This window comes from Heloderma suspectum, chromosome 1, assembly GCF_057233095.1.
Source record: "Heloderma suspectum isolate Gila_16-S chromosome 1, 16-S_ref, whole genome shotgun sequence".
In the NCBI taxonomy this organism is placed as follows: domain Eukaryota; kingdom Metazoa; phylum Chordata; class Lepidosauria; order Squamata; family Helodermatidae; genus Heloderma; species Heloderma suspectum.
This window is the reverse complement of record NC_139458.1, coordinates 12,899,042-13,043,220: the sequence shown is the minus strand read 5'-3', so window position 1 is coordinate 13,043,220 and position 144,179 is coordinate 12,899,042. Positions and strand designations below refer to the sequence as shown.

The 144,179-nt window shown below is 43.9% G+C and overlaps 2 protein-coding genes across 12 annotated transcripts; one reads left to right on the top strand and one right to left on the bottom strand.

The window, feature by feature from the left end:
* Positions 1–51,515: 51,515 nt before the first annotated feature.
* Positions 51,516–126,937, bottom strand: PPM1A (protein phosphatase, Mg2+/Mn2+ dependent 1A). 6 transcript variants are annotated; one of them, XM_084836384.1, is made up of 7 exons: positions 105,799–106,362; positions 93,990–94,198; positions 65,947–66,800; positions 64,006–64,123; positions 58,756–58,864; positions 57,149–57,206; positions 51,516–53,486 (listed from the first exon to the last, which is right to left on the bottom strand). In XM_084836384.1, exons 3-7 carry the CDS (start codon positions 66,778–66,780, stop codon positions 53,457–53,459), a joined length of 1,149 nt encoding a protein of 382 aa, XP_084692510.1. In that variant the 5' UTR covers positions 66,781–66,800; positions 93,990–94,198; positions 105,799–106,362; the 3' UTR covers positions 51,516–53,456. The 6 variants fall into 6 exon arrangements, with proteins under 6 accessions (XP_084692510.1, XP_084692489.1, XP_084692480.1 ...); XM_084836363.1 differs by lacking the exon at positions 93,990–94,198 and adding an exon at positions 53,988–54,044 and having other exon boundaries at positions 105,799–106,347; XM_084836354.1 differs by lacking the exons at positions 93,990–94,198; positions 105,799–106,362 and adding an exon at positions 126,876–126,937 and having other exon boundaries at positions 51,516–53,558.
* Positions 126,938–140,475: 13,538 nt separating this feature from the next.
* On the top strand, positions 140,476–143,272 carry LOC146356923 (uncharacterized). 6 transcript variants are annotated; one of them, XR_014788058.1, is made up of 3 exons: positions 140,476–140,731; positions 141,449–141,628; positions 142,874–143,272. XR_014788058.1 is itself a non-coding variant. In XM_084836431.1 (3 exons), exons 1-3 carry the CDS (start codon positions 140,671–140,673, stop codon positions 142,845–142,847), a joined length of 270 nt encoding a protein of 89 aa, XP_084692557.1. In that variant the 5' UTR covers positions 140,537–140,670; the 3' UTR covers positions 142,848–143,272. The 6 variants fall into 6 exon arrangements, 3 of the variants coding, with proteins under 3 accessions (XP_084692557.1, XP_084692537.1, XP_084692547.1); XM_084836431.1 differs by having other exon boundaries at positions 140,537–140,731; positions 142,819–143,272; XR_014788066.1 differs by having other exon boundaries at positions 140,540–140,703.
* The last annotated feature ends 907 nt before the right edge of the window (positions 143,273–144,179 follow it).

Below are 144,179 nucleotides of genomic sequence, written 5' to 3'. Positions count from 1 at the left end.
GTTGAGTGGTTTTCCCTATGTTCTTCAATTTAAGCTGAACTTTTGCAACAAGAAGCTCATGATCTGAGCCACAGTCAGCTCCAGGTCTTGTTTTTACTGACTGTATAGAGCTTCTCCCCTTCATGGATCACTGCCTTGTTGTGGCGAAGGGGCTTGCGTAACTCAGTGAAGCCATAAGCTATGCCGTGCAGGGCCACCCAAGACGGACAGGTCATGGCAGAGGGTTCTGACAAAATGTGGTCCACTGGAGAAGGAAATGGCAACCCACTCCAGTATTCTTGCCAAGAAAACCCCATGGAACGTATCACAAGGCTAAAAGATATGACGCCGGAAGATGAGCCCCTCAGGTCGGAAGGTGTCCAATATGCTACTGGGGAAGAGCAGAGGGTATTTCCAAGTAGCGCCAGAAAGAGTGAAGCGGCTGGGCCAAACCCGAAAGGACACTCAGCTGTGGATGTGTCTGGCGGTGAAAAGAAAATCCGATGCTGTAAAGAACAATATTGTTTAGGAACCTGGAATGTCAGATCAATGAATCAAGGTAAGCTGGAGGTGGTCAAACATGAGATGACAAGATTGAACATCGACATCTTGGGAATCAGTGAACTAAAATGGACAGGCATGGGCGAATTTAATTCAGGTGACCATCATATCTACTATTGTGGGCAAGAATCCCTTAGAAGAAATGGAGTAGCACTCATAGTCAACAAAAGGGTGGGAAAAGCAGTACTGGGGTACAATCTGAAAAATGATAGAATGATCTCAGTACGAATCCAAGGCAAACCATTCAACATCACAGTAATTCAAGTCTATGCCCCAACCACTGAGGCCGAAGAAGCTGAGGTTGATCAGTTCTATGAAGACCTACAACACCTTCTAGAACTAACACCAAAAAAAGATGTCCTCTTCATCATAGGGGATTGGAATGCTAAAGTAGGAAGTCAAGAAATCACCGGGATAACAGGCAGGCATGGCCTTGGTGTACAAAATGAAGCAGGACAAAAGCTAATAGAGTTTTGCCAAGAGAACATGCTGATCATAGCAAACACTCTTTTCCAACAGCACAAGAGGCGACTCTACACATGGACGTCACCAGATGGTCAATATCGAAATCAGATTGATTATGTCCTTTGCAGCCAAAGATGGAGAAGCTCCATACAGTCAGTAAAAACAAGACCTGGAGCTGACTGTGGCTCAGATCATGAGCTGCTTCTTGCAAAATTTCGGCTTAAATTGAAGAACGTCGGGAAAACCACTAAACCGTTCAGGTATGACCTCAGTCATATCCCCTCTGAATATACAGTGGAGGTGAGGAATAGATTTCAGGGATTAGACCTGATAGACAGAGTGCCTGAGGAACTATGGACGGAGGTCCGTAACATTGTTCAGGAGGCAGCAACGAAATCCGTCCCAAAGAAAAAGAAATGCAAGAAAGCCAAGTGGCTGTCTGATGAGGCTTTACAAGTAGCTCACAAAAGAAGGGAAGCGAAAAGCAAGGGAGAAAGGGGAAGATATACCCAACTGAATGCAGAGTTCCAGAGAATAGCAAGGAGAGACAAGAAGGCCTTCTTAAATGAACAATGCAAAGAAATCGAGGAAAACAACAGAATGGGGAAGACTAGAGATCTCTTCAAGAAAATTGGAGATCTCAAGGGAACGTTTTGTGCAAAGACGGGCATGATAAAGGACAAAGAAGGCAAGGACCTAACAGAAGCAGATGAGATTAAGAAGAGGTGGCAAGAATACACAGAAGAACTATACAGGAAAGATCTGAATGTCCCTGATAGCCATGATAGTGCGGTCACTGAACTTGAGCCGGACATCCTCGAGAGTGAAGTCAAGTGGGCCTTAGGAAGCATTAGTAACAACAAAGCTAGCGGAGATGACAGTATTCCAGCCGAGCTATTTAAAATCCTAAAAGATGATGCTGTTAAAGTGCTGCATTCAATATGCCAACAAATCTGGAACACTCAACAGTGGCCACAAGACTGGAAAAGGTCAGTTTACATTCCAATTCCAAAGAAGGGCAACGCCAAAGAGTGTTCAAACTACCGCACAATTGCGCTCATTTCACATGCCAGCAAGGTGATGCTCAAAATCCTACAAGCTAGGCTTCAGCAGTATGCGAACCGAGAACTACCAGAAGTACAAGCTGGGTTTCGAAGAGGCAGAGGAACTAGAGATCAAATCGCCAACATTCGCTGCATCATGGAGAAAGCAAGAGAATTCCAGAAAAACGTCTATTTCTGCTTCATTGACTACGCTAAAGCCTTTGATTGTGTGGATCACAACAAACTGTGGCAAATTCTGAAAGTGATGGGAATACCAGACCACCTTACCCGTCTCCTGAGAAACCTGTACGAGGGTCAAGAAGCAACAGTAAGAACCAGACATGGAACAACCGATTGGTTCAAAATTGGGAAAGGAGTACGACAAGGCTGCATATTGTCACCCTGCTTATTTAACTTATATGCAGAGTACATCATGAGAAATGCCGGGTTGGATGAATCACAGGTCGGAATTAAGATTGCCGGGAGAATTATCAACAACCTCCGATATGCAGACGATACCACCCTAATGGCAGAAAGCGAAGAGGATCTCAAGAGCCTCTTGTTGAGGGTGAAAGAGGAGAGTGCAAAAGCTGGTTTGAAACTCAACGTTAAAAAAACTAAGATCATGTCATCTGGCCCTATCACTTCCTGGCATATAGAAGGGGAAGAAATGGAAGCAGTGACAGATTTTACTTTCTTGGGCTCCAAGATCACCGCAGACGGTGACTGTAGCCATGAAATTAAAAGACGCTTGCTCCTTGGGAGGAAAGCTATGGCCAACCTAGACAGCATAGTAAGAAGCAGAGACATCACCTTGCCGACAAAGGTCCGTCTAATCAAAGCTATGGTTTTCCCAGTAGTAATGTATGGCTGTGAGAGCTGGACTATAAGGAAGGCTGAGCGCCGAAGAATTGATGCTTTCGAACTGTGGTGCTGGAGAAGACTCTTACGAGTCCCCTGGACTGCAAGGAGGTCAAATCAGTCAATCCTAAAGGAAATCAACCCTGAGTGTTCATTGGAAGGACAGATACTGAAGCTGAAGCTCCAATATTTTGGCCACCTAATGCGAAGAGAAAACTCCCTGGAAAAGACCCTGATGCTGGGAAAGACTGAAGGCAAAAGGAGAAGGGGACGGCAGAGGATGAGATGGCTAGATAGCATCACGGATGCAATGAATATGAACTTGAGCACGCTCCGGGAGACAGCGCAGGACAGGAAGGCCTGGCGTGCTATGGTTCATGGGGTCACGAAGAGTCGGACACGACTGAACGACTGAACAACAACAACAACAATAGAGCTTCTCCATCTTTGACTGCAAAGGACATAATCAATCTGTTTTCGATATTGACCATCTGGTGATGTACATGTTTAGAGTCGTCTCTTGTGCTCTTGGAAAAGAGTGTTTGCTATGATCAGCGTGTTCTCTTGGCAAAACTCTATTAGCTTTTGTCCTGCTTCATTTTGTACACCCAGGCCATGCCTGCCTGTTATCCCGGTGATTTCTTGACTTCCTACTTTAGCATTCCAATCCCCTGTGATGAAGAGGACATCTTTTTTTGGTGTTAGTTCTAGAAGGTGTTGTAGGTCTTCATAGAACCCATCAACCTCAGCTTCTTTGGCATCAGTGGTTGGGGCATAGACTTGAATTACTATGATGTTGAATGGTTTGCCTTGGATTCGTACTGAGATCATTCTGTTGTTTTTGAGATTGTACCCCAGTACTGCTTTTCCCACCCTTTTGCTGACTATGAGTGCTACTCCATTTCTTCTAAGGGATTCTTGCCCACAGTAGTAGATATGATGGTCACCTGAATTAAATTCACCCATGCCTGTCCATTTTAGTTCGCTGATTCCCAAGATGTCGATGTTCAATCTTTCCATCTCATGTTTGACCACCTCCAGCTTACCTTGATTCATTGATCTGACATTCCAGGTTCCCAAACTATATTGTTCTTTACAGCATCAGATTTTCTTTTCACCACCAGACACATCCACAGCTGAGTGTCCTTTCGGCTTTGGCCCAGCCGCTTCATTCTTTCTGGCGCTACTTGGAAATACCCTCTGCTCTTCCCCAGTAGTATATTGGACACCTTCTGACCTGAGGGTCTCATCTTCTGGCGTCATCTCTTTTAGCCTTGTGATACGTTCCATGGGGCTTTCTTGGCAAGAATACTGGAGTGGGTTGCCATTTCCTTCTCCAGTGGACCACATTTTGTCAGAACTCTCTGCCATGACCTGTCCATCTTGGGTGGCCCTGCACAGCATAGCTTATGGCTTCACTGAGTTACGCAAGCCCCTTCGCCACAACAAGGCAGTGATCCATGAAGGGGAGGAGACATCTAGCTGGTGCCAACAAATCAGTGTCCTCTTTTGTCTGTGTGTGTGTGTGTATGTGATGTGTTTCCTTCTTTTGGGGCAATTCATAAGCAACCATGGTCATTGTTAGAAACAGAACCCAGATTTTTTAGCTTGTAAAAAAGGAGGGTAAGGGGAGACATTATGCCAACAAATTTGGAACACTCAACAGTGGCCACAAGACTGGAAAAGGTCGGTTTACATTCCAGTTCCAAAGAAGAGCAATGCCAAAGAGTGTTCAAACTACCATACAGTTGCGCTCATTCACATGCCAGCAAGGTTATGCTCAAAATCCTACAAGTTAGGCTTCAGCAGTATGTGAACCGAGAACTACCGGAAGTACAAGCTGGGTTTCGAAGAGGCAGAGGAACTAGAGATCAAATCGCCAACATTCGCTGGATCATGGAGAAAGCAAGAGAATTCCAGAAAAACGTCTATTTCTGCTTCATTGACTACGCTAAAGCCTTTGATTGTGTGGATCACAACAAACTGTGGCAAATTCTGAAAGAGATGGGAGTACCAGACCACCTTACCTGTCTCCTGAGAAACCTGTACGAGGGTCAATTTATTTATTTATTTATTAAATTTATTAATCGCCCATCTGGCTGGTCACCCAGCCACTCTGGGCGATGTACAACACACCATAAAACAATTTAAAACAATAAAATTCTACCATAATTTTTTTTTTAAAATACCCTAACCCACCCCAAATGCCTGCCTGAACAACCACGTTTTTAATGCATGACGGAAGCTCATTAAAGAGGGGGCATGACGGAGTTCCCTAGGGAGGGAGTTCCACAGAGTGGGGGCCACCACAGAAAAGGCCCTCTCCCTCGTCCCCACCAGTCTAGCTGTCCTGGCTGATGGGACAGAGAGAAGGCCATCCAAGGCTGATCTTGTTAAGCGGCCTGTCTGGTTGCTGGAGGCGCTCCTTAAGATAGGCTGGGCCGGAACCATATAGGGTTTTAAAGGTCAAAACCAACACCTTGAATTTGGCCCAGAAAACAACTGGTAACCAGTGCAACTCCTTCAGCACTGAAGTGATGTGATCTCGCTGGCGGCTGCCTTTAATCAGGCGAGCCGCCGCGTTCTGTACCAGCTGCAGCTTCCGAACTGTCTTCAAGGGTAACCCCACGTAGAGCACATTACAGTAGTCTAAACGAGAGGAGACCAGGGCATGTACTACCGATGGGAGCAGATGGTCGGGAAGGAAGGGGCGCAGCCGCCGTATCAGATGGAGTTGATACAGCGCTGTCCGGCTCACAGCTGACACCTGAGCCTCCATGGACAGCTGGGAGTCCAAAATGACCCCCAGGCTGCGGACCTGGTCTTTCAAGGGTAGCCATACCCCATTCAACACCAGGTCAACATCCCCCAGCCTCCTCTTGTCTCCCACCAAAAGTACCTCGGTCTTGTCAGGGTTCAGCTTCAGCTTATTCCTCCCCATCCAGCCACTCACCGTCTCCAGACATTTGGACAAGGATTCTATGGCCAACCTTGGTGAAGATTTGAATGAGAGGTAGAGCTGCGTGTCATCCGCATATTGATGACACTGCACCCCAAACCTCCTGATGATAGCCCCCAGCGGCTTCACATAGATGTTAAATAGCATCGGGGAGAGGATGGAACCCTGTGGCACCCCACAAGTGAGTGGCCACGGTTCCGAAACCTCCTCTCCCAGTGCTACCCTCTGGTACCTGCCGGAGAGGAAGGACCGGAACCACCGCAATACAGTGTCCCCAATGCCCAACCCCTCCAGGCGGTCCAGGAGGATACCGTGGTCAACGGTATCAAAAGCCGCTGAGAGGTCGAGGAGAACAAGGAAGGAGCATTCACCCCTATCCAGAGCCCTCCTCATATCATCCACCAAGGAGACCAAGGCCGTTTCTGTCCCATGCCCAGGCCTGAAGCCCGACTGAAATGGGTCTAGATAATCAGTTTCTTCCAAGTGTGCCTTCAACTGCACCGCCACCACCCGCTCAATCACCTTGCCCCAAAATGGCAGATTTGAGACTGGACGAAAGTTGTTCAGAACTTGAGGATCCAAGGAGGGCTTCTTTAAGAGCGATCTTATCACTGCCTCCTTGAGGGCTGATGGCATCACTCCCTCCTCAAGGGAGGCATTCACCACCGCCTTGATCCCCTCACCCAGTCTCTCTCTGCAGCTCATAATGAGCCAAGATGGGCAAGGATCAAGTAAGCAGGTGGTCGGCCTTACAGATGAAAGCACCTTGTCCACTTCATCAGGAGGAAGAAGCTGGAACCGATCCCACAAAACCGGTTTGCCACAGGCCACCTCTTGCTCACTAACTGTATCCACAGTATGCAGAGTAACACACCTAATCTGATCAATTTTATCTGCAAAGTGCCTTGCCAAAGCCTCACAGGAGGCCTTAGAATGCTCCAGTGGTTCTGGAGGCACAGGACCGACCAGGCTTCGGACCACTTGGAACAGCCTCCTGGGACAGCACTCTGCAGACGCGATGGAGGCAGCATAATATTCCTTTTTTGCTGCCTTCACCGCCACGTGATAGGCTGAAGATACAGCTCTAGCCCATGTCTGATCGTCTTTGGAGCGAGACTTCCGCCACCGGCGCTCTAGCCGTCTCACCTCCTGTTTCAGAGCTCGTAACTGCGGATTGAACCATGGTGCAGTCCGAGCCCTGTTCAGGGGGAGAGGGCGTTTTGGAGCCACCCGATCTAATGCCCCAGTGATTGCGGCATTCCAGCCACCCACCAGGGTCTCGACCGAGTGGCCGTTGGCATGCCCCAGAGAATCCCCAAGTGCGTTCAGGAATCCATTTGGATCCATAAGATGCCTGGGGCGGACCATTTTAATGGGTCCTCCACCCCTGCGGAGGGGTTGTGGAACTGAGAAGTCCAACATCACCAGATAGTGATCTGACCATGACAAGGGGGTGGTGGATATACCCCCGACTTCCAGATCACTCCCCGCTTCTCCAGAAACAAACACAAGGTCTAGTGCATGACCGGCTACATGGGTGGGCCCAGTTAGAATATGGTGCAGCTCCCAGGGTTAGAATATGGTGCAGCTCCCAGGATGCAACAGTAAGAACCAGACATGGAACAACCGATTGGTTCAAAATTGGGAAAGGAGTACGACAAGGCTGTATATTGTCGCCCTGCTTATTTAACTTATATGCAGAGTACATCATGAGAAATGCCGGGTTGGATGGATCGCAGGTCGGAATTCAGATTGCCGGGAGAATTATCAACAGCCTCAGATACGCAGACGATACCACCCTAATGGCAGAAAGCGAAGAGGATCTAAAGAGCCTCTTTTTGAGGGTGAAAGTGGAGAGTGCAAAAGCTGGTTTGAAACTCAACATTAAAAAAATGAAGATCATGGCATCTGGCCCCATCACTTCCTGCCATATCGAAGGGGAAGAAATGGAAGCAGTGACAGATTTTATTTTCTTGGGCTCCAAGATCACCGCAGATGGTGACTGCAGCCATGAAATTAAAAGACACTTGCTCCTTGGGAGGAATACTATGGCAAACCTAGACAGCATAGTAAGAAGCAGAGACATCACCTTGCCGACAAAGGTTCGTATAATCAAAGCTATGGTTTTCCCAGTAGCAACGTATGGCTGTGAGAGCTTCCTTCCTAAGGAAGGCTGAGTGCCGAAGAATTGATGTGTTCGACCTGTGGTGCTGGAGAAGACTCTTACGAGTCCCCTGGACTGCAAGGAGGTCCAATCAGTCAATCCTAAAGGAAATCAACCTTGAGTGCTCATTGGAAGGACAGATACTGAAGCTGAAGCTCCAATATTTTGGCCACCTAATGCGAAGAGAAAACTCTCTGGAAAAGACCCTGATGCTGGGAAAGACTGAATGCAAAAGGAGAAGGGGACGGCAGAGGATGAGATGGCTAGATAGCATCACCGATGCAATGAATATGAACCTGAGCACACTCTGGGAGAGTGCGCAGGACAGGAAGGCCTGGCGTGCTATGGTCCATGGGGTCACGAAGAGTTGGACCCGACTGAACGACTGAACAACAACAACAAGGGGAGACATGATAGAGGTCTGCAAAATTATGCATAGTGTGGAGAATGTGGATAGGGAGACATTTTTCTCCCTCTCTCAAAGTACTAGAACCTGGGGTCATACTATGAAGCTGATTGGTGGGAGATTCAGGAGAGATAAAAGGAAGGACTTCTTCATACAGTGCATAGTTAAACTATGGAATTCGCTACCACAGGACTTAGTGATGGCCCCCAGTTTGGATGACTTTAAAAAGGGGTTGGACAAATTCCTGGAGGAAAAGGCTATCAATGGCTATTAGTCTTGATGACTATGTGCTACCTCCAGTTCCAGAGGCAGTGATCCTATGTACACCAGTTGCTGGGGAACACGGGGGGGGGGGGGGTTGCTGTTGCGCTCATGCCTTATGGGTTCCTGGTCAACAGCTGGTTGGCCACTGCGTGAACAGAATGCTGGACTAGATGGACCCTTGGTCTGATCCAGCAGGGTTCTTCTTATGTTTTAAAGTCTAAGGAAGCATCCCAAAATGATGTACACCTTTGTAATGTTAGAATAGTTAATAAGATGAGTGATTTGCAAAGTAAGTCCCAGGAATTTGGCAATGTGTGCATCTCATTCTTGCATTGGATCCTGTCCATTTGTTGAGTTGCATCTTTGTATGTTAGAAGTTAACTCCAAACAGAGCTTCCTTCAAATTATTTCTGTAATAAGGAACTTAATCTCAGCTTTATTTGGCGAAGTCCCTCAGACAAGGGATTGGAGCCTCCTAGTGTTCAGTTGCAGTTCTGTTTCTTAAAACACCCTAGAGCTGGTTGGACGGGATCATTTCCTTTGTATGCAGAATAGGCAAATGCAGTGTAACTGTGAACCCATAGAAACATGCAGCGCCTTGTCAAGATACATTCAGATTAGGGAAATATTGGTGGAAAAATAGAACAGAACAAATTAAAATAACAATATAAATAAAATGAAGAAAGGGAGAGCGATCTCACCTATTGCAATGATTTTGCGTATAGGACTGGGTTGTGGGAGTTTTTCCAGACTGAATGAAAGAGGGGCACAAGTGTGGTCTTGCACAAGGGGCAGTTCAGGATTGGACTTCATAAAAAGGGGAGCCTTGCTGATCCTTTGTAACAGATGGAACATTCTTAGGGGCCCAGGTCATTTCTGAGGGTTACATGATGGGAATATCTGCTATAACAGACTCCTTTTTGACATTCTCTCCATCACTAAAATAAGAGGAGTGGAGGGAAGTATAAAATAGACTTATAACTAAATAGGGGATGGAATTATTATTTTTCTTTCATGTTCAGGAATTTGAGTTTTACCTTAATCTCCAACAGCAGTTTTCAGTGTTAGGCCACAGCTGCAAATCATATCTTTAAAAAAGAGTATTTTAGAGCATGCACAGAGTGCATTCCCCTAACCACAGCTCACACATGAGTTTAGGGTCCAAGGTCTCCAGGCTGATGGACAAAGCAGGCTTGAGCTCAAGGAACTTTCTTTTATGAATTAAAATAAATTAATTAGGCATCATTCCAATGTTCCCATTGCATCTCTCCCTGTTGGGAAAACAGGGCTCTGTAGAAATCACAATGGGCCGCTTAATGTGTTACATAGCAATAAATGTAGGTTTGCCACCAAACAGGATGCCAAAGCTGATCCCAGCTCTCTGTATGAGACACATTTCCAAACATCTGGTTTCACATGCTACACTTTTAGATGTACACTTTAAAAGTTGTGTGTGTGTGTGTGTGTGCGTGCGCTTGTGTATGCATGCAGCTGCCAGGGTGTGTGCACACAAAGCCTTGTTAGAAACTCAGTAATTTGCACCAATCAGCTGTTTGTTCATCAGGGCAGGTGTCAGTGGTGAAGATTAAATCCAGTATCCCACTCCTCTAGAAACCGCTGATCAACCCTGTTGCTGACTTTCTAACAGGACTCCGAATATTATTTATTTATTGCATTTATATCCCACCTTTTTTCCTCTCGCAAGGAACCCAAGGCGGCTTACATTATCCTCCTCCTCTCCATTTTATCCTCACAACAACAACCCTGTGAGGTAGGTTGGGCTGAGAGTCTGCAACTGGCCCAAAGTCACCCAGGGAGCTTCCGTGGCCAAGTGGGGACTAGAACCCAGATCTCCTGGCTCCCAGTCCAACACTCTCGCCACTACACCACACTGGCTGTCTGGAATATATAGCTCTGTCAACTGGATCAGGGAAGAGCAGCACTCATTGCTACTCATCCTGCTAGGAAGCCTCTGTCTACATGCTTCAACATGGTTGTGGCCCCAAACTGGGTCAGGGTGAATGTGTGAAGAGGCCCTCTGGAAAAGTCATAACCCAACACCTGAATTAATGGGGTAGGGGTAGGGAGGAGGTGCCCTTTAGGTTTACAAAACAATCCCTTCATTGTTCTTAAATTCCTTGGACCAAGACTATCATAGTTTATTTTAAAATATTCATACTCCACCTTTCTATTGAGAAAAATGCTGAAGGTAGCTTTATAGCTACCTTATTTATACGAGCTACTGTATAGTTCAAGTACATTGCTGGCATTGAATGTACCTCCATGCTTTAGGTAGCTTTTGGGGTTGTCATCACAGTCGTTGTAACCTAGCACAGATAGAAGGCACAGCTTTGATGCTGTAACAAACATGTGAGCCGACAAGGTGCTGGCCTCGAACATCACACAGTCTAACTTGGAGAGACGTGATACGTAGGGTTCTATTGTCTTCAGCCTGTGAACACACGGAGACATTTCCCCCCGCAGTGATAGGCAACAGAACTTGAAATCTTCTTCGCACAAATGCAGAGGTGGGGGAGGGATATGGGAATCATAAAAAGTGGGGCAATCTTATGCAGTGCTGAGTCATTTGAAGGAGAAGGAGGAGAAGAGGTCCCGGGCCCATCAGCTGCTAGGAAGTTCCTCCCCACACTGAAACGTCATCAGGGGGTAAAAATAAGCAAAGAAAAAATTAGGCCGATTGGGACAAAATGATTAAAAGCACAATTTGGAGGTCCATCTTCTTCCTGCACTGAACGGTGGGGGTGATAGGAACATATGAAGCTGCTTTTATATAAGATCAAACTATTTGTCTAACTCCATATTGCCTATTCCTGCCTTCCCCAACCTGGTGCCATCCAGATGTGTTAGACCACAACTCCCATAATTCCCAGCCAGTATGGCCATTGGCCATAGGAATTATGGGAGCTATGCACAACACATTTGGAGGCTGCCATGTTGGGGAAGGCTGGGCTACTCTCTGACTGGCAGCTGCTCTCCAGGTCGTCAGGAAGAGAAGCTTGGCAGCCCCCCACTACCTGAGCCTTTTCTGACTGGAAATGCCAGGGACTGAACTTGCGGCCTTGTGCGTACGAAGCATGTGTGCTCCCTCCCAACCCACAGAGCCAGGCACCGGACGCTCCTTTTCATGAAGTGAAATGATATCATCGTGGTGTCACTTTATCTTGTTTCTGGTTTGTTTGTTTGTTTGTTTCCTTTTTCTTCCCTGGAAGTGTCCAGTGTATTTTGAGACACACAGACTGAGTCATCTGGATGTATTTTAGGAGCACTCTCCATGCCACACTGCAGTCGTGTGTAACTTCAGCCTAGGGGCCCCTTGCCTCCTTCTCTTTTGCCAAGTGCCTCAGGATGGGGAGGAGAAAGGGGAGACCTTAATGGTTAAGCTCTCCCTTTCTCCACCCTTCCTATGCCAGCCACTTCCCCTTTGAAACTCCCCTGCCTTTGTTGATGGTGGAAACAAGGGTCTGGAAACCTGTGAGGGTAGAAGTACCTGGGGGCGGGGAGTTTCAAGGGGAAAGTGACTGACAAGGGAAGGAATAAGCACTCCCCTCACTCTTCCAAGGGTGCTGTGCAATGGGGAACGGGCTACCAATGTTAAACACTTTTAAAGCGTGTTGTTCGGCTCTTAAGCATCACCTCTGGGGCTGGCATCAAGGGTAGGCCTGATTGGACACCTGCCGAGGGCCCACACCCCAGCAGGGGCCCACTGACAAGAGTCCCCTGGGCTTGCTCCTCCTCTTCATCATTGTAAACTGCTTGCTCACCTGCCTCTCGCTCTGGCCCAGACACAGCTCATGGCCTTATAGGTTGCATCCAATAGCAGTCTTACTTAGAGCAGACCCATTGAAATGAATGGGGCTTAAGTTGGATACAACCCTAAGTTCCAAACTTGTTCTTTCTTTTTGTTTTGTTTTTTTGTTACAAGAATCTAGTGGACTGCAGCCTTAGAGCAACAGGGCTCCTACCTACCAGCTCACCTGCTCCCGAGAAGAGCAAAGAAACCTAGACAAGTCCAGCATGTATCCCAGCCTTGCCTGTTCTGGTGCCCTCCAGATGTGTTGGACTGAAACTCCCATTATTCCCAGCCAGCATGGCCAATGGGCTGGGAATGATTGGCAGTTGTAGTCCAAAACATCTGGAGGGCAACCAGGTTGGGAAAGGGTGATGTATTCTCTAGATTTAATGCATTTGCTTCAAGTGCACAATCTGAGGAACATTTGATACAGAATTCCAGAATCCCTCTTCTGAGATTATGTGTGTGTGTAATATGCACTTTGTGTAATTGGGTACGCCATTTCATGATAGATAGAGAGACAGAGTGACAGATAGATAGATAAATAATATGCATACCCAATTACACAAAGTGGAAGATGTAATTTCTGCGTCTGAAGAGCCTTCACTGCCTAGGCTGCCAAATGCATCAGACCCTCAGCAATGTAACATCGGGCCCAACATTCACAGTAGGACAACTGAGATGGAAATAATTGTTGCTGATAGTGCCTCCGACTGAACCAGAATCCTGAAGAACACATGAAACGATGGCCGTGTGTATGAAAGATGCAGAGGTCAGACAAAGCCAAGGAGGGGTTGGGGGAAGCATGACAGAAAACATTATTTTAATGGCCCTTGCTGATCTGAATACAGAAGCATTGTCCTGTGTACCACTGCTGCATCACCCACATGTGGCTGTTCTATTTACAAGGTGTAATCGTCTCTATTTGTGCTTATTACACTTTGTGACAACCTTACACACTCGGCTTGCAACACATTTCCATTTATCCTATAAAATATAAGCACAGTAGCCCCATTCTCCTGGTGGAAAACTGCTAAGCCTCTTACCAATCCCATGCATCGTGCTAACAATATTTATCTCTTAGGTGTGCATCCTTTGAACAAAAAACAGTTCTGTTTCTGCTTGTGTCTTGAATAATAATTTTTAAAAACCCAGCAGTTTGAGCCAAAGAGAATGTTCAGACTGGATGGTTATTAGACAAATGAATGCTGTTTGCTGCTAATGCATAATGGGGGGAGAAACACACAAAAATACATTGCTTTGCTAGTAGCCCAGGCCCTTTTCTGTTTGTAGTGTTCACCGTTGTATTTTCACAATGCTTTGTAGCAAGAAGCTGAATTTGATTGTCAGAAGGTCTTTCCATGCTTTAGTCTGGCCCTCCCCAACTTGGGGGTGGCTGCTTTGTTCCAAAGGGAAAACTGCCTTAACTGTGCTTAACACAACTGCCTCTGTTAAGCACAGACTTTAGGCATAAAGTCAGAGCAGGCCAAACCTACCCAACAGCAACAAAATACAAATGTCTGACACTTCTGCTAGGGATGAGCAGGTTCCATTCCAGAAAAGGCCTTGGTGGAACCAGATGCTTTGTCCAAATTCCTCCCAACAATCTAGGTAACGTTCTGGAACCTGATGGATTTCAAACCGGTGGCGAGGGCTTTGCTGTGTTTGTGTAAGCATGGGGCAGGGGGAGGGCAGGCACCGCTAGTCCAGCCTCTAAGCACAATTGTATCACTCTCTCAGGTTCCATCCTAAAATCCCATCTCCATCTTGAAGGACATATGCAGCTGGAAGATGCTACAGTGAGTCATCCTCTCCAGTTGGCTTTAATTGCTCAGCATTCTTTGTTCTGAGCATGATCTCTCCTGGCAGTGAGCCATCAAAGCTCTCTCAGTTCCTGTTGCTCTTCCTGTCTATTCTATATAGGTGGCCAGGTGGCCTCTTTTACATAGGACAGTCCTCTATTTGAAGGTGCCCTCTATTTGAAGGGCTGCCCCATCCAATTCCGGTTTAAAGATAAAGAACCAGAAGAATGGTTGCCCATCACCAGTTAGCACCTGAACAGGCACACAGGTCACCTGGTCACGTCTTCCACACCAAGATAAGGCCTACTTTATTTCTGTTTACATTATAACGATAATTTTGTGAACCGCCCAGAGAGCTTCGGCTATTGGGCGGTATAGAAATGAAATAAAAATAAATAAATAAATAAATAAATAAATGAATATGAATCTGCTTTGCAGTGGTGGGCAAGGCTGAAGGCAAAATGGGGTGGGGCAAAAATACCAGCACATTTAAGCTTAAAGCACTTAATGCCAATAACGAAGCCTTATGAGAGGCATCTCAACCTTTTGAAGTGGGGAGGAAAGTGCACAAAACCTGGAAAATCACCCAACAATTGGTGGTTGGGAGAAAGGGGGTGGGGCCATCTAAGGGGGATGGACTGGGACCCCGGGTTCGCTAAATTTGGCGCACAGACCTGATGTTCTGCACATAAGAACATTGCTGGATCCATCTAGTCCAGCATTCTGTTCACACAGTGGCCAATCAGCTGTCCATGGGAAACCCACAGGCGCGACATGAGTGCAACAGCACCCTCCTGCCCATGTTCCCCAGCAACTGGTGTACGTAGGCATACTGCCTCTGATAGTGGAGGTAGCATATAGCCATCAGGACTGTAGCCATTGATAGCCTTCTCCTCCAGGGATTTGTTTAATCCTGTTTTCAAGAAATCCATATTGGTGGCCATCACTACATCATGTGATTGAGAATTCCATAGTTTAACTATGCTGTGTGAAAATATCCTTTCTTTTACCTGTCCTGAATCTCCCATTATTCAGCTACATGGGATGACCCCACTGGGTTCTAGTATTATGAGAGAGGGAGAGAAATGTCTCCCTATCCACCTTCTCTACACCACGCCTAATTTTGTACACCTGTATCATGTCTCCCCTCAGTCACCATTTTTCTAAGCTGAACAGTCGCAGATGTTGTAAATGTTTCTCGTAGGGGAGTTACTCCAGCCCCTGGATCATTTTAGTTGCACCCCTGCCCTATCCCATGTTCCCACCAACCTAACCTCTCTTGGTTGTTACCTCAGTGTCAAAATTTATACTGTAAGCTCCTTGAGCCTAGGACCTGCCCTCTTGTAAAATGCTATACATGCTGATAGTGCTAAGAAATAACTAAAACAATAGCATAACTGTGAAGAAGGCTGTGTTCTCCATGTATAGTTGTAGCCATAACAAGACTGTGGTCTGCAAAACTTCTTTTCAGGTTGCTTCCACACTGGGTATTTAGTGTGGCATTGCTGCACCACATTCACTCTCTTTTTACAGGGCGCACACTTGCTGTCCTGCTGTCCTTCCAGAACTTCTTCTGCCTTTTCTTAGACTGCAAAAAATGCGAGCATGTGCATTTTTGCATTTTAAACTCACTTAAATCACACACCGTCTTGACTACTGGAATAAAATGGTGTTTGCTTTTGTTGTCTAACCACATTTACTTGGGAATAAACACCGGGGGGGGGGGGGTTGGTAGGGAACGATAATATATTATAAAAGTTAAATAAATAAATAAATAAATAAATGAGCATCTCATACCCAAACAGACACCACCTGACTACATATGTATATTAAAATAAGAAGAGAGAAAGGATGTTATCGCAAGCAGAGTCAGCCCTAGTGTGTCTGGCATGGCCATGGCGACCCAGGTGCAGACACAGGGCCTGTTTGTCACTAGCCCCATCACCTGTCACTCTCTGGGTGGTCTCTTCGGGGGGGGGGGGCTGAGCTGCAGGGCCCTGGATGACATCCCTGAGGTCCAGCCCTATCTGCACCATTGAGCAGTGATCCCTTCTCCATCCCTGAAAGGTGCAAGAATGCAGTGTCTGGCGTCAGGGTCTACACTGAGCATATGCAGAAGATCTTTGTACACCTGATAACGTCATCAGCCCTATGCTGAGGCCTGGAGTAACCGGGGTGGATATCCTGGACCTATGGTTCCCACCTGCATCTGAAACTGACACTGAATCCCAGTAAGGTCTGGCTCTGTTTTGGAACCAGCTCCACCCCAATCAGCATCATGCATTCCTCTTTCACCCCATGGCAGGATGTGGTATGATGATGCCATCATGCCATGTGACACTCGCCTGACAGTAAGTGACGTGTGGCCCCACAACTTATACTCAGGGCCAGTGTCAATGGTGGGCATGGTCAGGGCGAAAGGGGCAGGGCCAAAAATACCATCATATTTAGCTTGAAAAGATAACTCTTTCTGCCAGAAATGAAGCCTTAGGAGAGGCATTTAAACCTTTCAGAACGGGGATAAAACCATGCAAAAGCCAGGAAACCATCAATCGGTAGCCAGGGGAAAGGAGTTGGGGCCAGGGGAAGAGGGCATGGCCTTCTGGGGAACTCTAGAGGGCCAGACAGGGACCACAGGTGGGCAGGATTTAGCCCGCAGGCCTGAGGTTCAACCCTCCTGCTCTGAGACAGAGCCCAAGATACACTTTTATGCAGATCTTCGAGGGCAGAAGCCCCTCACTTTTGCATTTCATTGCTTTTAAGAATGCTCTGCTGCAAAATGGATGATGGTCCTTTCTTTCTAACAGCTCTGAGTCTCCACTGGTATTCAGTTACACCAGCATTATTTGTCGGGATACTTGTGGCCAAAGGGCTCCCGGGCATGCTAGCAAAAACAAACACCTCTCAGTAATAAATCAAACACAGGCGATCCTCTTTCATTATTTTTAAAAGGATCCTGCAAATATGAGGTTCTTTAAAGGTCATGTTTTGAGAATCTGTTTCCTTCCCCTCATGTCCTCGGTGGTTGTTGTTCAGAAAGATCAGCGGTTCCTGACCTTGACAAAGATGCCTCGGAGGGGTAGTGACAATCCATTCTGTATCAGTGCACATACCAAACGCCTCGTGGGGGCTGCACGGCTCTCTGTGCGCTTGATAGCAAGCTGCTTGGCTTTTCTTGACAACACTCCAAGTAAAAAGATTTAATGCATCCCTCTCAATGTGAACTGGATCATACCCTACTGACATTAGATCCCTTGCCCCAGGGAGAACCAAGCTGGTGCTGTGTGGTTGCATTAGTGTGACTTGAATGGCTACACTGAGCAACCGAGCATGACAAGGACTAAATTATAATGGGGGGAAGGAATAGAACTTGTCAGCATGACGTGCTGACATCTCTGGATTTCCCCACATATTAAATTATTGAAAAGCGGCAAAACCAAAAGCTTTGTGTGAACAACACTGCTTCTTAAGAACATAAGACAAGTCATGCTGGATCAGACCAAGGGGCCATCTGGTTGAGCATTCTGTTCACACAGTGGCCAGTGAGCTGCCTGTGGGAAACCCACAAGCAGGACATGAGTGCAATAGTACCCTCCCACCCATGTTCCCCAGTGACCTGTGAACATAGGCATACTGCCTCTGATATTGGATGGAGCATATAGCCGTCATAACTAGTAGCCACTGATAGCCTTCTCCTCCAGGAATTTGCCTAACCTCCTTTTAAAGCCATCCACATTGGTGGCCATCACTACATCTTGTGGGAGCAAATTCCATAGTTTAACTATGCTCTGTGTGAAGAAGTTCTGCCTTTTACCTGTGCTGAATCTCCCACCAGTCAGCTTCACTGGATGACTGCACATTCTAGTATTTTCTCCTACCCACTTTCTCCACACCATGCATACTTTTATATACCTCTGTCATGTCTCTCCTTAGTTGCCCTTTCTAAAACGCTAAAAAGGGCCCAAAGGTTGTAACCTTTCATCATAGTGGAGTTACTCCAGTCTCTTGATCATTTTGGTTGCCTCTTTCTGAACTTTTTCCAGCTCTAAATTATTACTCAAGTGTAGTTCCTCAAAAAGCTATAGTCATAATGATATTTACTACTACAGTTTATGTGCCACCAGCAATAATAAGTCCAAATGCTTTTACTTATTAAAGAATCGTTATATTATTATTATTAATAATTATTATTATTATTTCTTAGTCACCCTTCTCTTCAAAAAGACCCAAGGACAAAATTATTAAAGCATACAAAATATGAAAACGCAAAAAACAATTTCCATTAGAAATACTAAGTATACTTATGCCCAACATTTGATAAAACTGATCTCCAAGGTGCCTTACAACTGATGATAAAAATACAATATAAAGCAATTAACTTGTTGCTCGGGGCAGAAAGATGCTGGGAGGGACATGCAGTTAATGCCTCTCCCCAAATCTCTGGGATTCCTGCTGCCGCTGTCCTTGTAGGCCTGTGTGGAGTCCGGGGAAATAATTCTCCCTGCCCCAGAACACTAGAGTCATTACTGGTGTTAATAGAGCTGAAACAAATATTTACAAATTTTAAATGTGTCCAAATTTTCTATTTTGCAACTCAAGAGTTGAGTGTGAAGTTTTAAAATTCAAATTTGCATTTTGAATGTGAGATTTCACGTCAATTTGAAATGAGAGTTTCAGTGCTTTAGACATGTTGATTGTTTAAGAAGGTATCCAAGATGAAATCTCATAAGCTGTCAGCCATCAAAAATTGCTTAACAGTATGTATCATTGCGTGGTATCTATCAAATGCCATCAGATACTAAACATTTTTTACAGGGCAACTATCAAACACAACCAAATATGCAAGATTATTGCATGCCAACCATCATATTTTGTCAAGTATGAAATACCATTGCATGTTGTATGTTTCCTGCATATACCAGGAATCAAATACTGAATGCCAGTACATGTCAACTGTCATATAGTACAAAATAGAATACCCAATGCAGATATCAAATATTCAGAGAATCTTTGGCAACTATTCAAGAATTCAGACAATATCTGGAGAATATTCAAGGAGAGAATTTCAAGAAGGTTTGGGAGCAGATCCTTTTCAGCTCTAGGGTGTACCATACAGATTTTTAAAAATAGCCTGGAAAAAAGACGAGCTAAGTTGTTCCAAAAGTACAGCGTTGACGGAAGCAAAGTCTCCAAGTGGGCTTTTGTTCTTCACCCTTCAGCTGCTGCCAGGTGCAACACTGAAACACTGGACAAAGCCCAGAAGAAAGATGATTTCACAGGAAGGACAATTGAGAAAGAAAGGCAAAGATTACAAGTCCCGTCAAAAGTAGACTCCTGGGTAGCATCTTTGTTCCTGCTCCATCAGATGTTGTTCCACCACAATCCCAAATAATCACCTGGCTTGTTGTTCATTCATGCCTATCTTCCCCTCCCTTCCCACCTGCCCTGTTTCAGGCATGCAATTAATGACACCAGGTGCAACACCTCCACCCCATCTCCTATGACTTTCCCATTCACTCTTTGCCAATTGTACATGGCCAGTCCCCACCCCTAAGGTTTCTTTGTGGAAGTCTCCTACCCTCATTGTAACATTATGTCTGCAAGGAACCTGACACAATGGAAAGGGAATGTGACCAGCTCAGAAAGAGTTTTGTGCTTTCCTGCCTCAACCCCCCAGGTAACTCTAAGGAACTGATGGCCCACGTGCCACAAAGCTGAAGTCTTTCTTCTTTTTAAAGCAAGCTGCAATGGCAACAGAAACGGGGAGAAGACTCCCACAAGCACACAGCTAGGTGCAATTCTAGTCCTTTGAACAACGATGTTTGCTATCAAAGGCATAGCACATTTCAATAGCTGAAGTTAAGGAAAGGAATTACCCATTGCATAATCTGATGGGTGCAGCCTGCGAAAGCATCTGATAGACACTACTGCATGTTTCAACTTGTGGCTGCTAGAACCCAACATTTTGGAATTTGTCCCATAGATAATGGGGCATGTCCCTGTCTGTGTGTCATTCCTTCTATATATATTGGGGAGGGACCATAAGTCAGTGGTAGAACACCTGCTTTCCATGCAGAAGGCCGTCCTTGGCATCTCAAGGTAGGGCTAGGAAGGAATCCTGCCTGAAACCTGAAAGACATTGCCAGTCAGTGTTGACAACACTGGGCTAGATGGACCAAGGGCCTGACTCGGTATGAGGCAGCTTCCTGTATTCTTCCTAGGTTCCTATATTGTTACAGCTGAGTTCAGAGATGCAACTTCTCTGCAGATGTGTAGCCATGCTTTTATCTTTGTTGAAAAAAGGGAAAGGGCCACAGGGCCACAGCTGTGGAAGGCTGCCAAAAATGTGAAGAGTGCCACAGATGGCTGCAAAGGGGCCAGAGTAAGTGTATATTCACTTCCTCCACTGATCAGAAGTTGCTGCCACAGAACTACAGAAACACGCAAATGCCTACCTGACTGCAGAGTTACCGCCCAGCCAGCTAGCTCACAAGGGTATCTGGAAACTGGCCAATCAAGAGCCTTGGTGGGAAATATGCCCCAATCCTGAATTGTTCCCACCCATCAGACAGGCCAGCAAGCAGTAGATACCACCTGGACACCACCCTTCTTCCATGTTACCTTTTTTTTTGAATATCGGTAGCTCATTGTCTTCCATAGCATGGCTCTTGCACTGTATAGCAAGCTAGCTTTTGCTCAGTCAAGTAGCCATGGCTCTCCTCGAGGCTTCCTTTCATTCCACAGAGTCAAACTATTGTTCCCTTTATTCTGTCCCATCCTGAGTCCAACCTCAGAGCCATTGAGTCCTCTGCAATCTTTGTTCTGAAGCCTATAACTCCCTTGAGTTCAGGCACTAGTTGTTCTTTCTTTTTGCTTAGGCACCCATCAAGTCTGTGCATGTTTGCTCAGCTCGAAGATTAACCCAGGGTTCTCTTTGGTCTCCAAGACTGTTCCATGTGATACTTCCCTAGTTCTAAACCATACTCCACTTTGGTAACTAGCCAATGTTTCCAGGTCCAGACTCCTCTGGTTCCTTGAACTACCCTGTCATGTTTGTATAGAGAGGTTCATGTTGCCTTGAATACCCAGAAATAAAACATCCCCTGGTAAAGTTCCCATTGAGTCCAAAGCAAGTTCTACACCCATCACAGCATAACCCGTGAGCTCCTTATTTCCATGTCTGGGTGCTTTGCTGGGAGGTGCACTCTATGTGTGAGTTGCTGCCCAAGTCCAATGGTGGTGCTCAAGCAGGAAATCCGAAGTACTGGGAAGCTGCTACCAAAGGTCTGAAGCCAAACACGACCATTTTACTCACCTTTCTAAACCATTTTGGAATGTTTAGCCAGTTCTCTTACTTATCTTCCAATGGAGACAGGTTCTAGGAAGAGGTCCTGTTTTAACGTTCTCAATTTTTAATCTTATTTTTGTACTAAACTGTGGTTGCTCCTGATAATGGCTGAGCTTCCATTTGGTCTCCCCATCATTGCCCAACCAAAGGCCTTTCCTTTCCTTTTTATTAATAATGTGGTGCATCTTGTTATCAAATGACCTGGTTGAGGCTTTCGCCCCATTTTGAATTATAACCAAAAGCTGGCCCATGTCCAGAAGTACTTATTTTCCAACTATTTATGATCAGCCAGGAAGTGAAGTCCTTTGGGTTATTCTTACTATGAAACCCAGTAATTATAACCACTTATACTCTATTCTTTTTTCTTTCCTCCTCTAAATCTACATTTTGCCCCACAACCCACCATTTTCAACAGCACCCAAGCTTCCTCTGGACAGAATGAGTTGTATCCAGCAGGCATTGTTCCAGCAGCAGAAGGGAAACTGCTGGCAAAATGGACCCCCCCATTTTTTTCCTTCAGAGGGTTGGGGGGCACTTGGGAGGAGCGGCTGCAGGAGAGATGTGACGGTGCACAAGTGCACAAACGGACTTCCACATGCCCAACTGTTGGATCCAACCCATAGCTTCCCAACCTCCTGCCTTGCCATTTCCATAGTGCCCCTCCCGCTCCTTCTTTGGCAAACCCACATGGTTAATAAGTGGTGTCAAGGAAGCTATTAGAGAAAAGAGGGCTTCCTTCAGAAAATGGAAGTCTTGTCCAAGTGAGGAAAACAAAAGGGAGCACAAGCTTGCAGACAGACGATGCAAGCAGACAATAAGAGGTACAAAAAAGCATTTTGAAGAACATGTCGCCAACACTATCAAGGCAAACAATAAAGAATTCTTTAAATATATCAGAAGGCTGGGCTAGAGAGGCAGTTGGACTGTTGGATGCCAATGGAGTTAAAGGGGTGCTAAAGGAGAACAAGGAGACTGCGGAGAAGCTAAACGAATTATTCGCATTGGTCTTCACTGTAGAAGATATACGACAGATACCTGTGCCTGAACTGATGTTTTCAGAAAGGGAATCTGAGGAACTGAAGCAAATAGTGGTGACAAAAGATGGAAGTTATCAACCTTATTGACAAATTGAAAGTAAATAAATCACCAGGCCCAGACAGTATCCATCCTAGAGTTCTTAAAGAACTCAAATATGAAATTACTGATCTTCTAACCAAAATATGCAACATGTCCCTACGATCAGCCTCTGTACCAGAGCAATGGAAGATGGCCAATGTAACACCAATTTTTAAAAAAAGGATCCAGGAAATTACAGGCTGGTTGTCTTAATGTCTGTTCAGGGTAAATTGGTTGAAAATATTATTAAAGATAAAATTAGTATGCATACAGAAGGACTGGCCCTGCTGAAAAAGCATCAACATAACTTTCGCAAAGGTAACTCCTGTCTCACTAACCATTTAGAGTTCTTTGAGAGTGTCAATAAACATGTAGACAGGGGTGAACCAGATTTATTATTATTATTAAATTTATTAATCACCCATCTGGCTGGTCACCCAGCCACTCTGGGTGATGTACAGCGTATAATAAAACAGTTTAAAACAATAAAATTCTACAATAAAAACGTTTTCTAAAATACCCTAACCCACCCCAAATGCCTGCCTGAACAACCACGTTTTAATGCATGACGGAAGCTCATTAAAGAGGGGGCATGGCAGAGTTCCCTAGGGAGGGAGTTCCACAGAGTGGGGGCCACCACAGAAAAGGCCCTCTCCCTCGTCCCCACCAGTCTAGCTGTCCTGGCTGATGGGACAGAGAGAAGGCCATCCAAGGCTGATCTTGTTAAGCGGCCTGTCTGGTGTTGCTGGACGCGCTCCTTAAGATAGGCTGGGCCGGAACCATATAGGGTTTTAAAGGTCAAAACCAACACCCAGAAAACAACTGGTAACCAGTGCAACTCCTTCAGCACTGGAGTGATGTGATCTCGCCGGTGGCTGCCTTTAATCAGGCGAGCCGCCGCATTCTGTACCAGCTGCAGCTTCCGAACCATCTTCAAGGGTAACCCCACATAGAGCACATTACAGTAGTCTAAATGAGAGGAGACCAGGGCATGTACTACCGATGGGAGTAGGTGGTTGAGAAGGAAGGGGCGCAGCCGCCGTATCAGATGGAGTTGATACAGTGCTGTCCGGCTCACAGCTGACACCTAAGCCTCCATGGACAGCTGGGAGTCCAAAATGACCCCCAGGCTGTGGACCTGGTCTTTCAAGGGTAGCCGTACCCCATTCAACACCAGGTCAACATCCCCCAACCTCCTCTTGTCTCCCACCAAAAGTACCTCGGTCTCGTCAGGGTTCAGCTTCAGCTTATTCCTCCCCATCCAGCCACTCACCGTCTCCAGACATTTGGACAGGGATCCTACGGCCAACCTTGGTGAAGATTTGAACGAGAGGTAGAGCTGCGGGTCATCCGCATATTGATGACACCGCACCCCAAACCTCCTGATGATAGCCCCCTGCGGCTTCACATAGATGTTAAATAGCATCGGGGAGAGGATGGAACCCTGTGGCACCCCACAAGTGAGTGGCCACGGGTCCGAAACCTCCTCTCCCAGGGCTACCCTCTGGTACCTGCTGGAGAGGAAGGACCGGAACCACCGCAATATGGTGTCTCCAATGCCCAACCCCTCCAGGCAGTCCAGGAGGATACTGTGGTCACGGTATCAAATGCCGCTGAGAGGTCGAGGAGAACAAGGAAGGAGCATTCACCCCTATCCAGAGCCCTCCTCATATCATCTACCAAGGCGACAAAGGCCGTTTCTGTCCCATGCCCAAGCCTGAAGCCCGACTGAAATGGGTCTTCCAAAAGGCTTTTGACAAAGTCCCTCACTGAAGACTCCTGAGCAAACTTAGCAGTCACGGAATGAGAGGACAGGTCCTCTTATGGATCAGTAACTTGTTAAAGAACAGAAAGCAGAGAGTAGGAATAAATGGTAAATTCTCCCAGTGGATAGTTGGGACCCACAGGGACCTGTATTAGGACCAATGCTTTTCAACCTGTTCATAAATGATCTGGAATTAGGAGTGAGCAGTGAAGTGGCCAAGTTTGCAGATGACACCAAATTATTTAGGGTGGTTAAAACAAAAAGGGATTGTAAGGAACTCCAAAAGATTATCTCCAAACTGGGAGAAAGGGCATCCAAACGGTAAATGTGATTCAATGTAAATAAGTATAAAGTGAAGCACGTTGGGGCAAAAAATCCCAACTTCAAGTATAACCAGATGGGATCAGAGCTTGTGGTGACTGACCAAAAAATATATCTTGGGATTGTGGTGGACAGCTTGATGAAAATGTCAACCCAGTGTACAGCTGCTGTAAAAAAAGCAAACTCCATGTTAGGCATAATTAGAAAAATCAGAGTAAAACTGCCAATATCATACTGCCTCTATACAAATCTATGGTGATATCATACAAGGAATACCATGTACAGTTCTGGTCACCACACCTAAAAAAAGGATATTGTAGAGCTGGAAGAAGTGCTGAAAAGGGCAACTAAAATGATCTGGATTATCTCCCCTATGAGGGAAGGTTACAATAGCTGGGATTGTTTAACTTGGAAAAAAGGAGGATAAAGGGAGACATGATAGAGGTTTACAAAATTACGCATGGTGTGGAGAAAGTGGATAGGGAGACATTTTTCTCCCTCTCTCAAAATACTAGAACCCAGGGTCATCCCATGAAGCTGACTCTCCATGGTGAGAGATTCAGGACAGAGAAAAGGGAGGACTTCTTCACACAGCGCAGAGTTAAACTATGGAATTTGCTACCACAAGATGTAGTGAAGGCCACCAATTTGGATGGCTTTCAAAGGGGGTTAGACAAATGTATTTATTTATTTATAATATTTCATGGCCGCCTTTCAGTGCAGAAGCCCTCTCAAGGTGGCTTACGGCAATAAAATACATAAAAAGAGTTAAAGTATTAAAAGTGATAAAAACATAAAACAATAAAAACAACAAATTCCTGGAGGAGAAGGCTATCAATGGCTACTAGTCCTGATGGCTATGTGCTACCTCCAGTATCAGAGGCAGTATGCCTATGTACATCAGTTGCTGGGGAACATGGGCAGGAGGGTGCTGTTGCACTCAGGTCCTCCTTATGGGTTCCTGGTCAACAGCTGGTTGGCCACTGTGTGAACAGAATGCTGGACTAGATGGACCCTTCGTCTGATCCATCGTGGCTCTTATGTTCCAAAATCCTTCTCTTTCTCCACCTCTATGCTAAGCCTATTTGAACTAGTTTACTGCTCCACAGGCTAAGGGGTTGGCATACTAACCTAGCCATATTTATGTGTATGCTAAAAACAAAGTCTGTAACCTTGAAACTTGAATGGTTGTTCAAGGTATTCAACCCTCACTTTAGAAGTTGCTATTACCACTTTGTTGAAGCATAATGCAGACATCTCCAGTGCATGCATCACACCTCTGGAAGTTTCCTTCATTCCCAAGTCCAGTGTTACATGTGTACACATGCAAGTTTGCACATGCATATGTATGGGGGATGGGCAGCAACAACAAAGTAGCAAAATACCTATTATAATGATGCACAGAGTGTATGTGCAGGGAGACCTCATTTATAGCCAAGACATTTGGGGGCTGTAATCTCATCTGTGCACTCTGTACAGACAAACTGTACCTGCTGCAGGATCAGTGTTGGCCAAAGGGCAAGGACATTCATTCCCGCTGCTGCTGCCACCACCACCAGGCCTTCCCTGGAAACTTCTGCCTGGCAGACCGCCAGTCCCTGCAGGACCAGGCCCCCAGGTACCGAGCCAGCTGTGCTGCTCCACCTGCCCTCCCTGGAGGGGCTACATAAGTTGGCTGGCTGAGGTGGCCTGGGAGAGCCAGGGCCTGCAGGAGAGGCTGCCGCCGCTGCCACTACTACTGGGGAAGAGGCGTGCCTGCTGCTGCTGGGCCTGCGGCGGCGGCGGCGGCGGCGGCGGCAGCAGCAGCAGCAGCAGCAGCAGCAGCAGCAGCCGCCGCCGCCGCCGCCGCCGCCACCACCACCACCACCACCACCACCACCACCACCTGGCCTTCCCTGTGGACTCTGGCCTGGCATTATTTTTAAGGAGATTTTTAATTGTGTTGTGTGTGTGTGTTTTCTTTTTCCTGGGGGATTTTGTTGTGGTTTTAGGGGTGGGTAGCCTGCCTGATAGGTGGGAGCGAGGGGGCATGTGTCTACCTGATGGAGGCAGTGGGGGGAGTGTTGGGGGCCAGAAGATACTGAGGCTGGGCAGCAGGCGCTGGCGGAGCGCTAGGGGCAGGCCATGCCAGGTAAGGGGAACGAGGGAGAGATGTGTAGTATCTGTCCCCTGCTCCGGGCCTGTCCAGAGCCAAAGGATGGCTGGGGGAGGCATGACCCCATCTTCTGGCTTTCGTTTGCTGCTCTGCAATGCCAGGTCTGTTACCCAGAAAACCTCCCTCATCCATGACATGATCCTGGATGAGGGTGCAGACCTGGCATGTATTACAGAGACCTGGCTGGCCGAGGCTGCTGCTCCAATCCTTGCAGCCATGTGTCCAGCTGGATTTTCATATGCACAGCAGCCGAGGGCTGGGGATCGGGGAGGGGGAGTGGCTGTTATCTACCGAGAGTCCTTGGTCTTCACCAGACCCCCTCTCCGGGAGACCAAGGTTGTTGAGTGCATGTACTGGAGGTTGGGCCCGAAGGGCAGTCTGGGGATTCTGCTCGTGTACCGTCCACCCCGCTGCACGACTGACTCCCTGGCCGAGGTGCTTGAGGTGGTCTCTGATGTGCGTGTACAGTCCCCTAACTTACTGGTGTTGGGGGACTTCAACGTACATTCGGAGGCCATTCTCACAGGAGCACCTCAGGACTTCATGGAGACCATGGCCTCCTGGGAGCTGCACCATATTCTAACTGGGCCCACCCATGTAGCCGGTCATGCACTAGACCTTGTGTTTGTTTCTGGAGAAGTGGGGAGTGATCTGGAAGTCGGGGGTATATCCACCACCCCCTTGTCATGGTCAGATCACTATCTGGTGACGTTGGACTTCTCGGTTCCACAACCCCTCCGCAGGGGTGGAGGACCCATTAAAATGGTCCGCCCCAGGCGTCTTATGGATCCAAATGGATTCCTGAACACGCTTGGGGATTCTCTGGGGCATGCCAACGGCCACTCGGTCGAGACCCTGGTGGGTGGCTGGGATGCCGCAATCACTGGGGCATTAGATCGGGTGGCTCCAAAACGCCCTCTTCCCCTGAACAGGGCTCGGACTGCACCATGGTTCAATCCGCGGTTACGAGCTCTGAAACAGGAGGTGAGATGGCTAGAGCGCCGGTGGCAGAAGTCTCGCTCCAAAGACGATCAGACATGGGCTAGAGCTGTATCTTCAGCCTATCACGTGGCGGTGAAGGCAGCAAAAAAGGAATACTATGCTGCCTCCATTGCGTCTGCAGAGTGCTGTCCCAGGAGGCTGTTCCAAGTGGTCCGGAGCCTGGTCGGTCCTGTGGCTCCGGAACCACTGGAGCATTCTAAGGCCTCCTGTGAGGCCTTGGCAAGGAACTTTGCAGATAAAATTGATCAGATTAGGTGTGTTACTCTGCACACTGTGGATACAGTTAGTGAGCAAGAGGCGGCCTGTGGCAAACCGGTTTTGTGGGATCGGTTCCAGCTTCTTCCTCCTGATGAAGTGGACAAGGTGCTTTCATCGGTACGGCCGACCACCTGCTTACTTGATCCTTGCCCATCTTGGCTCATTATGAGCTGTAGAGAGAGACTGGGTGAGGGGATCAAGGCGGTGGTGAACGCCTCCCTTAAGGAGGGAGTGATGCCATCAGCCCTCAAGGAGGCAGTGATAAGACCGCTCTTAAAGAAGCCCTCCTTGGATCCTCAAGTTTTGAACAACTTTCGTCCAGTCTCAAATCTGCCATTTTGGGGCAAGGTGATTGAGCGGGTGGTGGCGGTGCAGTTGAAGGCACACTTGGAAGAAACTGATTATCTAGACCCATTTCAGTCGGGCTTCAGGCCTGGGCATGGGACAGAAACGGCCTTGGTCACCTTGGTAGATGATATGAGGAAGGCTCTGGATAGGGGTGAGTGCTCCTTCCTTGTTCTCCTCGACCTCTCAGCGGCTTTTGATACCGTTGACCAGAGTATCCTCCTGGACCGCCTGGAAGGGTTGGGCATTGGGGACACTGTATTGCGGTGGTTCCGGTCCTTCCTCTCCGGCAGGTACCAGAGGGTAGCCCTGGGAGAGGAGGTTTCGGAACCGTGGCCACTCACTTGTGGGGTGCCACAGGGTTCCATCCTCTCCCCGATGCTATTTAACATCTATGTGAAGCCGCTGGGGGCTATCATCAGGAGGTTTGGGGTGCAGTGTCATCAATATGCGGATGACCCGCAGCTCTACCTCTCGTTCAAATCTTCACCAAGGTTGGCCGTAGGATCCCTGTCCAAATGTCTGGAGACGGTGAGTGGCTGGATGGGGAGGAATAGGCTGAAGCTGAACCCTGACAAGACCGAGGTACTTTTGGTGGGAGACAAGAGGAGGCTGGGGGATGTTGATTTGGTGTTGAATGGGGTACAGCTACCCTTGAAAGACCAGGTCCGCAGCCTGGGGGTCATTTTGGACTCCCAGCTGTCCATGGAGGCTCAGGTGTCAGCTGTGAGCCGGACAGCGCTGTATCAACTCCATCTGATACGGCGGCTGCGCCCCTTCCTTCCTGACCATCTGCTCCCATCGGTAGTACATGCCCTGGTCTCCTCTCGTTTAGACTACTGTAATGCGCTCTACATGGGGTTACCCTTGAAGACAGTTCGGAAACTGCAGCTGGTACAGAATGCGGCGGCTCACCTGATTAAAGGCAGCCGCCGGCGAGATCACATCACTCCAGTGCTGAAGGAGTTGCACTGGTTACCAGTTGTTTTCTGGGCCAAATTCAAGGTGTTGGTTTTGACCTTTAAAACCCTATATGGTTCCGGCCCAGCCTATCTTAAGGAGCGCCTCCAGCAACCAGACAGGCCGCTTAACAAGATCAGCCTCGGATGGCCTTCTCTCTGTCCCATCAGCCAGGACAGCTAGACTGGTGGGGACGAGGGAGAGGGCCTTTTCTGTGGTGGCCCCCACTCTGTGGAACTCCCTCCCTAGCGAACTCCGTCATGCCCCCTCTTTAATAAGCTTCCGTCATGCATTAAAAACGTGGCTGTTCAGGCAGGCATTTGGGGTGGGTTAGGGTATTTTAGAAAATGTTTTTATTGTAGAATTTTATTGTTTTAAACTGTTTTTATTGTATGTTGTACATTGCCCAGAGTGGCTGGGTGACCAGCCAGATGGGCGATTAATAAATTTAATAATAAAAAAATAAAAAATAAATTCATTCAAATTGTGTGGATACAGCAGGTTTTGCCCTTTCATCAACAGTGTTCCCAAGTAACACCACTTTATTTTTCTCCACAGACAAGACCAACAGCATTCATTTTTATAGGGGAGAAAGTAAAGGTGTTCACTTGGGGGCCACACTGCAGTGGTGGCTCAACCTGCTCCTTACCCTTGAAGCTCCTAGTTATTGAGAGTAAAGTCTGCTCTTGCCTGCATAGTCCCATCCTGAGTTGTTTCTTGCTCACTTTAGGAAGTGGCTGGGGGGGGATAGATCTGGGCAGACCTCTATACTTTCAGAAAAAAATAGTGGGGGACAAGGACCTGCGCTAGTATCCGACAAACTCCTCGAGAAGGCTATCAATGGGTACTAGTCCTGATAGCTATGTGCTACCTCCAGTATCAGAGGCAGGATGCCTATGTGCATCAGTTGCTGGAGAACATGGGAGGGAGGGTGCTGTTGCACTCATGTCCTGCTTGTGGGTTTCCCATGGACAGCTGATTGGCCACTGTGTGTCTAGACCAGATGGATCTTTGTCTGATCCAGCACAGCTCTTGTTATATTCTTACTGTGGCGTATAGCTAGCAGCAGAGGTAAAGGTGCTAACCCTGGTTACGCAGAACATTTGTGTTGGCTGAATGCAAAGAGCACAGCTTGTTTTTCTCTTAGCCAACACAAGGAGATGCTGGTAAAGACATCATGGGCGTGACCGAAGTGCTCCGAAGCTGTGCCTTGCACCTGCTGGCCTGACTAGGGAGCTGACCCCACCTGGCAAGTGCTCTTAGGCGGCAACGCCGGCTTCCTACAGATGGCAGTACATAGCCCCCATCTCCCACTTATAAAAACTTGAAATAGTTGTCATCATTTGAATGTCCAAGACATCAGACCACTTCATTTATTTTATCAAAAGAATCCCAATGTTTAGGAAAGGGACGAAATTTAGAAGTGTATTTGCCAGAGCACTCATGGATGGGCCAAATGTGAATGAAAGCAAGGGACAGGTTTAGAACAAAAATGTAAAATTAGCTTATTTAAGAAAATCAGAGTTTATGTGGCATTAGTAAAAAAAGGAAGAACGCTTCTAAAAATGGCAAAGGCTGAAACATTTAAAAACCCACAAAATTCTGTAGGGCATTTTCCTTCCCTACCTAGAAAGGTATTAAGCCAGTCAATGTACCCGATTCTTCTCAAAAAAATGGATTCCAGCACATGGGCAAACCCAGTTATGGACATCCAGGTTGGTCATAGCAAGGTGAGCCAGGCTTGTGCCAACCAGTCATAAAGGAGTATGCAAATATAGGAAGGCCGAGACCTTACTTGCTAGATGACCCTAATTGGTTTGAGTCCACGGTATCTCAAATATTGCCTCTTCTATTAACCTGTCTGGAATTTGCATTCATCGTCTGAGGCCCTGCTACATGTCATTTCCTAAAGAGGTGAGATTGGTGGGGACCCAAGACACCTAGCTGTGGAGCTCATTCCCCAAGGAGGTCAAGGTTGGCTCTTACGTCTCTTATGAGAGCCAGTGTGGTGTAGTGGCAAGAGTGCTGGACTGGGAGCTGGGAGATCCGGGTTCTAGTCCCCACTCGGCCATGGAAGCTCACTGGGTGACTTTGGGCCAGTCACACACTCTCAGCCCAACCTACCTCACAGGGTTGTTGTTGTGAGGATAAAATGGAGAGGAGGAGGATCATGTAAGCTGCCTTGAGTGCCTTGCAAGAGGAAAAAAGGCGGGATATAAATGCAATAATAAATAAATAAATAAATAAATAAATACGTCACTAGCCTTTAGACTGGTAAAAACGATACTGTTCCATGGAGCTTCCAGTCATCAATGCTCTTCTTTTTTTTTTTAGAGGGCACTCCTGTTTATTGTAATATCTACCTTGTTTTAAGGGTTGGTTTTTGTTTTTGTTTTGTAATTACTGTACCTTATTCTTTTTCCTATTTTTATTATGTTATATTCAAAGCATAACATACAAAGAAATGATGATTCCTTCAAACACTCAAGTGGAGGGGTGAATCAAAAATATATTAAATAAAAATGACCAGCCAGTCCATTTTCTGAACACCTGTGTAATGCTGGCCTTTCCACAAGAAACTGAGCATGTTGACAAGGAGCTAGAAATGGGGAGGGGAGAGTTGAAGCTGTCTGCTGCCTTGTCACAGCCCTTGATTCACAGAGGGAATCTTCACTCACACTCACTCACTCCTGGAAAATGGGATTGATCTGGCTAAACTGTTTAAAACACTACCCCAGCATCTTCCTAGCTGTCTAATTTCCCCTCCTCTTGTTAGTCAACTCTGAAGTGACAAGGGGTAGCAGGGGATTGGGTCTGGAAGTAGTGCATCCTTTGATCCACAATCTTTGAGCCCAGCCCCCTCCCCCAATGGTTGTTTCATGGGCAAAAGAAGGGCTGATCTTCCTGTTTGCCTCTGAAATGAAGAGGAAGGAATTGGGATCAGAGGAAGCTTTCTATCCAATCTCTCCTCTCATAAGTTACAGAGGCAAACTCAAGCATCCCATGCAGAAATGATCTTAGGAAACTTGCCAGCATCCTACACAGATGGTTGAGGGTTCCAAAGAAAGCTTTGCACTTGCATCTTTGCTTCAAAGTAGTGAATTTATGGAGGAAAAATGGCTATCCTTTAAAGACAAAGCATAACAGCACATGTACACTCCAGAAGAAGGGAGAGGTTGCAGCAGTCTGGCTCTGGCACATTGGGAAGCTTTTATCTATACTGAGATGTGGGACTCTGATTTTGTTCTGTGAAAAAAAACCGTAAAACAATATATCCTGAAGGTCATCCATTCCAAATTAAGACACAGAGAAATAAAAAATATTAACTTTCAGGCATATTTGCATGCAGCGGGTAATAAAGGGAAGCCGGTGATGCACAAGTAGAAAAATGGGGTTGGGGCAGTCGGACACGACTGAACAACAACAAATAAGAAAGGAGATAGAGGAGGAAAAGAGCTTCCAATTCTTACAGAGATATGGCATCTCTTTATCCATATATCAGGAAGCATATGGACTGCAATTTATGAAGGGTGATGTTATGTAACCATGTAGGGGACCAACTTGCAAAGGCATCATGTGACTCAGTCAGCTGACTTACAGAAGCCAGGTCAGATGGGCTGCCTGGGAACAGGGCTTGATAAGCCTTTAAAAAAGGAAAGATTTCTCTGTAAGAGTAGTCTTGGCCAAGGAAGAGTTCCAACTCAGGGCAGAGTTCCAATTTTTATTGTTGTAATTTTTATGTTCACTAGGCCAGCCTTCCCCAAGTTGGTGCCTTCCAGATGTGTCATTAATGTTGGCTGGGATAATGCCAGTTGTACTCCAAAACATCTGGAGGGCATCAGTTTGGGGAAGAATGTCCGAGGCCAAGGGAAAAGAGAAAATGTGGACCAGGATTGTACTTAAAAGATACAACAGTTAATTCACTGTGCCTGAATACAACAAACTCATGATGGGTTGTTTGTGTAGGCTTCTCTATTGCAAGGTCTTCTGAAGAACAAACTGACCATCCCTGTATTTGTCTTAATCATAGAATTGTGCACAGATGCAGCATTTTAATTTTCCTCAGAGTGAATGGCAGTCACTGATTTGGCTGAAAAATGAAAGGGCTTCTCCTGTGATACCCCCAAACTATTGAATGAGCTCCCTCAGCTATGATTGGCCCCCACCTTCTTGGCCTTTAGAAAGGGTGTAAAAACACATCTTTTCAATTTAGCCTTTCAAAATGTGTAGTTTTAATGTTTTAACTGTTTTTAATGTTTTTTAAAATTGTTTTAAGGTTTTGTTTTAATTTGTTGTACACCGCCTTGATGGCTTTTTAGGAGATAAGATGGTATATAAATGTTTTTATAGTCTCCCTGGGAACCCTACATATTCAGCCTTGAGTTCCTTGATGGAAGAAAGATGGGAATATCAATTAATTCCTGCTCCTGTTTGTATAGCTCTCCAAGTTGTACACTACAGTGTCACAGCACCTGTCACTATTGAAAGAATGTGTAAATGATAGCCCTAAAGACAAAAACACACACAACCATCTTGAATATAAATTATATTGGCCTCCTTTTATAAATAGAAGCCTTCCTGAACAGCTGTCAAGAAAAAAAAGGTGGCTAGGGGGAGATTGCCTTTATTAGTGAAATTAAATGGTGCCCTTCAATGAAATTACATGCTCTCTGGCAAACCAACAACCGAGCAAGAACATTGCTACCAGGATACAGAACTGTTATCAAAACACAGTGAAGCACACAGTTGTGAGATGGAAAGGGATACCTGTTAATAGGGTTAACTAACATTATGGGAAAACTGTTCAGATCGCAACTAGATTAGGCAATAGGGAAAACTGAAATCACATTGCTGTGTATTTCTTTCCCCCAGCCCCCCTGCAATGTGATCTTTTTAGTCACTTCATGGTAGACAGCCATGATCTTTTGAATGGCTCCAACCAGTTGTTCATATTGTGGCCTACCCATTCTCAGAAATTCCAATTTCAGAAGACTTTCAAATATAGAACGGTCCCCAGTATGAATATATGTATTCTGCCATTCCTGCCACAAGAATCTCAACTCCATTCACTGTTAATGATGTGTTACAGTCTTCATTGTGTTTGCCCTCACCTCATATCAGACCCTGTGTGGCATAGTGGTTAGAGCGTTGGGCTAAGAGGGGAAATCCAGATTCAAACCCCTACTCAGCCATGGAGCTCACTGGGAGACCTTGGGCCAGTTACACATCCTCAGCCTAAATTACTTCCGTGGGTTGTTGTGAGGGCAGAGGAGGGGGGGACCATTTTTGCCACTCTGAGCTCTTTGGAGAAAGAGAGGGATAGAAATGAAATAAATCAGTGCAGTAAATCCCTGTTACTCCTACATTACAGATGGAGAATGGAGGCGAAAGGATAACAGACCACAATATGAGGCAATGGGAAAGATGGAATTTGAGCCCACGCCCCACAGATCCAAGTTTAGTGCTGAACCACAGTAAGCCTCACTGGAATATAAAATGTCACTTCATGGGCAGGGGAAAATCAGTTGCATTTATGTGAACCCATCCACAGTAACCTACAGGGAAGGCACAGCAAGCTATGCATGATGCAATTGTTACCCTTTTAAATTAATATCCACTTTAAACCCTCACTACACAGTTAAATATGAACTAATATGGTAGATGTGAAACCTGCGGCAGGAATTCCATTTTCAATCTCATTGCCCAGCTTTGAGCAGATAATTTCCACAGAAAATTCTGACAGCTAATTTGAATTTCACTGGGCTGTTTTTACATCAGTTCCATTCAATACTATTAATTCCTTGCTTTTAAGGGGCTTGGGATATGTGTTGAACACACAGTATGTGTTGAACACACAGCACTTGAGTTCAAGGGCTTTATGGTTGCATAGTCACTCTCATGTAAAACTAAAAATAAAATATTACACAAATTAAGATGGTTTGGCTCAAATTATTGAAAGGTAGATAATTTGGGGTAAATTGTGTGCTCTACTCCTGAGTTTTGGCCTTGCCCCAAAGGAGAAAGTTCATTAGCATAGGCTGGATTTTGGGGAAAACCAGCCTACTCCATTCTTTGTGCTGTAAGATGGCGGTTCCCCCACCAGGAGGGCTGTACCTATACATTTTTTGTGGTTAAAGTATACCTGATGATAGCAGCAGATGAAACTCATCACAAAACAATGAAGACTAAACCTAAGTACCCTAATCTGTCTAAAATTATCAAATAATTTAATACAATGTAATTTTAATACAAATTAAGGAGAACAGAAATCTTGTCCCCTTCTTTTTCATAGGTTAGTGCATGAAATGGAGAGAAATGAGGTAGGCCATCTTAGTTTTGTCAGTCACCCAAGTGCTTTTGCATTTATTGGCCAAAATTGGAAAGTACAAGCTGATGACTACTTGCTAATCAACTGAGAAGAATAGTGCCTGTGTTCTGCGTATCCTTTTAAGAAGTTTTTTTTTTCCAATAAAGGCTGAGCATTCAGGCAAGTAGCCTATAATATCCCTCGGGTGGGATGAAGCCCACCAGAAAGCAGCATTACAAACTCAGTGAAGCCATAAGCTATGCTGTGCAGGGCCACCCAAGACGGACAGGTCATGGCAGAGAGTTCTGACAAAATGTGGTCCACTGGAGAAGGAAATGGCAACCCACTCCAGTATTCTTGCCAAGAAAACCCCATGGAACGTATCACAAGGCTAAAAGAGATAACGCCGGAAGATGAGCCCCTCAGGTCGGAAAGTGTCCAATATACTACTGGGGAAGAGCAGAGGGAATTTCCAAGTAGCGCCAGAAAGAATGAAGCGGCTGGGCCAAGGCTGAAAGGACACTCAGCTGTGGATGTGTCTGGTGGTGAAAAGAAAATCCGATGCTGTAAAGAACAATATTGTTTAGGAACCTGGAATGTCAGATCAATGAATCAAGGTAAGCTGCAGGTGGTCAAGCATGAGATGGCAAGATTGAACATCGACATCTTGGGAATCAGCGAACTCAAATGGACAACCATGGGCAAATTTAATTCCGGTGACCATCATATCTACTACTGTGGGCAAGAATCCCTCAGAAGAAATGGAGTAGCACTCATAGTCAACAAAAGGATGGGAAAAGCAGTACTGGGGTACAATCTCAAAAACAACAGAATGATCTCAGTACGGATCCAAGGCAAACCATTCAACATCACAGTAATTCAAGTCTATGCCCCAACCACTGAGGCCGAAGAAGCTGAGGTTGATGGGTTCTATGAAGACCTACAACCCCTTCTAGAACTAACACCAAAAAAAGATGTCCTCTTCATCTTAGGGGATTGGAATGCTAAAGTAGGAAGTCAAGAAATCACCGGGATAACAGGCAAGCATGGCCTTGGTGTACAAAATGAAGCAGGACAAAGGCTAATCGAGTTTTGCCAAGAGAACACGCTGATCATAGCAAACACGCTTTTCCAACAGCACAAGAGGCGACTCTACACATGGACATCACCAGATGGTCAATATCGAAATCAGATTGATTATGTCCTTTGCAGCCAAAGATGGAGAAGCTCCATACAGTCAGTAAAAACAAGAGCTGGAGCTGACTGTGGCTCAGATCATGAGCTGCTTCTTGCAAAATTTCAGCTTAAATTGAAGAACATAGGGAAAACCACTCAACCATTCAGGTATGACCTAAATCATATCCCTTATGAATATACAGTGGAGGTGAGGAATAGATTTCAGGGATTAGACCTGATAGACAGAGTGCCTGAGGAACTATGGACGGAGGTCCGTAACATTGTTCAGGAGGCAGCAACTCAATCCATCCCAAAGAAAAAGAAATGCAAGAAAGCCAAGTGGCTGTCTGAGGTGGCTTTACAAGTAGTTGAGGAAAGAAGGGAAGTGAAAAGCAAGGGAGAAAGGGACTGAATCCAACTGAATGCAGAGTTCCAGAGAATAGCAAGGAGAGACAAGAAGGCCTTCTTAAATGAACAATGCAAAGAAATCGAGGAAAACCATAGAATGGGAAAGACTAGAGATCTTTTCAAGAAAATTGGAGATCTCAAGGGAACGTTTTGTGCAAAGACGGGCATGATAAAGGACAAAGAAGGCAGAGACCTAACAGAAGCAGATGAGATTAAGAAGAGGTGGCAAGAATACACAGAAGATCTATACAGGAAAGATCTTAATGTCCCTGTTAGCCATGATAGTGCAGTCACTGAACTTGTGCCGGACATCCTAGAGAGTGAAGTCAAGTGGGCCTTAGGAAGCATGACTAACAACAAAGCTAGCGGAGATGACAGTATTCCAGCTGAGTCATTTAAAATCCTAGAAGATGATGCTGTTAAAGTGCTGCACTCAATATGCCAACAAATTTAGAACACTCAACAGTGGCCACAAGACTGGAAAAGGTCAGTTTACATTCCAATCCCAAAGAAAGGCAATGCCAAAGAGTGTTCAAACTACCGTACAATTCTGCTCATTTCACATGCCAGCAAGGTTATGCTCCAAATCCTACAAGCTAGGCTTCAGCAGTATGTGAACCGAGAACTACCGGAAGTACAAGCTGGGTTTCGAAGAGACAGAGGAACTAAAGATCAAATCGCCAACATTTGCTGGATCATGGAGAAAGCAAGAGAATTCCAGAAAAATGTCTATTTCTGCTTCATTGACTACGCTAAAGCCTTTGATTGTGTGGATCACAACAAACTCTGGCAAATTCTTAAAGAGATGGGAGTACCAGACCACCTTACCTGTCTCCTGAGAAACCTGTACGAGGGTCAAGAAGCAACAGTAAGAACTGAACGCAGACGATACCACCCTAATGGAAGAAAGTGAAGAGGATCTAAAGAGCCCCTTGTTGAGGGTGAAAGTGGAGAGTGCAAAAGCTGGTTTGAAACTCAACATTAAAAAAACTAAGGTCATGCCATCTAGCCCCATCACTTCCTGGCATATATAAGGGGAAGAAATGGAAGCAGTGACAGATTTTATTTTCTTGGGCTCCAAGATCACTGTATGAAATTAAAAGACACTTGCTCCTTGGGAGGAAAGCTATGGCAAACCTAGGCACCATAGTAAGAAGCAGAGACGACAAAGGTTTGTATAATCAAACTATGGTTTTCCCAGTAGTAACGTATGGCTGTGAGAGCTTCCTCCCTAAGGAAGGCTGAGCGCCGAAGAATCGATGCGTTCGAACTGTGGTGCTGGAGAAGACTCTTACAAGTCCCCTGGACTGCAAGGAGGTCAAATCAGTCAATCCTAAAGGAAATCAACCCTGAGTGCTCATTGGAAGGACAGATACTGAAGCTGAAGCTCAAATATTTTGGCCACCTAATGCGAAGAGAAAAGTCACTGGAAAAGACCCTGATGCTGGGAAAGATTGAAGGCAAAAGGAGAAGGGGACGGCAGAGGATGAGATGGCTAGATAGCATCACCAATGCAATGAATATGAGCTTGAGCACACTCCGGCAGAGAGAGGACAGGAAGGCCTGGCGTGCTATGGTCCATGGGGTCACGAAGAGTCGGACACGACTGAATGACTGAACAACAACAGAAGCAGCTAGAACTATTTGTGCCAGTGCCCCCCACCGTTATAAAAACTACTGTTTGTGACCAATTTTGTAATAATGCTGACATTTGCTGCTTTGCTGTCACTGTTTAAAGGTGTTTGGGAAATGACTCTCTGGTTTGGCAGAGGCAAGAAGCAGAATGCGTTCTACTAGGGCATTTTAAAAAGCAATCTCAGCCACATTACTTGACAGCTTCTTGAGACAGTCTTGCAGGGACAATTTTCTTCCTCCCTTCCCCTCTTAACATTAATATTTCACATCATTAAAAAGTCAGCTTTCCTCCATACAGAGCCTCGTGTGGTGCAAAGTGGTAGGTGGCAGTATTGCAACCAAAACTCTCCCCACAACCTGAGTTCGATCCTAGCGGAAGCTGGGCCCCAGGTAGCTGGCTTGGGTCGACTCAACCCTCCATCCTTCCGAGGTCGGTAAAATGAGTACCCAGCTTGCTGGGGGAAAGGTAGTCACAACTGAGGAAGGCAATGGCAAACCACCCCGCTATAGTCTGCCATGAAAACGCCAGCGAAAGCAGCATCCATCTAGGAGTCAGCAGTGACTTGGTGCTTGCACAGGAGGAACCTTTCCTTCCCCCCCCGCCCTCCATACAGTGTACCATCTCATGCCACTACTGTGGGAACCTGGCCTAGTGGAGAAATTATGGAGCCATTTGATCTTAAGCCACCAGATGTTTCTTTGAAAGTATCTCCCCGCCTAGGGCACTCTGCAAGCCAATATCTTGGCTGGTTTATACCTACACCTGCTTTTTCCAAGACAAGATGGGATGCATGGTTACCGAAAAACAATTCTGCGCTGAGATACAAAAAAGGCATCCAAAGATTCACCCGTAGCCTATTGTGGTAACTTTTTTTGCAGGATGAGTTATTTCCAACTCCTACGATTTCCCCTACATGTGTGTTTTTTTGTCTGCGTGCCTAGTTAATCCCCTTTTATATTCAATGCAAGCTACTGTGAACACATGTTCAAGTCCACCAATGCAAATATGCATGAAAAGACAGGAACAAGGAGAGAATCAAATAGGTTAGAGCTCACAACATATGAATCCTTAGGATGCCTTAGAATTCAAATTGTCACAGACTGAAAAACTGATTACAGTGGGTACTCCATCTTCATATGACCATATTGGGAAATTGAAGCCAAACAAATCACCAGGTCCAGAAAGTATCCATTAGGGAGTTCTTAACTCCAATTTAAAATTGTTGATCTCCTAACAAAAATATGTAACATGTCCCTAACACCGGCCCCAGTACCATAAGATGGAAAGTGGCCGAGGTAATGCAATTTTTTTTTAAAGGGATCAGGGAAATTACAGGCTGAGCAATATCTGTTCCAGGTAAATTGGCAGACAGCATTATTAAAGATAACAGAGGACAAGTCTTGCTGAATCAACATGGCTTCTGAAAAGGAACATCCTGTCTCACTAACCTTTTAAGAATTTGTTGACAGTATCAACAAGCACGCAGATAGGGTTGATCCAATAGACATCATGCACTTGGACTTTCAAAAGGCTTTCAACTAAGTCCTTCACCAAAGACTCCTGAGTAAACTTAGCAGTCATGTAATAAGATGGGTGGGGGAGCCACATTTGCAAATGACACCAAATTATTTAGGTGGTTAAACAAAAAAGGACAGTGAATTGCTCCAAAAGATTTTTTCCAGATTGGTAGAATGGGCACCAAAATGGCAATGCAGTTTAATGTTAAGTGTATGGAGATGTACATTCTGGTCACTGCATCTCAAAAAAGATATTGTAGAGCAGGAAAAGGAGCAGAAACTGACAACCAAAAATATCAAGGGGCTGGAAAAACTAGGATGAGTAAGTGGAGACAACATGACAGAGATGTATAAAATTGAGGATCGCGTGGAGAAAGTGGAGAGGGACTTTCTCTCTCTCTCCCATAATACTAGAGCCTGGCTTATCCAATGAAGCTGAATAGTGAGAGATTCAGGGCAGATAAAAGGAAGTACTTCGTCACACTACATACAACTATGGAATTCACTACAAAATGTAGTGATGGCCACCAATTAGGGTGGCTTTAAAAGGGATTTGAAAAGAATAATTGAGGATAAGATTATGAATGGCTGCTAGTCACAATAGCTATATATTGCCTCTCCAAACCAAGTGGTTGGCAAACACGTGCAGGCAGGCACTATTGCACTCTTGCCCTACATGTGGCCTTCCCACAGGCACCTTGGTTGGCCACCTGTAGGAACAGAATGCTGGACTAATTGTTTGATTAGCCTTGGCCTTTTGTTTGATTCAATGTAACGTCCCTTATGTTCTTATATACTAGGTGACCCTGTAATACAGAACCCTTCTTCTGCAACCAGGCACTACACTGTAGAATGGCCATAGTACATAAACCTGTAGTTCCATTGGCCTAGCCCATATACCACAGGAAAATTAGGTCTAATGGACTAACAAACCAAAGCAGCAAACCTGAGTGGTGTAGCGGAGGGAGCATTAAGACTTGGACCAGGAAGCTTGGGGTTCAAATCCCAACTAAGCCTGAAGTATGTGGGGTGACTTTGGAACAGTCAGTATCTTTCAGCTTAACCTCAGAGGATAAATTGAGAATATGCATGTGTGCTACCACAAGATAAAACAGTCTGGCCGGAGCCTGGTCAGTCCAGTGGCTCCAGAACCACTGGAGCATTCTAAGGCCCCCTGTGAGGCCTTGGCAAGGCACTTTGCAGATAAAATTGATCGGATTAGGAGTGTTATTCCATGCGCTGTGGATACAGTTAGTGAGCAAGAGGCGGTCTGTGGCAGAACGGTTTTGTGGGATTGGTTCCAGCTTCTTCCATCTGATGAAGTGGACAAGGTGCTTTCATCTGTAAGGCCGACCACCTGCTTACTTGATCCTTGCCCATCTTGGCTCATTATGGGCTGCAGAGAGAGACTGGGCGAGGGGATCAGGGCAGTGGTGAATGCCTCCCTTGAGGAGGGAGTGATGCCATCAGCCCTCAAAGAGGCAGTGATAAGACCACTCTTAAAGAAGCCCTCCTTGGATCCCCAAGTTCTGAACAACTTTCGCCCAGTATTGAAACTGCCATTTTTGGGCAAGGTGATTGAGCGGGTGGTGGCGATGCAGTTGAAGGCACACTTGGAAGAAGCTGATTATCTAGATAATTTCAGTCGGGCTTCAGGCCTGGGCATGGGACAGAAACGGCCTTGGTCACCTTGGTGGATGATATGAGGAGGGCTCTGGATAGGGGCGAATGCTCCTTCCTTGCTCTCCTCGACCTCTCAGCGGCTTTTGATACCGTTGACCACAATATCCTCCTGGACTGCCTGGAGGGGTTGGGCATTGGAGACATCGTATTACGGTGGTTCCGGTCCTTCCTCTCCAGCAGGTACCAGAGGGTAGCACTGGGAGAGGAGGTCTCAGACCCGTGGCCGCTCACTTGTGGGGTGCCACAGGTTTCCAGCCTCTCCTCGATGCTATTTAACATCTATGTGAAGCCGCTGGGGGCTATCATCAGGAGGTTTGGGGTGCAGTGTCATCAATATGCGGATGACCCGCAGCTCTACCTCTCGTTCAAATCTTCACCAAGGTTGGCCGTAGAATCCCTGTCCAGATGTCTGGAGACGGTGAGTGGCTGGATGGGGAGGAATAAGCTGAAGCTGAACCCTGACAAGACTGAGGCACTTTTGGTGGGAGACAAGAGGAGGTTGGGGGATGTTGACCTGGTGTTGAATGGGGTATGGCTACCCTTGAAAGACCAGGTCCGCAGCCTGGGGGTCATTTTGGACTCCCAGCTGTCCATGGAGGCTCAGGTGTCAGCTGTGAGCTGGACAGTGCTGTACCAACTCCATCTGATACAGCGGCTGCGCCCCTTCCTTCCCGACCATCTGCTCCCATCGGTAGTACATGCCCTGGTCTCCTCTCGTTTAGACTACTGTAATGCCCTCTATGTGGGGTTACCCTTGAAGACGGTTTGGGAGCTGCAGCTGGTACAGAACACAGCAGCTCGTCTGATTAAAGGCAGCCACCGGCGTGATCACATCACTCCAGTGCTGAAGAAGCTGCACTGGTTACCAGTTGTTTTCCAGGCCAAATTCAAGGTGTTGGTTTTGACCTTTAAAACCCTATACAGTTCCGGCCCAGCCTATCTCAAGGAGTGCGTCCAGCAACACCAGACAGGCCACTCAACAAGATCAGCCTTGGATGGCCTCCTCTCTGTCCCATCAACCAGGACAGCTAGTCTGGTGGGGATGAGGGAGAGGGCCTTCTCTGTGGTGGCCCCCACTCTGTGGAACTCCCTCCCTAGGGAACTCCACCATGGCCCCTCCTTAATGAGCTTCCGCCACGCTTTAAAACGTGGTTGTTCAAGCAGACACTTGGGGTGGGATTAGGGTATTTTTAGAAATATGGTTTTTAATGTAGAATTTTATTGTTTTAAACCATTCTATTGTTGTACATCTCCCAGAGAGGCTGGGTGACCAGCCAGATGGGCGATTAATACATTTAATAAATAAATAAAACATATTAGAGCAAGCACTTGTGCAATACCGAGGACAGAACTGAGTGTTACAAAAACATGGTACTCTAGCGAAGAACAACTGCTCCTCCCCTTCCATAATGTCTAAAACAAATTGTCCCATCAACTGACTTTGTACTGCCTGTTTCCTCACCCTTGCTCAACATAATCCCCTACTGCTGTTGGTAGGGGAACACACAGCATAAAATCAGATATAAGGTATTATACATTATGAGCGGCAGGGAAAGGAAGAATAGGGATGACATTTTTGGTAGCAGCCCCATGTTTTCTGCAAACATTTAGTGCCACCTGGAGGACTGGAAACTGGGATTGCTGAGGACAGATGTGTCCTTCCGAGCCTCCCTGTCTTTTCTGATAGTACTCTAAAAGTAGTGCACAGATCCATTCACTGTGGCAATCATCAAACACCCTCACTATTTAAGAAAGTAGAAGGTATTGGCAGAGACTTCAAGAAGGGGAAGATGCTGGGACCTCTGAGAACCCTGGTTAGCGCTTCTCTTCAGGGAAAAGCCCAGTGTCTTCCAACTGAAAGTGGAAAATGCTAGGAGGCACAGTACATACCTGTATTCAAAAGCTCTGAACAAAAGATGGTGTCCAAATGCACTCCTCTTTTGAAGATCCCGAATGTACTCAACTGGACACGAGGGAGCATTGCACTAACTACAGCATTAAGAATGAAGGTTTCTTTCCTTCTTTGGGACACGAGAAGGGATGGAATCTCCATCACTGCACTTCAAGTAGCTCATGGATACAGGCTAGCCCACAGCTAAAGATGAATGAAATTTCACCAGTGGCCTATTGTGGTAACTTCTCTCACTAGATCAGTTATCACCAATTCTATTTAGTGTAGTTTTCCATAGTATCATCAATATTTTGTTTTATAAAATAGTATTTTGCATTTTGCATTCTATGAAGGCAACACTGAACACCTCAATCACACATTATGAAACAAAAAAGAGATTCTTTTCTCCAGTTTGAACTTCACCTGTTCCAGACTGAAAATGAAAGTGACAAAAAGAAATCCAGCCTACTGCTCTGAACTAGCTGTACTGTTATATTGATACCACAATTGAGGTTGCACATTATTTTTTTTTACAGAGGTTTCTAACCCGTGAGGTCAGACCTGCATTGAGCAGGGGGTTGGACTCGATGGCCTTGTAGGCCCCTTCCAACCCTACTATTCTATGATTCTATGATTTGTTAGGCACTGGGGAACGTTTTGGGACAAGCCAGGCCTGTACAAGAGGGACGGACTCCACTTGAACCAAAATGGAACCAGACTGCTGGCACTAAACATAAAAAGAGCCAGTGTGGTGTAGTGGCTAGAGTGCTGGACTGGGAGCCGGGAGATCCGGGTTCTAGTCCCCACTCAGCCATGGAAGCTCACTGGGTGACTTTGGGCCAGTCACAGACTCTCAGCCCAACCTACCTCACAGGGTTGTTGTTGTGAGGATAAAATGGAGAGGAGGAGGATTATGTACGCCGCCTTGAGTTCCTTGCAAGAGGGAAAAAGGCGGGATAGAAATGCAATAAATAAATAAATAAATAAATAAATAAAAAGGGTGGCAGAGCAGCTTTTAAACTAAACTCTGGGGGAAGCTGACAGGAGCTGGGAAGCATCTGGTTCGGGTTAAATCATCCCAAAAGCATGAAGATGAAAATGTTTTTGATTGCCCAAATGTAGAAGGGGGGAAACAGGCCAGGAGTTCAAGGTAGAACATACTAGCCAAGCAAAGGGGCCAACGTCCCATAGCAAAAGATGCACACAGCAGAGGCATCTGGGGAAGGATACCATGTATAGGTGTATCAATGCAAATGTTAGAAGCCTCCAAGCCAAAATGGGGGAGTTGGGAGTGCTTGATTTTAACAGAAAACCTGGATATAGTGGGCATTACAGAAACCTGGTGGAGCAGAGAGAACCAGTGGGATACGGTCATCTCTGGATATAAACTCTATAGGAAGAACAGGGAAGGGCATACTGCGGGAGGTGTTGCCCTGTACGTCAAAGAGGTCATAGAGTCGAGCAGACTATAACACCTAAAAGGGGTAGGCTCTTCCACAGAAGCAGTGTGGGTGACAATACCAGGCTCCAAAACTAATTTAGTGCTAGGAACATGCTATCATTCCCCAGACCAGAATGCTCAGAGTGACCTTGAGATGGAAAACGAAATCAGGGAGACCTCCACACCAGGAAGCGCTGTAATAATGGGCGAGTTCAATTACCCCCACATTGATTGGATGAATGCACATTCCAGCCACAACAAAGAGGTTAAATTTCTTGATGTCCTAAACAACTGTGCCTTAGAACACTTGGTCATTGAACCGACTGTGGATTTAATCCTAAGTGATGTCGCCCAGGACCTAGTACAAGATATAAATGTTGTTAAACCAATTAGAAAGTGATCACAGTGCTATCAGATTTAATATATATTTAAGTGGAAAATTGCCCAGGAAGTCCAACAGTCACATTTTGATTTCAAAAGAGGAAACTTCTCTAAAATGAGGGAACTGGTGTAAAGGAAGTTAAAAGGGGGAGTCAAGAGGATTAAACCCCTTCAAAATGCTTGGAAATTACTCAAAACCACAATAATAGAAGCCCAGCTAAAATGTATATCACAGGTTAGTAAAGGTAGCAGCAAATCCAAAAGGTTGCCGGTTAATGAGCAGTGTTAAGGGAGCTCTTAGAGAAAAGACAGCTTCCTTCAGAAAATGGAAGTCTTGCCCAAGTGAGGAAAATAAAAGGGAGCACAAGCTTGCACGAAGACAATGCACACAGACAATAAGAGATGCAAAAAAACATTTTGAAGAGCATATCGCTAACAACATCAAGGCCAACAATAAAGAATTCTTTAAATTTATCAGAAGCAGAAAACCAGCTAGGGAGGCAGTTGGACCACTGGATGACAATGGAATTAAAGGAGTGCTGAAGGAGGACAAGGAGATTGTGGAGAAGCTGAATGAATTCCTTTCATCTGTCTTCACTGCAGAAGATATAGGACAGATACCTGTGCCTTAACTGATGTTTTCAGGAAGGGAGTCTGAGGAACTGAGGCAAATAGTGGTGACAAAAGATGACGTTCTCAACCTTATTGATAACTTGAAAGGAAATAAATCACCGGGCCCAGATGGTATCCATCCTAGAGTTCTCAAAGAACTCAAATATAAAATTGCTGATCTAACCAAAATATGCAACATGTCCCTATGATCAGCCTCTATACCACCAGAGGACTGGGAGATGGTCAATGTAACACCAATTTTCAAAAAGGGATCCGGGGGGGATCTGGGAAATTACAGGCTGGTTAGCTTAATGTCTGTTCAGGGTAAATTGGTTGAAGGCATTATTAAAGATAAAATTAGTAAGCATATAGAAGGACAAGCCCTGCTGAAAAAGAATCAACATGGCTTCCCCAAAGGTAAGTCCTGTCTCACTAACCTTGTAGAGTTCTTTGACAGTGTCAAGATATAGACGGGGGTGAACCAGTAGACATTGTTTACTTGGACTTCCAACAGGCTTTTGTCAAAGTCCCTCACCAAAGACTCCTGAGCAAATGTAGCAGTAATGGAAGAAGAGGACAGGTCCTCTTGTGGATCAGTAACTTGTTAAAGAACAGAAAGCAGAAGGAATAAATGGTAAATTCTCCCAATGGAATGAAGTAAATAGTAGGGTCCCACAGGGATCTGTATTAGGACCAATGCTTTTCAACCTGTTTATAAGTGATCTAGAATTAGAAGGGACCAGTGAAGTGGACAAGTTTGCAGATGACACCAAATTATTTAGGGTGGTTAAAACAAAAAGGGATTGTGAAGAGCTCCGAAAGGATTTCTCCAAACTGGGAGAATGGGCATCTAAATGGCAAATGCGGTTCAAGGTAAACAAGTGTAAAGTGATGCACGTTGGGGCAAAAAATCCTAATTTCAAGTATAGCCAGATGGGATCTGAGTTAGTGGTGACTGGCCAGGAAAGGGATCTTGGGGTTGTGGTCGACAGTTTGATGAAGGTGTCAACCCAGTGTGCAGCTACTGTAAAAAAGGCAAACTCTATGTTGGGTATAATTAGAAAAGGAATTGAGAATAAAACTGCCAATATCATACTGCCCCTATACAAATCGATGGTGTGACGACACTTGGAATACCATGTACAATTCTGGTCACCATTCCTAAAAAAAGATATTGTCGAGCTGGAAATAGTGTAGAAAAGAGAAACTAAAATGTGACGATACTTGGAATACCATGTACAATTCTGGTCACCACTCCTAAAAAAAGATATTGTTGAGCTGGAAATAGTGTGGAAAAGAGCAAATAAAATGTGACAACACTTTGAATACCATGTACAATTCTGGTCACCACTCCTAAAAAAAGATAGTCGAGCTAGAAATAGTGTGGAAAAGAGCAACTAAAATGATCAAGAGGCTGGAGCCTCTCCCCTATGAGAGAAGGGTACAACAGCTCAGATTGTTTAGCTTGGAAAAGGGAGGGCAAGGGGAGACATGATAGAGGTCTATAAAATTATGCATTGCATGGAGAATGTGGATAGACATTTTTCTCCCTCTCAAAAAATACTAGAAACTGGGGTCATCCTATGAAGCTGATTGGTGGGAGATTCAGGAGAGATAAAAGGACGGACTTCTTCACACAGTGCATAGCTAAACTATGGAATTCGCTACCACAGGAATTAGTGATGGCCACCAATTTGGATGGCTTTAAAAGGGAGCTAGACAAATTCCTGGAGGAAAAGGCTATCAATGGCTACTAGCCTTGATGGCTATGTGCTTCTTCCAGTACCAGAGGCAGTGAGCCTATGTACACCAGTTGCTGGGGAACATGGGTAGCAGGGTGCTGTCATGCTCATGCCCTGCTTGTGGGCCCCTGGTCGACAGCTGGTTGGCCACTGTGTGAACAGAATGTTGGAATGGATGGACCCTTGGTCTGATCCAGCATGGCTTTTCTTACATTCTTAAATCTCTAATACTTCTGAATTGGTGGGTGAATGGGCCTTATATAGTAAAACCATGAATTTTAGGAACTTCAGTAGCTGTAACACATCCTACCCATTTTATACTGCATAGGAGCAACATTTATACAAACACTAACTCCAGAAAAAAAGGGGGTTTAGTTGTAGAAATTAACACATACTTGTGCTTCCAGGCCTATTATGTTCAATGTACAGGTGGAAGTCTTTTTTTTTTAAAGCTGCAATATGAAAGGAGCTTGCAGCAGTGTTTTGTAAACTACAAGATGTCGGAACCAACTCATACCTACAGTCAGGGCCAGAAATATTGGAACAAAGATAACTGTTTTGGCAGTTGGCCTCTGTACAACACCACATTAAAGATGAAAGAAAACACATCCAGATGGGAGCGAAGTCAGGACTTTCAGCTGTAATGCAAGGGGTTTGACAAAAGCGGGGCTCTAACCATTCAGGAAGTAGCCAGTGGCATACACACACACCCATCATTGGTGGCTCATAAGTAATGGAACGAATGGCTGACAAGCAGCTGCATGGCCAGGTGTAGCCTGTTTCCTGGGTGCCCCATGACCAATCAAGCAGATAAAAGGCCTGCAGGTGGTTCTGAGTGTTACATTTGCATTTGATAGCTGTTCACTGGAATTCCCAACATGAAGTCCAAAGAGGTGTCCATGCGAGTGAAGGAGGCCATCATTAGGCTGAGGAAACATAAACCCATCAGAGAGATAGCAAAAACAGTGGGAGTGGCCAATACAACAGTTTGGAACATCCTGAAAAATAAGGAATTAACTGGCAAGCTCAGCAAAAGCAAAAGGCCTGGAAGACCACGGAAGACAACTACAGTGGATGACCGCAGAATGCTGCTCATGGTGAAGAGGAACCTTTTCACAACATCTAGCCAGGTCAAGAATGCTCTTGAGGAGGTAGGCATGTCATTGTCAACATCTACAGTCAAGAGGCGGCTTTATGAATGTAAATACAGAGGCTTCACAACAAGGTGCAAACCACTGGTAACGTTCAAGAACAGACAGGCCAGATTAGCCTTTGCCAGCAAACACCTAAAAAAGCCTGCCCCGTTCTGGAATAAGATTCTTTGGACTGATGAAACCAAGATTAACTTGTACCAGAATGATGGGAAGAGAAAAGTATGGAGAAGGAAAGGAACAGCTCATGAGCCAAAGCATACCACATCATCTGTCAATCATGGTGGAGGCAGTGTTATGGCATGGGCATGTATAGCTGCCAATGGTACCAGGTCACTGGTGTTTGATGACCTGAAAGCTGATCAAAGCAGCAGGAAGAATTCTGAAGTATATAGGGGTATACTTTCTGCTCAGATTCAGCAGAATGTTGCCAAACTGATAGGATGCCGCTTCATATTGCAGATGGATAATGACCCCAAACATACAGCAAAAGCTACCCAAGAGTTTCTCAAGGCAAAGAAGTGGGTTGTTCTTCAATGGCCAAGTCAGTCACCTGATCTCAACCCAACAGAGCATGCTTTTCATTTACTGAAGACAAGACTGGAGGCGGAAAGACCCACAAACAAGCAGCAGCTGAAGGCAGCTGCAGTAAAGGCCTGGCAAAACATCTCGAGGGAGGAAACACAGCATTTGGTCATGTGCATGGGTTCCAGACTTCAGGCAGTCATTGACTGCAAAGGATTTTCATCCAGGTATTAAAGGTGATCGTTAAGTTTGAAATGATGTTGGTTTGTTCCATTACTTATGAGCCACCAACGATGGGTGTGTGTGTATGGCACTGGCTGTACTTCCTGAATGGTTAGTGCCCTGCTTTTGTCAAACCCCTTGAATTACAGCTGAAAGTCCTGACTTCGCTCCCATCTGGATGTGTTTCCTTTCAACTTCAATGTGGTGGTGTACAGAGGCCAACTGCCAAAACAGTTATCCTTGTTCCAATATTTCTGGCCCTGACTGTATTATGCTCAATTCACCAATGTTGACTATTGTAAAAAGAGCAATACATTATCAGAGCAGTAAATATTTAGGATTACTTAAGTACAGAGTTAATGGCTAGCTATTGTCAGAACTCACTGATAAATGTAAGCTATAATAATCAGAAATTTAATGCCATCAGGAGATAAGAAAAATATACAGAGCATCATGCCTATAAAGTAAAAAAGCAGAAGTATAAAATATTAACATCTTACAGGTAAATTTGGGACCATATTACTTTATTTCATCAGCACACAGGCATCCACTCCTCCCCCTAAAGTTAGGGAAATAAATAGCACACAATTCTTCAAAACTTTGCTGCATTGCCCCTGAGGTGTTCCAACATTTTTAGCATTTAAAAAAAGTTGCAAAAATGAAAAGCGCTTTCTTTTTTGCAGACTAATGGACAAGAATGAGCACCCTTGCTAGAGTAAGTGATGCACTGATTACATGAATTTCATTTTGGTAGACATAAAATAGCAATGTATTAAGCAGGCATAATTGACACAGTGCTTTGACCATTCTAAAGTGCCATATATAAGGGAGGGGAACCTGGAACTGCTGTGTCTCTTACCCCTGTTCCAACCCCTTTCATAGCACTAGTAGCAACAGAGGAATTGGTGGTGGTGTTCTTTAAAGAAGGGTGCACCTGTGTAAGTTTTTAAAATGTGCTATGTCATTATGACATTTTATATTATTATTTTATCATATGGCTTTCCACTTGTGATTTTTAAAACACTTTAAAAACAGTTTCCACAGTCCCGTCTAAGGTTTTACAATTTCTAGAATTATACTTCAATTTACACAGAAAAATGGAGCAGAGTTATTTCCCACCCTCAAACCACTTTAACCTTCTTAACTAATTGACCATGTAGTATTTTAAATACATGTCTCTTAACTAGGTGGTTATGAAGCTAAACATTTGACATCTTTATAATCTGAACTCAACGAAATTGTACATTTTAAGCATTTATTTGTAGGTAGGGTGAGGGATTGGTTCTTTAAACCAAAAGTTGCTATAAATTTATAAATACAAATAGTGCTTCTGTTTTCTTCATTCATGCTTCAACAGGGTACAAACTGAATACAATGATGTTAAGGTTAAGCACCTGACACAAACAAGAGGAAGAAAATAAAGTGTTTGCTGGTATAATGCTATACTCAATTGAGACATTATTAAGTTACTTTTTCACTGTTCAACACTCCCTAACTCTTCAATAGTTTTAAGGCTATATATACACACAAATGTATATTTCAAAGTTAGGGGAAAAGACAGATATAGAAAAAACGCATTGTACATTGCTTCCTATAAAAAGGTATATTTTACACCTTTTTAAAAAAACTAGCTACATTGCTACAACCTATTTATATATTTTGTTGATTTTCCTTTGGAGGGGCATCTGCTGACTGAAAGGTTAAAGAAAGGTACATATTGATCATACAATATCCTCAACTAAAAAAGACAAAATACAAGGTGCACAAAACAGTAGTTCTGCAAACACATGACTGATCTGAAAAGTTATTTTTGTATGTTCAGTAAGAGAAAAGTCAAGTCAAATTAGTTGTATTACTTTTATAATTTTTTTAAAAAATTAGAATTTCATCTCAACAATTAAATATTCTGAACATGCTGTATTTCAAATCACACATACTGTTAAATCACTAGGGGTTTTTGTTCTAAGTCAACGGGATCATAAAAAACATACCATAAAAGGTAAGATTGTCAGGCTCTGACAAATGAGTTAACAAGAGGCAAGTATAAGCTCATGTGATTTCCCTCAAAGCAAAAATCTTGAAAGAAACCCATGTAAAAAGATTATTTCGTTCTCAAAGCATATTACGCCCACTAACTGAGGGGAAAAAAGTATGCCCGTGCCTTGGGCAACGGGAAATAGTTCTTCCCGTTTTATAAACGGGCAACTAGTTAATAAAAAATATTTATCCACATGACATCTCATTTACAAGCATTTCAGAAGACAGGGTGGGGAGGAATTACACATTTATTGTTAGATTTATTTGTTAAATCAAGCTTTATTGATAAATGGAATTCAAATTATTTTACTAGGAACAGCAGCCAACCCAGCCAATCAGGGTAATAAAAATGGTGCAGGCTCCTACTAAATATAGAATGATACAGCCTCTTACATAACTAATAATTGAAGGTAAAGATTTGCTCTAAAAAAGGTGCAAATAATCAAAGCATTTTAACCCCCATGATCTATATTTATGGTCATCTTGCAGTTGGCAAACCTGTCCCCTTCTTTTGCTGAACATCTCACATATTTCAGTGGGAGTTTTAGACCCCACAGAAATTCAAAAACAAGCAACAATTAAAAGTTTGATGGAGAATGAACTGTATTCCAGTTATTTTCCATACTAGAGTTGCAGTGATCTATCTTTATATAAAATATCCTTTATATAATTTCTATGCACCTCCTGAGCATTTAGCTGGCTAAGTTGCTGCTCCCAGCAATCCAGAACCACAAATATGATTAGAAAGGCCTTGATGATTGTTGTCTTGAACAACAAACCAAGCCTTTCATTTAACCTTATGTGATGTAAAGCAGTTCATTATTAAATAAGCATTTTGTACAACCACAATTGCACTTTACAAAACAAAATCATACAACATAAAATTGCTTAGAGTCCAGTTTACAACATTATGGTTTCAATATCACTTTTACAGAAGTCTGTTTTGCAAAGAAAGAAGAAAAAGAAAAAAAAGGTAAGTTCCTGGGTTAGGTGTTAGATTGCTGTTTTCTGGTGTAGTCGCTTTCGCCAACACATCTTTTCCCTTCAAGTAAGGTTCAAGATGGATGTTAAGAAGGGTCACTGTGGTATGGGTGCATTTTCCATAAGAAGGATGGATGTAAACTCCACAGCTTAGATGGCATTTACCACATATCATCGGTTGATGCAGAGTCCTTAAAGAAAAGAGAAGGAACCCTTTAAAGTCTGGAGCGCCCAAAATTACAGCAGTTTCTGGATAATCCAGACTGAAAAGGGTAGATAAAGCAATAATTTTAGGATTCCAGTTTTCTTTTCTTTGTGAAGAGCTTTGCTCTGGGAATAACAATTTATGAGCATTTAACAAGAGACCTGATACACAAAGCCACTGAGGTCAGACCTCACCTTTAAATGATTAACTTCTAAGCAGGCTATTTTCAGATGTCAGATTTAACTGTGGCTAATGATTTAACCTAAAAGTTATTCATACATGTCGTCTTCTAGCTTTTTCAGGTTTTCTACTGCATAAAACTTGTGCATGCTGGAAAGTACTTTTCAGTGAAATCAATGGAACAAGTTTTCAAATTTAAGACCCAGGTACTATTTTAAATACTATTTAAATTAAAAATACATTCTCCATTGCTGATTGCCATTCGCCTCTTAATCATATTCAAATGAGACACTGCTGAACCACATACCAGTTCTGTGAAGATGAAGACTGGTTTGAATCACCAGATGCAGACATCAAATGAGTACTACGAAAGAAGCAACAGCATTAGATGTCCAAGATCTGATGTAACTCACCACTTCATAGCCACAGTGTTACTGCACCCTTTATTCAGACCTTTTTTCCCCACTCTTCTGGCATTTGAAAACAAGAGCACTCCTGAGGGAGGACTAGAGACATAAGATATCTAGAAATGTTGATGCCATAGGGGGAAAAGATTGAGGGAGGGTGTTCATGTTTTGGAATTATAATATAAGCAATACCTATCTTCTAATCAGCTGCACACTTCAATACCTTCTATGTTCCTAAAATAGTATATATAGCTTAGTACATGAAATTGTACAGTTTGATATATTTATGACATTTGAATAATTGAACACAAAGGTACCCAAGTATCTTAATTTTTGCCAGCTGAGAGAATTGGGGGTGGGGGGCAGAAACAACCACCAATGTAAGAAACAAAATATATTTTTATTATCTGCACTTAAAATGATATCTTCTTACTGTTAGTATTATCCAGAACAGAAGAAACCATACAAAAACCTAGAACAATTTTCCTAAGAATAATTAGGGTGCAATTAGGGTGCTGGCTAGAGAATGCTGGGAGTTGTAGGACTTACTTCTATCTAAACATACATAGGATTGTCCCCTTAGATGGCTGTACAAGCAATGTTCCCACTTTCAAACTGCTACCGCCTCTCTGAACTGATTTGCTTCTAACATTATACCATAGGACAAGTTGCATGAGTTTTGAGCTCCATAACTTCACCCTCCTCCATAGCCATGAGGAAGATTTTACTTCAGTTTTTGATTAATAGTGGCTTGTCACGTAGCTTGAGCCTAACAAACTGTTTAATCTTGACTGTGGCTTGGATCCCGATGTTGCCTTCCATGAATGGAAGGGCTCATCCTATCCATGGAAGGCTTTTGATCCAGCAGAGCATTTCTGCTTACAGAATGGGGAAAGCGGCAATTTTCACCAATTCCCTCTGTAGCTCCCCCCAATGCCCCCAAGAATATTTGCTCTGGAGGTTTGGGGGATCCTCCCGAACAGCATGGGAGCTGACACTGGGGGCTGCAGGGAGTGGGTGGAATCAGCAAAAATTGCCTCCCCGCCCTCCTGCCGGAGCATGCAGAATGCAACTCCACTCAGGGAGTACACCTGCTGATGGAAGGAAATTCTGAAACCACTCCCATGTTTTGTTGGAACAAGCCAACTTCAGACCATGGGTTATGAAGCTGACTTGTTTAAAGAAACCATAGTTAAGATTAACCACAGTTAAGGAATCAGATCAGCCTTGTCCTCAAAATTTGTTAGGACTACAACTTCCATCATCCCAGCCAGCACACAGTTGTAGTCCAACACATCGAGAGGGCTCCAGGTTGGGAAAGGCTGGTTCAGACAATACAAGCCATGGTTAATAAAGCAGAAACTTTCTATCTCCTCCTCATGGCCATGCCAGATTAGGAGGGGAAGGAGCACACAATCCCAAGGTCAATGCAGCTTGTCCTTATTAACACTAAACCATGGTTTAGCATTAGATCCGAACTCTCCCTCTGAAGAAAAAACCTAGTTTGTCTCCAACCTAGCAGATCATAGTATCAAGGACTATCAATAATTTTGGATACCAAGTTCAACTTCGTAATACTGAACTTCTTCAGTAGTGTATCATCATCACACACAGTGTAATAGTGGACAAATTTACCCACATGAAACCCATATACTGTAATTTAAACAATAAATAATAGTCCTTGAGAATACTACCATATCATGTTTCTTTCTCTAAACAGAAATAGTTCCTGAAAGATCAATACCTTCAGATTCTGAATTTTCATTGTTATCCCCATACCCTTCAGAGAACTAGACATGTGCACAGACTGAAATAAGCTTTGCTATTATTTCATTTTAGCTTGTTTCTTGATTTGTGTGGGGGAAGCAGCAGATCCATGTAGGATGAATTCAGGTACATAAATCCATCCTGCATAGGGTTTCCCTCCTCATAGCTGCCAGCCCCACTATGAGCTTGCTCCTGTTGCTCCACCTATTCTTCTCCCTTTTGTACTCTTTCTAGTCTATGTGTTCCAAATTCTACCATGACACACAAAAATACCACTAGAATTATACAAAAAAGTTATGTTGACATTTCACTAGAAGTGTGCCATTTTGAAGCAAAATTTGTGAGGAGTTTGGTGGAAATATGAATTACCAGATGTATATGCCACCAATAAAAAGAACCTAGTTTTAAGTAATTGGAGACTTTTCAACCAGTCCCCTCTATCACCCAAAAGAAACACTAAACTGACAAGAAGAAGGTTAGTGGTTCTTTTTAGTTCCCATAGTCTGTATGCATGAAAAGAGAGTAAAGAACACTTCCATCACCTCTCAAAGCACAGAAAAGAAGCCTTCTAGAAGTGAAAAGGGCAATGTGTGTGTAGTATGCGTAATGAGCCTGGAGCACATAGGAATAAAGTGCATGCATATGTTTGAGACAGAAGAAAAAAGACAAGAGAAAAAAAAACACATGAAATGGAACAGGAAGAATGTGAAAAGGAAATAACCAATGAAGCAAAAATATATATATATATCAGTGTATTAGTCAGACAGCACTGCACATGGCTTACATTCTGGTAACTGATAATGCAGTTAGGGAAATCAGGAAATTTTGCGCAGTGAGCTTCAATGTCTGATGTGAGCATCGAAGCTCAGAAAGCAAGCCAAAATCCAGAGATGAGAGGGGGGCAAGCTAATGGCATGCCCACTAAGTGCTAAAGCCACACAGTAACAACAGACTTACTGACCTGACTTTATCCTGAGCTGCACTGAGGCATGACAAAGCAGACCCCAATTCCATATTCAACAGCCATTGCTTCTCACATGAAACAAAATGTTTCTTACTGCAAGTATTTTCACAACTCTGATTTCAAATGGAAGACAGCTAATTTTCTCCAATTTTTGTGTATTCATACTGAATTCTCTCAACACCAATGATGAACAGAAATCTCTCAAATCTGGATGTGGTTTTCGTTATACGAACATAATATATTTTAAGAAATGACAAACAATATTTCACTCAATCAGGGCAATTTAAATGGGTAGTAAGGACAGGCTGGCTGGGTAGCACCAATACTCACAGCATCATCATTTCTATACGGATTCAGTCTGTTATAAACTGCTTCAATCACGCTCCGTCTAAAGCAAGCAAAAAAAAGAGGTTTTAAAGGTCAGCATTTCCCAGAGGATAACTGTAATTTTAAAACAGTTTCTTAGAATGGAAATACTTTGAAAAAAGCATCTTAGCATTCAGTATCATTTGCTGTTATTAATAACTTGCCTATTTATTTATAAAAATTGTATGCCACTTTTCTGCAAAATGGCATTCAAGCCGGCTTACCAAAATGTCATAAAAGAGAACAGTAGACAGAAAAAAATCACACCTTTATCCAAAAATAGATCAAAGCGACAAGTAACCAATACAGCAGTAGCCAGTAGACATTCTATGCACCAAACCTGGCAGACAAGCATAGTAAAACAAACTATACACTACATTAAATTGAACTAAACCAAACTAACATCCAAATAAAAAAAGGCAGATTTTGCCTGGCACCTAAAGAATAGTAACAAAGCAACAGGTGGGTCATCCTTGAGGAAGTTCCCACCTACCATTATTACATTTCTGCCTATGAAATTCTTACCTTGTAGCATTTTTCTACTGTATTTATTTATTTTTAAATCACCAGTTGTGAAAAGCCTGAAGTCCTGCATTGACACATGATGGAAAGAGGCCAGTGGCTAGATCTAATTTTAAAGATCGTTCAAGCATCAGAACACACTAGTAGAGTCAGAGGACTAGAACCAAAGGATAATGAAACTAGTCCTTTGGGCCCAAGAGAGCTTGAATTTCTGGTTTCTGAACAGCAGCCCCATGGTAAACCCCTTTTGAAAATCCCACTGGCTATGCTCAAGCAGTTGACCATCTAAAGTAGGTCTTGGGATCCCAGTGGCTATGTGAAGGAAATTCCCAGGAACACCCACATCCTCTAGGACAGGTAAATTCAGAACATTATTACAAGCTCATCCAGACAGGAAATTTCCAAACTGCTAAACCAAGTGCACAATAAACCCTGCTACTAAAATCCATCTGTTGAACATTTTGCCATAAATGCCATGAAAGGTAGAAATATTTTATCTTGTATTTTTATATATACATTCCATAGCCAATATTATCAAGGAAGCCCACTCATCCACCTCTGTGGTTTCTTGCTCAATGAGACGATTTATAAATCAAGAAAGCAACTATGAATTTGGTGAAACTGCTATGATACAAAACCAGTATTAAATGTACCAAATAAAAACTATTTTGTTAACTTAAAAAGCACAAAAATCAAAATAACAGAACTATCACAATCTTACACTTCAAGACATAAAAGTGGTCAATATTTAATAACTTCTGTTAAAGGATGAGGCCACCCTTAAAAATAGCCTGACCTTTCTTCAGCTGTGAGATGACACAAGTTTACTTTTAGTTTACATCCACCTCCCAGTCTGCCACAGAGTTTTGTGCATGCCTTCATTTCCTTATTAAAGGTAATCACAAATTTGAAAGAGATTGTTAGGGTTAAAAATGGTAAGCCCCTTCAAAAATATTTTGGTGGGTTTCTACTGCCTTTTTAAGAGTGGCCTTATGAAAAAGTACATGTTAATTTAAAATCAAAGCAGATTTACACTGGTGTAAACTCACTTGCTTGCCAATTCACCCCCTGGTGGAAGGTTTGGGATGCTCTCTGTTTGTAATGTACGCATGACGTGGACTAAGTCTGGCACTCCTTCACCCTGCTTCTTTATGATCTCTGGGAATCAGAAGTACTTTCTTTGTAAATTCAGTCCAAATGCAATTGAAAAGATTGCAACATTTAGTTTTATCAAAGACAGACTAAGGTTTCAAAAACCTGTCACACTGAGTATTGTCTTTTCAGTGACTCTGGTACCCTAACAAAGTAGTGGGAAAGGAGAAAACAGTTCTATGAGACATCCTTGCGTTACATCAGCTCTTTGCAAATCTTTCATATGAGTAAAATTTTGGACACAATATGTTAACTTGATTAAATCATTATCTAAAAATAGCAAGGTTTTGATGCCTTATAGTATTCCAAAGAAGCTTGTGCTACAAGAGCACTGAGATCTTGGCTGCTTAAATTGCCTGGGAGGAAAACAAATTAGTTATAAATAGACATCAAAGATAAACATAGCTATCAGTTTTAGCCAATGAAAATTACACATTCCAAAAGAGCAGTTTAAGACCATTTTATAAATTAAAGTAGTAAAACATGACTGACATCGTACAAAGCACACCACCTTAAACATAAATAGCGTTGTGGAATAACAAAATTTGCATTACATCGTAAAATTATGTGACTATAAGGCTCAAACAAATTCACACAAATACTTAAGCCCCATTTATATGAATGGTTAGAATGGCCAACACTGTCATTGTATTTTAAGCAATATTTGAATGCATTAACTATAAAATTCTCAATCCAATTTGAAATCAATAGCAGAGAATCTACAGTATTCATAGCACATTAGTTGCCAAGATTTTAAATTCTCAGTAATTTAACCTAAGCAAGATCTAATTTTCAAAAATGCTTTACATTCAACTGCTTGAACACTTAAAATGCCATTTTAGGAAAGATTTCACTGAAGTAAATAAGAATTTACAATATTTGGATATAAGAATTTCAGGCTGAGGTAATTCCCTGCCTTTCTACTGAGATTCTTTAACTGACGCTATTAAAGGGATCAAACCTTTTACTTGCAAAGATTTCTCTTGCAATGTGTTAGACATCCAAGCATATTATAATGGCTGTTAGTAGGAGCAATTAGTAAAGCATGCACGTTTTGAGTAAGATTTCGTGAAAATACCTGTAAAAACATTGTGATGAAAAGTGCTGTTTTCCCAGAATAGATATGTAATGTCAATGTTCCACCCAAAATAAAATGAGCATTACCAAATAATTTTTTTGTAATCTGCACCAGTGAGCTGCATGAAAACCATTTGAAACAAGAACACAGCTGGTGAAGTAATTTTGGGAAGCATGATAACAGTTTCAGTAACCTTTTGGTCCCAGCAAGTTACAGCCCAGTTTGTAGACTAATATAGCAGCTGATAGCAAAAACACTGGAAACAGTATAAGTAGCTTGGTATCAAATTGGCAGGACATTAAATTTAACCCTATAACTGTTTTTCCCCTAAAAAGAAGGAACCATTAATAGTGGCCAGGATCTAAAGAGCTGCTTAGGCAAATGCAAGGGGCTTGTGCTAGCCCAGTGAAATCACTGAATACCCTCCCCTTTTAAACAGCTGGCCCCACCTCTGTTTCAAAAGCACTTTGCTATGTGGCATGGAGAGCGGCGGGGGTGGGGGGGGGGAGAATCCCCTTGGGATCATAGCTCTAGTTACACAGTTCTTTAGATCCTGGACAGTATTTTGAAGCAAATACTTGACTGAAACTGACAATGTTTAAAATATGAAGTACTAGGGCCAGAATTTGTATTTCACCATCCACTATTTAGGACAAAGACTTCTAATACTGAAAACTGAATAAAGAGCAAAGATCTCAGGTTTGTTTTGTCAAGTTCTTTTATTGTGAACATCTATTATAGTCTACATCACTCTAATGCTATGTTATTTTTGTACAAAAATAAAAGGGATTTAAATTTACCTGAACTACACAGTTCCATGACCTAAAGCTGCAGTACAATTTGAAATACATTCTCCACTAAAATACATTATACTCAATAGAGTTATGTACAATCCACAAATAATTTATGGCACAAATAGAACCAAGCTACTGGCCTTTATGTTGTAATATCTTGTATCAATGCATATTGCAGCTCCTTCTCATTAACTTAAAACACCTTCTCAAACTGTGGCACAGGAAGATTAATGAAAGACAGATGAAAAGTGTTGAAATGTAGCTTACTTTAAAACAACTGCTCTTAACTAAAAGGTGGATGTGGTTTTAAAAGTCTGAGAAACATCCTATATTTTACAGTTTGGGGAGAATGTTATTGCAGCCAAAGATCAGCTTATCCCATCTTCTAAGTGAGAGAAAACATTTTAAAACATTGGTGTTTTACTGAAGATATGTAGTCTATACCACACTTAAGTTGATCAAACTCAGTGAATTCCTTGAAATGCGGATACTTTAAGTGATATATTTATTCAACATATAGGCATTACAAAATGTATTCCAAAATACGGTTTTCCTGCCCAATCTTTAAAGTGCTGCACCTGTGTCCCCACTAAAATCAATGGAGCAGTTTAAGACCATAATCTTAGTAATACATATTTAAGGAGGTTTGTTCTAAAGTAGAATTGGACCAGTCCTATTATCTGTAATGCTAAAAGAACAGTTTGGAATAAAGTTTTCAACATCTGTAGTTTGCACTGGAAGGTGTAGGTGGCATAAATATTATTTGCCACATAATTACCACTGAAATTTCTCAAGATGGGTACAAAAGAGATCAGAACAGAGGATAAAAGAGGTTTCACTCAATCTTCTTCTAAATCAACAAACAAAGCAATAAATAAACTTGAATGCTAAGTATTTTTACTAGAACATTGGGGCAAAAGTATGAGTCCCAAATCTGGTCAGTCTGAAAAATGCACTGTATCCTATCTTATTACTTGCCTTCCTAATTCTCAGTTGCTTATTTTGAAATACTTTAAAGGTTTCTTTCTTAATTTCAATGTGAGCAATGCAATGCAAAATTGCTTACTGGTTTTTGTTAAACATGCTCAATTTAAAATTAAAATTCAAGCTTTAAAAATACTTCTTCTGGCATTTTAGGCAGATGGCAGAAGCAGTTTATTAAGGGCATTTCTGAATGATGCTACATGATCATGTCTATTTTCCTGTGAATCAAGAAAAGCTATTAGCCAGACTACTATCTTCCTCAGACAGGGCAGATATGCAGATTTCAATGTATACTTGACAGAGTTTCCAGTTCAAAAGTTGTCTTCCAAATGCCTAAATTGCTCTTTAACATCTCCCAGATTTAAAAAGTTGGGAATTTTAAAGAGCAATTCAGGGGTTCTGTGGGGGACTAAATAGAAAACGTTTCAAAAAATCGAGGTATGCTCACACTGCCCTTTGGATCACAGCCACACCATTTATTCATATATAGCCTAACCAGTTCCACTCAAAGAAAGAACCATAAGAACAAGTCTCATATATAAATATGGATTTGTTACACTTAGCATTTATATGGTTTCGATCATATTGGCTGATATCCAAAGAAGCTCATGCATGCAAAGTGCTTCCATACATATATAGAGGAGGATATGATTTTCCTTTCTGGCTGTAGCTCCTCATACCCTATCAAATACTGCTCTGGAGGACACTCTGCTCTTCAGATGCAACTTTTCAGGAGATGTTAAGGAGCTGCACTAGGATGAAAAGCCCTGGTGTACTTTTTCTACGCTACACATAGCCGTTTATATCCCTGACACTGAATGCAATTTTAAAGTTTCGAGACAAGGAAAACTGTCACATGTGGACAAACACAAAAACAGTGCCTATCCATATTTTATCCATTACATTTGGATAAATCTCTCACTGGGTCGTTGCAGATAACCTTCCTTAACCATAATTAAGGTAGCAGTTAACAGGCTGCATTATATCCAACCCGCTATGTACGTCACATTTCATACATCCATGGAATGCGACTGTTAAACATGAAATATTAGCAGCCATTATTTGCACTTCCCTCAGTGTAAAGCTTATGAGCTATTAGTAGTACATGTAATACTACTACTAAGCATGTATATACATTATCTTGTTGGAATTCTTTACAACCACCCTGTAAGGTAGATCAGTTTTATGATCTCCCTTACAGTACAGACGGGGGTGTCGGGGGAAGGTCAAGAAAAGGTAGCTTGCCTAAGATCACCCAGGGAGTTCATAGAAAGATGAGATTTGAACCAAAGACTTATTGATTCATAGCTCAGTCTCCTTACGCTATACTACAGCAGCCCTCAAGGAACAGGCTAAGGAGTCAGTTTCAGGTTAAGACAACAAAACGTTAACAGATAAGCATCTGCTATATTTGATGCAGTTTGCTAGCTTTTACAGAACCAAAACTAAAGTGCATGAGATGATGAACTCAATCATTAATACAGCAGGCACAAAAATATCTCATACAAGCACACAATATTGATGACTCCAGAGACTTAAGATGTAATCACCTTAAGCTTAGATCCATAACACCATTTTATTAGTACATCTATGTTAAAAAATCTCATGAATTTGTACTAAATCTAACATTCAAAATAAGGAATTTCTGTATTTGGGACATAGATATGTATTCATAGTAGTGTTACTTTACAACTTGCAATTCAAATACATACTTACTAGTAAGTAAGCCCTGTTGAATATACTGGGGCTTACTTCTGTGTAAACATGCACAGGATCCACTGTACATGTACAAAGGCACTATAAAATAGATTGTGACATACCTTTTTAATCCATGTTTTAACCAGAATCAGTTTTGAGCCATATGGCACAAAATTATATGAAATGCAAATTACCAGATTAAAACTGTCTATGGCTATAGTGATTCAAAATTATTCTTACATAGCTGTAACAGATGATGATAAACTATTCCCTTAAATATAATTGTGCTATGATAGCTAACTGTCTAAGCAACATCAAAAATCATTTACAGCCTAATTCATTGCTGGTAATAGTCCTGTCATGAACGTTAGACTCAAACATTTACCTATTGTAAGCAGAATTGTCAACGAAACCTATTTTGATAGGACATACTATACATGTCCAAAAAGGCAACAAAAGTACCTTTAAGAGAGGTGTAAGCTAAACATCCTATGGCACTTAAGGATTTGATAAAAAGCCTATAGACATTTATTACTTGGCTGTTGGGCTTTTGTTGAGAAATGAAGTTACTTATTTTTTTTTAAAAGAGCCACCTTCTACTCTGCTTTCCAGGAACTTGTCCAGCTCTGCCTCTCTCTTCACTGCCTCTGGTAATACCTTTGGTGCATTTGGAAAACAGATCAGTATCACACTCATGTTGTCTCGGCTTCCCTGGAAAGGAGGGGGGAAAAGAGAGTTCAGATGAAGTTCTGTTTTCCAGCATATTATTCACAAGTCTGATAAACTTTCTCTTCACATCCATACAAAAAGTACTACTAACCACGAAGTCACAGCATTTTCTCACTACCTCTATATGTGAGAAAGGAAATCCATTTGCTTATATCACACCTCTAGAGTCCTGGTTCAACATAATCACTTCTTTGTTTCAAAATGTACATGCTTTATGCTAGCTCTCATTTTGGCAAAATACAGATTACAACAGCAGCACTAATGGAACAAAGCATACACTGCCTCAGGAGTAAAAAAGCCCATGCCCATCTTCTTGAATATTTTAATGAAAGTGAAACTTAATGAAGAAATGGATGGTTTAGTTAAGCAGCGAAACAGAGGAAGCTGTTCTGTTTGATCCTCAACTATAGGTTCATTTAGGCCTAAAGTAGATGTGGTAGCAGATGCAAATATATTTCCACCTGACTTTTTGGACGGTATAGAAATGAAATAAATAAATAAACCCTATGTGGCTTAAAGTTACAGCAGAGGAATAATGGATAAGAGCTTGGGTTAAACTCAACCCTTCCCCCCGGCCAGCTTTCCACTCAAACTACCTCCAACAAGTAGTTTTTCTCCAATGGGGAGAAGGTATGACAGCTGTATCTCTTCAAGCAGGTGTGGTAAAGCTGGGGGGGGGGGTACACTTTTTGTGTGTGCAAAAAATGGCCAAAGCATAAACAGGCTGTTCCCCCACAACTATTCCTCCTCTTGAATTCTTCAGCCTCCCAAGGCTGTCAGACATGTAAAATTGTAAATGGGCTTTAAATGGGCTCAGATTTGTACTGTTCTGTCATAGAATTGTAGGGTTGGAAGGGGCCATTGAGTCCAACCCCCTGCTCAATGCAGGAATCCAAGTCAAAGCACCCCTGACAGATGGCTGTCCAGCCTCGTCTTGAACGCCTCCAGTGTGGGAGAGCCCACCACCTCCCTAGGTCATTGGTTCCATTGTCACATTGCTCTAACAGTCAGGAAGTTTGTCCTGATGTTCAGCCAGAATCTGGCTTCCTGTCACTTGAGCCCATTATTCTGTGTCCTGCACTCTGGGATGATAGAGAAGAGATCCTGGCCTTCCTCTCTGCGACAGCCTTTCAAGTACTTGAAGAGCGCTATCATATCTCCCCTCAGTCTTCTCTTCTCAAGGCTAAACATGCCCAGTTCTTTCAGTCTCTCCTCATAGGGCTTTGTTTCCAGTCCCCTGATCATCTTTGTTGCCCTCCTCTGAACCCTCTCCAGCTTGACTGCATCCTTCTTAAAGTGCAGCGCCCAGAACTGGACACAGTACTCAAGATGAGGCCTAACCAGTGCTGAGTAGAAGGGAACTAGTACTTCAAGAAACAAGACCTCCATACTACTAATTTTAAGGTAAGTGTGATGCAGAAATATTAAAAAAATACAATTAAAGATAATGTCCAAACTGGCCTTAAAAAGGTAGCACCAGCTGTTCGCAATCATTCACTCATGCAAATATTTTTCTCCATATAAACTCATACAATGCAAATTCAGCAATATAGTAGCAAAAGAGGTGCAATTTACATGCATGTGCATTCAGTATTGGTCCTATATAGTCCGATCCACAACCTAGCCCAAAAGCCATCAGCTGGAGTTGTGGCTAACAAGATACCACTTTCAACAATCCATACATACACCAGAAAGTGACTTATCTGTATCTTACTAACAGTGTAATTTACAAATCATACAGTTTTTATTCCCAATCAAAACACTTATTATAGTAAAAGTGTATTTCCTTCAGAAGTTCTGGCTACCTTGTACAAGCAGGTGTCGACTATCTCATTGCAAACTCTTTCAAGGTCATCAGTGACTTCAAGCCTTGATCTGACAAATTCACACAACTCTTCATTTCCCATAACATCCCAGATACCATCACAAGCCAGTATGATGAACTGATCATCTTCTTCTGATCTCTCAATTTCATAAACTTCAGGCTCAGGAGAGACAAGCTGCTCTGTAGGGCCTTTCCCATGGACACATTTGTAATCAAAGTCCCCAAGCGCTCTAGACACAGCAAGAGATCCATTCACACGCTGAATCATTACTGAACCACCTGCATTCTGTATACGTTCCTTCTCCAATGGATTATTTGGTTTGTGATCTTGTGTAAAGAAATAAACCTTCCTGTTTCTACAAAGTAAACCTCTAGAGTCTCCACAGTTGATAAAAAAAGTGTGCTGGGGAGAAATCAGGACTCCCACAGCTGTTGACCCGCTTCTGTCCGCACCATGTTTCTTCTCTGAAAGCAGCCTCATTTGTTCATCAATTTGTAGAAAACCTGTTCTGATTCCAGTCTTTACACTTTCCACAGATGGTGAAGCACCACGCCCTTTAAAATCGTGATTGCTTGTGATGTGATCTAACAAATGCTCGCAGCAATATTTGGCAACTTGGGATCCGGCATGTCCATCATACACAGCAAAAAAAGACCATCCATCAAGTCCATTTGGTAAGCCAATTACAGCTGTATGTGCATCCTCCATCTCAACTCGCCAACCTTGCATGCTACTTAGCCCATAACGTAGTCCATTGCCCTGCCCTTGGGCATTGTGCTTCTCCATCTTTGGCTTATCTAAAAAAGCTCCCATGATTTCTTGTCCTTTCAGATCTATGGAGACAAAAAGATCTGCTGTTAATCTATTTATTTATTTATTTCATCTCTATACCGCCCAATAGCCAAAGCTCTCTGGGCGGTTCACAAAAATTAAAACCAAAAAGCACACAATAAAACAATATAAAATATAAAAACATTAAAGCCACAATATAACAATACAACCAGAATAAAACCTATTGCTAAGGGACAGTTTGCAATTTAGTCATATTCTGAATATATTGCTTAGAGGAAATGACAGACGTCTGAGTTGAATTATACAGGGTCAACCTTAGCTTGGAGCTGAACTGTTTTGCTTTTGTGAATTTATGGATGCTTAGGCATGCTTTGTATATTTTTAATAAATATTTAAACTGTTACTATGCAAGGGATGAGTTTATACTTTATTAATGTGGTTTTTATCAAAATATCTGCAGTTAGTGTAAATAACTCAAACCATTGCTCAAACTCTTCAGAAATAAACAAAGGTTCTTGAATTCTTTGTTGCACTGTGCAGTACAGTACACTCTACAGTATGCAGTAATATTTATGTTTTATTTATTTATTACATCTATATCCCATCTTTCCACTAAAATTGTGCTCAATGCAACTAGCAATAAAATATAGAAAACATTACAAACGTATAATTAAAAATTAAAACACATCAATTAAAAGCATGTTTAATAAAAACACAAAGAAAACACAAAGAAACATAAAACACAAATAAAAGGCCATCAATAATCATCAACAGCACCCACCCAATTAAAATCCCAGCTCAGACACCAAAAGCCTGCCCGAACAACAGTGTGTTTGCCTGCTGTTGGAAGGATAACAGAGACAGAGCTAGTCTGGCCTGCCTTGGCAGAGGCTTCCAAAGCCTGGGAGCAGCCACTGAGAAAGCCCTCTCTCATGCCCATTTTAAATGTGCCTCTGTTAGTGATGGGAGTAAGGGAAGGGCACCTCCCACATATTTTATAACCCAGGCAGGCTCATATGGGAGAATGTGGTCTTTCAAATACCCTGGCCCCAAGCCATATAGTGCTTTATAGGTATAACAAGCACATTGAATTGTGCCAGAAAATGGACCAGTAGCAGGGAAGCTGTCATAACAATGGTGTCACATGCTCCCTATAGCTAGCCCCAGTCATTATTATGGCCATAGCATTCTGGGCGAGCTGAACTTTCCAAACACTTTTCAAAGGCAGTCCCACATAAAGCATGCTACAATTGTCCAAATAAGAAGGGCAACGCCAAAGAGTGTTCAAACTACCGCACCATTGCGCTCATTTCATATGCCAGCAAGGTGATGCTCAAAATCCTACAAGCTAGGCTTCAGCAGTATGCGAACCAAGAACTACCGGAAGTACAAGCTGGGTTTCGAAGAGGCAGAGGAACTAGAGATCAAATTGCCAACATTCGCTGCATCATGGAGAAAGCAAGAGAATTCCAGAAAAACGTCTATTTCTGCTTCATTGACTACGCTAAAGCCTTTGATTGTGTGGATCACAACAAACTCTGGCAAATTCTTAAAGTGATGGGAGTACCAGACCACCTTACCTGTCTCCTGAGAAACCTGTACGAGGGTCAAGAAGCAACAGTAAGAACCAGACATGGAACAACCGAGTGGTTCAAAATTGGGAAAGGAGTACGACAAGGCTGCATATTGTCACCCTGCTTATTTAACTTATATGCAGAGTACATCATGAGAAATGCCGGGTTGGATGAATCAGAGGTCGGAATTAGGATTGCCGGGAGAATTATCAACAACCTCCGATATGCAGACGATACCACCCTAATGGCAGAAAGCGAAGAGGATCTCAAGAGCCTCTTGTTGAGGGTGAAAGAGGAGAGTGCAAAAGCTGGTTTGAAACTCAACATTAAAAAAACAAAGATCATGGCATCTGGCCCTATCACTTCCTGGCATATAGAAGGGGAAGAAATGGAAGCAGTGACAGATTTTACTTTCTTGGGCTCCAAGATCACCACAGACGGTGACTGTAGCCATGAAATTAAAAGACGCTTGCTCCTTGGGACGAAAGCTATGGCAAACCTAGACAGCATAGTAAGAAGCAGAGACATCACCTTGCCGACAAAGGTCCGTCTAATCAAAGCTATGGTTTTCCCAGTAGTAATGTATGGCTGTGAGAGCTGGACTATAAGGAAGGCTGAGCGCCGAAGAATTGATGCTTTCGAACTGTGGTGCTGGAGAAGACTCTTACGAGTCCCCTGGACTGCAAGGAGGTCCAATCAGTCCATCCTAAAGGAAATCAACCCTGAGTGCTCATTGGAAGGACAGATAATGAAGCTGAAGCTCCAATATTTTGGCCACCTAATGCGAAGAGAAAACTCCCTGGAAAAGACCCTGATGCTGGGAAAGACTGAAGGCAAAAGGAGAAGGGGACGGCAGAGGATGAGATGGCTAGATAGCATCACGGATGCAATGAATATGAACTTGAGCACGCTCCGGGAGAGAGCGCAGGACAGGAAGGCCTGGCGTGCTATGGTCCATGGGGTCACGAAGAGTCGGACACGACTGAACAACAACAAGGCATACGTCACCATGGCCAGATCTGACTTTTCCAAGAACGCGCACAGTTGGCACACTAGCCTTAGCTGTACAAATGCATTCCTGGCCACCACTGAAACCTGGACATCCAGGTTCAGGGTTGAAGCCAGGAGTATCTAAATATTACTGATGCACTGTATGGTAATATTTATCCTTGTTAAAGTGGACCAGGCGCTTACCAAATTTAACCTTCATGAAAGGAACTTCAGTTTCGTATACTCCTGGTCCACTGTATCAAGAATCTGTTACACTAAATCAAGAATATTAAACAACACATACCCATTTGTATACAAACAAACCAAATCCAGATTTAACTAGATGAAAAATGCCACATATACATCCAGTAGTCCTCCTGGAAATTTAATAGGACTAAACATCCCCAAATGGAAAGCACAATTTGTGTATGTGCTGACTTTTGAGACTAAAATCAACTTATTAGAGAGCTTCAGCTATTGGGCGGTATAGAAATGAAATAAATAAATTATCTGGTTTCATTAGCTTTATGATTATTTCACAGAACCACAGAGTTGGAAGGGACCCCAAAGATCATCTAGTCCAGCAGACCTCCTCAACCTGGTGCCCTCCTGATGTTTTGGACTACAACTCTCATCAGCTCCAGCCAGCACGACTAATGGGCAGGGATAATTGGAGCTATACTCCAAAACATCTGAAGGGTACCCAGTTAGGGAAGGCTGATCTACTCTGTCTTATGCAGGAAATCCACTACTACAGCAGCCCTGATAAGTGGCCATCCAGACTCTGCTGAAAATTCTCTAACAAAGGGAGAGCCCATCACCTTATGAGGCAGCCTGTTTTACTGTTGCACAGTTCGTACCATCAGGAAGTTCTTCATAATGTTTTAGTCAAAATCCCTTTTCAAGCAATTTGAACTCATTGGTTTGGGTCCTACACTCTGCAGCAACAGAAAACAAATTTGATGGAGGGGGTGGGGGCCTTACGCGTCATGGGATTTCTTCTTGCTGATTGTTACAACTTATATTTTTTGTACGTAAATGTTTTAAAATGTGACTATACTATATTTTTTAGCTTTTAACCTTTGTAAACTACCCAGACAGCTTTTGCTGTGAATGAATTACACTGCTTATTCATGTTTAGCTAGTGGTCTACTAAAATCCCTAGATCCTTTTTACATGTACTGCTATCAAATCTGGTGTCACCTATTCTGCATCTGTGCACCTGATTCTTCATACCTAAATGGAGAACTTTGTATTTATCTCTGTTGAAATTCATTTTGTTAGGTTTTGCCCAGTGCTCCACCCTATCAACATCTTGCTCCTGTCTTCCAAGGTATTAGCTATACCTCCCAGTTCGGTGTCATCTGCAAATATGCTGAGCATGCCCTCTACTCATTCATCCAAGTCATTTATAAAGAACATGAAAACACCCTTGAGAGCTTCTCCGAAATTGAACTCAGCCTGGTAGCTAGTGCTGGGGTGCCTCCGACCCAAGATGGAGTAGTTCGAACACAAATATAGTGGGTATAACAGAAACCTGATGGAATGAAAAGAACCAGTGTGATACGGTCATCGCTGCATACAAACTCTATTACATACTATAGCAGCTTTCTTCAACCTGGTGTCCTCCAGATCTTTTGGACTACAACTCCCAGAATTCCTGACTGCTGCCCATGCTGATCAGGAATGATGGGAGGTACAGTCCAACACATGTAGAAAACACCAGGTTGGGAAAGGCTTGTCTATGTAATGATAAAGACGGGCTTAGTGTGGGCAATGTCACTCTGTACGTCAAAGAGGCCATAGTGTCAAACAAACTAGAAACCTCAAAAAGGGCAGACTCCTCCACAAAATCTCTGTGGATGACATTACCAGGCCGCAAAAGTAATTTAATACTGGGGACATGCTATTGTCCCTCTAACCAAAATACTCAGGGTGTTCTTGACATGGCGAATGAAATCAGGGAGGCATCCAAAGGAGAAAGTGTTGCAGTAATTGGTGACTTCGGTAACCAATAGGTAAAATAAATGCATGTTTCAGTCACAACAAAGAGGTAAAATTTCTAGAAACATTAAACAAATGTATCATAGAACAGTTAATTATATAACCAACCAGAAGGAAGTCAACCCTAGACTTAATTCTAAATGGTGCCCAGGACCTAGTGCAAGATGTAAGAGTTATTGAACTGATTGGAAACACTGACCACAGTGCTTTTAATTAAATTTGAGTGTGAAATTACCAAGGAAATCCAACAGTCATATTTCCCTTCAAAAGAAGGGACTTCTCTAAAACAAAGAAATTGGTAAAAAAAAAAAAAAAGTTGAAAGGGAAAGTCTAGAGGGTCAGATTTCTCCAGAGTATAGAATCATAGAATCATAGAATAGTAGGGTTGGAAGGGGCCTACAAGGCCATCGAGTCCAACCCCCTGCTCAGTGCAGGAATCCAAGTCAGAGCATCCCTGACAAATGGCTGTCCAGCCTCGTCTTGAAGGCCTCCAGTGTGGGAGAGCCCACCACCTCCCCAGGTAATTGGTTCCATTGCCGTATTGCTCTGACACTCAGGAAGTTTTTCCTGATGTTCAGTCGGAATCTGGCTTCCTGTAACTTGAGCCCATTATTCCGTGTCCTGCACTCTGGGATGATCAAGAAGAGATCCTGGCCTTCTTCTCTGTGACAACCTTTCAAGTACTTGAAGAGTGCTATCATATCTCCCCTCAGTCTTCTCTTCTCAAGGCTAAACATGCCCAGTTCTTTCAGTCTCTCTTCATAGGGCTTTGTTTCCAGTCCCCTGATCATCTTTGTTGCCCTCCTTTGAACCCTCTCCAGCTTGTCTGCATCCTTCTTAAAGTGTGGTGCCCAGAACTGGACACAGTACTCCAGATGAGGCCTAACCAGTGCTGAGTAGAGGGGAACTAGTACTTCCTGGGATTTGGAAGCGATGCTTCTATGAATGCAGCCCAAAATAGCATTTGCCTTTTTTGCAGCCACATCACATTGTTGGCTCATATTCAGCTTGTGATCGACGACAATTCCAAGATCCTTCTCGCTCGTAGTGTGGTTGAGCCACGTATCCCCCATCTTGTAACTGTGCATTTGGTTTCTTTTTCCTAGGTGCAGAACTTGGCATTTGTCCCTATTAAATGCCATTCTGTTGTTTTCTGCCTAGCACTCCAGTCTATCCAGATCACTTTGAATTTTGTTTCTGTCTTCCAAAGTATTAGCTATCCCTCCCAATTTTGTGTCATCTGCAAATTTGATCAGCATTCCCTGCACCTCCTCCTCCAAGTCATTAATAAAAATGTTGAAGAGCACTGGGCCCAGGACTGAGCCCTGCGGTACCCCACTCGTTACCTCTCCCCAGCTTGAGAAGGTCCCATTGATAAGCACTCTTTGAGTTCGATTCTGTAGCCAACTGCGGATCCACCGGATCGTTGTTTCATCTAGCCCACTTCGAGCTAGTTTGCTCATCAGGATATCATGGGGCACTTTGTCGAAAGCTTTGCTGAAGTCGAGGTATATGATGTCTACAGCATTCCCACGGTCTACAAGGGAGGTGACTTGATCAAAAAATGAGATCAGATTTGTCTGGCAGGACTTGTTTTTGACAAATCCATGTTGGCTTCGAGTAATCACGGCATTGCTGTCAAGGTGCTTCCAGATGGATTGCTTTATGATCTGCTCCAGAATTTTCCCAGGGATTGATGTCAGACTGACTGGTCTGTAGTTCCCAGGTTCCTCCTTTTTACCCTTTTTGAAGATAGGGACAACATTAGCCCTCCTCCAGTCATCTGGCACTTCCCCCGTCCTCCATGATTTCTCAAAGAGAATAGACAGCGGTTCTGAGAGTTCTTCTGCCAGTTCCTTTATGACTCTAGGATGCAGTTCATCTGGCCCTGGAGATTTGAACTCATTCAAAGTAATGAGGTGTTCCTTGACCATATGCCTGTCGATCTCAAGCTGCAATCCTGCCCCTTCAGCCTGTACTTCGCCTTTGCCAGGGGGGTCATAGACCCTCTTTTGGGAGAAGACTGAGCCAAAGTAGGAATTGAGCACCTCTGCCTTTTCTTTGTCCTCTGTTATCATTTTGCCATCCTTATTTAATAGCTGAACAACCATTTCTTTCCTCTGCCTTTTACTATGCACGTAGCTGAAGAAAGCCTTTTTGTTGTTTTTAGCATCCCTCGCTAACCTCACCTCGTTCTCCGCTTTAGCCTTCCTGACGCCATCCCTGCAATTCTGTGCTACCTGCCTGTACTCTTCCTTTCTTACTTGGCCTTCTTTCCACTTCCTATATGTGTCCTTTTTTGTTTTCAGGTCATCCCTAAGCTTTTTGTGAAGCCACATTGGCTTCTTCTGTTGTCTTCCACCTTTTCTTCTTGTTGGAATTGTTTGTGATTGTGCCTTGAGAATTTCCTTTTTTAAAAGTTCCCACCCATCTTGGACTCCTTTTCTCGCTAGCATTGCTTGCCATGGGACCTTACTGATCATTGTTCTGAGTTTATTAAAATCAGCTTTCCTAAAATCCAGGGTACGCGTTTGAGTACACTCGGCTTTTGCTTCCCTTAGAACCAAGAACTCAAGTACAACATGGTCGCTTTCCCCCAGAGTTCCTGTAACTGCTACTTTATCCACTAAGTCATCTCTGTTGGTTAGGATCAAGTCAAGGATAGCCGATCCTCTAGTTCCTTCCTCTACTTTCTGTAGGAGGAAGTTATCCGCCACACAAGTCAGGAATTTCCTGGAGGGGCCATGTTTTGCAGAATTTGTCTCCCAACAAATATCGGGGAAATTGAAGTCCGCCATTACTACTACATCATGCTTCCTTAAAACATTGGCTATTTGCTTTTCAAAAGTTTCATCCTTGTCTTCTCCTTGATTGGGTGGCCGGTAGTAGACTCCGACCACCAGGTTCCTTTTATTCTTTGCTCCATTTATTTCAACCCAGATGCTCTCGATGGGGCTACCAAGCTCCTCCTCCTGTATTTCTGTGCAGAGATATGTATTTTTCACATACAGTGCAACCCCGCCTCCCTTTCTGTTCCTCCTGTTCTTTTTGAACAAGTTATATCCTTCAACTGCTGTATTCCAGTCATGAGAGTCATCCCACCAAGTCTCAGTTATACCTATCAAGTCATAATTTCCCTCCTGTATTAAGAGTTCAAGTTCGTTCTGTTTGTTTCCCATACTCTGGGCATTAGTATATAGACATCGAAGACCATGTGCTTCATAGTCTGGCTTTCTTCCTACCTGTGTCTGAAGACTATTATTGGACGCTATCAGAGCTGTTCTCTCCATTGCAGTGCATGCGCCTACGTCCATTGTTACCCCCAACATTACATCTCCCTTCCCCGTAGGATTCAGTTTAAAGCCCTCCTGATGAAGTTCTTCATGCTGTGGCCAAACACATTCTTCCCAGCCTTTGTGAGGTGCAACCCATCCCTAGCCAACAGCCCATCTTCCAGGAAGTATAGCCCGTGGTCCCAGAATCCAAATCTCTCTCGTCGGCACCACCTTCGTAGCCAGTCATTCACCTGGAGTATTTTTCGTTCCCTTTCTATCCCTCTTCTAACTACTGGAAGGATGGATGAGAAAACTATCTGGGCCCCAAAGTTCTTGAGTTTCCTTCCCAAAGCTTCAAAGTCTGACGTGATCTCTTCGTAGCTCCGCTTGGCAGTATCATTTGTTCCCACATGGATGAGAAGAAAGGGATACCTGTCAGTGGGCTTTATGAGTGCAGGCAACCTTTCAGTCACGTCTCTAATCTGTCCTCCCGGGAGACAACATACCTGGCGAGTCCACGGGTCTTCGCGACATACTTGGGTCTCGATCCCACGCAGCAAGGAGTCTCCCACTACTACCACTCTTCTCTTCTTCTTCTTGTAGGCCTGGGTTTCATCGCCTCTGTTTGACTGACCTTTAGCCTCTTGCTCACTCTCATGCAGGTTCCCCTGTGATTCTTCCTCTGCAGGCTGTCCTCCAGTCTCATCTGCAAGTACCTGGAATCGGTTCCACAGCTCCACCGCTTCCACTGGTGCAGAGTGTCGTCTAGTTCTTCTTCTCCTAACTGTCACCGTTTTCCAAGGAGTATCCTCTACTCCATTTTTCTTCACCTCAGCATTTCCCACTGCCTCATCTTGCTGTTGCTCTTCAAGCTTGTGGTCTGCCCTTTGCTGCTGTAGTTCCCCCATTCTGTCCAAGAACTCTTCGTGTTCTCTTATTCCCCGGAGGGTTGACAGTCGCCGCTCCAGTCCACTTACTTTTTCCTCCAGCAGCGTGATCAACTTGCACTTGTTGCAGGTGTAGGCCATGTTGTTCTCAGGCAAGAAAACAAACATTGCACACACCTTGCAGGTCACCACCACTGGAGAGTCTTGTCCTTCCATAGCCTCTTTTCCCTTTTTGTGTCTAGCTTTGTGATTGTTCTAGACTAGCCTGTGCCTGCTCCTCTACTCAGTAGAGGTTAAAAGCAGAGTCCCACTGGTGTGGAAGTGTGTGTTACAAGACAAATAAATGGGAAAAAGTTAGTTAAAAAAAAAAAAAATGTTAGGGGCCTCCCCCTTGACCTCCCCTGCCGAACTCCCCTGGCCAACTCCTGTTTGCTCCCCCTGTTCACTCGCTCTGTTCGCTCGCTCTCTGGGAGCTTGCCTGCTTCTGTAGTCCCTGGACCAGCTGGAGCAGCTTGCTCTGCTCTGCTCTGCTCAGCTGGGAGGCGGGAAACAGACTGAAGCTTCCCGCCCAGTCAGCTGCTGGGAGTACTCAGGCCACACCCCTCCAATTCAGTTGGAGCTCTCAGAAGCTCCTGGTGAGCTCACAGCCAGTCAGAAGGATAAAGGGCAGCGCCCTGGGCTTCCTGCAACCCACTTACCTCTTAGCCTCTGTCTCCTTTGTCTCCTTTGTCTCTTCAACCACTGCAACTCCCCTGGCCAACTCCTGTTTGCTCCCCCTGTTCGCTCGCTCTGTTCGCTCGCTCTCTGGGAGCTTGCCTGCTTCTGTAGTCCCTGGACCAGCTGGAGCAGCTTGCTCTGCTCTGCTCTGCTCTGCTCAGCTGGGAGGCGGGAAACAGACTGAAGCTTCCCGCCCAGTCAGCTGCTGGGAGTACTCAGGCCACACCCCTCCAATTCAGTTGGAGCTCTCAGAAGCTCCTGGTGAGCTCACAGCCAGTCAGAAGGATAAAGGGCAGCGCCCTGGGCTTCCTGCAACCCACTTACCTCTTAGCCTCTGTCTCCTTTGTCTCCTTTGTCTCTTCAACCACTGCAACTCCCCTGGCCAACTCCTGTTTGCTCCCCCTGTTCGCTCGCTCTGTTCGCTCGCTCTCTGGGAGCTTGCCTGCTTCTGTAGTCCCTGGACCAGCTGGAGCAGCTTTCTCTGCTCTGCTCAGCTGGGAGGCGGGAAACAGACACTTTGGAGTTACTCAAAACCACAATAACAGAAACTCAAAATCCAAGAGGTCACCAGCATGGTTACCAAGCACTGACAAGGAAGCTATTAGAGAAAATAAGGTTTCCTTCAGAAAACGTAAGTCTGAACAAAAAGGAACTTGCAAAAATAAAATGGAAGCAATAAAGGATGCAAAAATCGATTTTGAGGAGCATATTGCTAATAACATTAAAACCAACAACAAAAAGTTACTTAAATATATCAGAAACTGGCTAGGAAGCCAGTGGGACTACTGGGTGAGAACAGAGTTAGGCACATAGGAATAAACGAAGCTGCCTTATACTGAGTCAGACCACTGGTCCACCTAGCCCAGTATTGTCGACACTGACTGGCAGCGGCTCTCGAGGGTTTCAGGCAGGATTCTTTCCTTTCCTTACCTGGAGGAGCCGGGGATCAAACCTGGGACCTTCTGCATGCCAAGCATGTGCTCTATCACACTGAGCTATGGCCCCTCCCACAGTTAAAGTTCTAAAGAAGGACAGATTTGTAAACTCACATGGATATCCATAGCAAGTTAAAATTGTCCCAGAAAACCAGACAGGGAACATTTACAAGTTCTAAGTTTTAAGTTTAGGCAAGGAATGACTGACATGTATAGGCAGGTAGGCTAATAGTATTTTGTGTAGGCTAGTAACTTAGTTGCAAGACTAGGCTAAGCCAAAGGCTTCATGTTGTCCAGATGAGTCACCTACAGCTCCAGCCTAACTTGGCCAAATAGGAATAACACATTCAACTGCTCTGGCTCTAGTCACCACCAGTTATGTTGTAGTTTGTGGTTTTAATTTTTGTGAACCACCCAGAGAGCTTTGGCTATTAGGCACTACAGAAATGAAATAAATAAATATTCGCATAATACAGCATTTGATTCTACTGCTATAGTGCCAAGGCAGAGTAAGTGACTTGCGTCTATGTTCTCAAGATTAAACCATTCCTGTTTAGGTTACCAGAAGACTACTCAATTGTCCCAGCGGTTGCCCATCACTGCTTCCAGGAAAAACACACCTCTCCCTCTAACTTTATTGTATGTATTGTATGTGACTGATGCATGTGATTATTGTATGTGACTCCTCTTAGTATTGAATGTAATGGATTGTACTTGCTCATCGTTTGTTTGGTGTTGTACTTGTTGCAATATTGTTTTGGAATTCAATTTAAAAAAACCACAACCTCAAATGTGAAACTGGGACCCAGTCCCTGCATAGTGAAGGAGCAGCAGGTAGAGAAGGCAATGACACCGGTTTGCCTCACTGGCTTCTTTTTCCTCTCCTGCTCGTCAGGCAATTTGTTATAGTGACCTCTGTGAGGGGTGGAGGAGCCAAGTCCCTGTTTGATGAAGCAGAAGCAGATGGAGAAGGCAATGATGACCTCACCTCACTGGCTGAGTCTTCTCTTTTAATATGTAACATGTCCCTAAGATTTGCTTCTGTACCAGAGGACAGGGGAAATGGCCAATATAATGCCATCTTTAAAAAGGGATGCAGGGCACATCCAGGAAATTATAAACCAGTTAGCTTAACATCTGCTCCATGCAAACTGGTGGAAAGCATTATTAAAGATAAAATCAAACATACAGAAGGTCAAGTCTTGCTGAAGACAAGTCAACATAGCTTCTGCAAAGTCCTTTATCACTAGCCCTTGTGAGTTGTTTGACACTATCAACAAGCATGTGGATGGGGTGATCTGGTAGACATTGTTTAATAAGAACATAAGAAGAGCCATGCTGGAGCAGACCAAGGGTCCATCTAGTCCAGCATTCTGTTCACACAGTGGCCAACCAGCTGTTGACCAGGAACCCACAAGGCATGAGTGCAACAGCACCCCTCCCCATGTTCCCCAGCAACTGGTGTACATAGACATACTGCCTCTGATACTGGAGGTAACATATATCCATCAGGACTAGTACTTGGAATTCCAAAAGGCAGTCATGGAATAAATTATCTGAAGTTAGGGGTGAGCAATGAGGTGGCAAATTTGCTGAAGACACCAAATAATTTAGAGTGGTTAAAAGAAAAAAGGGGCAGTGAAGAGCTTAAAAGGGGTCTCTCCAAACTGGAGGAATGGGCATCAAAATGACTGACCAGGCAGTAACTGACCAGGAAGGGATCTTGAATTTTTGGTGGACAGCTCAATGAAAATATCAACCCAGTGCACAGCTGCTTTGAAAAAGCCAAATTCCACTTTGGGGAATCATTCAGAAAAGAATCACAAATAAAACTACCAATATCATCATGCCCTTATACAAATACATGGTGCAACCACACTTGGAATACTGTGTACAGTTCTGGTCACATCTCAAAAAGGGTATTACAGAGGTGGAAAAGGAGCAGAAATCGGCCATCTACCTGAGCTTTACAATGTGTTCAGTTCTGAAATTACTGAATGGCTCTCTCAAACAGCATGCCCAATTTCTATTTCATAAAAAAAAACAGTATTTTGCCCAGTAACTACCAGCCATTGCTACTCTAACGTTCTAGACACTACTTATCCCCACTTAAGAGATTTTAAAAGTAGGATTTACTACTACTAGGACTTATATTTACTAACAAATTCACATTCCCTTCAAATAATTTTTAAATGAAAATTATAGCTTAAGTGTTAACACATTTTAAAAACTCAATTTAAATAAATTTGGGTTTTAAAACTTTGTGACGACTGAGATGGCAGTAAACTGGGTCTAAATCACTGAAGACTTTTAGCAAAGCCACCCTGAATCATGCCTGGAAGAAAATAGGACATCAACTGAGAACAGATGCAATATACTCTTGAGACCTATTTGGGCTTTCACTCTCAAGTGACTGTAATTGTGTGGGGGCTAAATGCCTGCATAGGGCTTTGGTGGCTCACCCAAATCGGTCCAGGTTATCTGAAAGACCTATCCTCCCTTATGAACCTGTCCGTGTACTGAGATCTTCTGGGGAGGCCCTTCTCTCAGTCCCACCACTGTCACTGGCACGTTTGGTGGGAACCCGGGAGAAGGCCTTCTTGGTGGCTGCCCCACAGCTGTGGAACACCCTTCCAATGGATGGCTCCCTCCTTGATGCATTTCCGGAGGCAGACTAAAACATTCTTGTTCCAGCAAGCCGTTGGAACCTGGGGGCAAGCTGCTAAAATGCTGTTTTAAAATGCTGTTTTAATGTTTTAATATAATTTTAATTATATTGTTGTTTAATTTATATTTTAACTTTTGTATATTTTCATATGTTTTAATTGTATATGTTTTAATTTTTGTAAGCCGCCTTGTGTCCCAGTACTGGGAAAAAAGCGGGGTATAAATAATAATAATAATAATAATAAGAAGAAGAAGAAGAAGAAGAACAAACAACCTAACAACTCACACTTCTTAAAGATTTTTTTTTAAGTGTCTTTTGGGTACCTTAAAGACTGACAAATCTATTCTGACGTAAGTTTTCATGGACACTGTTCTGAAAAGCTAAAAAGAGTGCATTATGATTATCTAGCCTCAAGGTTATGAAGACACATCATTATGAAGATAACATCAAGGTTATGAAGACACATAACACCAAGTAGAAGGACTGTCACCTTCTCACCTGGTGAAGTTGATGAAAAAGGCAATACTGGCCACTACGTAACTGCTGTGCCCAAATGAAGAAAAGCAAAAGCAAATGGCACAACAAAGAAGAACCTTCTCTGTAAGGATTTCCTCACCCTGCACCCTGTCTGTGGAATGCCCTTCTCATGGAGATCCACCCAGTGTCCTTGTTATATAGTTTTAGAGAGCAGGCTAATACCTTTTCTCTTCCAGCACACATTTCATCTTTTATTTGTTTTTATTATCAGTTTTACTGCTGGCTCTTTAATTGCTTAATATTGATTTTAATACTGGTAATATTGATTTAATTATGCAAACTTTTTGTTGCTTTGGGTTTTTATGATTGCAAACTGCACCAAGGGCATTTGTCAGTTGGGTAGTATATACATTTAATAAGTTAAAGAAATGAATGTCAAACAAAGAAGGAATTTGGAGAAGTTAATTGCTAAATATATAACTATAAAAATAATGAAATGTATCTAACATATCAAAAGCTGGAAGCCAAGAAATGGAATATAAGGACCATTTGATGGTAAGGAAAAAAGGGACGAGAGAAACTAAATACATTCTTTTCATAAACTTTGGCTGCTGACACGTTGGAGAAATACCTATAAGTGATGGTATCCATCCTAGAGTTCTCAAGGAACTCCAACTGACAGTTCCTTGGGACTGCAGACTCTGGGCTCATCCATCAGCTAGAGAACCGAGGGCCACTGGGGGGCTGCACTTCCTGCCTCCCAGGATGAACATCGCAGGGGGAGACCAACCTGGTCCTATGTATCAGTCATTGGTGTATTTGCTTTCCTTCCCCTCCTTCCTCCCAATCCCTTTTCCTTTTGTGTCATGTCTTTTAGATTGTAAGCTTGAGGGAAGGGACTGTCTTAATATTCATCTTTGTAAGCCACTCTGGGAGCCTTTTTTGGTTGAAGAGTGGGGTAAAAACACCCTAAATAAATAAATAACTCAAATATGAAATTACTGATCTTCTAACCAAAATATGCAACATGTCCCTAAGATCAGTTTCTGTACCAGAGCACTGGAAGATGGCCAATGTAACACCAATTTTTAAAATGGGACCCGGGGGCAGGGGGGGCCGTCTGGAAAATTACAGGCTGGTTAGCTTAATGTCTGTTCCTGGTAAGTTGGTTGAAAGCATAATTAAAGATAAAATTAGTAAGCATATAGAAGGACAAGCCCTGCTGAAAAGGAATAAACACAGCTTCCACAAAGGTAAGTCCTGTTTTGCTAACCTTTTAGAGTTCTTTGACAGTGTCAATAAACATGTGGACAGGGGTGATCTTGTAGACATTGTTTACTTGGACTTCCAAAAGGTTTTTGACAAAGTCCCTCACCAAAGACTCCTGAGCAAATGTAGCAGTAATGGAAGAAGAGGACAGGTCCTCTTATGGATCAGTAACTGGTTAAAGAACAGAAAGCAGAAGGAAGGAATGGTAAATTCTTCCAATGGAGGGAAGTAAATAGTTGGGTCCAACAGGGATCTGTATTAGGACCAATGCTTTTCAACCTGTTCATAAATGATGTGTAATTAGGAGTGAGCAATGAAGTGGCCAAGTTTGCGGATGACATCAAATTATTTAGGGTGGTTAAAACAAAAAGGGATTGTGAGGAGCTCCAAAACGATCTCTCTAAACTGGGAGAATGGGCATCGAAATGGCAAATGTGGTTCAGTGTAAGCAAGTGTAAAGTGATGCATATTGGGGCAAAAAATCCCAACTTCAAGTATAATCTGATGGGATCTGAGCTAGCTGTGACCAACCAAAAAGAGATCTTGGAGGTGTAGTGGATAGCTCGATGAAAATGTCGATCCAGTGTGCAGCTGATGTAAAAAAGGCGAATTCCATGTTAGGCATAATTAGAAAATGAATTGAGAATAAAACAGCCAATATGATACTGCCTTTATACAAATCTATGCTGTGACCAAACTTACAATACTGTGTACAGTTCTGGTCAACATACCAAAAAAAAGATATCAAAGAGCTGGAAAAAGTGCTCAAAAGGGCAACTAAAATGATTAAGGGGCTGGAATATCTCCCCTATGAGGGAAGGTCACAACAGTTGGGCTTGTTAGCTTGGAAAGAAGGAGGGTAAGGGGAGGCATGAGAGAGGTGTACAGAATTATGCATGGTGTGGAGAATGTGGACAGGGAGACATGTTTCTCGCTCTCTCAAAATACTAGAACACGGGGTCCTCCCATGAAGCTGATTGGTGGGATATTCAGGACAGATTAAAGAATGTACTTCGTCACACAGTGCATAGTTAAACTATAGAATTCAATGCCTCAAGATGTAGTGATGGCCATCAATTTGGATGGCTTTAAAAGTGAGTTAGATGAACATCTGGAGGAGAAGACTATCAATAGCTACTAGTCCTGATGGCTATGTGCTAACTCCAGTTCCAGGGGCAGCTTGTGGGTTCCTGGTCAATAGCTGGTTGGCCACTGCATGAGCAGAATGCTGGACTGGATTGACCCTTATGGCTCTTATGATGGGCGAAATTACCCTGAGTGAATTCCTTATTTCCTTGGATAATAACAAACTCACCCATGTAAGCTCAGATGAGTTCTCCCTTAAAATGTTACGTGCCACCACATTATGTTCCCTTTCCTGATTGGCTGTTTTCACATGGCCTCTCACAGAAAGATTCCATCCACTACCAGCAGTAAGTGAAGTACACATTTACTTACCAAACACAATAAAAGTAATGTATGAACAACTACACAAATCTGATCCAATGAGAGTAAGCAAGTTAAGTAATTATGAAATTTGGCAGCATCACTAATACCTACATTTGAAACATTGTTGGGGAAGGGGGAGGAGAATTCTGAGGGACTAAATCTAAAAGAAATGACAAATGATAGAATATTACAACTAATTGAAAAATTAAAAAGTAATAAGCCAGATGGAATTTTTCCCAGGAATTCTTAAAAGAATTCAAAGGTATTAATCTTTTACACATATTATTAAAATCGTCCTTCTTGCAATAGGATTACAAGGCAGCAGGTATAATGCCTATCTGTAAAATGCAAAAACCTCAGGGTCAAAGGATTTAAGAATTGTGGTTTAAGCTGATGTATCAATGGCAACTGATGCCTCTAAGGGCACAAGAGTGTTCTAAAAGTAGTTCAAAGTAGTTGAAGCTGTAGAAAATACCACAGTACCCTACTATACACATGGTGAGATTGCCCTATTACATTCTGGCCTGGGGACAAGGCAATCACTAGGGAAGTAAACCCCAATTGCCTTTGTTGGCAATTCTGGATATTCTTCTAGAAAGTCAAGATCATATGTTTGACTTTTTCCCCTTCCCTACTTAGTGGATTCCTATGTAGGAAACCTTTTATAAATAAAAATATTTCAATAAAGATTTATGCCACCATGACTCTTTATTGGGTGCTGTTTGTAAGGGGCTAGGGGAGGGGGAATATGGCATCCCACACAAGTTTAACTCAGCTTTACAGAGGAGATATGGGGAAAGAACCTGGTGCTATTCTTGATGGCAGCCATACATTTTTATAACATTAGTTTGATAAGTCACACATGTGACATTTTTATCTTGTGTTTCCACCAAAGAGTTCAGGGCAGTGTTCAGAGTTCCATCCCACCCCCACCCGACCCATTTTATCCTTTCAGAAAGTACATTAGGTTGAGAAATAATAACTGATCCAAGGTCACCCAGTAAGCCGCATCATGGAGAATGAATTTGAATCCAGGTTTCCCAGATCCCAGTTCAACACTCTTAACTACTAGACTACCTTGGCTATATAGTTTGGGCCTCAAGCCCATCCAGGGAAATTCACTGCTTCTAGGCTCAGATCAAAAGCATATATTCTTCACATAATGCAATTAACTTATGGAATTCACTACCACTAAGACATTCTGATGGTGGCTATTAGTTTAACTTTATTTAAAGTATTTTTACCGCACACCTCACCCCAAAAGGATCTAGGGGCAGCTTACATGCAATCAGTGAAACAAGACAGTTTTCACATGATTACCAGAGTTACCAATCCTCAGGAACAGCTGGGGGGGGGGGTGCGCACTGGGAACTGCAGCATTCAGGAGTATTGGGAAAGCCCCAATCCGTAAACAGACCACCCACTCACAGTTCTCTGGATCCAATCAATTGCATTTAAAATCCTTCATAGCTATCTAAACTTATATCTTCTATATGGTCATGGTGAACACTGCATGCAACACTTGTTTCACTCTCAAGACACTGAGTTCCACTGCCTTGGGGCCTCCAGCCAGAGTTAATCATAATGAAAGCAAATTTAATTGAATTTCAAAAAACAATTTGGCAAACAATGCAAGTGCCACTGGACTAGTCTGAAACTGTCCATCTGCAACTATGAAGTTCTTTCTACAATTCCAACATTATATATTTTAGACGTAAATAATGTGGTCTCTAGCCTATAACCCCATGTTTTATGGAACCCTCCAAATCTATATTACAATAGTGAATCCTCTAATTAACTGGCTCAGGAAAGAAGTATAAAAAAGAAATGTTGAAGCCAATTGTGGCATAAGGAAATCTTTAAAAAACCTTCACACCTGCAGTTTTATTGGAAACACTTACTGCATTATTGAATTGGGCCATTATGAGAAAAGAAACAAATTGAGGCAGCCCTATGTAGCAATACATATCTATATACACTACCCAGCTGCACAAAAAGTCAAAGGTTACTGTTACTTAATTCCATCACAGCAAAAAAGTGAAAATAAGTTGCAGGTTGCTGTGTTACTGCCATTTAACAAGAACCATGAATACAATATGCTTCACAACAGTTTTCAGCGGCCAGCTGATCCAATAAGATATTCATCTATGTGAAGACATGTTTTAACTAAGTGCTAACAGCACATTATTCGTCATGATACAAACAAGTTTCATCTTCTGTTACCAGGTGTCATTTAAGTCTAGCGGTTAGAAAAACGTTCCCTTAAAATAAAATGTAACAATCCAGTTACTGATCGAAATGTGAATCACTGAGTTTTATGGCTCTCGATCCAGGGAAGCATATAACTGCCAGTCTTAACCTTGTGTATTTGAATCAGTGCACCTTCTCACACGCTTAACAGTTAAAACATGTGCAGCAATACGTGGCTGGATAAAAGCCAACACTACTTGCATAAAAGCATGAATACACTCCAATTTGCTGAGCTTTGCATAGCAAGCTATATTTTAACAGATAAAGCAGTCATACGTCACTTCTACCTAATGCTGCTCACATCTGATCAAACAGAATATTGAAGACTAAAATTTACCTTTCACTACACTAGATTTGTTATTTAGTTAAAACTTAGATGCCAACAAATAATAGCTCAATTATAGTTTATATTAAATTTTAATTCAGTGTCACTCAGACCATCTAAATACATTTCAAACTGAACTTGTAAACACAAGAACAAGGAGGTCCTTTTAGTAAAGAAATTAAACTAGAGAGATTTCTCTGTTCTTAAGAAACATTTCCCTCGTCATACCTGATACCATATTTCTTTTCTAGAGTTTTTCAATAATAGGTGTAGAAATTCTGATGCAAACCAGAGCATAGGTTCAAAGGTAACACAAGAAGAAAGGAACTGAAATGTGGGGAGGAAAAAAAAAGATCAGTATTGAGGGGAAGGAGCAAAGAGGTGACAATATACAGCCTTGTCATACTCCTTTCCCAATTTTGAACCAAACGGTTGTTCCATGTCCGGTTCTTACTGTTGCTTCTTGACCCTTGTACAGGTTTCTAGATTTTGTAGGATTTTGAGCATAGCCTTGCTCGCATGTGAAATGAGCGCAACTGTACGGTAGTTTGAACACTCTTTGGCATTGCCCCTCTTCGGAATTGGAATGTAAATTGACCTTTTCCAGTCTTGTGGCCATTGTTGAGTGTTCCAAATATGTTGGCATATTGAGTGCAGCACTTTAACAGCATCATTTTAGGATCTTAAATAGCTCAGCTGGAATACTGATATCTATGCTAGCTTTGTTGCTGCCTCCTGAACAATATTACAGACCTCTGTCCATAGTTTCTCAGGCACTCTATCAGGTCTAATCCCTTAACTCTATTCGTCACCTCCACTGTATATTCATAAGGGATGTGATTTAAGTCGTTTTTGTTGTTCAGTCGTGTCCGACTCTTCGTGACCCCATGGACCATAGCACGCCAGGCCTTCCTGTCCTGCGCTCTCTCCCAGAGTGCGCTCAAGTTCATATTCATTGCATCGGTGATGCTATCTAACCATCTCATCCTCTGTCGTCCCTTTCTCCTTTTGCATTCAGTCTTTCCCAGCATCAGGGTCTTTTCCAGAGAGTTTTCTCTTCGCATTAGGTGGCCAAAATATTTGAGCTTCTGCTTCAGTATCTGTCCTTCCAATGAGCACTCAAGGTTGATTTCCTTTAGGATGCACTGATTTGACCTCCTTGCAGTCCAGCGGACTCGTAAGAGTCTTCTCCAGCACCACAGGTCGAAAGCATCAATTCTTCGGCGCTCAGCCTTCCTTATAGTCCAGCTCTCACAGCCATACATTACTACTGGGAAAACCATAGCTTTGATTAGATGTCGGCAAGGTGATGTCTCTGCTTCTTACTATGCTGTCTAGGTTTGCCATAGCTTTCCTCCCAAGGAGCAAGCGTCTTTTAATTTCATGGCTACAGTCACTGTCTGCGGTGATCTTGGAGCCCAAGAAAATAAAATCTGTCACTGCTTCCATTTCTTCCCCTTCCATATGCCAGGAAGTGATGGGGCCAGATGCCGTGATATTCGTTTTTTTAATGTTGAGTTTCAAACCAGCTTTTGCATTCTCCTCTTTCACCCTCAACAAGAGGCTCTTTAGATCCTCTTCACTTTCTGCCATTAGGATGGTATCGTCTGCGTATCTGAGGTTGTTGATAATTCTCCCGGCAATCTTAATTCCGACCTGTGATTCATCCAACCCGGCGTTTCTCATGATGTACTCTGCATATAAGTTAAATAAGCAGGGTGACAATATGCAGCCTTGTCGTTCTCCTTTCCCAATTTTGAACCAATCGGTTGTTCCATGTCTGGTTCTTACTGTTGCTTCTTGACCCTCGTACAGGTTTCTCAGGAGACAGGTAAGGTGGTCTGGTACTCCCATCACTTTAAGAATTTGCCACAGTTTGTTGTGATCCACACAATCAAAGGCTTAGCGTAGTCAATGAAGAAGAAATAGACGTTTTTCTGGAATTCTCTTGCTTTCTCCATGATCCAGCGAACGTTGGCGATTTGATCTCTAGTTCCTCTGCCTCTTCGAAACCCAGCTTGTACTTCTGGTAGTTCTCGGTTCGCATTCTGCTGAAGCCTAGCTTGTAGGATTTTGAGCATCACCTTGCTGGCATGTGAAATGAGCGCAATTGTGCGGTGATTTGAACACTCTTTGGCGTTGCCCTTCTTTGGAATTGGAATGTAAACTGACCTTTTCCAGTCTTGTGGCCACTGTTGAGTGTTCCAGATTTGTTGGCATATTGAGTGCAGCACTTTAACAGCATCATCTTTTAGGATTTTAAATAGCTCAGCTGGAATGCTGTCATCTCCGCTAGCTTTGTTGTTACTAATGCTTCCTAAGGCCCACTTGACTTCACTTCGAGGATGTCCGGCTCAAGTTCAGTGACCGCACTATCATGGCTATCAGGGACATTAAGATCTTTCCTGTATAGTTCTTCTGTTTATTCTTGCCACCTCTTCTTAATCTCATCTGCTTCTGTTAGGTCCCTGCCTTCTTTGTCCTTTATCATGCCCGTCTTTGCACAAAACGTTCCCTTGAGATCTCCAATTTTCTTGAAGAGATCTCTAGTCTTTCCCATTCTGTTGTTTTCCTCGATTTCTTTACATTGTTCATTTAAGAAGGCCTTCTTGTCTCTCCTTGCTATTCTCTGGAACTCTGCATTCAGTTGGATATATCTAACTAGCTCGAAGTGGGCTAGATGAAACAACGATCCGGTGGATCCACAGTTGGCTACAGAATCGGATTCCAAGAGTGCTTATCAATGGGACCTTCTCAAACTGGGGAGTGGTAACGAGTGGGGTACCGCAGGGCTCAGTCCTGGGCCCAGTGCTCTTCAACATTTTTATTACTGACTTGGAGGAGGAGGTGCAGGGAATGCTGATCAAATTTGCAGATGACACAAAATTGGGAGGGATAGCTAATACTTTGGAAGACAGAAACAAAATTCAAAGTGATCTGGATAGACTGGAGCGCTGGGCAGAAAACAACAGAATGACATTTAATAGGGACAAATGCCAAGTTCTGCACCTAGGAAAAAGAAACCAAATGCACAGTTACAAGATGGGGGATACGTGGCTCAACCACACTACGAGCGAGAAGGATCTTGGAATTGTTGTCGATCACAAGCTGAATATGAGCCAACAATGTGATGTGACTGCAAAAAAGGCAAATGCTATTTTGGGCTCCATTCATAGAAGCATTGCTTCCAAATCCCGGGAAGTACTAGTTCCCCTCTACTCAGCACTGGTTAGGCCTCATCTGGAGTACTGTGTCAAGTTCTGGGCACCACACTTTAAAAAGGATGCAGACAAACTGGAGAGGGTTCAGAGGAGGGCAACAAAGATGATCAGGGGACTGGAAACAAAGCCCTATGAAGAGAGACTGAAAGAACTGGGCATGTTTAGCCTTGAGAAGAGAAGACTGAGGGGAGATATGATAGCACTCTTCAAGTACTTGGAAGGTGGTCACAGAGAAGAAGGCCAGGATCTCTTCTTGATCATCCCAGAGTGCAGGACACGGAATAATGGGCTCAAGTGACAGGAAGCCAGATTCCGGCTGAACATCAGGAAAAACTTCCTGAGTGTCAGAGCAATACGACAATGGAACCAATTACCTGGGGAGGTGGCGGGCTCTCCCACACTGGAGGCCTTCAAGACGAGGCTGGACAGCCATTTGTCAGGGATGCTCTGACTTGGATTCCGGCATTGAGCAGGGGGTTGGCCTCGATGGCCTTGTAGGCCCCTTCCAACCCTACTATTCTATGATTCTATGATCTATGTTCTTCCCCTTTCTCCCTTGCTTTTCACTTCCCTTCTTTCCTCAGCTACTTGTAAAGTCTCATCAGACAGCCACTTGGCTTTCTTGCATTTCTTTTTCTTTGGGATGGGTTTGAGTTGCTGCCTCCTGAACAATGTTACGGACCTCCGTCCATAGTTCCTCAGGCACTCTGTCTATCAGGTCTAATCCCTGAAATCTATTCCTCGCCTCCACTGTATATTCATAAGGGATATGATTGAGGTCATACCTGAATGGTTGAGTGGTTTTCCCGACGTTCTTCAATTTCAGCTGAAATTTTGCAAGAAGCAGCTCACGATCTGAGCCACAGTCAGCTCCAGGTCTTGTTTTGACTGACTGTATAGTGCTTCTCCATCTTTGGCTGCAAAGGACATAATCAATCTGATTTCGATATTGACCATCTGGTGATGTCCATGTGTAGAGTCGCCTCTTGTGCTGTTGGAAAAGAGCGTTTGCTATGATCAGCGTGTTCGCTTGGCAAAACTCTATTAGCCTTTGTCCTGCTTCTTTTTGTACACCAAGGCCATGCTTGCCTGTTATCCCGGTGATTTCTTGACTTCCTACTTTAGCATTCCAATCCCCTATGATGAAAAGGACATCTTTTTTTGGTGTTAGTTCTAGAAGGTGTTGTAGGTCTTCATAGAACCGATCAACCTCAGCTTCTTCGGCCTCAGTGGTTGGGGCATAGACTTGAATTACTGTGATGTTGAATGGTTTGCCTTGGATTTGTACTGAGATCATTCTGTCGTTTTTGAGATTGTACCCCAGTACTGCTTTTCCCACTCTTTGTTGACTATGAGTGCTACCCCATTTCTTCTAAGGGATTCTTGCCCACAGTAGTAGATATGATGATCACCTGAATTACATTCGCCTATGCTTGTCCATTTTAGTTCGCTGATTCACAAGATGTCGATGTTCAATCTTGCCATCTCATGTTTGACCACCTCCAGCTTACCTTGATTCGTTGACCTTACATTCCAGGTTCCTAAACAATATTGCTCTTTACAGCATTGGACTTTCTTTTCACCACCAGACACATCCACAGCTGAGTGTCCTTTCGGCTTTGGCCCAGCCGCTTCACTCTTTCTGGCGCTACTTGGAAATTCCTTCTGCTCTTCCCCAGTAGTATATTGGACACCTTCTGACCTGAGGGGCTCATCTTCCGGCGTCATCTCTTTTAGCCTTGTGATACGTTCCATGGGGTTTTCTTGGCAGGAGTACTGGAGTGGGTTGCCATTTCCTTTTCCAGTGGACCACATTTTGTCAGAAGTCTCCACCATGACCTGTCCGTCTTGGGTGGCCCTGCACGGCATAGCTTATGGCTTCACTGAGTTACACAAGCCCCTTCGCCACAACAAGGCAGTGATCCATGAAGGGTTTTTTTTTTTTTAGCTACACTGTCTTAAATCTGCTACTGCGTTTTAAATATCTGCACTACTGCAACTCTGGTTGCATTTTCATTCTATAGTTTTAATCTATTATATTTTATGTTGTATATTCTGTTGTATTTTTGTGGTTTTAATTCTGTGAACCACCCAGACAGCTTCAACTACTGGGCAGTATAAAAATGAAATAAATACCTCAATTCCATTTTAGTAATCATGGAAGCAGTTATACAGATACAAGCCTAAATGCTTCGTAAGTGAAAGTAATAACCCAGAATAGGATTACAACTGATATGTAGCACAGTATGTCAAACCAACTCCACTTACTTCATGTAGCATACTGTTGTAGCTACAGCAGCACACACCATTCTGTGTACCACTACAGCAGTTATCTTGATGACAGAATGCCTGGAAAGTCTTTGCACCTCTAAAACAATTTAGGTATTTGTTTTTCAAAAAAACAAAACCACCACTCCACACAATACATGGAACACCAGACCAAAACATACCAAAAGGAGGAAGCCTTTTAAATTATTACTTATTTCTAACATTTCTCTGCTGTCAAAGCATTACCCAAAGCAGCATACAACATATGAAAGTACCAATAAAATCACAACAGTAAAACAATTTAACACACTCTGAATAGCAATCTAAAAAGTTTTAAAAACATCTATAACAGCATCCATAATGTCAGCTATATGTGATGTAGCGACTAGAGAACTGGATTTAGACGAGAAAAACCTAGGTTCAGATCCCCACTCGTATATGGAGCTTACTGGCTGACCTAGATTCAGTCACTCTCAGCCTAACATCTCACAAGGCACGATATAAATAAAATAAGTACAAGTAAAAATACGTATTACACTGGTCTGCCTCAATATGAGGCACTCAAAAAGACTCAAAACAATTCACTAAAATAAAAATGATAAATAAAATCAAATATATACCACATTACAATTCACACCCTAAAATGGCATAAAATGAGCAGCAGCAGAATTAAATACCAAATACAATCACTAGTCAGCACTAAATGCCATCCTGAAGACATTTTAAGCGGCCACTGAAACAGAGAAGTGGCTACATATGCTGTGAAATGGCAAAAATCTATACCCTCACAGTCCTCAGTACTGTAAAAGCCAGGACATGAAGCTGTGTCTTCTGCAAAGAACTAAGAGTGTGAAACATAATGTATAGAGGTGATCCCAAAGGTACACAGGACCTAGACCATGTAGGGTTTTTAAAGGTAACAAAAGTGAGAGTAAAAAATAACAAAACACTTTCAACTGGGTCCAGATTTAGGAACCAATGCAGCTAAGCCAAAACAAAACTAAAAACCAAAATGCTCCATGCAGCAAATGAGCCACAGAATTCTGCACTGGCTACAGCTTCCAAACTGGCTTCAAAGGCAATTCCACATAGGGGACACTATAATACGGTATGCTATAATGAAATCACCAAAGCATGAATGACCAAAGCAAAATCCCAGTCAGACAAGCAGTCACAGATGACGCACCAGCCAAGGCTAGTGAACAACAATACAGGGTGCTAATGAGAATCTACTCATAAAACAGGATGCAGGAGAACCCCCATGCTACATACACCTGGCTCGCATGACATGCCAGGCTCACTGTGGGTTATTTAACCACAATGAGCTGTGGCATGTGCTTGGGCGCGTGCGCCCACCATTATGAATATGCAACCCCCAATGGGGTTACAGTGTACTGTCCAAACCCGGCCACCATGGTTTATGCAAGGGTTAAGCAACCCTGGCATAACCCTCAGTTTGTAATAAAGTTATGAGATGGTTGTTTAACCCTCCAATAACCCACAGTGGCCAGATTTGGACACAGCCCTGCTCAGGGTTGCATATTCATAATAGTGGCAGCACATCATCCAGAATGCACTGCAGCTTATCATGGATTTAATGACCCACAATGAGCCCGATATGTCTATGAAGGGCTTTTTTTTGCTCCAAGATTACAAACCATGCTGACACTTCCTTAAGGGGTGATAACTTCTGTAACCCTAGGGCCTTATTCATGCATTCCAAAGAATGTGTGAGCGCTCAAAGCAGGGACAAGGCAATGTATGCTGGCACCATCTCCAACATCTCCGTGTGCCAAGCCCACCTTTCCATCCCCGCCCTTCCCTGAGGTCTGAAGCAGGATTCTATTCACATTCAACTAAACATAAGTAGAATGCTCTGCCAATCAGGGACCCTGATAAAAATGGGTTCCCAATCTCTCAGAGTGTACAACTAGTATTCAACTGAATGCAAACAGAACCCCGTTTCAGATCTCGTCACTCTATGCAGCAAGGATGGTGAATACAGGAATGGGTCCCAGCACACACAGGGACAATGGGGACAGGGCTAGGAAACATATCCCCCTCCCCGTCTCCACTTTGAGCCCACACACATTATTTGGAACACATGAATAGGGCATACATCTTTAGCCTATGTGATACACCGTATGAAAAGTTTAGACCGCTATTTGGGCAGTACCCAAGCAGACCATTGTGCAAGCTGGGTCCACCGCCAGTTCCATTCCAGGCAGTACCCACCACTTATGCAACAGGCATTTAGCACTTCCTCTTGGAACTGAAAATGAGCAGGAAACGCTTGTTTCTGGAACATGATGGGACAACAGAGCTCATGCCAAGTAGCTCCACTGACTTGTCCTGCTTCAGAAAAGAGCATTTCCACTTGTTTTGAAGCTCCCTAATGGAAGCACTAAATCCCCATTACACAAGCAGTGGGTGCCACTTGCAGAACAGAATCAGTGGTGGACCACACTTACAGAAGGGCCACTTGGATACTGCCCTGTAACTGCTCAATATATGATGAAATAGTTTTCTGAAAGCAATACAATCACATATACAAAACAGAGATTTAAATGAAATACTGTGATTTAGACAAATATTCCGAGTTGAATCCACACCAGAACTCAGGTAAGTTCTGCTCATGTTGGGAGGAAGGGGACAGCGATTTTCATCCATTCCTCCTCCATGCTGCAGCACCCTAAAAAACTGCTCTGGAGGGCCCTATGCAACCGTGTAGGAGGTGCCGCTGGTGGATGCAGGGTGACAGGGAAGTAAGTGACAATTGCTGTCCTGCCCCCTTCCACTGGATCCTAGTTCCCTCCCCAAACAAAAGGAACCTTTTCATTTATGGAGGGGCAAGTCTGGATTCAACACAACAAATGAGAAACTTTATGGAAATAAATTTGGTAAACTGTAGAAGATCTCACCTGCTATGGCAACTGTTGCTCAAGCACTCTTATGGGAAGCATGTTACTATTTTTGTAGTATGTTGAAGCCTGTTTCGTTAGACAATAAACACTAAAGGTTTATGTTCAATTTCAGAATTCAATCATTAAAAGTTCTGAAGGAATCATTGGAGGGTCACCCATCTCCCTAGACTGTAAGCTTCTGGGAGCAGGGATAGAGATGTGAAGGCCTGGAAAAAAACAGAAAACTTAGGAAAAAAGGTTTCTACCAGGTTTTTTTGAGGACTGTTTATTTTCCTGAAAAATTGAAGCTTTGGATTATAAAACATTTCCTTTTAGAATTTAAGACAAAGTATTTATATATTGTTACCCAGCCTTTACTCTCCACAAAATTATTTCTAAAAGCTATGTAATAAGAACACTACTATAGAAAGACTAGAGATGTCAAATGTCTGGAAATAAAGAAGACATGGTGGAAAATATTTTTTTAATCCTCTGTCAAATTCCCAGCATAGTTAGTTCTTTCATTCCTTATTAAAATTATGGATCTAAAGTATGTTTTACTGATAGACATTCCCAACATGTGAGTAGAGTCACCATTGTGCATTCTTGACAGTAAATGTGCATTCTTGACAGTTTGGGTTTTGTTCTATAGAGTTCTGTGTTTATTTATATATTTATTAAATTTATTAATTGCCCATCTGGCTGGTCACCCAGCCACTCTGGGCAATGTACAACATATAATAAAACAGTTTAAAACAAAAAAATTCTACAATAAAAACATTTTCTAAAATACCCTAACCCACCCCAAATGCCTGCCTGAACAACCATGTTTTTAATGCACGGCAGAAGCTCATTAAAGAGGGGGCATGACAGAGTTCCTTAGGGAGGGAGTTCCACAGAGTGGGGGCCACCACAGAAAAGGCCCTCTCCCTCGTCCCCACCAGTCTAGCTGTACTGGCTGATGGGACAGAGAGAAGGCCAACGGCACTCCTTAAGACAGGCTGGGCCGGAACCATATAGGGTTTTAAAGGTCAAAACCAACACCTTGAATTTGGCCCGGAAATCAACTGGTAACCAGTGCAACTCCTTCAGCATTGGAGTGATGTGATCTTGCCGGCGGCTGCCTTTAATCAGGCAAGCTGCTGCGTTCTGTACCAGCTGCAGCTTCCAAACCATCTTCAAGGGTAACCCCATGTAGAGTGCATTACAGTAGTCTAAATGCCTCTCATTTAGACTACTGTAATGCGCTCTACATGGGGTTACCCTTGAAGATGGTTTGGAAGCCGCACCTGGTACAGACCAAGGCATGTACTACTGATGGGAGCAGATGGTTGGGAAGGAAGGGGCGAAGCCGCCGTATCAGATGGAGTTGATACAGCACTGTCCAGCTCACAGTTGACACCTGAGCCTCCATGGACAGCTGGGAGTCCAAAATGACCCCCAGGCTGCGGACCTGGTCTTTCAAGGGTAGCCGTACCCCATTCAACATCAGGTCAACTTCCCCCAGCCTCCTCTTGTCTTCCACCAAAAGTACCTCGGTCTTGTCAGGGTTCAGCTTCAGCTTATTCCTTCCCATCCAGCCAATCACCGTCTCCAGACATTTGGACAGGGATTCTATGGCCAACCTTGGTGAAGATTTGAACGAGAGGTAGAGCTCCGTGTCATCCGCATACTGATGACACCACACCCCAAACCTCCTGATGATAGCCCCCAGCGGCTTCACATAGATGTTAAATAGCATCGAGGAGAGGCTGGAACCCTGTGGTACCCCACAAATGAGTGGCCACGGGTCCAAAACCTCCTCTCCAAGTGCTACCCTCTGGTACCTGCCGGAGAGGAAAGACCAGAACCATCATAATACAGTGTCTCCAATGCCCAACCCCTCCAGGCGGTCCAGGAGGATACCGTGGTCAACGGTATCAAAAGCCACTGAGAGGTTGAGGAGAACAAGGAAGGAGCATTCACCCCTGTCCAGAGCCCTCCTCATATCATCCACCAGTTTCTGATGCTGTAGCAGTCATTTAATGTAGTTCTAATCTATTCAGACAATAATTACAAATTTAATGAGTTTACTTTTAAATGTTTTAAAATTAATGATAATTTTATGAGCAAACTAAGTTGTACATAAAATAACTTTAGGGCGCAACCCTATGGGGATAGTTGACCATCTTCGAACGTGGAGGCGGCCGACTATCCAATGTAGGGCAGGCAGAACACAGAGGGGATCCTCTCCTCCACACTCCAGCTGCCCTGCCTTTGCAACTAAATGGCCAATTTCAGCTGTCTAGCCAGGGTGTGTCCGAGCGAGGCAAGGGGAGGCCAGACAGTGCATAGGAAGCGTCATAATGGCACTTCCGCTGTCTCCTCCCCTCCCCGTCTCCAGGAACGCCGCCTTTCCGCCTGCTCTGTGCTGCTCTTATGAGCACAGTGCCAGGGAGGGACCGCACCGCCTATGAGGCGGCAGAGGAGGGGTTTCTGGGAACTAAAAAGTCCTATGGATGTCTAGACACTGTCTAGAGGCCATAAGATTGTGCCCTTAGGAACAGAAAGGCTGCTTTATGTTCCTAAGCCTGATGTTTTAGACTACAATGTCCAGCATTCCTGACCATTGGCCATAGTGCCTGAAGCTGCTGGGAGCTGAAGTCCAAAGTATCTGGAGGATACCAGGTTGGGGAAGGCTGTCTAAAAGCAACAAAGTGATTTTAGATGTGCAAAGAGTGCTAAAATTAGTATTTTTTTCAATTTTTCCAAAATGTACTATTTAAAAAAAAAAAAAACAGAAAAAAAAGGTTTTCCTCCATGGCCTCAAAATTTCCAGAAATGTTACATCTCTAGGCAGTGACCTTTTGGCCAACGCAATGTCTAAACTCCAATGTACAATGATGGCACTGTATAAACAAACAAACCTCCTCTTTATTTTTTTCTAACATGCCCAGAAAAGTACCACATGCATGGTTGCTCAGGTACTCAAAAATGTCAACTTATCACCTAGAAATCTGGAACTATTTTCCATCTCAGCTCAGGGCTGTCATTTAAAATTAAATTTTGTTTTTTCTGTTATCCAGGAATTTGAAATATTTACTAGCTCAGTACCTACTATATTTCATGGTTGGCTATTTTGGATGTCAACTTTTCCTGCATTATTTACAAAAGCCTGACTCAAAACATTGCCTTTTAGCTGGATTGCTGTAACCACTGGAATAGAAAAGCCAAAAAATTATCTCACTAACAAATTGGGCCATGTAATGTCCTGATATATGCTTGCAGCATGCATTTTAACAATTGATGGGCTATTTCCAAAAGCTCTGAAGGAATATCCTTTCAAATATTATAGCATATATACAGAGACTGCTGTACTCTAATATTATTTCTCAGTTTTAAGAGCAGAAACTGAATTAGAAAATATTCATGTAATACCATGTGAACTGATAAAGGAGATGAAATATATACATAGATAAAATGTATCATGAACAATTCTGTAACAAACAGTGCACCATTTGCCTAATTCCAAAAGGGCAAGCAATACGTAACACTGGTCATCCACTAGCAGAATGGATTTCCCCTCCCCCATGTGCCCCCCAAATCTGCTCTGGAGGAGGACAGGGAAGTCCACTCATGTGACATTGGATCCAACCCATACACTGGAACACATCCTGCGAGTACTACAGTTTGCAGTGTAGAGTAAACATCCCCAAATCCCAGGATGCACTGAACCAGCAACTACCACAACCTCTGAATTGGTAGAAGGGGAAGAAATGGAAGCAGTGACAGATTTTACTTTCTTGGGCTCTAAGATCACCGCAGACGGTGACCGTAGCCATGAAATTAAAAGACGCTTGCTCCTTGGGACGAAAGCTATGGCAAACCTAGACAGCATAGTAAGAAGCAGAGACATCACCTTGCCGACAAAGGTCCGTCTAATCAAAGCTATGGTTTTCCCAGTAGTAATGTATGGCTGTGAGAGCTGGACTAGAAGGAAGGCTGAGCGCCGAAGAATTGATGCTTTCGAACTGTGGTGCTGGAGAAGACTCTTACGAGTCCCCTGGACTGCAAGGAGGTCAAATCAGTCCATCCTAAAGGAAATCAAGCCTGACTGCTCATTGGAAGGACAGATACTGAAGCTGAAGCTGAAATATTTTGGCCAACTAATGCGAAGAGAAAACTCTCTGGAAAAGACCCTGATGCTGGGAAAGACTGAAGGCAAAAGGAGAAGGGGACGGCAGAGGATGAGATGGCTAGATAGCATCACGGATGCAATGAATATGAACTTGAGCACGCTCCGGGAGAGAGCGGAGGGCAGGAAGGCCTGGCGTGCTATGGTCCATGGGGTCACGAAGAGTCGGACACGACTGAACAACAACAACAACAACAAAATTCCATTTGACTCTTGTGAACACCTGGCTCAGAAGTTATATGCTGCTTGTGTGAGTAGATAACCACTCCCCATGAGCCAAGGACAAAGCAGAAATAACCCATGCATCAGCTCCAAGTCTGCATGCAAAATGCATTCTGCCCATTTCCAATTTAGGTTTTAAGCATTAAATTACTTCCATAATTGTCAACACATATGGACCAAATTGCTTGTGCCTTACGTAATGCCAACAGCAACAGTGCATTTTGCATTATAGCCTTAATATAACTTAGGGCACAATCCTATGCATGTTTAGACAGAAAAAGTCCTAAAACTCCCACACTGGCTGGGAAATGCTGAGAGTAGACAGAAAAAAGTCCTACAAAACTTATTGCATTGGTTAGTAACATTTAGCAATGGGCCTTACCTCTGAGTAGACAAAAACAGGCCTGTGCTGTGAAATAAGAATTGCCCCATAAATTATGACAGTGTATTTTATCTAGTTTTAAATTTATGTTATTAAAAATAGCATTTAAAAACACCAAGCCTCATCCTGCTTTATGGCACCCAGGAATGTGTCAATAAGCCAATTAAGCTGGAATACTTGGATTTAAACCAATATACACCGCAATCCTAAACACACTGGGCAGAATCCAATGGGACACTTATGCTCCCACTGATTCATTTACACCCTGCTGATTCCCTTCTGCAATGTTGGATCCTGCCGATTCTGTTGCGCAAGCAGGACCCACTGCTTATACAATGGAGATTTAACGCTTCTCAGGGGAAGCCCTGAAACGAGCGAGCTCCACCAATCTGCCTCCTTTCAGAAACTAGTGTTTCTGCTCATTTCAGGTTGCCCCAAAATGGGGGCTGCTTGCAAAACAGAATTGGTGGGACATAAGAGAATCTGTGGGGACATAAACACCCCGTTGGATTCTGCCCATTCAATGGTATTTATGCTTAGAAACAAAGGCTCGCAACCCTGGATTTAATGAAGGTGGGAACAGTGGTGCAATCTCAAGACCTGACAAATAAATACAGCATGGAATACAATGTTCACTCCCAGCAAAACGAGCTGAACTGGAACTACTGAAGTGCATGGACTGGCACCACTTTACCAAACAGTTGTCTTTGCCAAATATAGCACATCAACATTCAGAGCTCTACAGTGGCCCAGAGCTGAGCAGATATCACAGGGATAATTCCTCACCCCAGCTTGGGAGAGGGCCAAGGGCTCACCACCATACCAAAGAGTGAGGACTGCTAAGGCAAGCAAATTTGTGGACCGCTGGCTATGCTACAGCTAACTCTGTACTACATCCACACGGTCACATCTATTTCAAAACAAGTATTTAAAACAAAACAAGGTTTGTAAAAAAAATTCTTGAATGACACATACACATTCTTGATACACTCAAAAATAACATTCTACTAAGTGTCAATTACTTCACATAAATGTGCTTTGGATCACAGGTATACATTCTGATAATATATGGAACTCAATTCCTCTAAAGTCAATGGAATTTACTCCCAGTTAATAAACTCAATCCTGCCAAAGCATTTTGCAATCCAGTTGAGTTTAATGGGGAAATTAAGCATATTCTCTCCCAATGAAATTAATGGGAGTCGAAGTGTTTAAATATGGTTGGACTATGCCCAATGTGTACAGGATCAAGATACCACTTTCTATCAAGGTCTGTGACACTAGTAGTCTGATTCTAAATATAGACATGCTGACAAGGAAGTGCTCAAAACAGGACACTCTTTGCCTAATCCATTCAATTCAATACCACCTGTGTACTCACAATTCAGAGTGCTCAGTATTATTTATTTTTAAGAGAATCCCCCTTAAAAAAAAGTTAAATAATAAAACAGCTGAGATTAATTTAGCTTACAATCTTACTACAACGGTTCAATGTGGATTACTACAGAAATAAAAATATTCCTCTTTACAAAAAGCAGACTATATACTACAAACCAAGCTTACTACACTTTGGGGATGGGATGTCATTCAAACGACTGCTTATCTGAATGCAGTCATATATTCCCAAATACTCCATGAAGTCAAGAATACTCTAGTGGAAGCCTATATTTCTAATTCCATCAGGTGACTGAAGCACAAGTAAGGGATCCTTGCACCTTAGTCTTACAGAACTGTGGGTATACACATTTCTTTAAAAAGCAGGCACCACCACCCCATTCCATGCACTCTAATTTCTAACTTTATTTATATCCCACTTTCCTCCAAGGAGCTCAAATTGGTGTACAAGGTTCTCTCCCTGTCTTTTCTCCTAACAATTCTATGAGGTAAATTAAGCTTAGAGGGAGGCCACATTCAGACTTAACACTAAATCACAGTTTAATGTTACATGAACAAGATTAGACTCCTCCCAGACATGCATGTTCAGGGTTCAGAAAATTTGCCTTCACTTGTAGTTTTGTCCAAACTAGGGATCATGGTTTACAACTATGGTTAATTTCAACAAGCCAGCTTCATAACCCATGGTTTGAAGTTGGTTGGTCTTGAAACTAATCACAGTTAAACCACAATCTATAACTGTATGAAATGAGTGGGGTTTAAGGGAAAGCAAAAGGAAAGGCTTCCAAGCTGCTTGGGAAGAGGGAGGAAGCACATGAGGCCAGACTCATTCACATAGCTTTAAAACCAAGGTTTAGGGTTACACCTGAATACAACTAATGACTGGTCCAAGGTCGCCAAGTGAGCTTCATGGCTAAGTGGAGACCTGAACCTAGGTCTCCCTAATCCTAATCTGACATACTGAACCACTAAACCTAATTCAACATACTAAGCCACTACATCACACATTTAAAACTGGATTTTCTCTTTACTGTTTATGTGTTTCAAAGTCTTTAACTGTATGTTTGCGCTGTATCATATGAAAATTGAAAACAACCTTATACTGAATAAGACTATTGGTGCATCTAGCCCAGAACTGTCTACTGGGAACAATTCTTCAAAGTCTCGGGTTAGGCTTTCCCAGTCCTGCCACTTAAGCATTTTAATGGAGATGCTAGGGACTGAGCCTAGGACCTTCTATATGTAAAACATGTGCCCCACCACCAAGCTATAACCCTCCTAAGAATTTGGAATTTAATTTCATTGTTTTAGTTTTGTGGTTTCATAAACCTTTGTTAAAATTCTACTAAATTATAGCTTCAAATACCTGATTAATGTTTAGTCTTTCGATTATGCCTACTAAGTTTACTACTTACTAGATTAATAAAGCAACCCTAAAAATCAAAGCTCAGTTCCTACTTCCCCTTCAAGAGACCAAGTTTTGATCCTGTTGGATTTCACTAAATCAGGAACTCAATTCTTCTAACTCCTTCCTTCCCTGTTCCCATGCAGGAGAAGGCAAAGGAAAGCACGGACAGAGTTCCAATTATTCTTGGTGAAGAGAGGACATGAGAATAACCTTGCTCCCACTCTATTCCAGTGCCAGTGGGGTGTAATGGCTACAATGTTGGACTGGGACTCAGGAAAACTAGGTTCTAGTCCTCACTTGTCCATAAAGCTCACTGGGCGACTTTGGGCCAGTCACTGACTCTCAGCCTAACCTAACTCACAGGGTTGTCGTGATGATAAAATGGAGAGGACTATGTAAGCCGCCTTGGGTTCTTTGCAAGAGGAAAAAGGGTGGGACAAAAATATTATAACAAATAATAAATTCCCAATAAAGGTCTGCTTACAGTTTGGTGTTTTCCACCCATCTTAGAGCCACTGAGTGCAGATGTGCAATTAGCCACTCACCTGAAGCAAGTAACTGGTCTAGGCATGTAGCTAACTGGTCTATATACCTGCCAACTAAGGATAACACTGGTGAAGTGGACTCTAGCCTACAAAAATTATGCCATATATAATGTGCTAATCAAGGTGTTACAGGACTCTTTGTTGGTTTTGCTGCAACAGACTAACATAGCTATCACCTCTGGAAGTTTTTACCCTGACAGTTACATGCAGGGGGATGCAATGGTAAAATGTGTAAACTGAAAGGCTGGTTGAGAGGTTGAATAAGGACAAAGTAGAAAGAATGAGTAAAAATTATGGATAGAGCGGGTCTTAAAACTGAGAAAGCTGAATCTACAGAACACAGTTAGTTGTATGTGGCTAAGTCACTACCTCTCAACCTTAGTTCCTCAGCAAACTAAAGAATGTGAAAATAACTAAGAGTATTGTGGCACCCTAAAGACTAACAAATTCATTCTGGCATTAGCTTTCATAGACAGTCTCCATGAAAGCTTATGCCAGAATAGGAAGGCTGAGCGCCGAAGAATTGATGCTTTCGAACTGTGGTGCTGGAGAAGACTCTTATGAGTCTGGACTGCAAGGAGGGCAAATCAGTCCATCCTAAAGGAAATCAACCCTGAGTGCTCATTGGAAGGACAGATACTGAAGCTGAAGCTCAAATATTTTGGCCACCTAATGCAAAGAGAAAACTCTCTGGAAAAGACCCTGATGCTGGGAAAGACTGAAGGCAAAAGGAGAAGGGAACGGCAGAGGATGAGATGGCTAGATAGCATCACTGATGCAATGAATATGAACCTGAGCACACTCCGGGAGAGTGCGCAGGACAGGAAGGCCTGGCGTGCTATGGTCCATGGGGTCACAAAGAATCGGACACGACTGAACAACAACAACAAAGGTGCCACAAGACCCTGTACGTTTGCTGCAACAGACTAACACAGCTACCCCTCTGTAAAGAATGTGAAGCATATGATAATTATCACTTAGTATCCTTAATTGTAAACCAATTTTATTGGACAGAAGTCACCTACATTTGCCAGATAACTGCTTTATAATAAGGTATGAAAGGCAAATATGTTTTAAAAGAGAGAAGCAAAGTTTGCCACATAAGATCCAGCACTAAAGGAAATAAACCCAGCTCCAATGGGTGGAAAGTAGCATGATGAGAGTTCTTAAACTATTTTGCCATGTTTAGAATTAGTCTCTCCCCGTCATCTGTACGTATAAATATTCCAACCATCTGGCTCTTGAAGAAAGAGTCTCAGAGGAAGATTACCTGGCTACACTGTATCCTCATATATTCCTTATTTTTTCCAGATTCTGCTTCCAAATGCTCACTTCTACATTTACAGCTTTATTAAGGAAAAAGGAAAGAAAATTGACCAGTCCTCCTGATGGCTTTACTGCTTCTTTCTGGGCTCTTGATAGTCAAGGCTCAAGAGAACTGAAATCTTAACTTCACTCTTACAGCTTGACAACGCCTTTAGCAGTGCAGGCACTGCAGCACTCTGCTTGCAGACTCAGGAAAAAATTGCTAGGTCACATTTGGGTTGCTACTGTTATAATCAAAAAGCCCTTGCAAAGTAAGAAGTTTAAATCTGATTAACTGTTAACTCAAATTACAAATGTGTCAAGGAAATGTCTCTTTAGTGAATACTAAGATATGATGATACAAGTTGCTGACTATGTTCCAAAATATATACCTACTTCTACATAAACATAACGTTTTGCAGTGATTCCTCAATAAGCCAGAGATGCAATCCCAACACACAAACTATAAAACTAGTCCATCATAAGCAAGACAATACTTACCTCATTGAAATAACATCACAACTTGCAGCTGTCCATCACTAAACCTGAATCCTAACCCCAAACCAGTGTTTTCAAAACCCATATATAAATTTCTGTATTTGAACCTATCGGAAACAGAGCTGTGCATATTCTATAATCACAATGTAAAACCACAAGATTGCATACCGGAGCTAAAACTCAGCATCCAGGCAATCTCAACTTTCACTTTTTTCAAAAAATAAGCAAATTCTTCATTATGGCTAAGACAGTACAGAAAGTGTGTGGGCAATACCTAATGAAATCTGTGGATGAGAAGGCTGAGCAGATTCGGCAGTGCTTGGGGGCAGGGCTTCTGCACCCTGTGTAACTTTTTGCCCCTCCCCACATATGCAAATCTGCTTGAGTTCCATGATATATACAGGCTGCATCCTTTCTTGGTGAAGAATCGGGAATATTTTTAACATACAACAGATGTAGCTCTAATAACAACATGCACCATAAAAAGGCACAGGATTACTGCAATGTAAAATAGCACTTTGCAGATGTTTAAAAAACATACTAAATTTCTATATTTCAATAGGCAATAGTACAGCCCTCTAAAAACAGTGTCTCACACCCACTTCAACTTTTCAAAATATCCTAAGAGGCAGCACATTTACATAATCCTTTGTTTTGGTTCATTTCCCTTACCCACACCTTTTTTTTCCTAAAAGAGACAGCAATAGCTGAGCCTGTAGGAAGCCAATCACAAAGGCAGACTACTTTATAAATATTGCACATTTGAAAATATACACCTAGCGAAGTGGATTATGCAGCAGGGTGGGGTATTTTATAAATAGAGTCATTTATTAATGGTTCTCTGTGAATGATAGGAGAATGCTTTGTGGCAGGAGGAGAATGTGGGCTTATAACCATTATTAATAAATCTTGGCAGACAAGGAGATTTTTCACCCACCATCCCTCCAGGGGAAGAAACAGACATCATGCTATGTCACCACCAGATTGGGTTGACACAATGAACTCAGAGAAATCAAATCTCAAACACATATATCCTTGAAGTGCCTCTGTCCTAAGTGATTAAGCTTGCAGTGCTAAATACACTTACCTGGAAATAAGTTCTATACTATGTGATTTATAACCTTTGATATACTAGACCACCATAATTGCATGCATCCATAAGATATGCCTTGGAAATTTTGCTCTGACACTTTAGAAAAAGAAAGCTTGCAAATACCACCAGCATTGTAATGACAGCACTAATACTGTACAAATTATGTACTTTTAAGACCTCCTAATAGCTTTCTCCCCCAGAGACTAGTGAGGAGAAAGGGAAGGGGGGGGGGAGAAACCAAACACCAGCAACTGAAGGCATATTCTTCGAGGCTTACCTTAGCCCCCAACTTCCTCCCCTCCTTCTTCCGTCCTCCCCCACCACCACTACCACCGAATTTCTGATTGTAAGCTCCTAGGGGCAGGGACCTGTCCTTTGCTTTATTACTTCTGAAAGACCCGTATATAGTGACAGATTAAAAATAATTGATTACAGCAACATTATAATTTCAAGGCCAATAACAAACCTTACGGGAGAGGGAAGGCGGGAAGGCACAACAACAAAGGCAGTGCAACCTGCATTGACGTATTCGATCCCCAAAGCCAGTTTCCAACAACCCCCCTCCTCTTCAGAATGCCAGACGTTAGCGGGGTATGGAGGATCCCCTTGAGAAGGATTACAATGTCACCCCCTCCCCAACACGTACACACGCGGGCGGGACGGCCGCCTTGCCTTGCCTGGCCTTCCTCCGCCCTGCTTGCTTCCAGGCCCCGAGGTCCAGGCGGCGGCCTCGGCCTCCTCCTCCTCCCAGGCCCCCCACTCCATCCAGGCGCCCCACGAGCTCTACCACCCGCTGTCTACTTACCACCGTGCCCGGGCGGCCAGAAGGGGAGAGGGCTGCAACTCCGCGCTCCGAAGCGGGGTCGGGATGTCTGGTCCGGGCAGGGCCGGGCCGGGCCGGGCCGGGCCGAGCCGAGCCGGCGAAAGCGGCCTCGCCTCAGTTCATTCACACGGGGGGGACGACGGCGACGGCCGCTGCTGTTCCTCCTCGCTGGTCCTAGGGGGGAACCGAGCGCTCATCTCTCCTGCCCCCCCTTCCCCCACCCCCCGCCCGCCCTCTCCGTCTTTCCTTCTCCTCAGTGTCGCCGCCGCCGCCGCTCGCGCACTCAGCCTTCCGCGCCACACAGCGAGGCCCCCCCTTTCTTTTCCCTTCCCTCCCCCCACCTCCGCTCAATTCCCTCGGGCGGGCGGGCGAGCGGGCAACCAAGCGAGGGTCGCGCACGCGCGAAAGCACCACCCTGCGCGCGAGAGACTGTTGGGGCCGGGGTGGGGGGAGGGGCGACGGAAGGGGAAGGGGGGGGAGAGAGAGAGAGAGAGAGAGAACCAGCGACGCGAGCCCGAGTTCGTTTGTCCCGCGCGCGCGCGCGCGCGAGACAGGATGACTGTACAAGACGGGGGAGAGGAGAAGGCGCGCGCGCGCGACCGAGCGAGCCAAACTCCCGCCCTTCTTCTTATATGGCCGGCCAGCGCGCACGCGCGCGCCTGCCTGCACGCGAGCATTAACGCAGGCACGCCATCTCGAGCATTGCCTTCCTGATCAGCCAATGAACGCGCGCCTTCTTTTTCCCTTTCCTCCTGTTCCCCCCCCCCCACCACCTCGCGCTCTCTGGTAGCAGCTGCGACAACTGTTGGCTGCTTTTTATTATTATTGCCGGCTCTGGTGCAGAGCCCGGATGTTGGGGGCGAAAGAGGGGGGAACCGGGGAGGGGAGGAAGAGAGAAGTGGGGGAGGCGTTGGCTGAGGCTTGGTGGTTATGACATCACCCTCGCTCCCTGCTGGGCCTGCGCCTTTTTCAGGGCTGAGAGGAAAGCGGGGGGGCGCATGACTGACCCGGCGCCCGGAGGAAGGGGGCGCTCAAGGCGCAGCTCGTATACCGCCCCCCCCCCCCGCTCTCTTTCATCGTTGCTGTCGTTCAGTCGTGTCTTTCATTAGGAGGTTTTAAATTAGGCTTGGTGGAATAGATGGAAGTCTATCAAATTATTGTTCACAACCTATTAAATGTGTGTGTGGGTAGGAGTATGAAAACATACTCATGAAAGCATGAAATATGAAAACATTACATGAACAATTACATATAAAATATTAAAACACTTCCCATTTTATCACCCTCAGGATCACGTTTACTCTGGTTTCCTGCTCTCCTTTCATCCATTTCCCCACATATACACACCTTTTTCTCTCTTTTTTTTTAAGTACTCCTGCCCCATTTGTTGTTCAGTCGTTCAGTCGTGTCCGACTCTCCGTGACCCCATGGACCACAGCACGCCAGGCCTTCCTGTCCTGCGCTCTCTCCCGGAGCGTGCTCAAGTCCGTATTCATTGCATCGGTGATGCTATCCAGCCATCTCATCCTCTGCCGTCCCCTTCTCCTTTTGCCTTCGGTCTTTCCCAGCATCAGGGTCTTTTCCAGGGAGTTTTCTCTTCGCATTAGGTGGCCAAAATATTGGAGCTTCAGCTTCAGTATCTGTCCTTCCAGTGAGCAGTCAGGGTTGATTTCCTTTAGGATGGACTGATTGGACCTCCTTGCAGTCCAGGGGACTCGCAAGAGTCTTCTCCAGCACCACAGTTCGAAAGCATCAATTCTTCGGCGCTCAGCCTTCCTTATAGTCCAGCTCTCACAGCCATACATTACAACTGGGAAAATCATAGCTTTGATTAGACAGACCTTTGTCGGCAAGGTGATGTCTCTGCTTCTTACTATGCTGCCTACGTTTGCCATAGCTTTCCTCCCAAGGAGCAAGCTAAGTGTCTTTTAATTTCATGGCTACAGTCACCGTCTGCGGTGATCTTGGAGCCCAAGAAAATAAAATCTGTCACTGCTTCCATGTCTTCCCCTTCTATATGCCAGGAAGTGATGGGGCCAGATGCCATGATCCTAGTTTTTTTAATGTTGAGTTTCAAACCAGCTTTTGCACTCTCCTCTTTCACCCTCAACAAGAGGCTCTTCAGATCCTCTTTGCTTTCTGCCATTAGGGTGGTATCGTCTGCATATCGGAGGTTGTTGATAATTCTCCCGGCAATCTTAATTCCGACCTGTGATTCATCCAACCCGGCGTTTCTCATGATGTACTCTGCATATGCCCCATAGCCCTCCCTTTTCAAATTTTTGTCTTTCTCAGTCACATGTTCACTTAGTGTAGTGTGTTCCGTTCACTAAGTTAACACAAAAAAAGCCCAATAATATGCTTTTTAAAAAGAGGGAGAAAGATATCCCATATAACCATTTTCTGCAGCCTCTACAGAGGAAAAATTTGAGGGGGGAGGAGCCAGAGAAATTTAAAAGACAGTAACAGAACAAGCAGCCAATATATAGTAAGAGATCAGAAAGACAAAAGGCTGTGTATAGAAGAAACAGGGAACGGTGCAAATGAGAAGGGCAGCAGTTGATAACACTGCTCAAAAAGGCAGAGAAAGTGTTGATATACACATGGAAAGATATCAGAGGACTGCCTCACTGATTTTTCCCCCTCAGCACAAAAGATCCAACATATCATGAATTCAGAGTTCCATCAAGGGGGAAACATGGGACTTGAAGTCTATTTAAAAGATTTTCCCCCACCTTTCCCAAAAATAGTCCAAGGTGGCTAATGTCATCAATAAACTATAAAAATATTAAAAATTCAACCACAAAACCTAGACAATATAAAAGAGCAAGCTAGAACATAATCTATAAAAACATCAGAAAAAGACAAAACAATAAGTACCATTCACACCTCTTACCCGCAGTATAAAACCATATCAACTAGCTATTAAAGCCAGATATAATAGACCAAAGGCCCTTCTTAAAAAAGAAAAGAAAAAAGAAAAATGTCTGTCCACCAAAATATCATAAAGGAAGGGGTAAACTTCCCTCAGGAGGGAATTCCAGAGCCTTGGCATGACTGAGTAAAACCATGCAGTTTTATATCTGATTACAGGCTTTCCCAACCAAAAAATGTATTGAATCAAGCCAGAACTGGCTAATACAGGTCACAGATTACTTCGTTCAAATGCCTTAGCCCTTTGTGGCTCTAAAACCATTTATTTTATGTATTTTTATTTATTTATTTCATTTCTATACCGCCCAATAGCCGAAGCTCTCTGTTGCTTCACAGTTTTCCCCCCCAGACAGACCAAATATTCACACATATGGTTTCTTATTATTTGTGAAAATAAATAACTTGCAACATGTATACAGCAAATAATAACATTTCCACTTTCTTCAGTACCCCTTCAAGAGGGATACTGTGCACTATACATGCATAAAAAAGAAGAAAAGTCCACAACAGAAACAACATACAATGCTGTAGAAGTCCAGATACGATACATAGGCCCTCTTCTCCCTTTGGGAGGTTGAAGAGGCCTCCTCTTGCTGGTACTGCTGTTTGGGCCTATAATCTGTAATCAGATTAGGGACAAATCTCAATCAATAAATCGCAGGCCACAGGACTTCTTCCTTCTATGAAGTATATTCTCCTGCTGGCTGGACTGACTGAAGTACACACACATACACACACACAGAGGTGATGATATGGAAGCAGCATCAGCAGGATTACATACAGAAATGGCCCTTTTCCTGGTCATAGCCAATATTTGCAAATATTAAAGCCTTGGTACTTAAAATATTGGGGGCCGCGGTGGCTTAGTGGTTAAGACGCTGAACTGCAGACTGGAAGGTCGGCAGTTTGAGACCTGAGTGCTGCGTGACGGAGTGAGCTCCCGTCTTCAGTCCCAGCTTCTGCCAACCTAGCAGTTCGAAAGCAAGAAATGGCAAGTAGATAAATAGGTACCACCTCGGCGGGAAAGGTAACAGCGTTCCGTGCACCTCGGTGTTCAGTCATGCCGGCCACATGACCACGGAAGCGTCTTCGGACAGCGCTGGCTCTTCGGCTTAGAAACGGGGATGAGCACCGCACCCTAGAGTCGGACACGACTGGTTGGGGACACCTTTACCTTTTTTTTTTACTTAAAATATTGCAAATATCAAAGCCGCCCTATGAATCCAAAGCATCTAATATTTAGGGAGTGACAAGAGAACAGGTACCTATTCCAGGATTAAAGAATTAAAAGTTTGAAGAGGTACAAATTCAAGTTAATCCTAGCTCCTATATCCTGCCAAACCTGTACAGTACAAACCATAGGACATCCCCAAAACATGTGAGCCAAATCAATATTATGTTTGTAGCAATGTCAAAAGACACTTTAGGGCACAGTCCTATGGGAATGGCCGTAAACCTCCAAACTTGGAGGCTTATATCCATCCAATGCAGAGAGGGAGGAACGGCGGAGGTGATCTTCACCTCCTTGCTGCTTCCGCTTTTCATTTTAGCTAGATGGGCTTTTTTGCTTGTCTAGCTGAGGTGTCAGGGACAGGGAGGGAAGGAGGCTAGGGAGGCTGGAGGATTCCTTGTAAGCCGGTCTCCCCAGTCCCCTCCCCATTCATGGGGATGCCCTCTGCACCTTCCCTCTGAGGTTGCAACCTCAGAGAGGCAGCCGGCAGGGTTCCCTCCACACTGGGGGGGGGGAGGGGAGCTCAGACTCCTGGGTCCAAGGTCGGAGCACTGTCTCCAGCCTCGAATACAGGAATCTGAACTATCCAGTGTCCTCCCAGATGCTATCTAGGGGCCATAGGATTGCTCTCCTCATCACTAAATCCAAAGTGTGAGAGACAGTGAGACATACCCAGTCAGAACTTATAACACAATTAATATTGCCATATGTCAAGTGTCCTATGTTTTAATTTTAAAAGGATGACCCTTTTCAGGGTTAGATTAACTAATAGCCTATTAACTAATAGACATGGCTTCAGCTCATGCCAAAAGAAAACATCTAGGGCACATTTGTTAGTCAAGACAATGCACATTAGTTACCCATCAGTCCTTTTAACTATGCTGTCTGGGCCTTACACAGCAGCTGCAAACCTGAGTTTGCCATACAGAGGGCAAGAGACAGAGCCAATCCTGGCTCCTTGGCAACCATATGTATGATACATGCGTTTGGAAACTCATGTTGGTCCTATTCACACTTTACATTTTTCAAAATGCACTTAAAAAATCTCAAGCATAAATGTGGAAAAATAGAAGTTCTCATCATACAATCAAGGTAGGGAAAGGGTGTAGTTTTCTTCACCATTTTAGTGTATGGTGATAAGACTATAGTGAGCACTCTAACCTACATTAATGATTCTGGCCTGGGCTGCACATGTGGCAGAAAGAGGTGAGGGGAGTTAAGAAAACATCCATGCCTTGAAAGAATGCATGCAAGGGGTTGTAGGACCACACAGGCTAGCGCTGTCCCTGACACATTTGCCCATCTACACATTCAACCAACATGTGAATGTTGTGCATGAGCAACTCCATGTGAGCAAAGACCCTGATCAGGCTAGGGTCTCCCACTGTGTCTCTCAATACCCTTCACATGCCAACTGAACACACCCGGTGAGGGGGCTGGCCTGACCTGCACAGCCCCATGAAACCCCTCATGTGGTCTTTCGATATGTGTGAGATAGGTTGTCTTGTGGAAAGAAGACTGAGGTGGTAGTGGACTGTACCAGAAGAGTGCTTGAAGTTCTCCCAGCAAACTTCATGGCTGAGTGGTGATTTGAACATGGATCTACCCAGTCTTAGTCCAACATTCTAACCACCACACCACACTAGCAGATGTAAGTTCTCCTTACCTATAGCTGTTGAGTAGAAGTGAGGAATTTCGCCGCATGCAATTTCTCATGCAGCTGTACCAGAATTACTGTCTTTACAGGAGCCCAGTCTTCCTTTGCCTCTGGTCAGCCTAGCAGTCTCAGTTCAAAAAACCGTGTCCTCAGCCAAACTGGGAGAGGTGTTCAGAAAACTGGTGATATCCTGGTACTACAAAGTGACCAGTCCAGTTTGCAACCTTACTACAAGAGTGGGAAAAGTAGGATGGGCTTGTGAATAATACTTACTATTTTTATAGCATTTTAGGATATTTGAAGAACTTCACACACCCTATCACAGTAATCCTTACAACAACCCTGTGTGGCAGGTTATTATTTTAATGACCCAAGTGGGACCTGCAACAAAATATTGCAGTATATCCCCATCTGTAATAGAAGTACAACTGTTCAGGGTTCCATCTAGCCAGCCATGATACTAAGCTGTTAGGGACTCAAGCAAGCCCTATTCTCCCTACTGCCCCACCCCACCCCAGATTTCCATTTTTCTTTTCCAGCTGACACTCAACATACAATGTCTCCTGAAAGTCATTAAGCAAGCCCAGTCCTCATTGTGATGTTTGGGGGGTGTCCCCTTTTGGTGTTTTTTAAGGTTTATTTTACATCTTGTACTATGCAAACCTTGGCATTCCTCTGATGATACCTCCATGTTTCTCAGTGGCCCCATATTTATTCTATTTCTGTCAGCACTGGACCACTGAGTTTGCTATTAAAGGGAGCAATATTGCAGATAGGGACCTGAGAAATAGTGGCTTGTTTAAGGCCACCTAGTGCAGGGGTGGACAGAAGTTAGCTTGGGATCTAGTGGAAGATCTCTGGGACATTTACAGTAAATTTACAGGGATCTCTAATCTGAATTGTTTAACAATAGCAACAACGAAAAGGTTTTTCACCACCTCCAAAAAATTAGCCTGCTAAAACAAAGAAAGCTTCCAGAAAAAACAAGCATGGATTTTTGTGAGAGATGATTGCGAGCTCAGTTTCTGTACTGAAAACAAATTTCCAGGTGAGCATTGGTTCAGTGGCACCCTTGTTCCTTATTTCCAAGGCTGCAATCTGAAACTCCCTTACTGGGGACTTGTTTGCAAATAAACTTTCACTGGTTTGTGCTACACATGCATGGCTTACCCCTCCCAGACACTATTTTGGTAGGTGGATCTCGGGGTTCTAGTAAAAAAAGCAAAGTACATCCCACAAGCCTGAAGTTTGCACAGCCCTGCCCTAGGGAGTTCTCCACTGAGATGAGATTTGAAGAACCATGGACCTCCAAATCTGACTGGGGAATCAATACAGAACATGAATTAACGCTTGCAATATTTCTTCAGAGAAGGAAATGAGAATGTCACAATTAAGAGTCCTGATTTATTGGTACGACTAGTTACACCAGTATTGCCAAAATATGGGAAAGTGACAGATCTCCTCTGGTATCTGTGAATGGATGCATATGGAAGAGATTAAGTACTACTCAAGATTCCCCCTGCCTCCATCAGCCACATATGGCTCTGATTTCAAAAGGGTACTCATTATTTCAGAAGTCCCCAATCCCAGAAAATTTCCAAATTTGCCAGCTCTAGACCACCCACTATTCAAAAGAAGATGCCAGCATTTGTTAATGTTCCCTTTGCTATCTTTTTAAACAATCCTGTACTAAACATCTGCCAGCTGAAATGGGAGTGACATCTAGAATTCAGCAAAAGCCCCACAAGGCCAGCAGAATGCCAGATATAGTGCCACCATGATAGATACAGCGGTGGAACCGTTCTGCCAGCAAAGATACACTGATGGAATGGGATGGAGTTGTGGGCAAGATGTGGGTGACACAGGTAAAGAGCACACTTATGCCATATCCATTTATTATTCTGCCCACCTGTGTTGGGACCCAGGGGGGAAAACACCATATTTTCTTTTAAAGTGCTTCAGTCAAACACTTCAAGATGTTGTGTCAGAGTTATAATTACATAACCAGTTTTATATTACTTATACAGTAGCATTCTTTGCAACAACTGCCAGGAAATTATATGCATGTGTCTTAATTAATTGTGTTAATGGTTTTAACTGAGTTGGTTTTGTACATCCTTCTTTGTCTTTCCCTCATAAACACCTGCTGTGTATCCAGGTTCAGGAACTATATACTCCAGCCGCTGCCTATGGCTTGTTCCTTTTCTGCCTGTGGCTCCCCTTGATTTCCACAGGCTGCTCTCCTACAGGTACAGAATCCATCCCACACACCATTCCATGCAAGCCAGGAGAGAGGCCTACCCTGTGACCAGGTTGCTCCCAGCTGTTCCTCTGTGAGGTTGTCCACAGCAGACAGTTAGGTAACAAGTGAAGGTGTCCCTAAGAAGCAGCTATTGCCTTAAGGAACTCTACAACTGTCTATAGAGCCACTGTCCAAAGCACAGGAGTCCTAAGAATGTAGGAAGAGCCAGGCTGGATCACACGAAACGTTCATATCGTCCAGCATTCTGTTCACACAGTAGCTAACCAGCTGCCTGTGGGAAGCCCACAAACAGGGCATGAGTACAACTGCAACCTCCCACTCATATTCCTCAACAACTGGTGTACAGAGACATGCTGCCTGATACTTGAGGTAGCATGTAGCCATCATAGCTAGTAGTCACTGATAGCCTTCTCCTCCATGAATTTGTCTGCTCCCCTTTTAAAGCAATTCAAACTGATGGCCATCACTCCATCTTGTGGTAGCGAATTCCATAGTTTAACTATGTGCTGTGTGAAGAAGGACTTCCTTTTATCTGTCCTGAATCTCCCACCAATCAGCATCATGAGATGACCCCACTGGGTTCTAGTATTATGAAAGAGGGAGGAAAAAAGTCTTCCTTCCCATTTCTCATTCTCACATTGTCCCACTAGAGTCTGTATCTGGAAAGGTACCTATAATTGTGTGGGTCCAGATAGAACAACGTCAGGGATGTGGGCTGCAAACTGGTGATCTAGTCTGGGCTGATGAGTAAACATTAGAAAAATTAATCTGAAAAGCGCGGTTTTGAACTGGATTTATACAAGTGGTTTGGGGTTTAGGGCACCCCATATTTATCTGCCCAAGTTCTGTTATGTTGGTTCCTCTAGGCTGCCAGCAGGGGCTCTCCATGGTCCCACACAGAGGTCTTTCCCATTCCCTGGTACCTGATCCTTTTAATTGGAGATGCTGAGGACTGAATTTTGCACTTCTGCACACAAGGCAGGTCCCATTCTTCTTTCTAGTTTGGGCCGCAGCTAAGTTAGCAGGCAGCACAAGATTGGGAAAGTACCATTTGTCATGAAGAGGTGAGAAAAGCTGCACCCACTAAAAGTCCTTCTTCTATATCTCCACTGAAGGTACAGGACCCCCATCCTCCTTCGCTTCTGCTCAACCTGCTTGCTGCCTATGAACAGACATCATCGTCATCATCATACAATAGCTAACTGTTGACTTGTGCAGTTTAAATCATTAGGCCAGCTACAAAATACTTAAGGGTGTGTTTTGTGGAGATGGGCATGCATGCATTCTGTGAAGCTCTTCTGGAACAGAACTCTTTTAAAGTGAGGAACTCTTGGTAAACCTCAAAAGCCTCAGTAAAGGCAGGATTCTGCTTCCACTTCACCTTTCTGAATAATGATGGCTGCAGAGAGAAGATGGCAGTTAATCTGACCACAACTGAATGGTAGATGTAAAAGACAACAGTTGTGTACTACTGTTGTTTCTGCTCCTAATCACTCATAACATGAATGTGAACTGTTGCTCTGACCAAAAGACTCCTCATGTTTGGCTAACTCCCCTCTTCGAACTCATGGGCAGATGAAAATATTTCTGAATTAATATAAGCATAGGGTAGACATGCCTCTCCTCCAAATGTGCATGTGTGTGTATTAGTGTCAAAATCATATAAAACTCAACATTTTGCACAAAACATTGGACAGAATGTATCTCTGGTTGCTTCTCCAATAGAACCCTTTAGCACAGCGGTTCTCAAACTTTCTACCCCCAGGGCTCTCTCTTGAGACAGCTGAAAATGACTGAGGCTCACAAAATGGTAGTGCAGGATCAGAGCCAGTCATGAAATAGTGGCAGATGGAGGTGGAGTTTGGCATAATCAGGTGACAATTACTGATATCATTTTATATAGATATCTTATCCCTCCTTGGAAATGGCTAAATTCTTTGCCACAGCTGTTTCCTTGTAGCAGGGAGTTCTGTAGCTCAGCTTTCTTCAAACCTTGTAGGCCCCTTCCGATGGCCTTGTAGGCCCCTTCCAATCCTACTATTCTATGAAACCAAGTACAGACATTGACTCTGGAAGTATCATTATTCGGCATCCCCATTTCAGGCAGAATTTATTTCTCCAGAGGTTATAAGTAGAGATTACTTTTTATTATATATTCATTTCCTCCTCCCACCACAAGCTTCTCAAAGTATTCTTACTTATCTCCTGTCATTTCTTCTCCCCTGCTTCTTTCAGCGGATCCTAAACTGCCTGTTTTGTAGCCCCCTCAAGCACTGCTTTTCCACCCCTAGCTGGAAGTGGACTTAAAATAGAGGTTCTACACAGCACTTTTATATTATATTATATTATATTATATTATTCACTATATTTTAGAGCAGGGGCAGGTGGAAGATCTACTGCAAATCACACAGAGATCTACCAGTAGATCCTGATCTCCCTGCAGTCTAAATGTTATTCAGTAGCCCAGATGCAGGCTTAAGAGAGAGAAATGTTTGTGTTTATTTATCACTCACATTTCCATCCTGCCCAATAGTGGAAGCTCTGTGGGTAGGATATGAAATAAAGAGAATGGGGGGCTGCTCAAATTGACTTGCAAGGGTTTAGCCCCAGAACCTCCTTTCAATGCTGGTTTTCTGTCTTAGAACAAAAGAAGTGATAATAAAGGAAAATAGCACTTTGGATAGCTTCTTTAGAGTTCTGACTGAAACCTGGAGTGGATTCACCACCACACTGACATCAGAGCCACCAGCCTCAACTGGCGTTGTCCCATTAAGAGTGCAGTCCTCTACAGATCTACTCAAAGATCTGTAGTAGTAAGTAGTAAGCCCTCTGCATTCATTGGGGCTTACTCCCAAGGAAGTGTTTATAGCAGCCTCTCCCAGTCTGGTGGACTCCAGATGTTTGAACTACAACTCCCAGCATTCCTGACCATTGGTCATGATGGCTAGGAAACATGGGGGTTGAGATCCAACACATCTAGGGGGCATAAAAACATAAGGAGAACCATGCTGGATCAGACCAAGCATCCATCTGACCCAGCATTCTGTTCACAGAGTGACCAACCAGCTGCCTGTGGGAAACCCACAAGTAGGTCATGAGTGCAACAGCACTTTCTCTGTCGTGTTCCCCAGCATCTGGTGTACAGAGGCATACTGCTTCTGATACTGGAGGTAATGTATAACCATCATGACTAGTAGGCATTGAAAGCCCTGACCTCCCTGAATTTGCCTAACCCCTTTTAAAGCCATCTAAGTTGGTGGCCATTTTGTAGTAGCAAAGTCCGCAGTTTAACTATGTGCTGCATGAAGAAGTCCTTCCTTGTATCTGTCTTGATTCTCTCACTATTCAGCTTCAGGGGATGACCCCGAGTTCTAGTATTGTGAGAGAGGGAGAAAAATGTCTCCCTGCCAGGTTCAGAAGGCTTATTGGACTGCAGCATAAGCATCCAAGCAGAGCTACTAGAGACTAAGAACAGCAACAGCACAGTCAAGGTGACTTCTCCCACTCAATGCAGGTTAATTTTCAGCAAAAACATGACGATAACCAGCGGGTGATAGAGTGCTGACAAACGGTATTTTTATCTGACTATATTTTTTACGTTTTTCTCAAACAAAACTCCTGCCCTGCATTCTGAGCAAAAAAGAAAGAAAACAAAGTATTTTAGGGAGCAATCCTATGGCCACTAGTCAGCTGCTAGACAGCCATAGGATACGTCAGTTTCTGGGAACCGATCTCTGAGCCCACGTTCCAAGGTCGGTTCCTGGAAAACCAACCTTCCCCCTTTCCTGTCCTGCCTTGCAGGCAGCTCGAAACAGCCCCGCACTCCATGATCGGAAGAGGAGAGCAGAGCGGTGAAAATGGGGCATTCCAGGGCATTCATAGAATCATAGAATACTAGGGTTGGAAGGGGCCTATAAGACCATTGAGTCCAGCCCCCTGCTCAGTGCAGGAATCCAAGTCAGACCATCCCTGACAGATGGCTGTCCAGCCTCACCTTGAATGCCTCCAGTGTGGGAGAGCCCACCACCTCCCTAGGTCATTGGTTCCATTGTTGTATTGCTCTAACAGTCAGAAAAGTTTTCCTGATGTCCAGCCGGAATCTGGCTTCCTGTCACTTGAGCCTATTATTCTGTGTCCTGTATTCTGGGATGATCGAGAAGAGATCCTGGCCTTCCTCTTTGTGACAACCTTTCAAGTACTTGAGGAGTGCTATCATATCTCCCCTCAGTCTCCTCTTCTCAAGGCTGAACATGCCCAGTTCTTTCAGTCTCTCTTCGTAGGGTTTTGTTTCCAGTCCCCTGATCATCTTTGTTGCCCTCCTCTGAACCCACTCCAGCTTGTCTGCATCCTTCTTAAAGTGCAGTGTCCAGAACTGGACACAGTACTCTTGTTGTTGTTCAGTCGTTCAGTCATGTCCTACTCTTCGTGACCCCTTGGACCATAGCATGCCAGGCCTTCCTGTCCTGCGCTCTCTCCCGGAGCGTGCTCAAGTTCATACACAGTACTCTAGATGAGGCCTAACCAGAGCTGAGTAGAGGGGAACTAGTACTTCCCGGGATTTGGAAGCTATGCTTCTATTAATGCAGCCCAAAAGAGCATTGGCCTTTTTTGCAGCCACATCAACATTGTTGGCTCATATTCAGCATGTGATCTACAACTATTCCAAGATCCTTCTCGCTTGTAGTGTTGTTGAGCCATGTATTCCCCGTCTTGTAACTGTGCATTTGGTTTCTTTTTCCTAGGTGCAGAACTTGGCATTTATCCCTATTAAATGTCATTCTGTTGTTTTCTACCCAGTGCTCCAGTCTATCAAGATCACTCTGAAATTTGTTTCTGTCTTCCAAGGTACTAGCTATCCCGCCCAGTTTTGTGTCATCTGCAAATCTGATCATCATTCCCTGCACCCCCTCCTCCAAGTCATTAATAAAAATGTTGAAGAGCACTGGGCCCAGGACTGAGCCCTGTGGTACCCCGCTTGCTACCTTTCCCCACTTTGAGAAGATCCCATTGATAAGCACTCTTTGAGTCCGATTCTCCACCTGAGAGTTGTTTCATCCAGCCCACTTTGAGCTAGTTTGTTCATCAGGATATCATGGGGCACTTTGTCGAAAGCTTTGCTGAAGTCGAGGTATATGATGTCTACAGCATTCCCACGCTCTACAAGGGAGGTTACTTGATCAAAAAATGAGATCAGATTTGTCTGGCAGGACTTGTTTTTGACAAATCCATGTTGGCTTCGAGTAATCACAGCATTGTTTTCAAGGTACTTCCAGATGGATTGCTTTATCATCTGTTCCAGAATTTTCCCAGGGATTGATGTCAGACTGACTGGTCTGTAGTTCCCAGGTTCCTCCTTTTTACCCTTTTTGAAGATAGGGACAACATTAGCCCTCCTCCAGTCACCTGGCACTTCCCCCGTCCTCCATGATTTCTCAAAGAATAGACAGCGGTTCTGAGAGTTCTTCTGCCAGTTCCTTTATTACTCTAGGATGCAGTTCATCTGGCCCTGGAGATTTGAATTCATTCAAAGTAATTAGGTGTTCCTTGACCATATGCCTATCGATCTCAAGCTGAAATCCTGCCCCTTCAGCCTGTACTTCGCCTTTGCCAGGGGGGTCATAGACCCTCTTTTGGGAGAAGACTGAGCCAAAGTAGGAATTGAGCACTTCTGCCTTTTCTTTGTCATCTGTTATCATTTTGCCATCCTTATTTAATAGCTGAACCACCATTTCTTTCCTCTGTCTTTTACTGTGCACGTAGCTGAAGAAAGCCTTTTTGTTGCTTTTAGCATCCCTCACTAACCTCAGCTCATTCTCAGCTTTAGCCTTCCTGATGCCATCCCTGCAATTCTGTGCTACATGCCTGTGCAATTCCTTGGTTACTTGGCCTTCCTTCAACTTCCTATATGTGCCCTTTTTTGTTTTCAGGTCATCTCGAAGCTTTTTGTGAAGCCACATTGGCTTCTTCTATTGTCTTCCACATTTTTTTCTTCTTGGAATGGTTTGTAATTATGCCTTGAAAATTTCCTTTTTTAAAAGCTCCCACCCATCTTGGACTCTTTTTCTCATTAGAGTCGCTTGCCATGGGACCTTACTGATCATTGATCTGAGTTTATTAAAATCAGCTTTCTAAAATCCAGGGTACGCGTTTGGCTACACTCGGCTTTTGCTTCCTTTAGAACCAAGAACTCAAGTATAACATGGTCGCTTTCCCCCAGAGTTCCTGTAACTGCTACTTTATCCACTAAGTCATCTCTGTTGGTTAGGATCAAGTCAAGGATAGCCGATCCTCTAGTTCCTTCCTCTGCTTTCTGTAAGAGGAAGTTATCCGCAACAGAAGTCAGAAATTTCTTGGAGGGGCCATGTTTTGCAGAATTTGTCTCCCAACAAATATCAGGGAAATTGAAGTCCCCTATTACATCATCCTTCCTTGAAACATTGGCTATTTGCTTTTCAAAAGTTTCATCCTTGTCTTCTCCTTGATTGGGTGGCTGGTAGTAAACACCAACCACCAAGTTCCTTTTAGTTTTTGCTCCATTTATTCTAACCCAGATGCTCTCGATGGGGCTACCAAGCTCATCCTCCTATATTTCTGTGCAGAGATATGTATTTTTTAACATGTAATGCAACCCCACCTCCCTTTCTGTTCCTCCTGTTCTTTTTGAACAAGTTATATCCTTCATTTGCGCATTCCTGGGCGGGGAAGGCAGAAATGCCAGTACGACACATCCTATGTGTCGTTCTGGCAGCCGCTTTCCCCGCTCCGCCTTCCTGTGGCTAGACAGCCAATTTCAGATGATTCCCTCTACACTTCTCCTGCCCTGCATTGGATAATCCCCATAGGATTGCACACTTAATTATGTATAATTTTATTTATTATTTTTAATTATCCCACCAAACCCATCAATTCTAGCTCACATGGCAGCTTACCATTAAAACAGAAATCTAGGAAATTTCAGATTTCAAGAACACATTGAAACAAAATCTCATACACTTTAAACTACACCAGAAAACATCTTATAGAAAAAACATCAACAACCCAGCCAATGACTCAAACGTATAACCAGATAGCTAGTTTGGTATAGAGCAGCCTCCTCCAACCTGGTGCCTTCCAGACATGTTTGACCACAACTCTCATCATCCACAGCTATCTTATCCAAGATGGGGTTATGGGAGTTGTAGTCCAACACATCTGGAGGGTGCTAGGTTGAGGAAGGCTGCAGTTGGACCTACTTTACAAACCTTCAGACCGGGAGGGAAAAGACCTGGTATAGTCAAGGCCACCATCAAGGGTCGACAACCTTGGGCGGATGCTGATGCTGCTGGTCCTGGAAGGGCCAACCACTCCTGTAGTCCCCCACAGCAACTCTAGGGTGACCGTGGATCATACTTGAGAACAATCCTCAATTTCAGAATGGACAGCATGTGCTCCCACCATCCCTGCTGTACAGCCATTACCACCTTCTGCTACCCCTGGAATTTTTTTTAAATGTATTGGAGGAGGAGGTGCAGGGAATGCTGATCAGATTTGTAGATGACACAAAATTGGGCAGGATAGCTAATACTTTGGAAGACAGAAACAAAATTCAAAGTGATCTGGATAGACTGGAGCGCTGTGCAGAAAACAACAGAATGACATTTAATAGGGATAAATGCCAAGTTCTGCACCTAGGAAAAAGAAACCAAATGCACAGTTACAAGATGGGGGATACGTGGCTCAACAACACTATAAGCGAGAAGGATCTTGGAATAGTTGTAGATCACAAGCTGAATATGGGCCAACAACGTGATGTGGCTACAAAAAAGGCCAATGCTCTTTTGGGCTGCATTAATAGAAGCATAGCTTCCAAATCCCGGGAAGAGCCAGTGTAGTGTAGTGGTGAGAGTGACGGACTGGGAGCCGAGAGATCCGGGTTCTAGTCCCCACTTGGCCATGGAAGCTCACTGGGTGACTTTGGGCCAGTCACAGACTCTCAGCCCAACCTACCTCACAGGGTTGTTGTTGTGAGGATACAACGGAGAGGAGGAGGATAATGTAAGCTGCCTTGGGTTCCTTGCAAGAGGAAAAATGGCGGGATATAAATGCAATAATAAATAAATAATAAATAAATAATTACTAGTTCCCCTCTACTCAGCACTGGTTAAGCCTCATCCGGCATACTGTGTCCAGTTCTGGGCACCACATTTTAAGAAGGAATCAGACAAACTGGAGAGGGTTCAGAGGAGGGCAACAAAGATGATCAGGGGACTGGAAACAAAGCCCTATGAAGAGAGACTGAAGGAATTGGGCATGTTTAGCCTTGAGAAGAGAAGACTGAGGGGTGATATGATAGCACTCTTCAAGTACTTGAAAGGTTGTCACAGACAGGAAGGCCAGGATCTCGACCATCCCAGAGTGCAGGACACGGAATAATGGGTTCAAGTTACAGGAAGCCAGATTCCAGCTGAACATCAGGAAAAACTTCCTGACTGTTAGAGCAATATGACAAGGGAACCAATGACCTAGGGAGGTGGTGGGCTCTCCCACACTGGAGGCATTCAAGACAAGGCTGGACAGCCATCTGTCAGGGATGGTCTGACTTGGATTCCTGCACTGAGCAGGGGGCTGGACTCGATGGCCTTGTAGGCCCCTTCCAACCCTACTATTCTATGATTCTATGATTCTATTTTTTAGCCAAAAAGATGGCATCTGTAGCGGCTGTGGAGCTCCAAAAGGGTTAAATGTAGCCCTTATAGTGCTCTGTAGCACTATGGAGCTGTCTGCCACTGAATTTCAGCAGCAAATCAGTGATTTTTTGCCTTTATTTTCCTGGGCGGGATGCTCCATGAACTGTGTGGCACTCAACGGAGTGTAGACTGCTAGGAGAGGGGGTCCGGGGGTCAAAAATGCCCCCCAGAACTTCTGAAGTTGCCCACCCCTGCTCTATTTGAAGGTCTGTTGGAGGAGTTGTTGTTGTTGTTCAGTCGTTCAGTCGTGTCCGACTCTTCGTGACCCCATGGACCATAGCACGCCAGGCCTTCCTGTCCTGCGCTCTCTCCCGGAGCGTGCTCAAGTTCATATTCATTGCATCCGTGATGCTATCTAGCCATCTCATCCTCTGCCGTCCCCTTCTCCTTTGGCCTTCAGTCTTTCCCAGCATCAGGGTCTTTTCCAGAGAGTTTTCTCTTCGCATTAGGTGGCCAAAATATTGGAGCTTCAGCTTCAGTATCTGTCCTTCCAATGAGCACTCAGGGTTGATTTCCTTTAGGATGGACTGATTTGACCTCCTTGCAGTCCAGGGGACTCGTAAGAGTCTTCTCCAGCACCACAGTTCGAAAGCATCAATTCTTCGGCGCTCAGCCTTCCTTATAGTCCAGCTCTCACAGCCATACATTACTACTGGGAAAACCATAGCTTTGATTAGACGGACCTTTGTCGGCAAGGTGATGTCTCTGCTTCTTACTATGCTGTCTAGGTTTGCGATAGCTTTCCTCCCAAGGAGCAAGCGTCTTTTAATTTCAGGGCTACAGTCACCATCTGCGGTGATCTTGGAGCCCAAGAAAGTAAAATCTGTCACTGCTTCCATTTCTTCCCCTTCTATATGCCAGGAAGTGATGGGGCCAGATGCCATGATCTTCGTTTTTTTAATGTTGAGTTTCAAACCAGCTTTTGCACTCTCCTCTTTCACCCTCAACAAGAGGCTCTTGAGATCCTCTTCGCTTTCTGCCATTAGGGTGGTATCGTCTGCATATCGGAGGTTGTTGATAATTCTCCCGGCAATCTTAATTCCGACCTCTGATTCATCCAACCCGGCATTTCTCATGATGTACTCTGCATATAAGTTAAATAAGCAGGGTGACAATATGCAGCCTTGTCGTACTCCTTTCCCAATTTTGAACCAATCGGTTGTTCCATGTCTGGTTCTTACTGTTGCTTCTTGACCCTCGTACAGGTTTCTCAGCAGACAGGTAAGGTGGTCTGGTACTCCCATCACTTTAAGAATTTGCCACAGTTTGTTGTGATCCACACAATCAAAGGCTTTAGCGTAGTCAATGAAGCAGAAATAGACATTTTTCTGGAATTCTCTTGCTTTCTCCATGATGCAGCGAATGTTGGCGATTTGATCTCTAGTTCCTCTGCCTCTTCGAAACCCAGCTTGTACTTCCGGTAGTTCTCGGTTTGCATACTGCTGAAGCCTAGCTTGTAGGATTTTGAGCATCACCTTGCTGGCATGTGAAATGAGCGCAATTGTGCGGTAGTTTGAACACTCTTTGGCGTTGCCCTTCTTTGGAATTGGAATGTAAACTGACCTTTTCCAGTCTTGTGGCCACTGTTGAGTGTTCCAGATTTGTTGGCATATTGAATGCAGCACTTTAACAGCATCATCTTTTAGGATTTTAAATAGCTCGGCTGGAATACTGTCATCTCCGCTAGCTTTGTTGTTACTAATGCTTCCTAAGGCCCACTTGACTTCACTCTCTAGGATGTCCGGCTCAAGTTCAGTGACCGCACTATCATGGCTATCAGGGATATTCAGATCTTTCCTGTATAGTTCTTCTGTGTATTCTTGCCACCTCTTCTTAATCTCATCTGCTTCTGTTAGGTCCCTGCCTTCTTTGTCCTTTATCATGCCCGTCTTTGCACAAAACGTTCCCTTGAGATCTCCAATTTTCTTGAAGAGATCTCTAGTCTTTCCCATTCTGTTGTTTTCCTCGATTTCTTTGCATTGTTCATTTAAGAAGGCCTTCTTGTCTCTCCTTGCTATTCTCTGGAACTCTGCATTCAGTTGGGTATATCTTCCCCTTTCTCCCTTGCTTTTCGCTTCCCTTCTTTCCTCAGCTACTTGTAAAGCCTCATCAGACAGCCACTTTGCTTTCTTGCATTTCCTTTTCTTTGGGATGGATTTCGTTGCTGCCTCCTGAACAATGTTACGGACCTCCGTCCATAGTTCCTCAGGCACTCTGTCTATCAGGTCTAATCCCTGAAATCTATTCCTCACCTCCACTGTATATTCATCAGGGATATGATTTAGGTCATACCTGAACGGTTTAGTGGTTTTCCCGACGTTCTTCAATTTAAGCCGAAATTTTGCAAGAAGCAGCTCATGATCTGAGCCACAGTCAGCTCCAGGTCTTGTTTTTGCTGACTGTATGGAGCTTCTCCATCTTTGGCTGCAAAGGACATAATCAATCTGATTTCGATATTGACCATCTGGTGACGTCCATGTGTAGAGTCGCCTCTTATGCTGTTGGAAAAGAGTGTTTGCTATGATCAGCGTGTTCTCTTGGCAAAACTCTATTAGCTTTTGTCCTGCTTCATTTTGTACACCAAGGCCATGCCTGCCTGTTATCCCGGTGATTTCTTGACTTCCTACTTTAGCATTCCAATCCCCTATGATGAAGAGGACATCTTTTTTTGGTGTTAGTTCTAGAAGGTGTTGTAGGTCTTCATAGAACCGATCAACCTCAGCTTCTTCGGCATCAGTGGTTGGGGCATAGACTTGAATTACTGTGATGTTGAATGGTTTGCCTTGGATTCGTACTGAGATCATTCTATCATTTTTAAGATTGTACCCCAGTACTGCTTTTCCCACACTTTTGTTGACTATGAGTGCTACTCCATTTCTTCTAAGGGATTCTTGCCCACAATAGTAGATATGATGGTCACCTGAATTAAATTCGCCCATGCCTGTCCATTTTAGTTCGCTGATTCCCAAGATGTCGATGTTCAATCTTGCCATCTCATGTTTGACCACCTCCAGCTTACCTTGATTCATTGATCTGACATTCCAGGTTCCTAAACAATATTGTTCTTTGCAGCATCGGATTTTCTTTTCACCACCAGACACATCCACAGCTGAGTGTCCTTTCGGGTTTGGCCCAGCCGCTTCACTCTTTCTGGCGCTACTTGGAAATACCCTCTGCTCTTCCCCAGTAGCATATTGGACACCTTCTGACCTGAGGGGCTCATCTTCCGGCGTCATCTCTTTTAGCCTTGTGATACGTTCCATGGGGTTTTCTTGGCAAGAATACTGGAGTGGGTTGCCATTTCCTTCTCCAGTGGACCACATTTTGTCAGAACTCTCTGCCATGACCTGTCCGTCTTGGGTGGCCCTGCACGGCATAGCTTATGGCTTCACTGAGTTACGCAAGCCCCTTCGCCACAACAAGGCAGTGATCCATGAAGGGGATCACTGGAGGAGACTCCTCTATTAAAAGGACTCTTATAGAAAGCGTCCCCTGTTTGAAGGTCTGTCTAATCTAATTCTGGCTCAAATATAAAGAACGCTAAGCAGGGAGAGCAGCAGAGGCCTTGAAATTGCCAGTCAACACTAAGCATTTGCTACGGAGAGGGGATGTGCCATGATCGTTCTGGGGCACAGTAGGACCATAGGAGTGCCCTGTGTAGATGGGCCCCCGGACAGCAGACTGAGCAGCCAGGCACTCAGATCATAGTCTTCCCCACTACAATGAGATGCATTGTATTTCTATTAAATTATAGTCCTGGTCTGTAAATTGGCATCTATATTTATAAATAAGCACATGCAAAATGTATGCATATCTGATCTGTGTCCTCTCTTGTCTGTAAGCAGCCAACCTAAGCTGCTCTTTGCCATCTACCTCCCCAGGTGGGTGAGTAGTGAAGGTGATGAGGAGCAGCCTGTCTTCTCCCTCTCCCAGAGAAGAGGTGGCTTTCCTCTCTCGCTGGTCTGCCTTCTGGCTCCCTTTGACCCGGTAGTAGTGACCCTATGCAAGGGGCTGAGAGAGACCAGATCCAATAGCTCAGCCTTCCTTAATCTAGCACCCTCCAGATGTGCTGGGAAGCTGGGGAAGTGCAGTCCACCACATCTGGAGGGCCCCAGGGTGGGGGAAGGCTGCAATATAGCTTTTCATATTTAATGATATTTGATAGTGGACGTGTAATGCTTCTCTTAGCCCACACATTGGTTGCCTTTTCTATATTTGACACAGCTGTAAGATGTTCTGATGTTATACCTTTTGTCGTAGGAATGACTTACAGATGCACTGCTACACAAGAGAGTGGAGAGGGGGGAGATGATGATGACGATGACGATGATGCAGCTTTCAAGATGACTTCCGCTTTGCTGGGTTTATCATGTTTTGTGCTCTGCTGCAGGAGAGACAGTAGAGGGTGCTCAAGATAACCAGTAGCTCAGAATGTCTCCAAATGTTGATGCTGCTCAGCAGCCTTCCCCAAGCCGGTGCCCTCCAGATGCCTTGGGTGACAATTCCCAGCATTCCTGACCATGGGCCATGTTGGTTGGTGCTGATGGGAGTTGTAGTCCAAAACATCTGGAGGGCTTGAGGTTGGGAAAGGCTTCTTTCTACACAGCCATTAGCCCCCAAACTCCAGATAACCGCACTCAACGGTTCCATGTAGATATTAAATAGCATGGGGGACAGAACTGATCCCTGTGGAATCCCATAGTGGAGAATCCACGGGGCCGAGCAATATTCCCCAAGCTTCTGGAGCTGACCATCCAAGTAGGAGCGAAACCACTGCAATGCAATGCCTCCCACTCCCAGCTCAGACAGTTGTCCCAGAAGGATATAATGGTCGATGGTATCGAGAGCCACCGAGAGATCAAGAAGAATCAACAAGGTCACACTCCCACTGACTCTCTCCCAACATACGTAGGTCATCATACAGGGCGACCAAGACTGTTTCCGCGCCAAAACCTGGCCTGAACCCTGACTAAAATGGATCTAGATAATTTTGTGTGAACCTGGTGAGGGCTGGTTGCTGGGGTGCTTGACAAGCCATCCATAGCCCATATGCTGTTTCAAGATTATGGCTGCTTGTCAAGCACTCCAACAACCCACCGTCACGAGGTTCACACATAATGACAAGCTATGACATGCCCCTATCGCAGCTTGAATTTTCAAAATGGCATCTGCTACAGCAACAAGAAGCCCAGCTTAGAAATTCCCCATGGGGTCTTCTCGAGATGTGCAAACCCACCCACAGTGATCAGTATCAGTGACTTTTGCAAACAAGCCATTTTATATATTTCAGTGGCTCACTCTATTTGCTTGTCATGCTTCTGCACAGGAATTAGCAATGAGGTGAGTAATAAAGGGAGGACTCTACCAAGGTTTCTGTTATTGTTCATGCTCAGCAGGAGAAGGTTAAAGAGTCCTTTGTCTAAGCCTTGGACAGGGAGGAAGCGACTGAGCTAGATAATACAGGGCAAAGGTAAAGCATGGGGTAATATGGTGTAAGAATATTGCCCTTAAATATGGCACAAGCGTTAGAAGAGTTGGTAAGAATTACTAATGACTGCACCTATTCTAGGGTTTAGTGTGAAATAATGAATCATGCTTATGCCCATTTTACAGATGGAGTCATTTATGAGGAAGGGTGAGGTCCGCTCTTGTTCCTGCACCACATGGGTGGATAAGGGTGCAATTCTATGCATGTTTAGACAGACAACCATCCTAAAACTCCCAGCATTCCCCAGCCAGCAGGATTGCTCCCTAAGTACATAATCTGATCTAGCCTCTAACATCTTGCTTTTAACATCTGCATGGTGGCCCTTAATCCATCAGATTAAGTTTTAGTTTCTGGTTTGTAGAGCTGAGTTAGGAACTCCTAGTCATGTAATAACTTTTTCATACACACCATATGAAAAAAATAGAAAGTGTTTCAAAAGCGTCTTTCCAAAGATGGTGATATACCCAGCTAAACAGCAGTTCTCTCACAACTCTGTGTTAGTTAACTGACTGAAATTCAAGAAATAGCACTCCAGTCAATTCTTCATAATTTAATGTGCTAGTGTTATGCCTGGTGGTCGGAGTCTACTACCGGCCACCCAACCAAGGAGAAGACGAGGATGAAACCTTTGAAAAGCAAATAGCCAATGTTTCAAGGAAGCATGATGTAGTAGTAATGGCGGACTTCAATTTCCCCGATATTTGTTGGGAGACAAATTCTGCAAAACATGGCTCCTCCAGGAAATTCCTGACTTGTGTAGCGGATAACTTCCTCCTACAGAAAGTAGAGGAAGGAACTAGAGGATCGGCTATCCTTGACTTTATCCTAACCAACAGAGATGACTTAGTGGATAAAGTAGCAGTTACAGGAACTCTGGGGGAAAGCGACCATGTTATACTTGAGTTCTTGGTTCTAAGGGAAGCAAGAGCTGGGTGTAGTCGCTGTCAAGGGCTCCTTGGAGGCCTCTCTCAGTCTAATCCAGTAGCCAAGTCCAGACACAGACAAAGGGATTCCTTTCAAAGCTTTATTCTTCTTTTACAACTTAACAACTATACTGTTTGCAACTAGATCTGAGCAGCACAGTACCTATGCCCTAAGTTGGAACAGTTGGTCCCCATTTGAAAGGGAATTACTGGCAGACCCCTGAACGTAAGGACTAGGGAGAGTCCCTCCCCTTTCCCCTTGGATCCTCTGGGCACAGCCGTTGTTTGCGCGCCAACCGGGCACTACGATTCCTTTCCGCGCCCTCCATCAGGCGCCGCTCTCTGCGTCTGCGTTGCACATCCACCAAGTCTGCTATCTGTGCTCAGTCACTCCCTGGACTGCTAACTAAACTAGGAATGCTGGTAGGAGGAATCTCCGTCAGCTGTTAGTCCTGGGAAAGAGGAGCACACTCCTCTCCCAGGAGCGACTGCTCTTCCTCAGAATCAGAACTACTCTGGGATTCTATGGGCTCAGTGTCCACCCTGACAGTCAAACGCATACCCTGGATTTTAGGAAAGCTGATTTTAATAAACTCAGAACAATGATCAGTAAAGTCCCATGGCAAGCGACTCTAATGAGAAAAGGAGTCCAAGATGGGTGGGAGCTTTTAAAAAAGGAAATTTTCAAGGCATAATTACAAACCATTCCAAGAAGAAAAAAACGTGGAAGACAATAGAAGAAGCCAGTATGGCTTCACAAAAAGCTTCGAGATGACCTGAAAACAAAAAAGGACACATATAGGAAGTTGAAGGAAGGCCAAGTAACCAAGGAATTGCACAGGCATGTAGCACAGAATTGCAGGGATGGCGTCAGGAAGGCTAAAGCTGAGAATGAGCTGAGGTTAGCGAGGGATGCTAAAAGCAACAAAAAGGCTTTCTTCAGCTACATGCACAGTAAAAGACAGAGGAAAGAAATGGTGGTTCAGCTATTAGATAAGGATGGCAAAATGATAGATGACAAAGAAAAGGCAGCAGTGCTCAATTCCTACTTTGGCTCAGTCTTCTCCCAAAAGAGGGTCTATGACCCCCCTGGCAAAGGCGAAGTACAGGCTGAAGGGGCAGGATTGCAGCTTGAGATCGATAGGCATATGGTCAAGGAACACCTAATTACTTTGAATGAATTCAAATCTCCAGGGCCAGATGAACTGCATCCTAGAGTAATAAAGGAACTGGCAGAAGAACTCTCAGAACCACTGTCTATTCTTTGAGAAATCATGGAGGATGGGGGAAGTGCCAGATGACTGGAGGCGGGCTAATGTTGTCCCTATCTTCAAAAAGGGTAAAAAGGAGGAACCTGGGAACTACAGACCAGTCAGTCTGACATCAATCCCTGGGAAAATTCTGGAACAGATGATAAAGCAATCCGTCTGGAAGTACCTTGAAAACAATGCTGTGATTACTCGAAGCCAACATGGATTTGTCAAAAACAAGTCCTGCCAGACAAATCTGATCTCATTTTTTGATCAAGTCACCTCCCTTGTAGAGCGTGGGAATGCTGTAGACATCATATACCTCGACTTCAGCAAAGCTTTCGACAAAGTGCCCCATGATATCCTGATGAGCAAACTAGCTCAAAGTGGGCTAGATGAAACAACGATCCGGTGGATCCACAGTTGGCTACAGAATCGGACTCAAAGAGTGCTTATCAATGGGACCTTCTCAAACTGGGGTGAGGTAACAAGTGGGATACCGCAGGGCTCAGTCCTGGGCCCAGTGCTCTTCAACATTTCTATTAATGACTTGGAGGAGGAGGTGCAGGGAATGCTGATCAAATTTGCAGATGACACAAAATTGGGTGGGATAGCTAATACTTTGGAAGACAGAAACAAAATTCAAAGTGATCTGGATAGACTGGAGCGCTGGGCAGAAAACAACAGAATGACATTTAATAGGGATAAATGCCAAGTTCTGCACCTAGGAAAAAGAAACCAAATGCACAGTTACAAGATGGGGGATACGTGGCTCAACAACACCACAAGCGAGAAAGATTTTGGAATTGTTGTCGATCACAAGCTGAATATGAGGCAACAATGTGATGTGGCTGCAAAAAAGGCCAATGCTCTTTTGGGCTGCATTAACAGAAGCTTAGCTTCCAAATCCCGGGAAGTACTAGTTCCCCTCTACTCAGCACTGGTTAGGCCTCATCTGGAGCACTGTGTCCAGTTCTGGGCACCACACTTGAAGAAGGATGCAGACAAACTGGAGAGGGTTCAGAGGAGGGCAACAAAGATGATCAGAGGACTGGAAACAAAGCCCTATGAAGAGAGACTGAAAGAACTGGGCATGTTTAGCCTTGAGAAGACTGAGGGGAGATATGATAGCACTCTTCAAGTACTTGAAAGGTTGTCACAGAGAAGAAGGCCAGGATTTCTTCTCGATCATCCCAGAGTGCAGGACACGGAATAATGGGCTCAAGTTACAGGAAGCCAGATTCTGGCTGAACATCAGGACAAAGTTCCTGACTGTTAGAGCAATACGACAATGGAACCAATGACCTAGGGAGGTGGTGGGCTCTCCCACACTGGAGGCATTCAAGACAAGGCTGGACAGCCATCTGTCAGGGATGCTCTGAGTTGGATTCCTGCATTGAGCAGGGGGTTGGACTCGATGGCCTTGTAGGCCCCTTCCAACCCTACTATTCTATGATTCTATGATTCTATATGCTGGCTAGTTTACAGTGAGACATGGAATGGAGAAAAATTTAAATTTGCCTAGAGCAGGAAAAAAAAAGGGGGGGGGGAAACTTGAACTGAAACATAACATGTAATGATGTGGTTCCCTGGATATGAGTCCAGAGAATCATAAACAGAAGACGAGCCCTGCTGGATCAGGCCAAGGGTCCATCTAGTCCAGCACGCTGTTCACATAGTGGCCAACCAGTTGTTGACCAGGAACCCACAAGCAGGATATGAGCACAACAGCAGCCTTCTGCCCATGTTCGCCAGCAACTAGTGTGCAAAGGCATACTGCCTCTGATACTGGAGATAGCATATAGGACTCCTTCACAAAGAGCTTTTATCCTGCTATTGAGATTTCTCATCCACGGAAGTTTGTGGGCTTTAGATGATGCCATGAACCTCCAAGGCGTCTCCTGCATTAAATGCCCTTTGTTCTGTTTTTGAATAGATCACAGATAATGAGCTATCAAATTACCCGTTGTGTTCTGCTTGAGTTCCACCCATGAAAAGAGGAAAAGCGGCAAGAAGAGGAGCGAGATGAATGAAAGATAATGGAAGACTCAGGTACAGGGTGAAGGAGGGGGAAATGGGAGCGGGGAAAGGAAGCACGTGAAAAAGGGAGACGTTGTGATCCTGCATTTAAAATAGAAGCAGAAAGCCCCGTGTTAAAGGCAGGATTTTAGGGTGATTTAGAGATGCTCATAGCCATCAGAACTAGTAGCCATTGATGACTCTTGAGTATAGGCAGAGGTTTTTTTGGTGGATGACCCTGGAGTATAGGCAGCAACAATTTGAGAGGGTTCTTTGGGTAGTTGCACTGGAAGAGTGACCAATTGTATCCAAATATGACTTTGTGCCAAAGCATAGCTCACTTCTGAATTACAAAATGACCTTAAAACATTCTAGTAAAGACAAAGTGCTGAATGTAACAAATTAAAGGTTACCAGTATTTGCTTTTCCAGGGAAAAGTTTCTGGGGGATGGGCAGTGGACACCGTTTTTCTGCATTGAGGATTAACAGTGTTGAAAGTGCTCTGACACAACGGAGCAGTTAAGTAATTTCAGACTCTGGACATAATGGGCTTAGGTGGGGTGGGGGAGCTATTTAGATGGTGATGTTACTTCACTCATTTCAAAATGCGGTAAGCCAGCTCTGCTGCATGTGGGGGCCCGCGTGCTCCTTCTGTGGGTGGGCCCCTGGGCATTGGCCCCAAAGTCCTGCCTGAATGGCACTACTTCTCTGACAGAAAGATGCCTGCAGATGTAACATACAGGACTTTGAGTCTATTATCTGGCATCAGAGGCTGGCACAAATTTTTTTTAAAGAAATTGCTCTTAAAATGCAGAACAAGCAATAGGATTGTACATACCCTGCTCTAAAAACAAAAACAAAGCTGCACTGATAAAAGCTGAATGTTATCAACTTTATCAGGCCCAAAGTTAAGAGTGGCCTTTCTGAATCACATCCGTGACAAAAACTAAGGGGAGTTTTGTTTTCTAATTTAAATATATGCTTAACACCTTTTATTTGTATTTCCAAGGCCCCATTTGTGTTTTACCAGATTGATTTTCAGTGTTTTATAAATATGTTTTCTTGTGTTGATATTGTAATGGCAATTGAATACAAACAATAAAATTTGAACGAATGAACAATTGTACCTCCTGAAGTGTGGAAACAATCCCCCACAATCACTGCAATGTTATTCGCACCGTCAATGTGTTAAAGCAGGGGTGCGCAGTTTTTCAGCCCATTGGGCCACACATGTGCATGTATGTTCACACACACACGAGCACACACACACACACAAACACTCACACTTGGACACACTCAGGGCATGTCTACACTAGACTAAAATCCTGCATTTAAAACAGGGCTTTCTGCTTCCATTTTAAATGCAGGATCACAACGGACTCTCTTTACATGCGCTTCCTTTCCCCCCTCCCCTTCCCCCCATTGCTGAGTCTTCCATTATCTTTTATTGATTTCACTCCTCTTCTGGCTGCTTTAACTCTTTTGACAGAAGGAACTGAAACAGAACAGGGTAATTTGATAGCTCATTATCTGCGATCTATTTAAAAACAGAACAAAGGGCATTTAGTGCAGGAAACGCCTGGGATGATCGCCGCGTCATGTAAAGAGCCTGCAAACTTCTGTGAAGGAGCAATCTCAATCGCAGGATAAAAGCCGGGTGTGAAGGAGCCCTCGCATCTACTAATGGCAGGAAATCAACTATCTTGTAGGCAGAGTCACTGGAGGTTGGGAAAGGGGAGATTGTTGTCCCAGCGCTGCTGTGGATGTTTTCCCCCTGCGGTCCAGCTCTGCATCTGTGTTTTAAAGGACTTGGATAAAGTGTGTGCATTAGGAATGGAGTGCCCTGGGAAATGTGAAATTGGTGATCTTTTTAATTTAAAAAAAATTGTTCTAGCAGGTACAACCAGAAGATCAAACTTTTTTTTAAAATTAATTTATTAGATTCATTAGCCGCCCATCTGGCCAGCTACCCGGCCACTTTAGATAGCATACAGTACGAATAACAACACAAAATACAACATGATCAACTGAACAAAACAACATGTCTCTAAAAAAAACCTTAACCCACCCCAAACGCCCACCTGAACAGCCAGGTTTTTAAAGCCTGGCGGAAGCTCATCAAAGAGGGGACATGGCGGAGGTCACTAGGGAGGTAATTCCACAAAGTAGGGGCCACCACAGAAAAGGCCCTCTCCCTAGTCCTCACCAGCCTAGCTGTCCTGGCTGATGGGACAGACAGAAGTCCTACCGAGGCTGATCTCATTGAGTGGCATTCCTGTTGTTGCTGGAGGCGGTCCTTAAGATAGACTGGGCCGGAACCATATAGGGTTTTAAAGGTCAATACCAACACCTTGAATTGGGCCCAGAAAACAACTGGTAACCAATGCAACTCCTTCAGCACTGGAGTGATGTGATCTCACTGATGACTGCCTTTAATCAGGCAGGCTGCCACATTCTGCACCAGCTGCAATTTCTGAACCTTCTTCAAGGGTAACCCCACATAGAGCACATTACAGTAGTCTAGGCGAGAGACCAAGGAATGAACTACTGATGGGAGCAGATGGTTAGGGAAGTAGGGACGCAGCTGCCATATCAGATGGAGTTGGTACAGCGCTGCCTGGCTCATGGCTGATACCTGAGCCTCCATGGACAGCTGGGAGTCTAAAATGACCCCCAGGCTGCGGACCTGGTCCGTCAGGGGCAACCGCATCCCATATTCAGGAATCATGTACAAATATGGGTAAAAAAAATAGACTCACATATATGATGGAGATTTCTGGACAACTGCTTTATCTTTTTTGCTATACCAGTAATACCAGAACATCTGTCCAAAGCATTTCAATTATTATTATTAATAATAATAATAATAATAATAATAATAATAATAAAATCCACCCAATAAACAATGCCATGCATCATTGGAGCCTCACATAGTTGCTGATCTTCTACTAAAAATATGCAACATGTTCCCAAGACCAGCCTCTGTACCAGAGAGCTGGAAAGTAGTCCAAGTAACACCAGTTTGTTTGTTTTTTTAAGGATCCGGGGCAACCCAAGAAATTACAGTCTGGTTAGCTTAGAGCACAATCCTATCAAGATAGATGGCTGCCTGTGAACTCGGAGGCGACTGCCTATCTAAAGCAAGGCAGGAGAAGCACAGGGGGATCGTTCGCTCTGCACCTGCCCTGCCCTGCTATTTCTGCTAGACAGCTGATTTCGGCTGTCTAGCCGTGGGGGGGCTGAGCAGGAGAGGAGGCTGCTGTACGACACATAGGAGGTGGCGCGGACATGGGGGGAGGTCAGTTTTCCGGGAACCGACCTCAGAGTGCGGGCTTTGAGGTCGGTTCCTGGAAAACAGCATATCCTATGGCTGTCTAGCTGCTGTCTAGCGACCATAAGATTGCTCCCTAAAAGCATTACTAATGACAGAACTATCAAACCTATAGAAGGAGAAATGTTGGGGAAGAAGAATCAATGATGCTGAAGAAGAATCTGCAAAGTTAAGTCTTGTCTAACTAACCATTTTAGAGTTCTTTGAGAGTGTCAGCAAACATATGGACAGAGATGATCTGGTAGACATTGTTTACTTGGAGTTCCAAAAGGCTTTTTATTAAGTCCCTCACCAAAGACTCCTGAGCAAACGTAGCAGTCATGGAATCAGAGGACAGGTCCTCTCATGGATCAGTAACTGGTTAAGGAACAGAAAGAAGAGAGCAAGAATAAATCATCTCTCCTAATCTTTGAATCTCTCCAAACTGAGGGAAAAGGCATTAAAATGCTAAATGCGGTTCAGTGTAAGCAAGTGTAAAATGATGCACATTGGAGCAAAAAATCCCAACGTCATGTATATGCTAATGGGATCTAACCTGGCAGTGACTGACTTGGAAAGGAATTTTGGGTTGTGGTGCAGAGTTCAGTTAAAACATTGACCCAGTGTGTCACCACACTTGGAATACAGTTCAGGCAAACACACCAAAAAAGGATATGAGCTGGAAAAAAATGAGTTGGAAAAGTGGCAGAAAAGGGCAACCAAATCATCCAGGGCCTGGAGCAACTCTTCTATGATGAAGGGTACAGGGGGCCCCAACATGGCACCCATGGCCACCTCCAGTGGTGCCGGCACAGTTCTTCACTCCCTCCAACCTTCAAAATTTTTTTTTTAATATAAAATTGAAACATGTTTGGGCACCAGGTTCTCCCTCCTGTTCCTGAACCTGCTGCTGATCAGCTGTTCTGTGGGCAGGAAGCGAGGCAAAGGGGTAGCGGGGAGAGAAAGAGAGAGGCTGGAGGTGGAGACAAAGAGCAAGATAAAGGGGTGAGTGGGAGAGAAAGAGCAAGGCTAGGGGCTTGGAGTGGAGAGAGAGAGCGCAAATGGGAAAGATCTGTGTGGACAGAAGAAGATTGGGTGGAAAGCAACTCTTTCCATTTTCCCCTCCCACCCAGCTTTTAGTTTCACTATTTCTCTCCCTCCACACACACACCTCTTGACTAGCCAGGCTTGCACAGCAGCCATTATGTGCCTAGCCATATCCTCCATGGGAGCCATTTTGTGGTGGTGACTACAGCAATTACAGCAAATCAATGCATGTTTAGACAGAGAAAAGGCCTACAACTCCCAGCATTCCCCAGCCGAGTTGTAGTAGGCCTTTTCTCTGTCTAACCATGCATAGGATTGCACCCTTAAATTCCCAAATGTGCCTATGGGTTCAAAAATGTTGTGACCGATAAGCTTAGGAAAAGAGGCAAGTACGCAGAGTCATGATAGAGGTATAGAAAATTATACATGTGTGGAGAAAGTGGATAGAAGGAAATTTTCTCCCTCTCTCATACCTGGGAACATTCCAGGAAGTGAAATTGTGGGAGATTCAGTACATACAACCCCTTCATGGATCACTGCCTGGTTGTGGCGAAGGGGCTTGCGTAACTCAGTGAAGCCATAAGCTATGCTGTGCAGGGCCACGCAAGACGGACAGGTCATGGCGGAGAGTTCTGACAAAATGTGGTCCACTGGAAAAGAAAATGGCAACCCACTCCAGTATTCTTGCCAAGAAAACCCCATGGAACGTATCACAAGGCTAAAAGATATGACGCCGGAAGATGAGCCCCTCAGGTCAGAAGGTGTCCAATATACTACTGGGGAAGAGCAGAGGGAATTTCCAAGTAGCGCCAGAAAGACTGAAGCGGCTGGGCCAAAGCCGAAAGGACACTCAGCTGTGGATGTGTCTGGTGGTGAAAAGAAAATCCGATGCTGTAAAGAACAATATTGTTTAGGAACCTGGAATGTAAGGTCAATGAATCAAGGTAAGCTGGAGGTGGTCAAACATGAGATGGCAAGATTGAACATCAACATCTTGGGAATCAGCGAACTAAAATGGATAGGCATGGGTGAATTTAATTCAGGTGGCCATTATATCTGCTACTGTGGGCAAGAATCCCTTAGAAGAAATGGAGTAGCACTCATAGTCAACAAAAGGGTGGGAAAAGCAGTGCTGGGGTACAATCTCAAAAACGACAGAATGATCTCAGTACGAATCCGAGGCAAACCATTCAACATCACAGTAATTCAAGTCTATGCCTCAACCACTGAGGCCGAAGAAGCTGAGGTTGATCGGTTCTATGAAGACCTACAACACCTTCTAGAACTAACACCAAAAAAAGATCTCCTTTTCATCATAGGGAATTGGAATGCTAAAGTAGGAAGTCAAGAAATCACCGGGATAACAGGCAAGCATGGCCTTGGTGTACAAAATGAAGCAGGACAAAGGCTAATAGAGTTTTGCCAAGAGAATACGCTGATCATAGCGAACACTCTTTTCCAACAGCACAAGAGGCAACTCTACACATGGACATCACCAGATGGTCAATATCGAAATCAGATTGATTATGTACTTTGCAGCCAAAGATGGAGAAGCTCTATAAGGTCAGTAAAAACAAGACCTGGAGCTGACTGTGGCTCAGATCATGAGCTTCTTATTGCAAAATTTCGGCTTAAATTGAAGAACATAGGGAAAACCACTCAACCATTCAGGTATGACCTAAATCATATCCCTTATGAATATACAGTGGAAGTGATGAATAGATTTCAGGGATTAGACCTGATAGACAGAGTGCCTGAGGAACTATGGACAGAGGTCCGTAACATTGTTCAGGAGGCAGCAACTCAATCCATCCCAAAGAAAAAGAAATGCAAGAAAGCCAAGTGGCTGTCTGAGGAGGCTTTACAAGTAGCTGAGGAAAGAACGGAAGCGAAAAGCAAGGGAGAAAGGGGAAGATATATCCAACTGAATGCAGAGTTCCAGAGAATAGCAAGGAGAAACAAGAAGGCCTTCTTAAATGAACAATGCAAAGAAATGGAGGAAACCAACAGAATGGGAAAGAGTAGAGATCTTTTAAAGAAAATCGGAGATCTCAAGGGAACGTTTTGTGCAAAGAAAGGCATGATAAAGGACAAAAAAGGCAGGGACCTAAGAGAAGCAGATGAGATTAAGAAGAGGTGGCAAGAATACACAGAGGAACTATGCAGGAAAGATCTTAATGTCCCCGATAGCCATGATAGTGCGGTCACTGAACTTGAGCCGGACATCCTCGAGAGTGAAGTCAAGTGGGCCTTAGGAAGCATTACTAACAACAAAGCTAGCGGAGATGACAATATTCCAGCTGAGCTATTTAAAATCCTAAAAGATGATGCTGTTAAAGTGCTGCACTCAATATACCAACAAATTTGGAACACTCAACAGTGGCCACAAGACTGGAAAAGGTCACTTTACATTCCAATTCCAAAGAAGGGCAATGCCTCCCAAAGAGTGTTCAAACTACCATACAAGTGCGCTCATTTCACATGCCAGCAAGGTGATGCTCAAAATCCTACAAGCTAGGCTTCAGTAGTATGTGAACCGAGAACTACCGGAAGTACAAGCTGGGTTTTGAAGAGGCAGAGGAACTAGAGATCAAATCGCCAACATTTGCTGGATCATGGAGAAAGCAAGAGAACTCCAGAAAAATGTCTATTTCTGCTTCATTGACTACGCTAAAGCCTTTGATTGTGTGGATCACAACAAACTCTGGCAAATTCTTAAAGAGATGGGAGTACCAGACCACCTTACCTGTCTCCTGAGAAACCTGTACGAGGGTCAAGAAGCAACAATAAGAACCGGACATGGAACAACCGATTGGTTCAAAATTGGGAAAGGAGTACGACAAGGCTGCATATTGTCACCCTGCTTATTTAACTTATATGCAGAGTACATCATGAGAAACGCCGGGTTGGATGAATCATAGGTCGGAATTAAGATTGCCGGGAGAATTATCAACAACCTCAGATACGCAGACAATACCACCCTAATGGCAGAAAGCGAAGAAGATCTAAAAGAGCCTCTTGTTGAAGGTGAAAGTGGAGAGTGCAAAAGCTGGTTTGAAACTCAACATTAAAAAAACTACGATCATGGCATGTGGCCCCATCACTTCCTGGCATATGGAAGGGGAAGAAATGGAAGCAGTGACAGATTTTACTGTCTTGGGCTCCAAGATCACCGCAGACGGTGACTGTACCCATGAAAATAAAAGACGCTTGCTCCTTGGGAGGAAAGCTATGGCAAACCTAGACAGCATAGTAAGAAGCAGAGACATCACCTTGCCGACAAAAGTCCATATAATCAAAGCTATGGTTTTCCCAGTAGTAATGTATGGCTGTGAGAGCTGGACTATAAGGAAGGCTGAGCGCCGAAGAATTGATGCTTTCGAACTGTGGTGCTGGAGAAGACTCCTACGAGTCCCCTGGACAGCAAGGAGGTCAAATCAGTCCATCCTAAAGGAAATCAAGCCTGACTGCTCATTGGAAGGACAGATACAGCCTAAAAAACATGTTTGTGTTTTGTTGAAAGCTATTATATTGGTTGGTTATTACCTGATGTTAAACCTATTTCTTTTTAGATCATTCCAAAGTGAAATAATGTGTTTTATTTGATTTTTGTCTGAAGTCCATGTGTAAGGGATAGGAAACACAACTCCTCTGAACGGGGACTTGTGACAGTTAACCTTAAATTGAACACTCATTCCATATGCTTTCATGTCACCACCGCTTGCAAACTGTGTGAAGGGTATGGGGTACAATGCCAGAATAAATACAACCTTTGTATCAGACAGTTGACCTCAGTTCTCCTGGCCTTTCTGCTGGAAGTCATCGTGATTTTTGTTGGGTGGAGAAAAAAACCCTGTTTCTTTGGGGTGCAGGGCATACTCTGCGTGTGTGTGCGTGTGGAATATAAAGCTTTGAATGGTGGTGAAGAAAGCATGAAGAACTGAGAAGCAATGAAGGAAAAAGGAACAGTTGACGGGGAGGAGAGTCAGGACAAGGAGTGGAAAAAATGAACAGAGAAAGAGAAACAGGGAGATGGGAAGTTCTTATTATTCTGGAAAAAACAGAATGTAGGCAGAGGGTCAGTGTGTTGGGGATGGGGGAATTTGTGGTGGAAACAACAAAGCTGAGGGAATCTTGGGGTGGGGAAAGAGCCAAAACAATGGACAGGTTTACAAAGTCAAACTGTGGCCGGATTGTGGCTGGCCATTTTGAATATTCAAGCTGTGACTGCAGCTTTTTGTGTCATTCAAACCCAGAAGGGGTGGGTTGTGCGAGGGTTAAACAACTCTCACATAACCTATGGCTTGCACAACCCACTCCCGCCGGCTTCAGATGACATGACAAGCCATGGTCACGGCTTGAATATTCAAAAGCTGCCTAGCGTGTGCCAGGGCATGCTGCAAGCCTTGGTCGCCTGGAATGATGACCTATGTCGGGAGAGAAACAGTGGGAGTGTGACCTTTTTGATTCTCCTTGATCTCTCGGCGGCTCTCGATACCATCAACCATGGCATCCTTCTGGGACGATTGTCTGAGCTGGGAGTGGGAGGCACTGCATTGCAGTGGTTTTGCACCCACTTGGTTGGCTCCAGAAGGTGGTGCTTGGGTAATACTGCTTGGTCCTGTGGATTCTCCACTATGGCGTTCCACAGGGGTCAGTTTTGTCCCCCATGCTATTTAACATCTACATGAAACCGTTGAGTGCGGTTATCTGGGGTTTGGGGGTGTGTTGTCATCAGTAAGCTGATGACACACAGCTCTATTTCTCCTTTTCATCTTCTACAGGTGAGGCTGTGGATGTGCTAGATCGGTGCCTGGTTGCGACAATGGACTGGATGAGGGCTAAGAAACTGAAACTCAATCCAGACAAGACTGAGATGCTGTTGGTGGGTGGTTCTTCTGACCAGATGGAGGTGTTCAACCTGTTCTGGAGGTGTTCAACCTGCACTCCCCCTGAAGGAGCAGGTCTGTAGCTTGGGGGTTCTCCTGGAGCCATCTTTGTCACTTGAGGCTCAGCTGGTCTCAGTGGCACGGAGTGCCTTCTACCAGCTTTGGTTGGTGGCCTAGCTATGCCCCTATCTGGACAGGGATAACCTGGCTTCAGTTGTCTATGCTCTGGTAATCTACCAAATTAGATTACTAGATGGTTCAGAAGCTGCAGCTCTTGCAAAATGCGGTGGCCAGATTGATAAAGGGGATGAGAAGGTCCAAACATAGACGACCAACTAAGGCCTACTTGCACTGGCTGCCTGTATGTTTCTGAGCCCAATTCAAGGTGCTGGTTTTAACCTTTAAAACTTTACATGGCTTGCGTCCACAATACCTGACAGAGTGCTTCTCCTGACATGAACCAACCTGTACAGTATGCTCAACATATAAGGCTCTCCTTTGGCTGCCTATACTGAAGGAATCATAGAATCATAGAATAGTAGGGCTGGAAGGGGCCTACAAGGCCATCGAGTCCAACCCCCTGCTCAATGCAGGAATCCAACTCAGAGCATCCCTGACAGATGGCTATCCAGCCTTGTCTTGAATGCCACCAGTGTGGGAGAGCCCACCACCTCCCTAGGTCATTGGTTCCATTGTCGTATTGCTCTGACACTCAGGAAGTTTTTCCTGATGTTCAGCCAGAATCTGGCTTCCTGTCACTTGAGCCCATTATTCCGTGTCTTGCACTCTGGGATGATCAAGAAGAGACCCTGGCCTTCTTCTCTGTGACCACCTTTCAAGTACTTGAAGAGTGCTATCATATCTCCCCTCAGTCTTCTCTTCTCAAGGCGAAACATGCCCAGTTCTTTCAGTCTCTCTTCATAGGGCTTTGTTTCCAGTCCTCTGATCATCTTTGTTGCCCTCCTCTGAACCCTCTCCAGTTTGTCTGCATCCTTCTTAAAGTGTGGTGCCCAGAACTGGACACAGTACTCCAGATGAGGCCTAACCAGTGCTGAGTAGAGGGGAACTAGTACTTCCCAGGATTTGGAATCTATGCTTCTATTAATGCAGCCCAAAAGAGCATTGGCCTTTTTTGCAGCCACATCACATTGTTGGTTCATATTCAGCTTGTGATCGACAACAATTCCAAGATCTTTCTCGCTTGTAGTGTTGTTGAACCATGTATCCCCCATCTTGTAACTGTGCATTTGGTTTCTTTTTCCTAGGTGCAGAACTTGGCATTTATCCCTATTAAATGTCATTCTGTTGTTTTCTGCCCAGCGCTCCAGTCTATCCAGATCAAGGAAGCTTGGAAGATGGTGACAAGGGAGAGGATCTTCTTGTGGTGGCCCACAAATTATGGAATGATGTTCCTGACGAGGCCTTCCTGGTGCCAGCATTGTTATCTTTTCAGTGCCTGGTTAAGACCTTTCTCTTCTCCCAGGCATTTGGCAGTAGATTATAAGTTGTCATTGATCCTGGAATGGCTTATGGTTATGGTTGTTTGCTTTGAGATTGCTTGTTTGAAGTTGCTTTAGATATATGTTCTTGTGTATATTGTCTGTTCATGTGTTTTTTATGGATTTGGCTTTTAAAATCTATATACTGTATTTTTAAATGTTTTTAATCTTTGTAAACCGCCCAGAGAGCTTTGGCTATTGGTCGGTATAGAATAAATTTAAAAAAAAATTAAAACAAATAAACAAACCCACCACAAGCCATGGTGATCGTGTGAACCAGGTCAATGCTAGGATTGCCAACTCTCTCTTTCTTACCATACCTGCTCCTGTGCATTTAATAGTAACTAGACCTGCAGGTAACATCAACTCATCACCATGACCCGAACAGCTTCATCCGCTGATTTGTGCCAATGAAGCTGCTCCTTAACAGTTCTAGGAGCAGGCCAGGATGGGGTGTTTGTTCAGTAGAGTCTTCTTTCCCATGATGTTGAAAGCTCAGCCTGGAGCTGTTAAAGACAGAGGAGCAGACGGGCTGGCTCCAGTGTTGTTTTTTCCCCCTAGTCAGTTATCTCCATGGCAGTGAAAAGTCCCACCCACTGATCAAGCTGCTATTTAAAGGCACAGGAGCATGTCATATCCACTTTCCCTTCCAAGTTTGTAACTTTATTTCCATGTCATCCAAAACTTCGCCAGCAGATTCCTGCAGATCAATCTTGCTCTTAAAAGCAAAGGTGGCCAAACTGCTCCATGAGGGGAGGGGGAAAAAATCCGGAGTTGGGCAAGACCTTTATTAGGCCACACAAGTTCCACAAAATTTTGCAAGGTTTCAAATTCTCCAGAACCCTTCATCACTACCACCAAGCTTGATTAAGAGTTCTGGAGCACTTGAAAGTTTGCACAGTTTGGTGGAGTTTTGGCTGGGCCCAATAAAGGTCTTGCCCAACTTATGATTACCTTCATGGCCTGCCTTTTTTCCTTTTGCAAGGCGGCATACATCATCCTGCTCTCCATTTTATCCTCACAACAGTCCTGTGGGGTAGGTTAGGCTGCGAGTCAGGGACTGGCGCAAAGTCACCCAGTGAGCAACATGGCAGAGTGGGGGCTAGAGCCACAGTCTCCTGAGCCCC

Bases quoted from the DNA above. Each gene is read 5' to 3' on its own strand.
- LOC146356923 (XM_084836411.1), top strand. From the start codon at position 141,059: ATGCTGCAAGCCTTGGTCGCCTGGAATGATGACCTATGTCGGGAGAGA. The intron at 141,270-141,448 runs GTAATACTGCTT...CATCTTCTACAG, and splicing joins CTCCAGAAGGTGGTGCTTGG to GTGAGGCTGTGGATGTGCTA. The intron at 141,629-142,873 runs GTCTGTAGCTTG...TTTTCTGCCCAG, and splicing joins CACTCCCCCTGAAGGAGCAG to CGCTCCAGTCTATCCAGATC.
- PPM1A (XM_084836354.1), bottom strand. From the start codon at position 66,780: ATGGGAGCTTTTTTAGATAAGCCAAAGATGGAGAAGCACAATGCCCAA. The intron at 57,207-58,755 runs GTGAGTTTACAC...TGCTTGCTTTAG, and splicing joins GGGGGTGAATTGGCAAGCAA to ACGGAGCGTGATTGAAGCAG. The intron at 53,559-57,148 runs GTGAGTATTGGT...TACCCTTTTCAG, and splicing joins CGTATAGAAATGATGATGCT to TCTGGATTATCCAGAAACTG.